The 134,286-nt window shown below is 38.6% G+C and overlaps 2 protein-coding genes across 2 annotated transcripts; both read left to right on the top strand.

Moving 5' to 3' along the window:
- The first annotated feature begins 22,434 nt into the window (after positions 1-22,434).
- On the top strand, positions 22,435-33,827 carry sfrp1a (secreted frizzled-related protein 1a). Its single transcript, XM_026939548.3, has 3 exons — positions 22,435-23,268; positions 26,569-26,649; positions 32,498-33,827. The coding sequence occupies exons 1-3, from the start codon at positions 22,743-22,745 to the stop codon at positions 32,821-32,823; spliced, it is 933 nt and encodes a 310-aa protein (XP_026795349.1). The 5' UTR covers positions 22,435-22,742; the 3' UTR covers positions 32,824-33,827.
- Positions 33,828-70,460: 36,633 nt separating this feature from the next.
- On the top strand, positions 70,461-133,414 carry zmat4a (zinc finger, matrin-type 4a). The gene is made up of 7 exons (XM_026939656.3): positions 70,461-70,655; positions 81,745-81,846; positions 93,395-93,484; positions 101,714-101,870; positions 111,457-111,666; positions 121,033-121,129; positions 131,338-133,414. The coding sequence occupies exons 1-7, from the start codon at positions 70,569-70,571 to the stop codon at positions 131,363-131,365; spliced, it is 771 nt and encodes a 256-aa protein (XP_026795457.1). The 5' UTR covers positions 70,461-70,568; the 3' UTR covers positions 131,366-133,414.
- The last annotated feature ends 872 nt before the right edge of the window (positions 133,415-134,286 follow it).

The following is a 134,286-nucleotide window of genomic DNA, read 5'->3' as shown; positions in this document are numbered from 1 at the left end:
AAAGCTCCTGACCAATAGAAGTAAATCCAACTCGATGAGAAGGCCCAACCAGTAATGAATGAATTACAGAGTGGATAAAAACTGTTGTTTTCTTTTCTTTTCAGCAGAAAGTTCGGTATGTCAGCACCCCAATGATGTGCCAAAGGAAAATGTGAGCTTAAGGGGGCATACACACCGCATACATTAACTTTTTTAAATCAAGTTTGAGGACAGTCATATGCTCAGTTGTCCTTGATGAAGAAGTGATCCAATTTGACAAGGCCAAGTATGTGTCTGGACCTGGAAACAGTTCAGGATATATCATGACAAACCACGTAATTTGAAAAGAATTAGCAAAGACTTCAATGTGAGAGGGCAACTAATGTAATGTCCAAATGTCTATCATTGTCAAATGATATGTCTCAAAAATTATACAATCATTCTTCACTAAGGGCCCTAATACTTGAGTCTGAGTCTGGGCTTGTTTGGGGGTTTGGCCGTTCTTGTATAAAATTTTTTGGCCATGCAGGCCATCACAAGATACACATTTTTTGTATTATTCTCAGTGCAAGCAATTATACTACAAAGGTAAACTAGTCCTATGGGTTTATATATCAATAAGGAGTTTGTCTTCTCTGCTGACCATTATAACCCTTTCCCTGCCATCACGAAAGTAGAAACAGGAAGTAGCATGACAATTTGGACCAATCACATTACTCGGCATATAGCACAAGGAGCAGATAGCTTCCACAACTGATGCAGACTGCACCTCATTTTGGTTGAAGTGAGCCCCAGACCCCCATTTTCAAGAGGACCAGGAATCAGTTCTTCCGAGCTCAAAAGCAGCTTTCATACTTCACCAAATGTACCGAACCTTGGAAAAAAGATTAATGTGTCAAAATTCTCAATGCGTGATGTTGCCAACCTAATGATCTGCCCAGTCCGCTTCTCATCAGTTTCATCTATTTTCTCATACACAGACTCCACATTCAGATGTCTACACAGGCAGTAACTGAAGCTCAGGACCAAACCACATATCCTACAAGACCCTGAGGCACCAACACCATAACTCTATTAAAAATAGACATGACAAAGTAGCTTGAAAGAACCCTGGATGTACCCATCCTCTTCTGGGTGAGACTAAGGAAAAACACAGTATGACTGGAGAAACATAACTAGTGCAGATGCTTCCAGAAGGTGTACAGCATGATGCAGTTAAGCATTTAACACCCTACTATGCACTGTGGCATGTATAAAAATGTTGAACAGGCCCAGATGATGTTGATTTTGAATCATGATGGAAGGGAGAAAAAAATCAGAATGACTGAAAGTGGGTTCATTATTGGGGCATGGAGGGCAGAAGCTTCTATCACAAAGACAAAAATGTTCTGTCCTTATTATATTGATCCATTGTCTTTTTGATAGAAAATAGGAACCCCATCAGGAACCCCCTGTGTGATTGGACATGGACAACTCCCCGTCATAATTTTGCAGAGAACGCAGAATATTCTATCTTATCAACAGGGAGGGATTGTCCCAAAGAAACAGTCAAGTGTCCCAGCTGAGGTCATAGACCCATTGTAAATCATTGGTTTCTATCACAATCCTGGCCTCCACACACCTAAACCCAGAGGTTGACCTTGGCACCAACAGTCATGGGTATCAGCTATTGCCCATGGTAGGGTCTGTCATACACAAACCTAAGAAATACCCTACCTTCTGAATTCTGGCATTATTGATTTTGAAACCTCTTTTCTTCATGTTTTGGATTGTATTGAATTTTGCCTACTTTAATAGAACATGTAACCGACTTGCCTACCTGTCAAAGTTAGTCATTTGAAAAGTGAAGCTAACATGATATTCAGATATATTTAATTAGTGTCCAGTAAGTAAAATTATATTCTAGCCTTTCATTATAAAGGTAGTTGACATTACTGTGTATGTATTTGACATACCATTTTAAAATAGACATAAAAACATCCCTTGGACCCTACTACAAGATGTATAAAAGCTATAGATAAATTGAACCAAGTTGAATCCAGTGAATTGGGCCTTAAGTTTGGGGCAAAAGAGAAGTTGTCTCCTGCTGTGCACTGTCCCATAATGCAACACAGCTTTTCGCAGGCCATAACACCACCTGCAAGATTTGATCGGCCTTCAAAGGCTGCATCGACACGGGTGATCTGGGCTCCGGCTGGACCTTCGATTAGCATGCAAAACTGTTGGCAGCAATACAAGGATAACATACAAGAGGCCTAATGTTCAGTCAATATCCAAAAGGTCACATATTTCATAAACATACAAAAGGTCTGTGTGAACTGGGGAATGAAGTTGTCCTGGGCATTTAAGTAGAGAAACCAAAATGCATGCTACAAAATACATACTAATGTAAAATTCACTTGTTTTATAATATGTTAAGATATTCAAAACACTATTATTATTGTGGACACTTTAACACATAACTATATCTGGGTTTCAGAAGGAAAGAGGCAAGTGAGTACATAAATGACATGATGAAGCTGGATCCCAAAAAACAAGGATTTTTCAAATGATAGTTTATAGTTTATTTCTGGTTCTGACGAATGAGAGCAGCTAAATATGGAGTGTCAAAGCTCTCTGTTTACCAGTCAGTCTGGGTCTCTATCCTCTAGGTCTCATCCTCAGTTGTGGGTGGTCACCAAAAGAATAACTTCATGGGCAGACATGAGGTTGCTTCGCAGGCTTACTGGGCTTACACTCCATGATAGGGTGAGGAGCTCAGCAAACCAGGAAAGCGTCGAGGTAGAACTGCTGCTTCTTCAAATCAGGAGGAGCCAGTTGAGGTGGCTTGGGCACCATACTAGGTTGCCCCAGGTGGGCTCCCAGTAGAGCCGTACAGGCACCTCCTGATATGAAGACAGAGACCACACGGCTGATCCAGGACCTATTGGAGATTTCATATCTCACAGTTAGCTTGGGAACATCTGGGGAAGACCTGGAATATGTGGCTGGGAATAGAGAGGTCTGGACTGACCTTCTCAGCCTGTTGCCACTATGAAACCCACCAGGAAAGTGGAATGCAAATGAATGAATAAACTAAATGAACAAAAAGCAATAGTCAAGTATGAACTATAACTGTTTAAATTAGTTTAAGTAGGGTTAAATTAGTTAGAACCATTTGATAATTTAACCAAACTTCTTTAGAAATCCAGATAAAAACTTCCTCCTTAGGGAGCCTCGCTAAAGAAAATACATTGTGTTGTCCAGCATAACAGTATTGTGCATGTTGAATATTGTGATATAGTGCTATGTACACTCATCGTACACTTTAACAGGAATACCTGTACACCTGCACTTTCATACAGTTATCTAATCAGACAATCATGTGGCAGCAGCACAATGCAAAACATCATGCAGATACAGGTCAAGAGCTTCAGTTAATGTTAACCTCAAACATCAGAATTTTGAATTCATCACTTCAAGAAACACTGCACGAGTGACTGTTTCATTGAGTCTGTGCCCAAGATAGCCTCAGATTCTTGTTCTTGGCTGACAGGAGTGGAACCTGATTTGGTCTTCTACTGTTGTAACCCTTCCACCTCAAGGTTTGATGATTTGTGCATTCTGGGATGCCTTTAGGCTCACCACGGTTGTAAAGAGTGCTTATTTGAGTTACTATAGACTTCCTGTCACCTCAGAACAGTCTGGTCATTCTCTGATCTCTCTCATCAACAAGGTGTTTCAGTCTGCAGGCCTCTTCACACAGGATGTTTTTTGTTTTTCACACCATTCTGTGTAAACTCTAAAGACTGTTGTGTGTGAAAATCCCAGGAGATCAGCAGCTTCTGAAATACTCAAACCAGCCCATCTGGCACCAACAACTATGCCACGGTTAAAGTCACAGAGATGACACTTTTTCCCCATTATGGATGGGGTGGATGTGAACATTAACTGAAGCTCGTGACCAGCATCTGCATGCTTTTTATTCATTGCACTGCTGCCACATGATTGGCTGATTAGATAACTGCATGAATGTGCAGGTGCGCAGGTGTACATAGGTGCGTGTACATATATGTATAGATCTGTGTGAAAGAAACAAAGAAAAAGCACTTGAACAGTAGCTTTACTGATGGGCGTGGAGAAGAAACAATAGGGAGCAGATGTGAGGAATCTGGGGCACTGGAGAAAATGCAGAGCACTTTTTGGAACAGTGGCTGGCTCATGGCCAGAAGCATGCTGGGATATGCATGAAGTTGGACCAGACCAAAGTTACAAAGCCCGCACAAAAGGAAAGGGTTTGAGAAACTCCGGGTACTTTATATTCGAGAAGGATTCTCATGAATGCCAAATAAGCCTAATCGTGGTTGAAAAGAGATACATCTTTGCACTAAGCTTCATATTTTTTGTCCTTGTTTTCTAAAATTGTAGAATGATATGACATGGCAAATATAAATATAGGAAACACTAGCCGTGAATGCGGTCTTTGTAGTGCATCTTGTGAAAGAAATTGAGTTGATCCCTAACGTGATTCTCCAAGAAACAAAGAGCTGTACAAGAGAAAGAGCAGAAACTATTGCCTATAATAAGCTTTCTCAAGCTAATACTGGGGACACACTGACCTGCACAGTTTCAAGGTTTACCAGATCAGCAGCTAATTATTAAGCCATTCAAAAGCTGTGTCTGGTGTGTCAGACTGAATCTTGAAACTGTGCAGGATAGTGGGTACCTAGGATTTTTAAATGCCCTGGCCTGTAGGTTCATCTACCACACTGCAAATCTCTATCTTTTTGATCACACTCCTATATCCACATATAGATGTTCAAAATGTGAAGTTTCTTAAGACCTGGGCAATTTTCATGTCTTGGCTCGGGTTCAGCTTGCTGCCTCATGACCTCGGAGGGCCGCAAGCTGGTTCTCTTTAAAATCAAGATTTACAACTGGGAGAGTAATACAGATGGACAAGCAACTGGAATGCATTTGTATTCCTCTTCCTCTCCGAAAAAGTTGCCACATGCTCGGCTTAATTTCAGATTCATTAGGTATCTCTGGGTAACAATTCTCAGATTTAACAATAATCTCTTTGTTAATCCTATCTAGTTATGGGAATACAGTTTCTCATTTTATGTATATATAGTGTTACCACCTCACAGCTCCAGGGTCTGTGTCTCCAGGGTCAGGGTTCGTGCTGGAGCTGGGATTACAGTCTGTGCTGAGTTTTGCATGTTCTCCTTATGTCCGTGTGGGTTTCCTTCCTCCCACCTCCCAAAGAAATACCAATAGATGCACTGGCTAAACTAAATTGCACCTAGGTGTGAATGTGTGTGTGCATTGTGCACAGCGATGGACTGGCATCCCATCCAGGGTGTATTCCCACCTCATGCCCAGTGACCATCTTAGATTTATTTATTTGGCAGACACATTTATCCAAAGCTAGGAGCAATGAGTGCAGAGAGCAGAGTGTTTAGGGGTTAAGGATCTTACAGTGGCTTTTTGGCAGTCCTAGGTATTGAACGCAATTTCCGGTCATCATCACAGAAACATAGCCGCTAAGAGATCAATTCCACCAATATTGTTGCAATAATGTTAGCAAAATGTTAACTTTTCTAGTCAAAGTGTGATGATGTAAGGCGGCGTACTCATGTTTAGCTTGGTAAATTGGGTTAATTAAGTGTATCCTTGAGCTAAACCCAAAGTCTGTTGCAACTTCTTGGCTCAGCAGCTGAACCACAACTTGGTAAACCAAATCACTCTGCAGTAGGCCTGGACCAAATGCTTCGTGTACACTAACTCAGGGAGCTCATTAAAAAGAATGGTGCTTACTAAATGAGACTGTGGTACTGTGTAAGTGGCAAGCCGAAAATGTACCCCTTAAGTTGTTTACAGTAGGTCTCTAAAGGTCTTTACACCATCTGACCTACTACATTATTATATATAGACTCTAGTCAGCCATTTTGTTTTAGGAGCCTAAGGAAAAAAAACAGCATGCACCTCATAATGTTTATTAGCTGTTTAATATCCTGTTTAGATTGTACCTCAATGTTTTGCTTCCTCCTGTGGGATTATGGAGCATTGCTATGTCTTCCCTGTAAACACAGTGAAAAGCTAAAATCAGTAGCTTTATTGTAAAATTTATCAACCTGTGGTGATGAAGATGTAGTTGAAGCACATGAAGAAGATGGAGCTGCTTTTTGTGTTGTTTTGGCCCTGGCTATAGCTATGTGCTGTGTTATTTCATTGTGGTAGCAAATCTTTAACTTACCATTTTTCCATCATTTTCTTGTCCAGTTTTGAGAAAGATCTGCAATACGCAGGTGAAATACCTACATTTTTGACCATCATATTTTGATAAACCTTTTTTGATCCTCTGAGCCTGGGGCAGTTTTAGTTTTAAAGTATCATCTAATTCTATCTAACCAATTTTAACAAAGTTAGCTATAACACGTGAAATACCGATGTTCCAAAAATTTTCTTATTTGTTGCTGGTCCAACATACAGCAGTCCGACACACTTGAGTGCAAGAGCTCTGAGTACACGGATCTTGTATGCACTAAAGTGGAAAATGTTCCATGCATGGTGTGCACTCCTTCATGTGGATCCAGTGCAGGTGCAAGGGTCCTGGAGTACTAGCAGGGACTGGCAGTTAGCAGGAAGTCCCAGTCTACATTGACAGTGTATATGATTGCATCCTGTAAACTTCCCAGCCTTTCCAAAGGGAGCAAAGTCTCCTAATCTCCCCCAAGACTCAGGCAGTAATCTCACTCCTATACTGGAGTTTGATAATACCTTCTCTTATGAGATCATGCAGTAAGTAAAATGTTTCTTTTTCCTAGAGATCACCAGCAAAAAGTGTGGGAGAATTACATGCCTTGGTGATGAGGTCATGGTGGCTGAATGACTCAGGAGTGACCTTGTGGTTGAAACCGATGTTCTGACTAAAGTCACATCACAAATCAATTTGTCTTGCAGCATTCCATAATGGGAAGCCTGTTAAGCGTTCCTTGCTATGCCCAGCATCACAGTTCACCTTCACCAGGTTCTACAAGGTTAAAACACTCTTCTTAGTAGGATTTGTGTGGTGGTCATCACCAAACACCATCCCAGTCAGTCCTAAGGCGTGGGTTGGTTCATCATGACATGTAGACAAAGTTATCCAAAATTATAATACCTACTTTTAAAAAATTAGCATTCCACAAAGGGGAACCTGCAGAGCATTCTTTCTTACAGCCAGTACAGTCCCTACAGTACTATTTGGACCAGACAGAGGAACTCCTCTCTCTAAACAGAGACTGGCTAACAGGGTGGTGGACATCATCACCTTGGCCTACAGGTGGGCCATCCACCTGGCATGACTCTAAAAGAGTGTCCTCCTCATGGACATTACTTAAAGGCACCCACTCCAGGACTTCTGTGCTGCTACCTAGGCATCACAGTGCAACTTCTCCAGGTTCTACACGTTAAAACATCACCCCTACTAGATTCATGAATGTGGCGTTCATTTGCAAACACCTTTCCATTTAGTCCAGTGATTTTATGAACACTAGATAACTAGCAGGGTTCCCTCATTTGGAAATCTGAGACCTTGGTAAGAAGGTTCCAGGGAATGATGGGTGTATGACAATGGTATTTATATGAAATACTAAGCCATATGGTCACTCTGTGACTTTGTTGCAGAGACACACAATAAGGTATTCAAGTGATTTTTCACCACACTTGGTGGTTATCTGTGGTTCAAAGAACCACAGCACACGAATTCCATCTTGTTTGCTTGTCTGAGCAGTGAAGATGCAGATGGCAGATGGGATGTGAACCCAGCCAAGGAGTTTTGAAGTCCAGATTCTAGCATTTGATAGATTTGAATCTATATATTGTATTGCAGATATCTATGTATGTAATATATGTATTGCATATATGTATTTACATGATATCTGTTATAGTGAGAACAATAAAATGATCGCAGTCCTGTAAGGATTTACTATAGATAATAGGCAGAAAAACGTAATGATTCTTTCAACATTTCTGGCAGAATTGTTAATCACAACACCCAAAAAAAATTAGGTGTGAACTTTGGTCATTATAAATCATATTGTATGACTAGAGGGCTGGTTTTGTTTTGTCAAGTAAAACAAGCTCATATCTAGCCACCTAAAATCTGTTATGCCCATAGTTAGAGAAGGCCCAAAGTAGAGAGGGAAAAAAAAACATGTTGTATGACATGTGGGTTGAGTTTGTAATTTAATCCCATGGGGCCTCAGGGTTGGTGACATCATCACACCATGGAAAGAAAGCTCACTCTTCCCAAAACTGTATATTAGATGGATCCAAACCAATTTCTCCATCTTCTCATAATGTTCATAAGGGGAGAGGGTGAACAAAGCAACAGTCTGGAAGAAATACCACATATTCCATCATCATCTGTATTTAATTACCAAAGTTTTCTGGTTTCTTATTTTTAACATTAACACCTGGAGACTTAGTGCTTCCAACTCTGCTAAGTAACATACTTAGCACTCTCCTTCTGAGAGCTATCACAGGATAATATCACTAGTTATTGATCCAGCTTACCAATACGTCCTCCTGACAAGTCTGAACAAAAGTTCATATGAGCTGTTGCTTGTACCAAATGAGCAAATATTTGCCTAAATACATGCCTGCTTCACATTTTTTCCACCATATTTCTTCCCCATTTAGCTAAAATATGCTTTGTAAACAGATGAAAGCATCACAAAGAAACCCTGTTATTGCTAAACCTCAAGCTTTACACCTTTGCACAGTCACTCCATTCCATCTCCATACTTGAAGATGATGATGGATTTTCTTTGTCATGCACATTCTAATGAAATCATATCATCATTTTCCACTGAGTGTTTCAAATGTGCAGATTCCTCATCATTATGGAGAGCTGCAGTGTTCTTGAATAGGTTCTTTATGGTAATAGTAACTTTTATACATTTAAAATAAAAAAACAGTGTTCATGTTATGGACTAAAAGTTGCTCCTAATTGGCATATTTAGGAGAAACTCTTTAAAAATGGGCACCTGTGACCAGTGGTCCTCATGTATCAAGCTGGATATGAATGAAATTATTTAATTCATTCACAGGAGCATTTACACAAGACATGGTAATCATGAAATTACAGTATCCTATCAGACATCCTGAGTTTGTATAAATTTACATATAAGGAAACTCACTAATGTGAACCTCGAATAATTGGCTTCAAATCATCTAATTGCAATCCAAAACAAATAAGACTAGCCGCTCAATTAGGCGCTCTTTCATTGTTTAGTCAACATTTTATCGTTTTTAGCTCTATGTAAGCTTTGCCTTTTATGGAGTTTTGTACGTCATTAAATGAACATGCATTGTGAATGTGCTTGGCTGATTGGTGTTTCTCCACTTAAAAATGTGCTTACGAAGAAAATCAGAGTCACTGAAACGTTTGAAAATCTGGCAGAAATTTTTCATTTGATTTGGCTTATGAAAACATTTACACTCAAATTTACTAAACGTATATAAATGTTTGTACTGGTCCTTCAAAACTAGGCTTTTATGTGTGTAAGCGTTTCTCTCATGTGTTTTTGTGCAGTTTTGTGTTATTGCATTATTTATTTTACATGTAATTATGTGAAAAACATGTGAAGCTGCATTTCACAATATTATTCCCTGAAATTGCATATGCAAACTTGTGTAAACGTGAGAAAATCACATATGAAAATCACATGGCCTACATTTGGATAATTAATCAATCTTGTAAAAAAATATGCTCCGCTAAAAACACATGGACTACATGTGAAAGTCTCCTACATGTGAAAAATCACGTGTAAATTTTACCTTTCCTATAAGAATTGTTTCACTGGTTTCCTGAATGTCTAATCTAGTTACAAAGCTTCTCTTGTTCTCTTTAATTTTCTTATTCCACAGTTACGTTGTGCTATTTATTTTGGATTATTATGGACACTTATAGACTAGAGCTTGAATTTATGTCCTGCTTATTCTCCAATTTGTTCGAACAGGAAGTGAAATATAAAAAGCAAATTACAACAGTGCTTAAGTATTTATCAAAAATAACAGTGTGGTTAGATGCCAAAGTGAAAAAAAAAAAGAAAAAAGAAAAGAAAAGGCAGGTAATAGGATCCATGATGAATATAACGGTTGTGAGTTCTAGACATTTGGAATTAAAAGACAATTGTAATTTAGTTTAGTACTAAAAAATTAGACAATTTTAGTGATAAACTAGACAATTTCATTACATTTAAGTACACTGGAATGCACACTTGGGAAGCAGAATGCAATAAAATCTAAATGTGTTGCATCACGTCACTAAAATGCCACGATGAGTGAAAAGTCCTGCATTTGAGTCTAATATGTTGCATTTTATGTCCTGATTTATTTCATCTACTTCCTGATTTATTGCTTTAGGAACCACAAAGAGAGGCAACATGTGTCTTGGACTCATGTTTGGGATAAGCTTCCTCTCCGATTACATACAATGCTTTAGTCTCCCCATAAATGGAAGGATGTGGATTACAACACAGCACCCGCAGCTTTTATAACAAACGCCAAACCAGTGCAGAAAAACAGCGGACATGGTGAAAGAAGTGGGGGGAATGTGTGGAAAAATTGGCCATGAGGATGAGAGACAAAAGGGGGGGGGGCAGGCCTCAAAGTCCCACGGTGGTACTATTATACTTCCAGTCTGAGAGAATAAGGTGATCTGAAAGAGAAGTTGAGAGATGTTTCTTTAAAAATATACTTACCATCTACCAGAAAAAAATATGATTAGGGCTTTTAACCGGCTCGGAGCAATCAGCGAATCAAAACATGTTTTAAATCATACTGCATTCTGGAAGCAATCAGAACATATTTTCGAGTTCCCAAAACAGGGAGAAAAGCAGTTTTCGATTAGAGAATGCAAATGCAAGACAGCAATGCAGGATGGGTAAACACTGGGCCAAAGTCTCAGACATATGGCTCGGTCTCACTAGAAGCCTGGATTAGTTAGCGTTCTTACAAAAACATTATTTAGTTTCTTTTGATTCACCAAAGCTACAATTTCAGCGAAAAAAAAAAAACCACACACACACATTCAGGGTTTCGTACTGTCACTGTAAGCTGTGTAATAAACTATTTTATGGTTAGGGAGAAATTTCCACTCATGTGCTGTTCACACTCGGGATTAGCCTAATGCTAATAATATATATTATACTATAACATGTACCACATAGCCTTTGATTGTGTAAGTGAAGGGTGATGTAATGAAAGCATGACACAGACCTACATTCGCTTCATTAAAAATCTACAAAACGACCCAGTGGATTTTAGGGATTAGCATTTTCATTTGGGGAACTACCCAAAAGGGTGTGTACTTTTTTTTTTTTTTTTTTTTTTTTTTTTTTTAGAAAAGTGAGCTCATTCAAAAAATGCCCCCCCAGACAAAGTTATATAGACTATTAAAGCAAAATTGTCCTCGTCATCTTTAATAGCCTTGGTGAGATGCATATTTCTCTCACTTCTAATGCAGTAATGAATCATGCTGTCTCTGGGTGTAGCTTTAGACAGGTTTATCATTAAACACGACATGGTGTGTGTGTTCTTGCTGGAGATTTATGGCTTGTTGGTCTACCTGTCCACCCCCCACAGCATGGAACCGGATGCCACTACTGGTTCAGACTGCAGAAAACCAAATCACAACTCGTTTCTTTATGAGCTTACCTTACTTTTGATGAGCTCTCTCATTTGTGGTTGTTTTTTTTCCCCCACACAGAATACTAGTTAAGTACAAACGCTTCGTTTTTCTTTCTCTTAACCCAAAAGTGAGTCAAATCAGATTTCAAGGGCGATAAAGCTGTAAAACCGAACCTCTGATTAGATGACAAATGCCGATGCTAAGACGTTTCGCAACTGAAACCATATTGCATATTGCTTGACTAATCTGTAAGCACCCGCTCCAAGTTTATGTGGATGATGTAAAGTGAAGAATGATGTAAAGAAAAGAAACAAGCTGAACTGAGTAGCGTGTACCTAACGAATCCACAGCTACATCATGAAATTGTTTGTTAATTTGACAAGTACATTAACTAACCATAACGTGACACAATCAAAGCAAGCAGTTACTTTAAAACTGTAAACTTAACTCAGATAATAACACTGTTCATAAACAAGGCAAGATGTTCAGCACAAGAGAAATGTTTGGCCGTCATCTTCTGGAACATTCCCAGATGTACACTCGCTCCAGGCTTCAAGTACTTGACAGAAAATAAATCAAATTTTGGGTTCTGTGGTGCTCTTGAAAAAAATGAAACGCTCATAAATCATGTAACGTAAATTAGAAACCGCAGAAAGAGCCCTAATTCTTAATGTCCTCATGGCTGTCTCTGCCAGGACCAGACTGAATCAGATGGAAATCCCATTCTGAGTGACTCAGAAAAGGGACCCCCTCCATCACCAACCGAAAAAAAAAAACCCAAAAATTATAAAACAGGCTGAGAAAGAGCAGGCTTAGAATATGGTCTTGTGTTGGTCCTGGCTTTGGACAATGAGTCCATTTTCCCAGGTTTCCAGACGCACCCCCCACCTCTGCAGCGCAGCATAACTAAATAAATAGAAATGGAGATTGATCCCCACACCAAAATGGAAAGAGAATAAAAGTGAGGGACAATGCAAAATGCTATGCATAACTCAAATTGTTGCATTGACTTTGAATGCTGAATTAAAAGGTCATCCGCACAGGAACGTACAAGGTCAAACGTGGGCACCTTCATCGACGTCTTTCTTGCAGTCTCTTGTCGCAAAGAAAGCACACACACACACACACACACACACACACACACTTGTATACTTGCTGACAAGGCATTTGACCTGCATTCACTCATGCGTGCCTGATTTAATTGCTTTTCCAGTGGCTGGTATAACACACTCATGCAGCTGAGCCAACAGTTAAACTACACACACTCTTCTCATGAATAGTTTTCCCTCAAGTCGCTGTGGTGGAATTGTTATTAAGGTTTGTTTTTTAGGATTTAAGATGATGTTTAGGTTGTAGATAAAGTTTGGGTTTAGACTTGGCCATACTAATATTGTGTACATTGCTGTTGCCAAATGAGCTAACGATAATAGAAATAATAGTAAACACTAGTTTAAACTATTTAACAAACAACAATGTGAAAGTAATTATGCTTCCTACTAATAATGCTATCGTAAAGAGTAAAGGAACATAATCGGAAAAGGAGAGAGAAAAGACTAGGCAATGGAATATTTAGCCATTGCAATGTCGCAGTTTAAAAGTCTCCATTCGTCAAATGAGGCATATGCATACAGTAAGATATACGGCATCATAAGGATATACGTCCTCTTCGGAAATACTGATTATGAAATAACCGAGTAACAAAACACATTTTCAGAAACATATTTTTACCTCTCCATTTTCAAAAAAATTCTCGTCCACCCAAATAGCATTTTCGTAAATATGTCATGCAGCCAAGAAGTTGGCAATACTATATCATAAACCGTTACATCATGCATCTTGAGAATAACGTTATGAGCTGCACATAGATTGCTAGAGAAAGTGAAATGCGAAAAAACCAACATGGCCAAAAATTCTCAAAAAAACAATGATAAAAACACAAGGATTCATTTGCGTGGACTGATGATGAGCTACTGCTTGATGTTACACTTGAATACAAAGTCTGGTTTGTAGCTCCGGAGTAGCAGATTCAGGAGCAGTAGGCTACAGCGTGTATCATATTCTATCGCCTCTGCATGAGGTTGTAATAATAAACTGATAAAATAAAATGATAAAAATTTAATATGTGAAATTAAATTGCAAAAATATTATCAAATAAGAAAATACAGACCACAAAGTAACAACCTGGTTAGCAGCTATGATAAATGGATTCCTAGCGCATTCATAACACGTAATGTTTTTCCCCTCCATCCCTTGAGAAAATGGAGTTTTAAATTTTATTTTTTTAAAAGCTTCATTTTCAGAAGCAATTGAAAATGCAATTTTCATGTGAAACAGAGGCCACTAGCTGGAGTTTAAAGGAAATTAACAGCAAAAGAAACACATCCCGGGATTCATTCCTAACATTTTATTTCTGCTAGAAAGGTTAAGCAGCAATGCTAGAATTTCCTTAATTTCCTTAATTTCCTTAAATATTTTACCAAATTAGGTAGCTCAGCTATATCTTGAATTACTGTTAGCTACATAGCTACCAGTAGCTAACTGCATGTACAAAGTTTTCAAAGCAATATGTGTGACTTGACTACAAACGTTTGCTTACATTAGTGCTAGTATTTATGCACAGCTTTGATCGTACATATACAAAATAACTAGTGGTGAAAAACAAGTGTATTGTGTTCACTCAGAGTGTTTTGCGTAGCAGCTTGTTAAAACATAATGCTGGACTAATACATTGAATTACCAATGAAAGTAATTAGCGCTAATACAAACAAGGTTGTGGTTACACTCAAATCCAGTAAACAGCAAAGAGAGTCGGCGTGCTAATGAACCCAGCATGGTTTATTTCACTTAGAGGATGTTGCAAATCGTGGCATTCTGAGAAAGAGTTTTCAGGGACAGGACAAAATTTTAGGTGAACGCTCCAAATAGATGATTAGCAGACGCCAATTCCAAAAAGCATTAGTGATACATTTGTGCCATCGAAGTTGGTCCTAAAATAGTTAAACACAAGTCTCACAAACCTAAAAGAGCTTTAACACTCCAAGCTTCCTAAACGGATTTTGCCAAATGGATAAAGGAATGATGGAAACAATTTTGAATAAAGATGTAGTGAGGGTGTGTTACATTCTTTTCAAGGCTACGTCCAAGATCACTACAATACCAAATAATAAATCATAATAGTACCTCCACCCATGGCGAGCATTGGTGCCATACTATTTTGACTTACTAAGTTTTTATTTGGCTTTGGATGTCCTGAAGAAATTTTATGTAACAAGCATGAATACTCAGGAAGCAGTGCTTTCTGATTCACAAATGTTTATAAATGTGGTTCAAATTAGCAGCTATGCATAAGATAAAAAAAGGTTTATCAGACATTAGGGGAAAAAAAGGAACAAAACAACATGATCTTGTCTGTTTGAACTTACATATAACAAAGCCCCAGAATGAGAAGAAAGGATGGTAGAGGGAGGAGATGGACAGAATAATAACAAGGCTGCGATTGCCAACACGCCATGCGTTCCTCATTAAACACCAAATGGAACCAATGAAACCACAAAGATGTTGCTTTGTGGGAAAGAGAGAGAGAATTGCACCAGGTTGGAAAAGTTCCCATTCATTTGCATTCAGTGAAGAATGATTGTCAATGGGAGGTTAAATCACATTGTCAGGCTGTTGTCAGGTTAAAATATGTCACTTCTGTCACCACAAGACTGGTTCTGACTTGAGCAGAGAACATTGTAGTGTCTTGCCACATGCAAACTGACTTACTAAAGACTTGCCACGGAACAAAACTCAGAATGAAAAAGAGAGACCACAAAAGTCAGGATGCAGCCCTCTGTCACACTGAGGCGACGGTCCTGAGAACATACTTTTTTGGAAAATGTTATGTTTTAGCTAGTTCTTAGCTTAGCTACCTTTGGTGATGTTGGGACAACGGATACAACAATACAAGAAAGACTATGGCACAGGGGGTAGCTGCTGCTTCCCAATCTCCATGGTCCCCTGTTTGAACCTGATCTCGGGTTATTGTCATTACTGTCTTGGGTTACTGTCTCTGTCGGTTTCCTCCGAGTTCTCTGGTTTCCTCCCACCTCCCAAAACATGTCGGTAGGTGGATTTGCGTTGCCAAATTACCCCTAGTGCCCATGGTACCCTGCGATGGACTGGCATACCTTCCAGGGTGTATTCCCACCTCATCCCCAGTGTTCCTGGGATAGTTTCCAGATCCACTGCAACACTGACCACGATAAAGCTCTTACTCAAGTTCGATACTGAAGTTCAAGACTCACTGTGAAAGTCCTGAGAATGCCCAGAGACCTTTTATACAAAATGGTGTTCTGCCATTCTTAGCTAGTTGTCAGCAACACTATTGTACTTGGAATCATGCTACTGTTACAGTTCTTAGCTAGTTGTTGGCTAGATGATTGTCGTATAAAAACAGACATTTTACAAACAGAGAAATATCACTTCTACCATTATTTCAAATGACCATTAACTACACAGACCTCAGTTTCTTCAAACCTATTGCTCTATGTAACCTAAAGCCAAAGTGAAATACGCTTAAGGGTACATGTTTACACAGACTAACATTAAACAGCGTGTCCCAGAGGGGGAGGGGGATCTGTTTAGCATCTCGGAGAGTGTCCCAGCCTAATGCTTCTGCTCGAGCACAAGAGCCACCAAAGCACATGGATCTGGGTCTGGTGAATTTCATGCCTCGGCTGGCCTAATTCCTTCAGCTCGATTTATTCAGCTCACCCACGTCCTTAAAGACCGAGTGAGGAGGAGGAGGAAGAGGAGGAGGAGCAGATCAGTGGTCTCTGTCGGGCAAGTTTAAGAAAATCGCAAATTTTGAGGTCATAACAATCAATCGCAAGGCTATAAAACTAGCAACATATCCTGAAATAAGACAAGGAAAAATGAATAAATTACAAAACCAGTGGCAGCATCAGCAATTTGTGTCATTGGGGAAGAATCCGTAAGCCAGCAAAACAAACAAATGAATCTTTAAGGAATGTGGCAGATCACATATTATTCCTTGGGAAGCAAGGAAAATCAGTAGAACATGATTTGCAGATGAAAACATGTTTCGCTGGTTGAAATACACCAATGGAAGTGTGTGTGGAAGTCAGTGTAATCATTCCCAGATGGATGTTGTATGGCTGGAGAATCCAACACAATGAACCTCTTGCTGTTTATTAATATGTGGCTATATGCTATATCAATTGAAGAAGAGTGAAAATACAAAAAAAAAAAAAAAAGGTTTGCATTTCAGACTCATTACCTCATAAGTCAAGAGTGATCTCATAATCAAGATCCGGGAAGCGTTAAAAAAGGACGCCAAAGTTCACATGTGGCCTTTGCATTCTTTCTTTGAGTCGTTAGCCAGACACGACGTGACTCACCCACGAGTTTTAATGCAGCGGCAGGGGTTTTGGAGCCTTTTTTAAAAAAAATCGTAAACATGGCCGCCGAGAAGGATAAAACTAGGCTGCATGTGGATCGAATTAGCAAAATGCCGACCTCCTAACACCCAAGTGACATAACAGGATGCTATCTCAGTTATTTGAAGGAAGCCGGTGGACAGAAATGGTCATAGCCATGGACGAGCCTTGTACAAGGAAAGAGCCTCCATGTCGGAGGGATTTTCCCTGCTTTCTTTGGCCCGGAGCTACGAAAGAAAAGCAATAGCTTGTTTGTTTTGCCGTTTCCCTTCTTTCTCCGTCTGGCCTGGGATGCAGGGAAGAGCTCAGCTGAACTGGCAGAATCGCAGAGACATGCTGTGCTGGATACTATCCACACACTCTCTCACTTTCTTTCTCAAAAACTTTCAGGGTTGCAGTGAGACACCAAAAATTAGACGTTGGCCGACACGACTCTTAAGTGCCTTGCCCCATTAAAGACATTGAGCTGAAATATTGCCTCCTGCTCAACTTAAACCACATCGCCCAAATCAGTGCGAGGAATGCGAGATCTCCTTACAAGAGCGTCCAAGCTCTGGGCTTGATGTTCACTTCAGGCATTTTTATGGGGTTAGGACTGTTATAATTTACTCTTTGTTCTAGACCTGGTTCAAAGTTTCACTGGCAAGACCACAACGCCGATTAAAGCTCTTGTGTATTTATGAAAAATACCAGTTGCTATGATGAATCGGTCAAAGTTGAAGGGAGTCTAAGATTAATATGTTACATGGGTGTAGTTTTATCTGTCAAAATTACAGACTTACGCCAATTGGTGCAACGGAATACTTCAATCCATTTACACGAACAACCTGGAATGGCTGTTATGGAGAATTATGTATCTCTCTGTTTTTTGCTTTCTCACTCTCTTTCTCTGACTCTCTGCTCTGTAAATGTTGCTAATTATCGACATTAGTCATGCGCATCCAGGCAAGTCACAGATTGCAGTAACACTGTGGCTTACTGTCTTGTGAAAGTCCCAGGAGGTGTTAAAACAACTCTGTGTTTAATTAGCAGCCCTTAATCTTTCATTAAGCAACCTGCATAAAGCAATGCATGCTTTTGAATTGCTGCAAGACAAAAGTTCATCAAATCATGGTTTTATTTTTTTACATAGTGGATAATTATTTTTACCTTACACAAAGTTCTCCAGGTAAGTCGACGCCCCTTTTGCATTCCTGCATTTGTCTTCCTCCATTCACCTTTAAATGAGGTCAAGTTCCTATGCTAAAGCGCTGTGTTTACTATAACATCAGGCCATCTGTCTGTCCGAATGCGAATACAGCTGATAAAGATCTCCATTGTGAGTCAGGAAACAGCTTTGCATTAAGAGCAACGGCCAACCAAGAGACCCGGCTTTGTTAGTTTAAAGGTTATGTTAAGAGACCTACTGTTGGGTTGGCCTTCCACTCACAAAGCCGTTCAATTAGCATTGATCAGCTGTTATGTTAGCTTAATCGAGTGCTTTCTCATTCACACCTCAGGCTAAGACCTGCAAAGGACTTCAATTACCGAGCCCAAGAGCCGTTTGACTCTGCAAACATCAACTGTTTGCTTCAATGTTGTGACCAAAAGCCATGCCTTTAATAATGAGGCTTATATAAATGTCTGTTTAGCAGTGGGGGTTCTCTGTGGGGTTCCCTACTTGTTTTGTATTAAGGAAAGCCTCAATTGAAATATGTAAGGAATAAAACACTTGGGAGTGTGCTGTTATTGGAAAATAATCAAGAACAGAGTAGTGTGATGAAGTGGATTCACTGTTACAACCCCAAGCATGATTTCCAATAACAGCAGTGTTTTATTCCTCGTATACCACAGCATTTTGTCACTTTTTAATTGATTATGGAACAACACATTGCACGTTTTACCCATTTATAGTTTACAAAGTGGTGGAACGTCTGCAAGTTAGTTCCTGTTACCACTAGCTATAAACAATCGTTCCCTCACCATCCTCTTTTTTTCTCTCTTGAAGTTAATAATTAAAAAACTAATATACAAACCAACAAACAAAAACAGCTTGACATGTTACCAAAAAACTTGAAAGTAGTGAAAGTGTTAAATAACCATTTATTTAAAGAAAGCTTCACCATATCATAGGCTTAGACTGTATGGAGTATCCGCCATGGAAGTCCCTGTGGATGAGTGTTATTATAGAAATGATTACATATTAGAATGAGCTCATTAATATAAACCTGTACTCTTAACACCTTCTGACAAATCAGAATCCACAACACTGTGCTATAAGCATAAATATCAGATACATTTAGCTGAAGTTTAAAAGCAAGTACATGGATAAAGCGGAAATGCAATGAAGTGTGTTGAAAACAGATGTTTGGAATAAACGATGAGTGTGTGCTCCAGTCTCTCCATGCCAGTGTTTGTTAGCACTCTGTTGATTGACTTTTTCGGAAATTCGCTTAACCGGTTTGGAGAAACTTTTGGATGGAGACGTAACGATTCGTGTGAACGGTTCACTGCACATATGGGTTCATATGCTCGAGTGCATAGAAAGCCTGCAGTGTCTCCACACACCAAAGGAGACCAAATGTCAAAATATTTAGATTCTATTGTCTGAGAATACATTGTAGCATCATAAGCCCCCTGTTTTATAAAGAGAAATGACAGCTTGAGTGAACACATGCACATGTACAGCCAAACATGACACTCTGAATATTTGTTTTGGCTGTTTTCAAGTGAAGAGAAATACCGCAACCTCTTTACGCACATGTATTCTATTAGAAACACACTGTATTTCCATACAGTTCCCTATCCTTACTGTAATTAATTAACATTTACATGCTTATCCATGTATGAAGATACAAAGTTTTATGATTATTATAATAAAAAAAGTTCCATTCACATTTGAAATCAAGTCAGATGACAGCTGTGTTCCGACGCTTGCAGAATATGATACTAAAATATTGTTGTTTTTTTTAACAATGGAGGAAAGTCATGTTTTGTCCACAGATGAGATTTTGGAGAAGGAACAGTAATAGATGTAATAACAGCCCTGTTTTAGATTTTTTTTGCTTGCAATTTTCACTATCAAATCATTCTAAAGGGACCAACACTTGTTCATTTTTGGTGTAATGGAAACTTTAATTCCTAAGAAAATGAAGAAAACTGCCTCATTTGATATAATAACAGCTTAATCAGGATCTCCAAATGATAGCATACTAAAGAAAAAAACAATCATTTTATGTCCAAAGAAGCAAATAATGTTCTTGCAAAAACTTTGCATTAGGGGCATTAAAAGTGTTAGATCACTGGCCACCTACAAATTTGTGTGTGTGTGTGTGTGTGTGTGTGTGTGTATATATATATATACATATATTTTAAGAATCAAACTATTCATACAACAATTGAGCTGCTATCTAAAGTTTAATAGTTCTATGTTGCCTTCAAAATCACTTTCCTAGGTAGAACCTCTACAGGAACCTAAAAATGCCTGAAGATCCCTTTTTTTTCTAAAAGTGTAAAAATACAAAGCCGTCTACATAAACTAGAATGACCTGTATGTAATTCCACATTGAAGGAACAAACTTCGTGCTTGAGTTCAAGGAGATCAAAGTCGAACATTTTCAGTCGAGTAGCTTTATGCCGTTATCATATATAGTCTAAGGATTCTTTAAGGGTTCTTTGGGTATTTAAGGGTTCTTAGCTTCCTAAACAGATTTTTCTATTGAACCCTTTCTGGTAGGGAAACGTTAAGCTTTAAGTGTGTGTACATGGGACGAAAAAAATATATATAGTAACAATAGTAATAGTGTGCATTTACAACCTTCATGTGATGCTGTGGGTTAAACCGTTGAATTATATGTATATAACTGATGAATTAAAAAAAAATATATATATATAATAATGAATAAAAATTATTATTAATATTAAAATATATTAATATAATATTATATTATTAATAATATTGTATAGTGTGCATTTACAGCCTTCCTTGTGATGCTGTGGGTTAAACTGTTGAATTATATGTATATAATTGATGAATTTGAAAAAAAAAATATATATATATATAATAATGAATAAAAATTATTATTAATATTATAATCTATTAATATAATTTAATAATAATTTAATATTATATAGTGTGCATTTACAGCCTATATATATATATATATATTCAAATTCATTATATATAATGAATTTGAAAAAATGAATAAATATAATAATGAATAAAAATATTATTAATATTATTAATAAATATAAATATTAATATATTCATTATTTATTATTTTACATTAAGTACATTTTTTAAAAAAGCCTAAAACTCAGACATTATGGTTTATTTATGAATCCTCTGTTAGGCTACTTTTCTGTGATTACATGTGATTAGGGTCAGTTTGACCCGGAACTTTTTCGCTGTTACCGGAAACTGAACATAACAGCGGGGTAATTACGTCATTAGCGTCAATAGTAAAAAGCAACACTGGCTGAAATTGGTCAGTTTTCATCTCTTCTTCATTACAGCAGGGGGAGAGGAGCTAGCACAACTGTAATTAAAAATAAAAAAAAAAACTATAGAGAAGCACTTTATTTATTTTATTTTATTTAATTTCAATTAAATTAAAGTAAGCTGTTCCTGGACGCGACTTCAGACCACACTGAAAAAGTAATAAAACTGAGAATAGTCTCTAATCAGATGTGCTTTTGGAAAGAAGGGAGTACAGATCAGATTTCATTCTGACAAAATCCAAAGGAACACACACACACACACACACACACACACACTATATCCAAAGCATTATGTCCAGTAGTATTACATTTTTATCAGTGAATATCTTGACATCACAGAAACCATGCCACATGCTCGATAATAACAACAATAACGACAACAGCAGCAATAAATAATAATAAAAAAACTTATTTACTCTTTTCTTTCTTCATTCAGCAGAATCATCATGTCTATCTTTTTCCTCTAGACTTTTTTTTTTCTATCTCTATCTCTCAAACAATTCGGCACAGACTGCTCCAAAAACGCACAGTACCTTACCATAAACATTATTAAAGCAGCTTATGTATTGTCTGTAACACTGGGTTTGCGGGGTTTCAGCGCGCGCGCCGGTGCGGGAGTTTGCGGCAGTGAAGCACGCGGACTCAGAAAGACTCCGGTTTACTGAGTGCAGATGGGAAGAGGGGTGCAAATCACGGGCGGGGAGGGCGTGAGGGTGTGGGGGGGGTGGGTATGGGGTTCAAAGGGGCGGGGTGGGGTGGCTTTTTCTTTTTTTTTTTTTCCTGGATGGTGCGTTTCATTGGTTCCCCGCACACCAAAAAGCGCTGACTGGTTCCTATTGGCCGGCGCTGCGCTCGCGCTCCCCCGCTGTCTCGCACTTCCACTCATTTTTCAAGCGCAGGGGTCCCTGGCAGGCGGCCTTGTGAGTCAGCAGGAGGAAAGCGCACACACTCACTCTCTTTCTCTCTCTCCCTCTCTCAGCTGAATGCTGTCAAGCTTTCAGAGGCAGCCTTCTGAGCTCATTTAAACCACACATTTTCATTTCTACTGGGGAAAATTTCCTGAGCCGTTTTGGCTTTTTCTGACTTTGAGTTTTATTTTAAGGGACCTGAAACAGGGCCTTTTGTTTTTGCAGTAAAGGCTCTGAACCTGCATCAGTGCCTTTGTTTTGGCAGAGACTGACATGATGAAGTCGGTGGCATCCTTGCGCCTGTGGAAGGCCACTACTGTGCTGGCACTGATGGTGAACCTGGTGCCCCTGAGCCTGGCAACGGAGTACGAGTACCTAGGCTGGAAGCCTGATTCGTTCGGTGGCGGGAGAGCCTATGACAAGCCTCCGCAGTGCGTGCCCATACCAGATGACCTGCGCCTGTGCCACGGTGTCGGCTACAACCAGATGCTGTTGCCCAACCTGCTTGAGCACGAGAGCATGGCCGAAGTGAGGCAGCAAGCGGGCAGCTGGGTGCCTCTGGTGCACAAGGCGTGCCATCCGGGCACACGCATCTTCCTGTGCTCGCTGTTCGCACCTGTCTGCATGGATCGGCCCATCTACCCATGCCGCTGGCTGTGCGAGAACGTGCGCCAGGGCTGTGAACCCATCATGGAGGCGTTCGGGTTCCCATGGCCTGAAATGCTCACCTGCACCAAGTTTCCTCAGGATGAAGTGTGCATCAGCACACCCAACACCACCGAAACATCCACAGAGAGTGGTGAGTTTAGACATTAAAAATGATCTAAAATGGTATTAATGTACAACAGTGGGCACCAGCTCGCTCATTCTGGAGCTCTGTGTTGATCTAAAATTCAGTTCCAACCCAAAACCGATTCACCTGATCCAGATAATGTGTCTACCTTTTGGATTTTGTAGGAAGGTAGACATCCAAGAACACACCTAGAAAACAGGTTCCCAACCCTGGTCTTGTAGAATCTGCTTGTCCTGCACATTTTACAGTTTCCCCTGCTCTAAGGTACGCACTTCAACTTCAACACAAGGACGGACTGATAATTAGCTGATTAGTTGAGTCAAAACGTGCAGGACAGGAGGTTCTCCAGGACCAGAGTTGGGAACCTGCGGTTTTGAAAGGTCTTACTAGGTTTCTGCAGCCTCATGTAACAATCTGATTTAGTCCAGTTGTGTCTGACAGAAACTGAAAGGCACTGAAACTCCAGAGAAACAGACAGCAGTGCTCAGAAGAACGCCTCCCATTTGCTAGTGTCATTTCACCAGAATTTAAAAAATGCCTTTCAGTGTAATTTCCAGTATCTGTCGTGAGTCATGTAGTATGCATGTTGGCCATATTAAACCCACACGCTCTTGCTGTGTGTACGCGAGCATGTCGTAGAGTGTGTATTCCTGCATTTAGTGTCACTTTCCCCACACTCGACCTTCTCGCACCTTTTGCTGTGTGTCAGAAATGACGCTTGAGCTCCTTCTTAAAAGGCAGCGTGATGTTGTTTCAGGAACCGGCATCTGTTTGAGGCCACAGTTTACCCACCTTTTGTTACTTCAGAGCTCTGTTATTTCTGCTAGTGCATGCTTTTCACCATTTATTCTTGTGCAGAATTTAATTATAGCTGCATCAGACAAGTGAGCATGCTTGCTCAGAAAGGAATGAAAAGATTCATATTTGAGCACTTGTTTGCACCTGGAAACAATTGTTAGCAGGGTGTTAGCCGAGCTGGGATTTTGTCCAAAAAAGCATTACACACATTCTTTTTTTCCTATCTTTCGCAACTGCTGCATGTTGTTAAACTAATTACTTTGTTATAAATAATTTCCCATTGTTTGTTTGAAGAGTAAATTTTTCGAGAGGCAATTTTAGGAGCAGCCAAATCAATCACGGAGATGCAGGACTACTTTTAGTTAAGCCCTGAGTGACCCGGAGCCTCCATTAGCATCACTTTTCATAAGATAATGCAACAGGACAGGGCTCACAGTGCAGCACAGGGAAGAGGATGTAGGGCTGAGATTGCTGCTTTTTAATCAAATTATAGGAGATAAGCAAGAATTTTTTTTTTTTACATTTCCATAATTGTTAAACATCTAAAACATCTAAAAAAAACTAAATGTTGTGCAAGTGCCTGGAAGGACAGTTTGTCCCAGAATCCCATGTTGCTTGTGTGTTTTAGTTGCTGGAAGTAGGCAGGGGTTCTATGAAATGCCTAAGTTGAGGGAACGAGGGAAAGTACAACCAGCTGAGGTAACTGTCTCATAAATTTTGTGGGTATTTCCAAGCATTCATCGAGAAGGAGAAGGAATTTGAGCCAAAAAAAACGACAACAACGCAAGCTGAAACTAATTCTACCACATGCACAAAAAGGACCCGTGTGATATACGTTTTACATTCGGAAATATCACTTTCTGAAACTACAGTACTCAACCTCTAGTGTCAGTTCCTGCACATTTTCAGTGCTGTTCACATTGATTCAGTCATGTGCAAGGCAATGAAACTAAGTGTTACTTTAGAACATGAATTTTGCTAAGGATTAAGCGTGGCGTTGATTAAAGTTGGTCTCCTGGGGGTTTCGAATCACACAGTGAACTTTACTGCATAGTGCATAGTGTCAATTCTGGTTAAAAACATGCTCTTAAAAAATATTTTAAAAAAGATTGCAGTGCAGCATGGTGTTTAATGTCGTCCTCTTGATGTTTAATGCTGTATAAACAGACATTGTGAAATCTAAATATTGGAAATATTTTTTTCACACCATTCCCTCTTCAGTTAGCAGGATTAAGTTTGTGCTCTTCTAAAACCAAAGTTGAAATATGAATAAAAGTTGCAATAGGAGTCTATTTTTGCTCCAGGGAATGGGCTTTTAATGCACATCTGATTGTTGCGTTACACAGAACATTTTGGAAACCAGATAAATAAATGGAAAGCTTTCAAATAGACATTTATGGAAGCCGTGCATTCTTTGGGGCTCCAGGAATAATCTGAGATCTACAGCCGGTGTGAATAGTTCATGGCACTGGAAAATAAATAGCATACTTAGCACTTGATATGGGGAAAAAAGAAAACATGTGCTCTTGGCAAGAGAAGGAATAGATACAAAATTGTTCACCATGTTCCGATTGGACAGCTATTGAAAATATAGTCAAGCTTCCAATTGGAATGGATTCTTGAGGGGGAAAAAAATCCCAGTAATGTGGATTTTGTGCTCTCTACATTATTAGTGCTAATTCATGTAAAAATGCTGGAAAAATGTTTTTTTTTTCCCTTTTCAAAGCCTCGACTGCTGTCAAAAATGTTCACCCCTGTGTGCTTTCCACGAAGATTTGCCAGAAGAGCTGCTACTGATAAGAGAAGTGACCACACAGACAGGACAATAAAGATAACCAAAGCTAATCAAAGAATGATTGAAATCTTAACAGAGTCAACAGAGATAAAGAGCTTTTTTTTTTTTTTTTTTTTTTTAACACTTTCCGTGACCTCAGGGGGTCTCTTCAGCTTAATGTTTCTAATAATTACAGTTGGCCTGGGGTCTTTAGGGTCTTGTCTCAAACCTTTGCTCCTTTCACAGTAAACCGAAGAACAGCTGTTGACATACATGTGTAAATGATGTGGTTTTGGGTTTGTCTACTGCTAATTTGCATGACAGAGAGATAGAGAGAATTGGGGAGGAAGGCAGGATTAGTGGGATTTTGATCCTTAAAATTCATCCTTGTTCAAGAATTTAGATGCGTAGGAAAAAGTGGAGGGGGAAAGATCTGGTACCGGATAAAGCTGCATTAACACTGAATTCCTGCGTTGTGATTTGACAAGTGGATTACAAGCAAAATGACAGTCTGAATTTCCTTAACATTTCCCTTCAATCACAAGACTGTAAAGTTTGTCCCCACTGTTTACGCTCATACGCAAACTTTCCGAACACTCAGGAGGACATAAATGAGAGGCTTAAGGAAACGAAGGGGGAAGACATTTGGTTTCTATTACCATGGCCCACGATACTGATTGGGTATCTCTGTGCAGCATATTGGCCCTGACATTGTGCCTTACTTTCTGTCTTAGGTTACCCGCCGGTCTGCCCACCATGCGACAACGAAATGAAAACCGATGCTATTCTGGAGCATATGTGTGCCAGCGAGTTCGGTAAGTGCTTCGAAACACTCCTCTCTCTCACACACAAACACATTTTGCGGTGAAAACTGAGATGCCACTTTCAAGACAGCCAAAAACGTTACATTCCTGCTGGACACAGAGCCAAAAACATTCTGAGTGCAGCGCATTCCCAAATCCTGTTATTAGTTGTAAGTAAAGTGGTAAGTGGTGCTTCAATCCACAAAGCACACAAACCATCCGCTGCGTCACCATATGCTTATTATTAATACATCGAACTGAGAGAGTCGACTGTAGAACTGTTTTTTTGTTCATTTTTCTTTCACAATTTCCGTAATTGTGTAATTTGTGTAAATTACTCCATAATTACCTTGGAGGGGTGACCAGTGTCCTGACCAGTGCATGTCTAGTCACAATAAAGTTACTGAGCAAACTTTCCTTCCTTCTTTTCCTTCACTGGACAACACAGTGAATTTAGTAGTCATGTGGAAAAAAGATACATACATTTGGGTAGACTTAGTAACATTTACATAAGTACTGCAATATACTAAAAGTGTACCTTTTCACACCATTTCCTATCAACAGTGCAGGATATTGATTGCTGTCTTTATCGATTTCACCACTTTTTAAGTACAGGTATATTTCAAAAGTCCTTCCATTGGCCTTTTTTTGACACAATTTCTCTGACTGCCCTGAGCACGCTCATGTTTTACAATAGAACAATACTGCTGTCTTCGGTGCTTAAAATAACAGCTGCAGGCTCTTTTTAACCCTTGTAAATCCATGTCATGGTTTGGATGACCCTTTTAGAGACCACTACTCTGTGACTAATGAATTGAGGTAATTCACACAGGTCTAAAACCCTTTATTTGGCCACTACTCAGAGTTGTAAATCGGGATGTTTGTTTTCCTGTCTGGTCCAGTGGACGTGACAACAGCACCAGAGCTGACCTCTGTGCAGGGGTCAAATCAGATTTAGCTTGATGTCCTTCCAGCAAATAAAGTAGTGCAGAATATTTCAGTTGTACAGTTTCTCATGAATGATGAAGATGAATAATACACCAAATTCTATATTTAGCATTAGATTTATCTTGAGCTTTTTAGCATTTTTTGTAATCCCCACCACTCCAAACGCTGTCTTTCGCTTTTGTTTTGTCGCTTTGTTTTTTTTACACTCCGTCTTACTCTTTTTGCTGCCAAGGTTTTGCAAACATATGCGAAGGCTTAGACATCCAGACCTTCTGCATTAGCATTCACTCCAGCCCTCCAAGTTCCTAAGGAAAGCAAAAAATTGGGAGACGAAAAGAATCGATCACTTGCTCATTCTTGGGCCACTATTTCATTCTGGTCTTCCAGGTCACATCTGACAGACAATAGTTTTGATTTTTGCTAAATATCTGAGTTAATCCACACAGTCTGAGGGAATGCCACTGACCATAGCTGTTAAAACAGCCCATTGCGCCTGCCATTAGGGCCATTCCCAGCAGGAGTTACCTCAACAAAAGGAGGGTGCTGCACCAAGCGCTTCCTGCTCTCCTCCCAAGGGGAAAACAAATGCTGGTTTTGGTTTGCCTCTTAGAAAACCATAAAGCCTTATTCAGATAGGGATTCGAAGGGACTAAGCCATCTTTGGTGAGCTGCCATCTTTCCACTGGACAGCTTTGTGTAAACCAAGCCCACTGGCAACCCCCTCTGTGACCTTCGAGTTGAGCTCTAAAGCCAGCTATTGTCAGGGCGAGAAAGCAAGAGTGGATTGTCAGGTTTCTCATTTGTGGTGAATTGTCATCACTGACCTGTCACCTGGTTTGCATTAAAATGTTTTTGTTAAAAAGGCTGAATAGTTGCATGCCCAGTGCCAACCCACTGGACCTGGTTTTACAGTGATGAACACAGTTTTGTCTAGTATGGGTTTGGCAATAGATTCACTTAGTTCATGCACTCGCGCGTTGATTACTGGATGCGAAGGCAGTGAATATTCACAAATGCCATCTTTGTTGTCCAGGTTAAGCACAGACATTACCCCATACAAAGCTTCAAGCAAGAGATGACTAGCAGACATTTCAAATACCATTGGAGATAACGAAAACTCAACAGTCCTTCTTAGAGCGTTTGTTCTTGACAAACTGGCCAGACTCACTTACAGACACTTTGCTAATAAACAGCAATGGTTTTATGGGGAATGCTGTTCATGTCCAGGCCTGGCTTTTATGATCCCTCTTCCTAACTAAACCTCATGGCCTTCCACTGAGCACTTCTCTTCTCACACTTCTGTTGGCTGTTCCTTCTGCGGTCAGTGGCGCACGTTCAGTTTTAGAGCAGTAAAATTGTACGGCTTGGCCATACACTTTGGATTCTGCACACATTTACGCATCTGAAACTGCGAAGGAAGCTGTGTTTTGGGACTGTTTTCATCCCCAGCGTCCCCTGCTGGGTTTATGACACTATCTGATCCGTCTGCAAGTCTGCCTCTTGTCTCGTGACAGTACAGAATGCCAAGTCAGGGAACAGAGACAGAGCTTAAAAGCTAAATCTCTGGAAGCATTTATGGGTACAATACAGGGTTGTCCTGTTCTTGAAGACCTACTAGAGTTCAGATCCAGATTCCACTTTTGAAAGTCTTCCAGACCCTCCTTGCAGAGTTCAGTTTGTAATCTCACAGACCTCATTCATCTAACCACAATCTCCCAAACCATCCAAATATTAGGCAGGTGGGCTAGATATTCCAGAAGAATGATTTTGGAAACATGCGGGACTTAAATCTTTCTTCATTCAAAACATTCTTCCCTTTCTGTGCTACTTATCGGTGTTTGGGTTCTGCTTTCCTTGTTTACTTTTTAAATGATGTGCTACGAATCACCAGCTGCTGAACTGAAAGTTGACTGAAGAAATATTTATCAGAACTATCAAGGATAGTGTACTTATTTGGGGTGATGGGCAATGTTTAGACAGAGATAAAATCTCTCCATTGCTTTTTTTTAATAAACAGTAGTGTCAAATCTATGAATAAATGTTTCTAAGGCTTATAAATAAAATGAATGTGAGTGATTAAGTAAATTATGTATGTTCAGTTACATAATTTAGTGAAATTGGTGGACAAATCATAAATTCATTAGCTATCCCAATGGGGAAGTCAAAACTCCAATGTGCTTTCTACTGATTCCCTGTGAGGGGCGAGTTTATGTATCCAATATAGTTTATGTAGTTTATGTAGTTAAACTCTCTTGATAATGTGTCTGGTGATGAAGCACTGTGTTTTCACCCTTGACAAAAAGGCAGAAAGTGCTTGGCTAACATTTCTCCTATGAGCTATCATCTGTCATTTGGGGTACTTGTTTATCTGAAACATTATTAGATTTTCAAGAGTCTTTGTTCAATACGTCATTGCACTTGTTGAGCTTGAACTCTGTTAACTCTGTTGTATTAGAACCACTGGTCGGGTTGGTATTATGGTATTAGCCCAAGGAGCACTGTATTTCAATTGTGGCTTTGCAGCTAAGTGCATTGCGACAATGCAGATTACCGTTACAAATGCCACAGGGTGCGTAGAGAGTTCAACCAAGAGTTCAGGCAGAATTTAAAGCCCAGAAAGGTGGACTTTCCTGACTTGAGGACTCTGAAGCCTGACCAATGCTTTTATTCCATTAAACATTAAGCCCTTTCAGAAAGCCTGTTTATGGAGCTGAAACTGCAGATCAAGCCCTTAATCCTTTCCATGTGCAAGTTAATTCCTGAACACTGGACCGTGCTTCTCTGCAGTGTTAATTTGGTATGAGCTGAAACACTTATAGTACCATTTGATGCATTGGAATAGTAAAATATATCTTCTGAATGTGATGCACCACTTTCACCACTCACAATTTTCACTGCTTAGTTCCAAATACATAATGAAGTTCACTGAAAATCTGAAATATGCTTCTAAAATGTTTTCCCAGGAGGCACGGTGGTGCAGCAAGTAGCGTTGCCACCTCACAGGTTCATTCATGAGCTTGGGTTACTGCCTGTGTGGAGTTTGAGTTGTCCCCGTTTTTTAAAACATGGGGTGGGTTTCCACTGGGTTCTCCAGTTTCTTCCAAAAAACATGCCAGTAGGTGGATTGACGACTCTAAATTACCCTAGGTGTGAATGTGTGTGCATGGTGCTCTGAGATGACATGGCATCCCAGCCAGGTTGTATTCCCATGTCACGGTGGATGCCAGGAACATTGGGCGTGAAGTGGGAATACAACCTGGCTAGGAAAACTTTCATTCATTCATTCATTCATTCATATTCAATAAGTGCTTTATCATGAATGAAAGTTTTTTCCCATCTCAAACCAAATTTTTTTTTTTATTCTATAATGGTTTTTAAATAAGAATTAATTGCACATACAACTTTCTTTGGAAACAGTGGTGTGTTTCATTAGTGTGCTTCCAGCCACTGATATTCAGCACCACACAGGAAGGATTTAGTTTCACTGTGGTCTGCTTGCTGACAGCTGATGGAGACTGATCAGCTTGTTAAAGGCTAATTAGCAGTAAATCATAATTCATATGTTTTCCCATAGAAAGCTTTTTATGGGTTTTTGAGCGCAGGGTGTCTAATTGGGATGAATTCTTCCAGAGGTTCACATGGGTGTCAGACATAATTCCAAAGTCGTAATTCATGTTATGTTTGGGTATTAAATTGGTGCAAAATGAATTTACCTGAAATGTACTTACAGCATTGAACAAGACCGCCCTCAGAGATGACTTATAAGCAGCAAAAGGTTAAGCAAATGATAAGATTAAGAGATTAATGCGAAGAGGTGGGTTTCCAAGAAGCAGAGTTTTCCAGGAATATCAGCACACTTGTTCTTCCATCTTCATATAAGAAAATTACTATCTCTAGTCCATGTGAATTGAACTTTGTAGTTTAAAAAGGTAGCGTACAGTCATCGAAACTTGTTTTTGCATGCAAGTGTGGGGCTTGAAATTGTACATCAAGTATATGATTAGCAATGCTAATCTAGACATATTGGTCATCTTTATTCAGTTACCAACAATGATATATTAAAAAAACATTACTCCTCCCGTTCAGTTAGAATTACTTTAACTGCATTCTTAACCGCATTCAAATACTGATTCTTGTCTACTTCAAACACACGTATAATACACGGAACAAGACTTACATCGAGTTACAGATCAAGTTACATCTGGAGGAGCACAAGGCAGACAGGGCTGCAATTTGTGACATTCCTGCCCCCCTGGGAAAGCAGAGGGCAGTAGGGGCAGATTGATTTACATGGCTGAGGCTTTATACTGATGAAGACTCTTAAACTTGACAGAGCCTGAGACAGTGATACCTGGGTCATTATGAAGTGCTCTGGGACTCTGTCAACAGGAGTAGCTTGGTATTGATTACAACCTCCCTTGCTGACCCCCTCCCCATCCCTTCCTCCTGTTTGTCCTCTCCTTTTGTGGTCTGGCTCTGACTAGGGCTCTGTGTCACCCCCCCTGCAACCCAACTCCTGTTTTCTGTTTAGCCTTTCTAAGCCCGGCATACATCCCAAGGGGGATTCAGTGACTTTCTGCTTCCCAAAATGTTTTGCTGAACCATAAGTACTTTAAGCATACATGGTAAACCATTGGCCTTCCTAGCTGTACAGGCCTTCCAATGTTGTCTTTTAGGCATGAGAGGTTCCCTGAAAATGGCTCTTGAGGTGAGTGAGTTTGGCGCAATCCCAGATTTGTCCTCTCTGTAGTCATGGCCAACCTTTCCAAAAGCTAAAAGATAATTTTTTTTAAACGTCTGGGAGTTCAGCAAAATTTGCTCGAGGCTTTTGCCTGTCAATCACACTCTCTTTCCCAAGCATATATGATTTTGTAAAACTGACTCAGCTTCATCTTTGTGTTCTTTCTTCCAGCCATCAAGACCAAAATCAAGGAGGTGAAACGGGAGAATGCGGACCGCAAGGTGACCTTGCAGAAGAAGAAGAAGGCTGTGAAATTGGGATCCCTAAAAAAGAAAGACTTGAAGACCCTCACGTTGTATCTGAAGAACGGCGCCGACTGTCCCTGCTCGCAGCTGGACAACCTCAGCAGCACCTACCTCATTATGGGTCGCAAGACAGACAGGCAGTACCTCATCACCGGCATCCACAAGTGGGACAAATCCAACAAGGAGTTCAAAAAGACCTTGAAGAAACTGCAAAGCCACAAGTGCCCTACTTATGAAAAAGTCTTCAAATAATCCAGCAGCCAAAACAACATTTCCATCCTACTTTTGAATGAACTTGCACATATGAGCAACCCAAAAAAGCTCCCTTTGTTTATATACAGCCTATGTTATATATTTCTATGTATTTTTCAGACCAACACTTGTAGGTTTTTGTTTGTGCTGTTTAAGTTAGAGGACTCTCTTTAGGATTTTACGAATGGTACACTATCCAGCAAAGTACAAATCATTACTAATGTATATAGCCATATCAGTCCAGAATGTGTTGGAAAATTACCAGAATTCCTCTCGAATGTATCATTATTTCCTTTTTTTCTCTGTAAACGTCTAGCTTATTAAGACCACCCTTCTTTTTTGGATCATTCGGAAAGGTACTTATATTTTAAACTGTGAACCCTGCACACAAGATTTTGAGCCTTGAATGTTACCAAATATGTTGAACGTTATGTCTCACATTTTGGGCAGAATTTCTTTGCTTTTATTGTTTTTTTTTTATTGTACACTCATTATCATACACTTTGTGAAGTAATCCACGCTAGACAACAACATAACCTGTATTCAGTAATCAATCCAAAGATAATCAAGCTGCTTTTGTATTCATTATGCTGTGATTGGTAGGTAATAGGTAATAGATGTCCTGGTTCACATTTTCATGCAAATGAGACCACACACATTTTAATACTTAACCAAGGACAAAAAGCAAGCTTTGTAAACAACAACTATACATTATTATCTAAATTCCTTTTAGATCCACAAGATTCTGGTCTTGTTTGTTTTGCTATTATTTTGGGGCTAAGTTTTGTGTATTTTTGAAATTGCAATTCATACAATTCCTACACTATATTACAAAATGCTTCTTGCATAGTGGTTTAAAATGCACAATATACATATCAAATGACTTTTTTTATTCAGTTAGCACTATTAGTTTGAATTCATTTGTGTCTTTTGTAAAATGTTGCCAATCATTTTGTACATAAAATTCTAACACAAATATAGAATAAAACTGTGACACAAACACAGCCTGATCCTCTTTGCACCTTATTACTTGCTAACGAATAAATGTTTTTTAATGGCATTTTCGATGGTATGTATTAGTGTATCAGAGTGCTTAGTAAACACTTTAGGAAGATTAGCTTGCTACCAAACTAATGTTATAGGACTTAGTATAATGTCTGTAATATATAAATTTGTCCTATGTAAAATGTTATACACGCATATGGAAGAAATAAGTAAACACTGACATTTTAAACCCTGTGTCTAAATAAAATTAGCCACTAGCAATCAGCTAGAGGCAAGCTCGGTAGCTAGCAGTTAGACAGTCAATGTTAGCCACTAGCAGTCAGCTAATGCTAAGTCAGGAAGTTAGCTAAATAGCTTACATTATTTACTAGCAATCAGCTAGAGCTAGCAATACTCCTAGAATCCAAGTAGGAGTTTTATTAAAAGCTGTCTTTTAAGAGAGAACGGTTTGCCTTTTGACGTCCACTTGCTCCTGTGCTCCCTGGAATTGAGGCTTGAGTATATTTTGTTATCCTTGATTTAATTAGTGCTGCAGATCCCACCATGTGATTTTTTCTAAAAGTGGGTAAGTTCAGCTTTGCTATCGTGGAATGGTTGTGGTCTGCGTCATTGAACATAAGTGGTCCGTACGGCCTGTAATGCGCTAACACTTTTATCTGTTATGTGATCACTGGTCATTTTTCAATTAGGTGTTTTAGCTTCTTATTGTTTTTTGTTGTTGTTGTTGTTGTTGTTGTTGTTGTTGTTGTTTTAAAGATTGCAGCAAAAGTGTTGCAGTAACAGCTTTTACATTCACTGAAATTAATTCCACTGAAAGAAAATGACAATAAGAACCTGCTTTATAAAGTTTAGAGCGACTATAAAATGTGTGACTAAATAAAATGTCCTAGGATAAGTGATATGAGAGTTTGTATTACTGTGCTGTTGAATTCTCGATTCTGATTGGTTAGAAGGTGTCGACTGATTTTCTTTAACAGCAGATTTGACAGTGGTGCAGCTGCAAGTCACGGGTTTATATAAACTTACAACTTCCTGTTTATAGCTGTGATAATAGGAGCTAAACCTGCTTTGTGGACATTCCACAACTTGAAATGTAGCAGTGTAACTGGATAAAAAGTGCTGTGTTGTTCTTTAATACATTTTTCTTTTTAAAAATAATAATCATTGGCAAATTGCTGTGGTATAAGACTAATAAAAAACCTTAAAGGAAAATAATCGACACTGGAGTGGTAACTGTAACTCCGCTTCACGTCAGGCCACATCACAACTAGGTTGTTGATTCTTTTCCAATAACAGCATGTCCCCACATGTTTTATTCCTCTTATCCAACACTAGAACTGTACAGTAAAGATAGTGAAAGGTTTTGTGGTCTTCATCCCTGATCAGTTGGAAATGTGTACTCTGAGTTATGCTGGACCTTAATACTCAAACCACCATTTTTTCCCGTCATTCCCTCGCTGAAAGAATGAATTATACAGATTTAGGACCTAATTTACAATTATATTTCACTCAGGATTACAAAAAAACGTTTCATAAATGTTTATTTCTCCACCACCAAATGCCTCAAGTGGTTTTTTGTTCTCTCCAGAGGAAACTTCACCATATATTAATCATGGAAGTGCTGATAATAAAAAAAATGATTTGAATTTGGATAGAAAACAATATACTTTGCATATTAGGTCACTTTTTTTGTTTGTTTTTCTTTTGCTATAATATAGCTTAAATTTAATGACATACTTTTAATGGGAACATGGCTGTTACTCGGCTTGACAGTTGTTCTGAAAGTTTAAGGAAAATTCTCCTTCCTGGAACGGAAAATTGGTCCCATATCAACAGGAGCAGAGGTTACGTCAACACGGATATTTTACGATCTGCATCTTAGACGCAGCGTATCCGAAGGTGGCCATAAAACTCAGTGGAGTTCAGATCCTTCAGCGGCTTTTTTTCACACACTGTCTCCAGTTACACTATTGAGCTCCTAATTCCTGTCTAGAATGTTGCAGCGATCTTAAATCCACAAGGAATAACAGCTCTTCAGCAAAACTGCCACTGGCCTGCCATGTTGCATATGATTTATGACTTATTCTGACCAGGCAAAAGAAATCATTGTATGAGTGAACTGACAGCCATGTCACAGGTAATTATGGCTTATTCAACTGCAGGCATTGCTGTAAGACTGTTGGTTACTATGACCATCCCTGGTGGTTTTTAGACCGCTGTCCATCACAGACAAGCTGCTTAGATTTGTTCCAAGGTGACTTCTCCAGTCGCGGATATTTATTCAGCCTTATGTGTAGCTAAAGATTTATCCAGCTGCACTGATGCTATTAAGTTATCTTGGACTTTGCTTAAGAAATGCCGCAGAATGCTGATTAAAAGTAAGACGTGGTTTAATAAGACATCTTTTTTTAATTAAATAAGAACATCAAACAAGACGCAATTAAAGCCAGCCAGTTTGCACAACCTCGAATTGATGGCATAATCCAAAAACGACGCTCCAAACCTAGAACCTCATGTTAACACGGGGCAAGCAATAAAAAACGAATCATGACGCTGACTTCTTTCTGAAAAGAAGGCCGGAAGATGGAATGTTGAAAAGGCAAAAAGTCGTCTTTCAGGCCATGTGGTTTGAGTAAAGGCCTGCGATTTGCCAAATATATTTCAGATGTGGTTTAATCTTTGTGACAGTAACCGAAGCTGTCCCGGAAAGTGTGCCTGGAAAGATTTTGAAAAAGAAGAAAAAAGCCAAGCTTCAGCTTTGTCATATCCGGGAATTTATCTGAGAACAAAAAAAAAAATGCCCTATGATTTTAACAGAGAAGCCATCTTTTTTCTTTAATGTTTAAATTAAAAAAATTGTGGAAAAAAACATTTACACAAATTTCTCTTTAGAAATGCTCAGTGTCTAACGGCTTTACCTTTGCACGGGAGCTACAAGGCTAATGTAGCCAATAAGTAATTGAAGTCTATATCATTCAAATTCTTTTCTCTGAATATGCCCAATACACACAGTGGAGTCCAAAAGTCGGAGATCAGTAGTGAAAATGCCTCTATTTTGCATTCTTTTATAATTTAATACAACAGTTTTCATTACAAATTATATTATTGACAGCAACTTGAGTGAAAAGTAGAATCTTTGAAATATTAAGAGTTTCTTAGTATTTGATTTGTCTCCTTTTTGCTTTAATGACAGTGTGCACTCGAGCTGGAATGGACTCCACAAGCTTGTGCCAATACTTATGATCCATTTTAGATCAAATCCATCGACGTGTCCTCTGAACACGTGCTTTAATAGAAGAGAGTAGGCTTGAGGAAAATCTGGCCTTTTGTACAAAGCAGTTAACATGGTCAATATCGCACATTTCCTTACATTTAAATAGGGAGCTTGAAATAGCGCAGAATCTTGAATATTAAATATTTAATATATTGAACATTTACTTTCTTTGTTTTAAATATTTCAAAATTCTAAAATCTTCTGTTTATTTCCAATTTAAAATGAAAAACCAAACCCAGATTTGCAATATGGTCTCAGACTTTTGGACCTCACTGTATATATATACTGCTCCAAATTACATTATGCTACATAATCCAGTTTTTTTAATGGGAGACTCTGTATTTATAGTAGCTGATATGGAACTTTATTATCATCTGTACCACTTTAGCTTTTTATGCTAAATTTCCTCTGTAAAACTTTGACAGATGGGGCCTATGGGGTGGGAGTGGTGTCAGCTTTTGCTTAAGGAAAAAAAGAGAGGTCCAGTTGACCAAGATGGCCGCCCCCACATCGTTACAGTGTTCAGCTGTAGAACTAGATGGGGTTTGAAGTCTGTATTTAAAATGTGTTTGTTCATCTTTAGTAACTGCCTGTTCTGGGTCACGGTGGTTTAAATTAGGCTACTAATTTGTTTACGTATTATACTAAATAGATCTAAACTAAATTTGTTAGAAAACACCACAGGCAGGAACAAACAAAAATAATAATTGTGTGAATTATTATCTGAATACATTTCTAGTTGAGACTAATTATGAACTGGAGTGATGTAGCTGAGGTTGAGGAACTGTCAGAGCAAGAATTCACACACCCGAGTTTCTACTTCTGAGTGTTTCCCAGTGTTTCTGGGGGCATAGTGGTAAAGTTAATATATATATATATATATATATATATAATGTTATAAATATTAAGAGTTCAGTTGTTACTGGGGCTGCATTCTTCAGGTCAAAAACATACTGTTAAAACATGTCGTAAAATGATAAATATATTTTAACAATGTAGAAATATTTTTATTAACTTTGTAACCTTCCTGTTAGGAAAATAACATGATTAAAAAAAACACAGCTGTAAAAACGGCAGATGTAGTTCTCCGTGATATTTAGTTTTCATGGTCCTATTTATATATTTATATTATTACTTCTCATATTTTATTGAGTACATTTTTAAACCAAATGCAGATGTAATCCATACACATGTAGCAGTTGCTTTTATATAATTAGTGTGTTTGTGTCTTTCAGTAGAATTGGAATTGTGTATTTCGATATAATTTAAGTGCAATTTTCTCCCATTTCATTTTTGGAGTTAACCTTTTTTTGTGCTTTCATCATAATATAACTACGGTTTAAAAAATAACTGGTTGTTTTATAAGAACCTGTAAAACATAGTGAACACTTCTCCTAGAAAAATACTTTAATAAAAAGAAAGAGGCCTTTCGGTTTTCCAACAGTATCAAATTGTAATTTTTATAAGCATGAAAGTAAAGGCTTAAATAGTTTTATAGTTGTAAGCAGGTCAAGAAAGGTTTTTCTGAAATAATTCATTACGACACAGTGACAGATGAAATATTACACAAATAAAACAGACCCATATTTTCCCCAGTGAAATGGCACATACAGAAAATGATTTATTGGTGTGTAAACTGGATTTCCTCACGTGTAGCAACAGAAGTGTGCAAAAACAAGATATTTCCAAGGAAAGCCCAATAATTCTATACATTTATATCGTTTTATTAGGATCGCCATTAACTGTTCCATTTGCAGCAGATAGTCTTCTGGAGGTTCTTATAAAATTTAAGATACAACAAAATAGGATATGAGAAAAGGAAGCTGTTAAACTATAAGTACTGAAAAGTCATGCTGCTTAAACAAATCATATTAGCCCTGCGCAATGAAAATGAAATACTGCTAATATTTTTCTAACAAAGTCAAAGCACTTTGCTTGTGTGTTTTTCATTTTTCGTTTATATATATACATACACTGATCAGCCATAATATTAAAACCACTGACAGGTGATGTGAATAACATTGAGTATCTCGTTACAGTGGCACCTGTCAAGGGGTGGGATATATTAGGCAGCAAGTGAACAGTCAGTTCTTGAAGTTGATGTGTTGGAAGCAGGAAAAACTGGGCAAGTGTAAGGATCTGAGTGACTCTGACAAGGGCCAGAGTGTGATGGCTAGACGACTGGGTCAGAGCATCTCTAAAACAGCAGGTCTTGTGGGGTGTTCCCGGTATGCAGTGGTTAGTATCTACCAAAAGTGGTCTAAGGAAGGACAACCGGTGACCCGGCAACAGGGTCATGGGCACCCAAGGCCCACTGATGTGTGTAAGGGGCGAAGGCTAGCACCGCTGGTCCAATCCCACACAAGAGCTACTGTAGCACAAATTGCTGAAAAAGGTAATGCTGGACTATGACAGAAAGGTGTCAGAACACACAGTGTATCACAGCCTGCAGCATACGGGGCTGTGTAGCTGTGTAGACTGGTCATAGTTCCCGTTCTGACCCCTGGCCACCATCAAAATGCCTACAGTGGGCATGTGATCATCAGAACTGGACCATGGAGCAATGGAAGAAGGTGGCCTGGTCTGGTGTGTGTGTGTGGCTTACCTGTGGAAGAGATGGTATCAGGATACTATGGGAAGAACGCAATACAGCGGAGGTAGTTTGATGTTCTGAGCAATGTTCTGCTGGGAAACTTTGGGTCCTGTGGATGTTAATTTGACACGTACAACCTACCTAAACATTATTGCAGACCAAATACACCCCTTCATGGCAATGGTATTCCATAACGGCAGTGGCGTCTTTCCGCAGGATCGCAGGATAATGCGCCCTGTTGCACTACAAAAGTTGTCCAGGAATGGTTTGAGCAACATGACAAAGTGTTCAAGGTGTTGACTTGGCCTCCAAATTCCCCAGACCTCAGTCCAAGTGAGCATCTGTGGGAAGTGCTGGACAAACAAGTCGAATCCATGGAGGCCCCACCTCACAACTTACAGGACTTGCTGATTTGCTGCTAACGTCTTGGTGCCAGATACAACAGCACACCTTCAGAGGTCTTGTGGGCTCCAAGCGTTGACAGATCAGAGCTGTTTTAGTGGCACAAGAGGGACACAATATTAGGCAAGTGGTTTAAATGATTAAAATGGTTTAAATGACCCTTGACTGCTATTATATCACATCTCATAATTTGATTGATCAGAAGTTGTTGGTGAATTTTCTATAACAGCAGCTCTGACAGTAGTGTAGCTGCAATTCACAGGATTATATTATCGTTTCTATAGTAACAACTTGCAAAGGGACTTGTATGGTGTATAATCCACGTAAACTGGTGTTAAAGAAATCGATATAGTCAGTTTTTTCTGTAAAGATATCTTAATTTAACATAGTGAGAGAAAAAAGAGTCTGGTGAGGGAACAGCTTCTAATAGCTGCTGTAATGTAGGCGTGAATGTTCCATAACATTAAATGTAACTATAAATGGATAAAAAAGTATGACTTAATTCTTTTATAAAGTAAAATTCTAATAGTTGGCAAATTGCTGTGGTATAATAGGAATAAAACACTTCAGGATGTGCTGTTATTGGAATAAAACAACTCCTGGGTGATAATAGTGACTCTGTTTCACTGATTATTTTCCTATAAATAAGCACTACCCCAAGCGTTTTATTGCTTACAACAAGAAAAATGCAAGTGTTAATTTTCCAATTAGGTACAGATTTAATGCAAGAACTGACAGAACAGGAGATGAAGCCTTTGGTCATGTAGCTTTTGGTAAGCTGAAATTTTTATTCTCGATTCATCTTAACATTTTTCCATACACCATGTCATCAATGAATCATTCTAACAACACCAAGTGGGTTTTATACTTCAAAAGGCCTGATGCTCTTCAAGTACACCAACTAACATTTTTGGCTCCTTGCATGCATCGGGTTATGATCACTCACTGGAAAAAAGCTGACGTCAAGCGAGTAACCTTATTAATTTCTGCTGCATAGACTTTTACCTGTACGATAACAGATTTCTGGCCACATCTTGAATATGCAAACACCTGGAACTGGAAAGAAACTTCAGATAACACAGAATCTGACGCAGAGCGTGCTCACTTATCTCCTTATGAGAGCCGAGGGGATATCAGAATTTTTTTTCAGGCTTGTCTTGCCAATATAGCTAAGGCTCATTGAGTGGACTTGCCAACATGGCTGAAACTCGATGAGCCTCTGAAAGACATTCTGGAAAGGCATTTCCTGCATCTTACCAGGCCAGAAGGTGCAGCAACTTGACACTAAGGAAAACATCCAGCATCTGATTCCTCTCAATTTTAGATAATGAATATTTCCATGTAGGACTCATCACCACAGACACTTCAGGAGGAGACACATTTGGACCTTTGTTCATAGTTCTTCAGTTAGATCGCGTCCAGAACCTGATCTTTTAAATCGCTTCATAATGAATCAGCATGGCCCTTACTGAATCCATATGGTGCTTTTTTTCCTCTGGATATCTTGGACTGTTATTAATTTGGCAGCGCATCTACATCAATCTCAATATTTATGACATCCTGTCACTGCTCAAAAGTGCTTCCGCTCACTCCCGTTGATAAAAAGGGACTTAATGAGACGCACATTCACCGGCACTAGATTTATCACCCATGAAGCTTTCCCAAAACTCAGTGGCCAAGCCGAATTTACAACACTTCTGTTGAGACTGCATGGCGATTCTACAAATTTCCATTCGAGTATTTCCAGTGGGGAATTTATCAGTGGACTGATGTTGGAGCCAACAATTACTGGCCATCATGAAACTCTTCTTTCCACTGAAACCGACGTGTTTGATGAGATAAATCCAAAAACAGATTCCTTATCACCTACTAACTTTTGCTAATGGTTTTTCTAATGTGTAAATTTAGAAACGTTTTCTCTAGTTCTTTCTGTAGTCACAAGACTGGACTAATTACTGCTGCTCTATTGATTTCATCTGGCATTTATCACACCACCCCATCATTGTTTTTTTTTTTGCTAACAGCACATACTGTTGGGTTTTATTCCCTATTTACTGCTAGCTATAATTCAGCATGCTCAACTCAACTTGACAGAAGGCTAAGCGATGCTACACAGATAACTTTACTCTTTATTTTATTAAACAATCAAATTACTAATGAGAATACGCTGTACGACGTAATCTGTAGCATCTTAATTTACAGTACAGCGAGTATCTAGTCATTTAATCAAGTCATTTAAATTTAATAGGTATATATATGGCTATTATGTGTCATTCAGAGCATAATAAAGTGCATAGTTTACGTAAAAAAAACATGTTTGTACAGCAAATAATAATATGATAAAGAGGTGTTAATGAATTTATAATAACACCTGGTGCAAATTGAATGTATAATTAATAGTAACTAATGTGAAAATATCATGTATGCATCAATGCTTAGTCCTGAGAAATCACATAATAGTGGTTAGTATTACTAATTTGCTCAGTTGACTGAAATAATTGGGTAAGTAAAGATAACAATTTCTATAATCAAGAAAAGAATAAAACACTCTGTTATGTAAGGAAGATGGTGGGGTGGTGTGATGCATCGCAACGCGAAACGCCCTGAAGTGGTAACTTCAACTCGAATAAAATTTCATTATGCTGGACTAAACAAATACTCGTATAAAATGAGACATCTTCTTTATCTGAAATCCAACTAATTTGAAAAAAAAAAAGCAGACAGTTTGTGTTAATTTGCTAAAATTAACTGGCAATATTGAACTAAGTTCTTTGCTAATGCCAGGATAGACTAGCATCGATTTCAATAGCTAACATAAATTGGCAGCTAGTCATTTTCTAGCTAATGGTAAATATTTACGTGATATTTTAATTAATTTGGAAACTACGTAGCATTCATCATGCATATGACCAGCACACTTAGAGAGACTGAATGATGTTTTTTTTTTTTTAAGGCAAAACGGTGTAGAGCATTTAAAAGAAAAATCATCTGCTAACAATTTTAGATAAGTAATAAAAGTTACTATGTGAAAACATGATATGACTTAATTTTATCAGTTCTAAAACTTAAGCATATATAAAGTAGCTTTTAGTAGTTTTACTTTGTCTTGAGTATATTTTTTGGATGGATACTTCTACTTTTAATTAAGCGTTTGACACATTATTTATACTTTCATTTTAATGCTTTCCATTTCTAGAACAATCTCATCTATTCTAGGTATAATAAATGATAATGTAGGAGACATACACACACACACACACACATATATATATATATATATATATATATATATATATATATATATATATATATATATATATAAAGGATTATAGTAGACTATTTTGGAAAATGGGCCAACCTTTTTTTTTTTTTTTAAAAATGAAGGATTTGTTGATTAGTTTTGGATTTTTTTTCTGAAACTGACTGATGTCTTGCTATTGTGCAGCTGCCAATTTTGAAATAGTTTATATATAAAGATATATAAAATTTAATTGCTCACACTTTTGCCCAAATGTTTCTTACAGCCCTCAATAAATGTCTGAATAAAAAACACATCTATAAAGCCTCCAGTTTTCTGGAAAAGTGGGACACAGATCTCTGGCAAACGGTGAGCCTTTTAAAAAGGTCGCTGGCCATTACGCTGATTTGTGCTTTCACAAGGGGAAAAATGAATTTCTCCGAGCGTTGTATTTTCAGCTGAAGCTCTGCTGTTGTTAGGTTCCTCGGGGCTTAGCGAGGCCCTAAATGGAACATGTGCATTAAAAATAAAAATTACAACCTGAAATCTGTTGGTGGAGGGGTGGAGGGAAGGAGGTTAAGGACCGAGCTCTGCTGGATTTGTCCATAAACATTAGGCAGAGTAATGAAGTGCTAAGGAAATTCAGATTGGTAGCACTGCTGACACAAACCTATAGACTGAGTGAGGGACTTTATATGAAGATTTTAGGAGGCTCAGTGAATGAATGGTGAGTAAATGGAGCATTTGCGACAAGGAAATATGAGGTTTTTGGAAACAATGTGAGGAATAAAACACTTGGAGGGGGTGTGCTGTTAGAGGAAAATAATCAATGATGGGGTGGTGTGATGAAGCGGAGTCTCTGTTCCCACCCCTGAAGTGGTAACAGTGAAATAACTCTTGTACCACAGCAATTTGCCAATGAGCGCAATGGTTTGTTTATAAAAGAATGACACGTCAGACAATTTATCTGTTACATTTAATGTTGAGGAAGATCGTTAAACAAGTGATGATTTACGCTATAGCTGCTATAAACAGCTCACCAGCCTCACTTTTTAAATTAATAGAAGAAAAAAAAAACAGTTTTCATGTTACCCACAAACTGCAAGAAATTTCCATGTCAGAAAACATTGTTACAAAGTGCTGACACTGGAGACTCCTTCCACAAATGTTCCATAAACATCTCCTTAGAAAAAAAAACTTCCATAATTAGATTCCCTGTGAATGAGCGGTTACTATAGAAACGATAATGTGTAAGAACAAGCGCATTCATATAAATCTGTGATTTCTTGTAGTAGTGCACTAATGTTATAGAAAATTAATCAGCACCTTCTGAGCAAGTCTGTATGCTCTGGATGGATTTTCTGTGATTTTCCTTTTTTCTTTTTTTTTAAGTTTTCAAATCCTTTCTGCCTGCTCATGTTAATAATTAAAACCACATGAATGACCCTAAAGACATAAAACGAGGATCACAGAGAACACGATTGACAAAAAAATGAGAGTGACAAAGAGGTTTAACACTCCATGTTGCTTTATTAAGTGTCTCCCCCAAATGCACTTTCAAGCCCTTTTTGTTTATTCTTCTCGCTCCATCACCTGCTAAGATCCTTCCTGGAGGATGGCCAGAAACTCAGCGGTGTTTGAAAGTGTCGAGCCACGGCTAGAGGCTTTTATACAGATTTATACAAAGCAAAAATGGCATGGCTCAAGCTTACATTAATGCACTTTCTCATACACACATACACACATCATAATAAGCACAGTTGCACACTGCAGGCCCAAGCCATCTATGGCGCATATAAAGTAATGAGATGGCTTTAATCATTGACTTCCAAGAAGTATGTTTTTGTTTTCATCACACTGAAGTAAAAGTGCCTTTCACAGTGGCAGGACTCCATTGTGGCTGTCTGGAGTTATTTACTTTACTGACTCTAGCATTGTTCTTAAGTGTTATGGATTTAAAACCCCTAAATGACGCAAGGCAAAGCAATCAGGATATTCCACAAGGTGCTCATAAGAACGAAGTAATTAAAGCACAGAGAGCTCTGGATGGGATCGTATTCCTCACGGCTGAATGGAAGAGTGAACTTTTCATTAGCTGAGAGGCATGGGGCAAAAAAAGGGCAAAGAGAGACGGGGAGGTGTGTGTGTGTGTGTGTGTGTGTGTGTGTGTGTGAGTGTTGGGGGAGGGGTAGATTGTGATTAACAAAAAGGGATGACCAAAAAGAAACCGGGAAGAGAGTAAAACCTTTTTAATGCAGGTCCGATTTGAAATATATGCAAATACAAGTGTGTCTTATAGGGAAATAATTAACAACGAGGTGGTGAGATGAAGAGATTTACAGTTACCACTGTTGATTGTTTTCCAATAACAGCACATCCTGTAGTGTTTTATTCCTTTTACACAGTGCCACAACAATGTGCCACCAAGAACAACACAATACGCTTTTATCCATTTATAGTAACATATGATGCTGTGGAACATTGACAGTCATTCCCTCACCAGCGTCTCCTTTTTCTCTCTCTAATTTATACAATACAGTGGTGCAGCGGGTAGCTCCAGGGCCTGGGTTTCAGTCCTGATCTCAGGTTACTTTCTGTCTGTCTGGAGCTGTGTATGTTCTCCCTGTGTCCTCTAGGTTCTCTGGTTTCCTCCCACCTCCCATAAACAGGCCAGTAGGTGGACTGGTGACCCTAAATTGCCCCTAGGTGTAAATGTGTGTGCATGCAGTATGTGCAGCAATGGACTAGCGTCCCATCCAGGGTGTATTTCCACCTCACACATAGTGTTTCTGGGATCGGTTCCAGATCCACCGAGACACAGACCAGGATAAAGTGCTTGCATGAAGATAAATGAATGAGTAAATAGATAAATGAATAAATCATTTATATGTGGTAAATGTGGAAACTTGTTTATTGAATAAAATGAAAATTCCAAATGTGTAATGGAGACGTTTAGACATTTGAATTTCTTTTCTAGTTTATGAGTAAAATTACATGAATTGACTATTTGGGTGTATATCTGACTGGTATGGCAACGTACAGATGTACAGAGATGCGTTCATCTCTCACAATAGCTTGAGAACTAGCTAGGCGAAGAACTTATGGAGAGCTGTTTAGTCTACATTTTCCATTGCTTCCTCATGATCAAACCTCGATTTCTGCAACATAGCTCGTGTGAAGCAGGCAGAAAATGACTCTGCCAGTTAAGAGAGAGAGAGAGAGAGAGAGAGAGAACGTTTGGATTCAGGCTAATGAGGCCTAAGTGGACTCATACCTGTGTATGTCCCATTCAACAATGTCTCTTTGTCAATGCCTTGGAAATGGAGTAATATCATCTTTCCAACTAGCCCACAGCTCCTGAAACATGGAGCGAGAGCAAACGAGCCAGAGCAAGGATTCCCATCTGTGTGTGTGTGTGTGTGTGTGTGTGTGTGTGTGCGTGCAGATAGCCATCTGTAACGAAACTTTTTTTTTCAAATTGGACAGAAAGAGAGAACAGGAGGAAAAAAAACAGAGATATAGAGAGTTCATTGTACCAGAACATGAAACATGCCAAGTGTCTGGAGAGTTCTGACTCCCCCTTTTGGGCTGAACTGCACTGCAGAGCATGATGTCATGTGCGTCCTACTGATTTTACATTTATAAATATGTATGTAAAGTAAAGCTAAAAGGCATTTTATACACAAGTAAAGTGTAATTGAAATACTTCGGAAATCATATTATTTTTTAAATTCATGTATAAATTCATTTACAATCTCATCCACGAATCATCCATTACAGGTTATGAAAAATGCACATTTGTTACACTGTTACCTGAAATCATTCACCCCTCTGAAATATTTGGACTATTCCACAGGAAGTTGCATCATCACCTTTTCTTGGGGATCAAAGAAAGTAGAAAAAGTAAGTTCTCTCATTCCTGCTGTGTTATTTTCAGTGATTTTGTGATATTTGTCTGATGAGGTCACTTTGATCGTACAACCCTCTTACCTAATTATTTTGTTGAGAGAACAAAATAAATGGCCCCCCAATCGTGGAATCACCTGCATGAAAAATATTAATTATATTGTTCATTTTTGTGTATTTATGTTGGAAGAACATAGAAAAGGGGTCCATCATTGGATGGTTAATGATTCTAGCTTTGTAAACAGGGTCTAAATGGAATTTTTTCTGAAATCAAAACCTTCTGTTGTATGTTTCTACACAGAACAAAAAGAATTTCATGTTTTGGACAAATCTGAAGGAAAAGGAAATTACAAATGTTTGTTAAATAGCTTAAAGACAGGACAGATAGAATTGCCATTCTGACTTATTTTTCAGAATATAGTAAGATGTGATGTGATAATATCGTAAACTATCTTTAAAACTGTGTTGCTAGTTTAAGACGTCCAACTACCTCCTAGCTAAAGCAATCCAATCTCATTGTCACTTTGTACATCTACTGTTACTGATTGTACCCCATCTGCTGCTATACGCAATATGTCAATGGAACTGGTCCACCATTGGACCACCGCTGAGCAGGTATTATTTGAGTACAGTAGTGTTGTGGGCTAAGAGTGCCATCCAACTTGGTGCTAACTTGGTGATTGATGGATTATCTGAACAGACCAGCATTTGGTGGGGTCTTAGAACCGTTAAGAAGAATTTGAAGGCAGAAGAAAGTGGTTGTGTCCTGGATGGTTTGGGTGTTTTAAACAGCAGTGCTAACCAACAGGTCAAAAGCAAAAAATTATTTAACTTAACTGCTGACTGGTGGCACTAATGAAAGCTAGAGGACAATCTGATGAACTTTAGTCTCTGACAATACACGTACAAGACGACCAACAAGGTACGAGTGTGTAATACATAGGAAATTGTAATCAACAGCAAATTGCTGTGGTATAAGAAGAATAAAACACTTCAGGATGTGGTGTTATTGGAAAATACCCAACTTCAGTGCCTTAACAGTAACTCCACTTCATGTGGAGCCACGTCACACCACCCTGTCGCAGATTATTTTCCTATAACAGCATACCCTACTATAGCATAGCTACATAGCAAGCTAGTTTAGTGGTTTGCCACTATTACTCCATAGACTGAAGTATAAAATAAAATGTCTAATTAAAGTGCAATAAGTGAATGTGGCATTTATATATAAAAAAACAGCGCCATCACTGTCACAGTTCTACTGAGAATGAACCACCATCCAAATAGTTTCTGCTCGATCACTATCTGCGCTATCTGCCCTCTTCCACATACATGAGCTCACAGATACCCATGCTAGTGTCTCTGTGATTGACAGGGGAGAGAGAGAGTATGCCCCTGCCACCCAGAGAGCATGTTTTTGGCTCCCGACCACTAGATTTGTAAAATTTACTGTATTCTCAGACTGCATTACAATATTAGTGTACTTACTGCTGTAAATCTGCAGACATTATTGTCAAACTTTGTTATAAAAATGACAGCAGTCGGTTACTGTGTAGGGAGAATTCGGGAATCAGGCAAGCTGGAATGGATTTTAAAATGAATCACTGGTAGCTGCAAATCTTTCATTTCCAGGAAGCTAAATCTCTCAAGCGCCTCTGCGGTACAGATTTTGCTGGCTCGAGTTATTATAAATGGCGCAAGACAAAGTGGCGTGACACATTAGGATATTCCTCAAGGTGCTCCCAAAAATTTAGTCTTGCTCCAAACTCCAAAGAAAAAACTAGTTGCAAATTAATCTGTCTTACAGTATTTGTTTTTTATATTCCCTGTGCTACACATTGACTTCGTTAAGGATTGAATGACCAAAAATGCCCTAATTATTTATTATAGAAGCTAGCTAGCACTATTAAGGTATTAAGATATTAGAGATGGCTAAATGACTAGTTACACTGAGGGGATGTCATTGCAGTAGCGAAACCACAGCTCTGTTGAATTCTCGACTACATTTGGTCAGAAGGTGTTGATTAATTTTCTATAACAGCAGCTCTGACAGTAGTGCAGCTGCAAATTACAGGTCTACATTAATGCACGCTATTTTTTCTATAGTAACAGCTCATTTGCAGAGACTTGTACGAATAAACGGATCAAAAATCGCGTGTAATTGGTGATATGGTAACATTTTCTGTGAGAAGAGGTATTATATAGCATTGATGGAAATATTCTCCAGTCTCCAGTGTCATTTTTTTGTCATAATAACTTCAAGTTTATAGTTGCTATAACATAAGTGAAAACAGGAACTAACTTGTATTGCGGACATTCCCCAACATTACATGTAACTGTAAACAGATTAAAAAGTATGACATCATTATTTAATGAATAACATAATTGTGTTCATACAAGTGTTGCTATAATGAAGTATAAATTAAAATATGGTTTTAATTATTTTTTTATTATCATAACACTTTACGTGGTTGCATCATTGCTGTAAAAATTGTATTATATTACAGAAATCATGTTGAGGTCTGGTTTCAGAGCAACACCTTAAAAGTGATTGGTGTTTATAAATCTGAAAAAAAAAAAGAAGTGATTTTAATGGCAGCACACAAAATCATTGGGAGGGCTTTTGGAGCTCCATTTCATCATTACTGTCTATGTTGCTAATCAATGAGATGAAGCTGAGCTGTACCAGGTAATGGATTGCAAAAAAAAAAATTAATAAATGGCCCATTGGACATGAAAGTACATGAGCTTAAGGAACCAAGAACATGAGGGTTAAAGACTGTCACTGGCTTTTTCTAACCCGGGGGGAAACTGTAAAAATGTCTTGTGGCCACAGAGCCGGAGGTGAGACATTGTTGGACATTTGCACCTCAACCTGATACTCCTCTTGGGAGAAAAAGACGGGAACTTGTCGTCTCTCCAAGCCTGAGGAATGAGTCAGGATCGATCCAAGACTAACAGCCGGGGGGCGCTGGCTCCCGCTTCACTCTCCGGCGCCAACTCCTCCTTGGCTTGCCCTCCCTACTTTTTTAGGATGCATATTTTACCTCACGACTCACGCTTGAGCAGGACTATGGTTTTTTTTTTTTTTTTTTGAGAGTGAGAATGAGGCCTGCAGTTTTTGGAGCTAATAGTAGGCCAATGCTCCCTCCACGTTAATTCTTTGCTAAGTACTCTCTTCCGCTCCCTTTCCTCTTCATTTCCTTTTGAGAAGGAAGTACTTTGAGCTTTATGGTTTCTCGGTAACACCGCAAGGTGCATTTTTTTTGGTCTAATTAACTTTGAGAGAGAGAAGATAAAAGGCCGGGAAAGGATCGAGATGTTTATTTTGCATTTTTGGAAGGAGTCTCTAGTGCCAGAGAATTGTCTCCAGTCCATCTACTGAGGAAACTCACACTAGTGCAAAGGTTCTCAAACTTTTTAAAGTAAGGGATCTCTAAAACTTTTTTCCAACTGACATTATTTATAGCTATAATAATTTTTATAATGGTGGTTGTGGTTTCCAAGACTGTAACAAAATGAGACAATCATGGACACCCTCGTTTTGCTTCATGGACCCCTGGGGCTCCGGGATCCCTCTCTGAGAACCATGGCACTACTGTATAAGTTACTTTTGCAGTAATATACGGTCCGTGGACATCCCTGCTTAGGTAGTGAATAGAACATGAGGGTTAAACAGCCACAATTACCACTAAATGTCTTTCATTTTTCTTTTTCACAATATTTATAAAGCTTTATAAAGCCTTATAGCTGCATGAATGCTTGTCCTGTGCAGCAGTGCTTGCAGGTCATTACCACAAGAGGGAGCTAAAGTCATATGCATGTACATGAAACAAACAAACCAACAACAACAATAACAAAAAAAAACCTCTAATAAACTCATTTAGCTCCTTCAGACCTCTCAGATGTTTCTACGTTTCTGCCCTTGAATCTGATTCTCCCAGATTCAATCAATTCAGAAATGTCAATCTCGCACATTACATCATCATAAACGTTTTATTTTGGGAAACACATTTGCTGCTCTAATAATGCGTGATGTGTGAGCTGAAAAGTGCTGAAGGTAAATCAAAATCAGACACTGCCGTATATATATGTTTTGAATGTTAAATAGATTTTAGGTAACAAAGAAGATAATTTGTAATGAATCACAATATATAAAAATATTTACAAGTTTTTATTAGTTGATTAGCAGAGGGTTACACCACTTTCTTAAGTAACTGGTGTCACTGCTGTAAACTGAAAAACAGATTCCATGGACCCGATCAATACAGACATACCCTCACCGGCCACTTTAATAGGAACACCTTTACCCCAGCTCATTCATGCAGTTTTTCATATAGACAGCCAATCATGTAGACAGGTGAAGGTTTCTTCATTGAGTCTGTGCCCAGTGTAGCCTCAGATTCCTCTTCCTGGCTAATAGGAGTGGAACTCGGCTCAAGGTTCCACATGCTGTGCATTCTGAGATGCTTTTCTGCTCACCACGGTTGTAAAGAGTGGTTATTTGAGTCAGAGCGTAACCATTCTGGCCGTTCTTCTCTGACTTCTCTCATCAACAAAGTGTTTCCACCCACAGAACTGCCGCCCACTGAATATTTTTTGGTTTTTTGCACCATTCTGTGGAAATTATTAGAAGTTCTCTTTATTAGAGGTTTTTTTGCACCATTCTGTGGAAACTCTAGAGACTGTTGGGTGTGAAGATATTAAGAGATTTCTGAAATACTCAAAAACAGCCTGTTTGACACCAACAGCCATGTCACAGTCAAAACCACAGAGATCATATTTTTTCCCCATGCTGATGTTTGATGTGAATATTAACTGAAGCTCTTGACTTGTATCTGCATGATTTTTATGCATTGTACTGCTTCTACATGATTGCTTCATTGGATAATTGTACACATTATTAAATGTCTTTTTCTTCCTGACTATTCAAAAGAAGAACACATTCGTTCCACATTATTTATAGGCCAACTTGACTAAAACAATTTTTTAAAAAGCACGCTTTGGATATACTGTATCTTAGCTGATAAACTACACTTTAGGTATAAGGGGAACATAGTGTGCATTTTATTTCTGGCCATCATAGATATATAGAGACCTGTGTGCTGAAATAGAGTGTGTCCTGATTTACGCCAGCCTGTGTGTGTGGGCTGATTACACACTCTGCCCACCATATTTCCAGAGACCGATGACTCACACTCACTAAGATCACAGTGTGATGAGCTGGTCAGAGCCCAAGCTGTGAGTCAGGGTGAAGAAAAACACACAATAATCTATCAGCCATTTAACTGCAGCCACAATTTAGTAATGACAGTCGCTCATTATCTATCACTTTGGGTTCAAGAAACCAATGTTCTTACAGACATACTGTTCTCAGTAAATAAACCAACATCACAAAAATACATCACAGAGCTGAAAATATGGTGGCAGCCATATTTCTTTCTAATTTATGCTTCTTTTATTATTATTTTATACCATGCAATGGCAATCTTTCATTATTTTGCGGATTCTTTTTTTATCACAAGAAACTTGTTAGTGTCATTCTCATGACCAGTTGCCAAAAAAGTCTTGCAAGCCAGACATAGCTACACAAGAGAGTATGGTCATTTTTTTAACCAGTAAAACTTGGCCAATTACAGCATAATTTCAGAACTTTCCATTTGTGTGGTGGCCTGCATGTGCACAACAGTAAACCACAAAATGCAACACCAAAACCAAAAACACAACAGCTAATTCGGAAACACAACAGCAAATTTGGGAACATGATAGCAATTTTGGAAAGAAGGTAGCAAATTCTGGAAACGTGACAGCAAATTTATAATCTGACAACAAATTTAGAAATAAGACGGCAAATTCAGAAACACGACAAATTGAGAAACAAGACAGCAAATTCGGAAACATGACAGAAAATTAGGAAACACAGCAACAAATTCGGAAACAAGACAGCAAATTTGGAAACACTGCAGCAAATTAGGGAAACACGAAAGCAAATATGGAATCACAGCAAGAAATGGAGAAACATGACAAGAAATTCAAAAACACTACAGAAAAATCCACATCAGTCTGAGAGATGGTGGAAAACGGAGAGTTGGAGGATGACAGTAAAATGAAATATGAGCCGAAATGAATCTTCTGATGCTTTTATTTGTGCTTATTGTTATCAAGGGTATTCATATGATGTTATTTTAGATACTCCATCAACTGTACATAAGTTTGTGAACACTACAAAGCCTCTCAAAGGAAGCCAGGTTATTCAGAAGAAAGAATTATTCCTCACTATAATAACATAAATAACTTCGCATTAACTTTGCTAGACTAACTAGATAACAGACTGAAAGTGTGATTCTTTTTCAATCAAATCTGAATGAGTATTACGCAACAATCCATATTGTTCATATCACCACATTTTATTCTTTACTTCCAACAGAGTCAATTAACCAAGTCATGTCTGAAGTCCAAAATATTGTTTCTTAGGTTTGCATTGGTGCTATGAGGCTAATGTTGCTAAAAAGAAACAGAAGTTTACGAGCACTAATGGCCATCATGTAAAGCTCAAGGCAAAGTGCAACATCTAACAACTGCTAGTGTTGGCACATTGCAATGGTATACAAAAAATAAACCAGTTCACAGGAAAACTTTGGGGTTGTAAATGTAACTCCTTTTTGTGTTGTACTGCATCACACTACCTCGCCACTGGTTCACCAAATAACAGAACCATGACTTAGCAATGAGACGTTGTTGCTCCATTTAAATATAATTAACTGTGGCCAGAGTTTAATTATCCCGTCCCCGTGTTAGTGTCAGGGTGTCCTGAGCTTCATTACTGCACATTATTTTTGTTAACAAGGCTTGTCAGCAGAGGTGACAGTTATCTACATCAAACACATGTTGCCAGATTGACCCCATTTGAGCTATGTGGCCAATTTATGTATTATGCACACAGCTGCAAATGATGTTGAAAGGTCAGTTGTGTTACTTCAGATGGAAAGTATGGCTGTTAATGGCCATTGTGTGACTTTTTGGTAATCAGGATTAAGCGTGGAATAAACATATGTTCTGCAAGTGCTGTTCTGTATGTCATTATTGTGGGTTATTGTGTCTTTTATTTTTTTTTTTCTTCACCCTGAGTCACAGCTTGGGCTCTGACCAGCTCATCACACTGTGATCTTAGCGAGTGAGTCAACGGCCTTCGGAAATATGGTCGGCAGAGCGTGTAATCGGCCCACATGCATATTGGTGCAAATCAGGACACACGTCTGTAGGAAGGTTGGAGTGCTCAGTAATGCGAGAAAATACACATTGCATTGTTGCGCTTTGTACGTATTCAACCGGTGACTGTAATGAACAGATCGTTAGGGTACAAACCTTTGATTTTTCTTTAACCAGGGTAGTACCATTGTATTCTGACTTGAGTTAGGCCTGCTTAGTGAGAATGTAACTCCAAAACTGCACACATCAGTATTCAGACATCAGACGTAACTGCAGATTCATTGCATGAGAGTTACGTGGAGTTTGAGTAAAATTGAACAAGAATATAAACAAACTAGTAGCCTAATTTAAACCACCACAACTCTGACCAGGCAGTTACTAAGGAAGCTGTAAATGCACCATGTTGCCTTGCACATTAATTTAAATGAACATGGTCTTTCTTTGTCCCGCAAGCTTCATATATGACCACTTGATTGTGCTCACAAAGTAAAAACCTCCCACTCGTGATGTTTTTTGTTGTCCCGAGGCACTCGTCTAATTCCAAATAGATGCCCTGTGAACCTAAAAATACATTATCTGTTATCAGTCTGAGTAATGTATTCATATTTGGTGACATCCCCGCTGTATGTAATCATCAATTTGTCAGTAGTGGCGGACCATTAAATATGATCCGCATGCCTGAGTGTAAATGCACATAAACTTGCAACTCACTGAAGAAAGTAACAGAGTAACAATACTTTTCTGCTTCTATTTAAAGCTAAACATGCATGAGGATCATAGTCCCAGAACATTTGTGAAAATGTTTGTAGAAGTTAAAAATGCAAATCTTGTCAACACACAGATCAGCGCCAGAAATGGAAATACCTCACGCGAGATATCTAGAGGTTTTCACATGCAAATGACTGTGAAGAAAGATGGAGACAAATTCGTCTCAGTGTTATCAGCTTTGCCTCTAGAGGCAAAGTTATGCACAAATAATCCTTCTTTGCACCTTAAAGCATCACATCTTCCACCTCATCTTTATCACCACCATCATTATCATGCCATATCTGAGTGTGAACTTGATTTTAGGGGATAAGTCATTTTTACTCTGCCTGGCTTCATGCCAGAGGGGAAAAAAGAACGATCATGGCATCTTATCCTCCCTCACAAACTTTAATTGCACTTCCGAAAGACTGACAATCTGCCAACAAAACCCATCACAGATGACACCTCTTTTTGTCACGCTAATTAATTAAAAGCAGCAAGCAGCCTTTCCACAACACTCAGGGGAATAAATAAGCTCAACGACACATTTACATGCATTTACACAGTAAAAACACAAGCTGCATCGCTGGTACTAATGCTTTTTTTTTCCTATGTGTAAAAAAGTGCTATGTTTAGCAATCCACTACAACTAATACGGATATGATCATGTACAGTATCACAAACATTTGGTGAGATCAACTAAATTGAGCATATTGTGCTTTCTATTAGCAAGCAGGGTTATTGGGGTGCCAAAACATTTACAGTAAACAAAGGAAAGTCATTAGGCTGGCACTAGTATCATTTACAATATATATAAAATATCCCTAAAATCATTTGTACATATAACAGTAATAGCAACCACTCATAGATAGAGATTAAAATATTACAGTGAAAACACTTCCATTTATTATTATGTTAACTAGCTAGCTAGGTTTGGGCTTTTCTCCAACATTAGCAACTAGCTTTTTTTTTTTACTAACATTAGCTAGGTAGCTTGGTTTTGTTTGTTTTTTTTTCTAACATTCGCTAGCTAGCTTGTTTTTTCTCTAGCATTATGTAGATAGCTTTGGATTTCTCTAGCTAGCTAGCTTAGATTCACATTTTCTCAAACATTAGCTAGCTAGCTTGATTTCGAGTTTTCTCTAACATTAGCTGAGTAGCTTGGTTTCAGGTTTTACCTATAATATATCATCTATGTTGATTGCTTTTTTTCAACATTAGCTAGGTAGCTTGGTTAAGGGTTTTCTCTAATATTAGCTAGCTTGATTGGGGGTTTCTCTAACATTAGTCAGGTAGCTTTTGAGGCATATCTGGAGCACTGTTGGCTGTTGTGTAAATTAGTTAAGCACTTTAACACACCATCACTGACTTCCTGTTTCAAAAGGAATCAAATCAGAGCTCTCAAGTTTACCACATTTGCCTTGGCCTTCTTTTGACCTTCATTATGTACTAGCCTGTTTTAACCATGGCTGGCTGTTCTCTGACCCGTGTCATGGACTATGGTTGTGATGTATTTACATCCTACTCCGTCAAACTGCACTTCAATACAGCTAATGGAAAAATTATGATTAATGCTGACGGTAGTGTACAGCTCATTGACGTGTCAGATATAATGAACGGGGTTAGGAGATACGAGATATAAAGCGAAATATATATATATACGATGTATGGCACATAGAGGTCGACCTCAATTTCTTGCAAATTAGCATGAAATACAGCTTCTCCCACTACAAACTCGATATGAAGCTTCTTCTTTAATGTTTAGCTCGATGCTGGACTTTTTAAGACCAGCGTAGTCATGTGTTCACGCCGGAACAGCCATGCGTGAAATAATTTTTATAGATCGCAGACCAGTGGCTAGGCGTGATAGAACAACTGCAAGCTCTGCTGAATTCATGGTTAATACAGCCGCTTTGTGTGTACACCATAGTGAATTTAAATATGCATTTAAATACAAGATTGATGAATTAAGCTTTAAAGGAACAGTCTGTCCAGCATTTAAAAAAAAATGTATATCAATAGATCTTGTAATGTATCTCTTAGCTTCTTTCAGGAGCAAAGTCTCTTAAATGGGACCTTGAATGTGGAAGGAAGTTTCAAACAAGTACCACCATTCTGGGGTGGTTACTAAATAAGATAACCAGGCTAATGCAGAAGGTAGTTAATTATAGCGTACTTGGAAGACATGATTTGTTTGGATGTGGAGTTTTTGATTCACTGTTGTGGAGTGATATAGCTGTACATCTTTGAACCAGAGTATATGGGAGGAAATCTGAGCCAATAAGAAGAGCCTAGAATATCTCTTTGGACAGTCCCAGACCATATTCTATTGCATAACCCATAAAATTCCTAATGAATTGTATAATAACTATAATGTGCTGTGAAATCGTATCAAAATCCTATATTTTAATGGGTATCAGTATATCAGGTCATAATCACAGCTTTCTCCATGAACTCCACCTCCATCAATCATGCAAACTTGCCGCTGTAGCTTCCCAGCATACTGATCACACACACCTGTAACTCATCTCATGTAATCAGTCTCTGTGTATAAATGCCTCTGTTGCGATACACATTGTTAAGTCTTGTTTGTGTTTCTTCCTGTGTTACTAAGCCTTCGTCATTTGCACTCTTGCTTGTTTACTTTCATTTTTGACCCTCAATTCATCTTCCATCTTGTTGCTTTTCCACTTTTGGGTTTTTGATATTGACTTTCTTGTAATGACCTTCTCCTTTGCTTTTGGAATTTCCATTTGCTCTCTGGTTTTTGGATTCTTTGCCTGATTCTTTATTATCAAGCCTCCCTTTGTAATATCTGTTTGGATTCCTACTTAATAGCCGTTAAAATAACTTATGACATCAATAAATCCTCTACAGCACTCAGAAAACAGAATTTTTGCCTATCACAGTTCACTATAACTTCGTTTTAGCTTGAAATATCATCCTTACAATACTTCATTATAATAAGTCATTAGTTTTGGATTAATGTGTCAATCTATTTAACATCTCATGCTTGAACTATCCTTTTCCATAAGTCAGCCTTTATACATTATAAAAAAATTTTTTTAGTACATTTTAGTCCTATAATGTTCACTTTACCCTGTTAACTCATTCACCCCTATGAAATATTTCCACAAGTCACATGTTCAACAAGAATTTGCACCATCTAAATTTCCTGAAGATCCTGGGAAGAGGAAAAGAAATTTCTATATTTTATTTACTTTATTTTCAACAATAATGTGATATTGACTGACAAGATCAATTTACACATACAACCTTGTTTATTATAGATTAATTATTATTAAATTATTATTAATTAATTTTAAGTAAATCATTAAAATGTCCCTGATGTCCTCATGCCATTAGCAGGGATGCTTGTTAAGCACATTTTGTGTATTTGCTAATTCTAGGCTAAAACTAATGTTAGTTTCAAACCTGTTACTAATTTAAGAGCAAAATGTACAACAAACAACCAAGTTACACATCTTCAACTTTCACAATCCAAAACCTTTTCCTTAATTGTGTCCTTCTACAAACCAATTAAATGCCACAGTAAAATTCGCACAGTAAAATTAGTGGACCTAAATAGGGACATGGACAAATCATGCAAATGGTGCACAAAAAGCAAAGCAGCAGATAAGTAAACAGATCGATATTGAATTAGCGAATGAAGGATGGCAGGGCTAAATCTCCTCTGAGTCTTTCCACACTTTTATAGGACTGAGGTGTCTGTTGGGTGTGAGAGTCTGGATAGTTCTGAAGCAAGAACTAATTCTTATACATGACTCAAGAATGCCCAAGCAAGTGTAACAAAAGTAATTAAAAGTCAACAAACGTTAACACACAAAGCTGTCAAAAGTTAACACAAGATTCTTGCAGGATTCGTTGCTTATATGCGAAAGAGCACCAGGGTCCCTGGTTCGGTCCTGAGTTTCGCATGGGTTTCATCTAGATTCTCCGGTTTCCTCCCACTTCGCAAAAACATGCCAGATTGAACATACAAACCAAGAAATAACATTAAGGACATAGATTAAACAGCTAGCGAAAACAGACTCAGGGACATATCTTGGAATTTGGTAAGAACATGAAATGAAAATGGAAATGACAGATTGAAAGCACACAGGGACGTGCAATGCTGCACGATGTCAGACTGGCTGAATGGATCTTTTAGACAGTTCTTAATGAGCTGGAAATAAGATGCAGGTGTTAGTCCTCTGGTGCACTGGAGCGCTGGGAGCAGGCTGCTGAGAAAGGACATAATACAAGTTTGAGTTCATTACACTTTCATACAATGCAATACTAAATCCCTGTCCACAAATATACAGATATTTTGAAGTTTTGGAGTCCTGTCTATGCTGTCAGCATTGTCATGCCTGCTGACCAGGTTGTTATTTTTTTTTTTTGTAATTTCTTATTTCTTAACATTTTGGAAATTTAATATCACTTTGTTTAGTTACACCCTTGTGGGGAGCGCGCTGTACTGCTCCTGAGTCCGCAGCTCTGGCGCTACAAACCGCACTGGCAGTAGAGATTTTGGATAGGACCTGAGTGAGCTAGCAGCTTGTAGGGCAATTTCCAAGAGTGCATTTCCACATTTCTCTAAAGCTCAATACGCAGCTCATAACATTATTCTTCAGGTGTTTGACATAACAATTTATGATATACTATTGCCACCTACTGGGCTGGCACGCTCATGCAAGTGTTTACAAATCGTTTTTGGATGGAGATATTTTTGTAAACACTGTTCGCGTGGATAGGAATTTCACTGTAAAGCTATGATTTCAAAAATACAAATGTATACATGTGGATGGGGCCAAACGTCCTTGCAATAGCGCTTCACAATCCCTACAAAGTCACAATGCGTATATAGTGGCTTGTATAAAATTTAACCCCCATCCTTGACCTCCACTTTTACTCTTGGTTCTTTCTCTGACTCACACCCTCAATACTGGTCACTGACTTTTGATGTGCAGCCTCCTCTATGCACGGCTGCAGCTGTGCCATAATCTTTACAGTTTTTAATAATCTTCAAAGTTTCGAAGTGTTTTTTTTTTTTTATAACCAAACCCTTTTCCAGAACTTTATTCCTGTGCCCACTGTAGCCTCAGATTCCTGTTCTTGGATGACAGGAGTGGAATCCCATGTGGTCCTCTGCTGTTGCAGCCCATCCACTTCAAGGTTCGATTTGTTGTGTTCTGAGATGCTTTTCTGCTCACCACGGTTGCACTGAGTGGTTAGTTAAGCTTCCGTAGCCTTCCTGTCAGTGTGATTGAGTATGGCCATTCTCTTGTTCAGAGACTGTTGTGCATGAAAATCCCTGAAGATCAGCCATTTCTGAAATCCTTAAACCAGCCTGTCTGGCACCAACAACCATGCCGTGGTCAAAGTCACTGAGATCACATTTTGCCTGATTCTGATGTTTGATGTGAATATTAATTGAAGCTCTTGGCCTGTATGTGCATGATTTTATGCATTGCACTATGGTTATGTGTTTGGCTGATTGCATAATTGCATGAATGAGCAGGGGTTTAGGTGTTCCTAATAATGTGTATAATCTCAATTAAGTCCATTTCAGTTTCTGCTTGTAACACTAGAAAATATGGAAAAGTTCAAACCAGGAGACCTAGATGTTGATGTAAAGTGTCATCCAGGCCTGAGACATGAGATTCTTACATCTTGCATGTAAAATTAATATGCATATAGGGTTAATAATTAATATAGGTATATATTGATATTCATGCATCTGGATCAGATTGCACATTGTATGGGATTGTATGGGTTAATTATTCACATGCAATTCAATTATGTATGCTCTCGGGGTCACAGTGATGTAGGAGCACTACACTTCTGCAACGGTGATGCTCGGGCTCTGTGTGGCACTACAGCGGCTGCAGATATAGCCAGGATTAAATGAGAAAATATTGCTATAGTATTTCCCTGGGGGGTGACAAGCCAGTCGTCCTCTATCTGTCTTTTATTCCTTCTTTTTCTGTGTGAAGTGAGAGAGATAGATGAATGCCTCAGGAGCGAGCTGTCATATTATTGGGTAACCTTGACATATATATGTGTGTGTGTGTGAAAGTTTTGAATTTGTGGGGACATTTGGCTGGTCCACACAAGGAAAAAGCACTGCTTTTCATAAAAATAATGCCATGAGTTTTCCTTTTGATTGCTTATGTTCAGGGTTAGGTTTAGGCACAGTATTAATTAGCTGCATTAATAATGATGTCAGTGGAAGGTCCTCACAAAGATAACAAACGTGTGTGTGTGTGTGTGTGTGTGTATACATCTTTTTGTGTGTGTGTACACATCTGTCAGGTGATTGTGAGGACTTTTGGTCCTTTCTGGTTGCCATGAAGACCTAAAGACATGTAAACACACACACACAGAGGCAAACACAAAAATATTTGTCGTACATTTGGTCTATTTTGTTCTTTGTGAGGACTAAAATAGATCAAATATGTATCAAGATCAAGTATGACAAACATTTTTGTGTTTGCCTGTGTGTGTGTGTGTGTGTGTGTGTGTATATGTGTGTGCGTGCACTCGAGCGTGCGGCTCTGCGCAGCGGGCGTGAAGCAGAACACAACGCCTCAAGCCTCAGGATGGTGGTCTCTGGTCCGGATGTTCTCTCATCTCTCTCGTTATTCCCAGTAGGATGAGCAGTTGTGTTATGCATCATCTCCCTCCATTCGTCCGCACCTCCTCCTTATGAAAGAAATCCTTCATGCATCATTTACACTATATAACACCTCACTGATACCCGCATGGTTGCGACTCAAGATAATAGGCTCCCTCTGTTTGTGCTGTAAGTGTTTAGACTAAAAGCATTGCACTTTGTTGTTTCTCAGTAACATCATAAGCTGATTTTTTTTTCTCCTGCCTTCACGACAGAGAAAAAAAGAGAAAACAGTGTAATGTATGTGATAACGGGAACTAACTTGCTTTGAGAATGTTCAACAACATTAAATTTAAGTGTCAGTGGATGAAAGAAATGACATGGCATTCTTTAACAAATAAAATTTAAGTAATCATTGGCAAATTGCTGTGGTAGAAGAGGAATAAAACACTTCAGGAAAATATGATATTATAGGAAAATAATGGAAAATAATTCCAATTGTTGATTATTTTCCTAATACAGCATACCCCTAAGTGTTTTATTCCTTGCATACCATTAATAATCTGTTTATAATCCAACCCACATAATAACACCACATTATAAGACACTGGATTTTTCTGATAAATTATGCCAAATATCACAAAGATATCATCTACCAAACAGAAAAATAAGACACGAGGTAGAAGCGCACCTGAGGTGCTTTGATTTAGAAATCCTGCAGGGCAGCAATAATGTACAACTCTGTCTGGAGTGTTTTAGGAAGTTCATTATTGAGCCTTGCAGTCAGACATTTGAAATTTTACTAAAAGCAACTTTCCTATAATTGCACATGGTGAGACTACAGCTACAGGAAGGTTGTTATAGCCGCACTGGTTACAGAAAATATCCATCTGTGCTGACTGAGCATAAAGTTTATACTGGGATGATGGAATATTCTGATAAGGATCGTTTAAAACATTTCAGAAATTATGAAATGCACAGTTCCATTTAAACAACATTAAGTCAAAGAAATAGATTATATTTAGATGTAATACAGGTGTTAAAACATCTGTAAAGTGTTGCACAGGCCCAATAAAATATTCTATATATAATGGATCAAAAATGTATTTAGTTCCATTATAAGTAAGAGTGACAAAATTACTAAGAAAAAGGTTTGCTGATGAAGGATTATATAAGCATAAGCATCATGATGAAATTCAAATGGAAAATATCAACATGATGAAATGAAAATTGTAATATTTATAAGCAAGAAATCTGTTTTATAAATTAAAGATTTATTAATTTATTAATTAAAGTGTTATTAATAACAAGATTAACAACAAACTATAACAATAACTTTCTTATTAATTAAACTTTTTCTTATAACGGTTTAACAATCTACCTAAATATTAATATGTTATGAAAATGTATTTACACTTTACACAATACGTATTTTTGTATTTATCATTAAGCTTTAAACTAAATATTATTTGCAATTTGCATAAAAAGTTAATGACAAAGCCTTAAATTAAATTTTAGTAAAATGATCCTAAAACAAATAAAAATATTTATGGTTGCTTATTTTTGTTTGTTTTGCATTTGATCATTTTTATATTAGTTTGGATTAAAAATTTATTTATTCATTTATTCTTTAGATGTCTTATAAACTGTTTGCAAGTTTTATGATTCATTTTCATTTCATTTCATGGTTTTCCTACTTTATTTTAGACTTTGCGTACTAAATTTTGGAATAACAACATTTTATAAAAAACAAAATTAGTTTCATTAATAATTTTGATTCATATTTCATTAGATTTATTATACGTAATAATTTAGTAAAATATATACTTTAATAATTATATTTAATATTTAATAATTCCACATTCATTTCAAATTCTTTTATTTACTAAGATTAGTCTATTCTAATTTATTGGAAATAAATGGTGAACAGATGTGATGTGCAGATGTGAGTACGCTTTAAATACCTCATCTGAAAGAACACTCAAGATCCCTATGACAGGGAAAATATATCCATTTATTTCCTGCAGGAGGTCATTTTCTGTTATCGCAGAACTTTCATCTGTCAGCAAACTAATTTCGCTCTTTAAACCTTAAAGCTCAGACTGCATGCAAAAAAACAACACATTTATGCTGCTTATCTCAAGGTGTTACTTTACCCCAGGTTTATATTTAGTGTTGGACTGTGATTAGTTTAACCTCATCGACTCTGCGCTGTACCTCCAGTCCGGAGTGATTAATGGAGATTGCTTTGATTGCCTTTGTGATATATTGAGATTGTTCCAGATGGTGAAGCCAATGATTGGCTCAAGTCAGAATGTGACCGATGCTCGATACGAGAGAATACTGTATACTTAGCCACAACGCCTGAGGAGAATACAAATGAGTTTCCCGATGGATTGGAAAGAAAAGAGAATGAAAAGAGGAATCCACCAGGGACGATCCATCCAGCAACCTGTTTGTCCTGGGAATACTAAGTAGCAGGACAGACCGGTACAGGTCCGGAAGTGTTTCAGTTTTCCGAGCATGATGAATCATGGAATTCTGCCTCATTGGTTTATTTGCCATTATTTTATTTAACTGTTTGTTCCTTCTATAATATCCATAAATTGCTATAATGCTACGCAACATCTGGAGCATGCAGCATTGTTATGTTAGCTGAAGCGTCTCACAATTTTCCAAACTTAAATTCCAAATTTTTGATTCGGAATTTCCTTCCATGGCGCCAACCATGGAAGGAAAATTGTAATGAAGGTTGTAAAGCGTGAATAAAAGCTCTTCTTTGGAAAATTGGGAAAGATTAAAATGCTATTTTAAAATGCCACATCAAGGTACAAGTCCAAACCAATACAAAGGTTTGCCCTCTTCACTTCTACTATATTGTCTTCTGGAAAAGGTCACATTCTGCAGCCATCACTCCACTTCCATTTATTTTTTTCCTAACTGTAGCCATTTCACAGTGACAGCACAGGTGAAAACGTGTGTCAAACCCTTGGTTCGAGATCACTGAAAATCATGTATCTCCTGCCATGCTGTCACATTTCACCCAGTTTATTTCCGTCTTCTTTTATATTCGTCGTCTCAGTGCTCTCTCAGGGAGGAATATATAATATTTTTGGCAGGATTGTGGATTAAGGTTTGATTCGCAGAGACATCAGCAACAGCACTGTAGAGCAGCTGATCTCGCAGCTCTCAGAAAAATGAGATGGAAATATCATGATATGACACTACATGATGTATGACACCATATGGCATTTTTTTTGGTGGTGCAGTGCAGTAGGTTGATGTATTTGGTCCGATGGGAACGTTAAAGTAAAACCCATTTTCGTCTTGCTTGATGGGGTCTTGCCCCGAGTCTAGAACAACTCCCAAAATGCCGTCCTTCAGCACCTCTACGTGTCAATATTTTGCCTCTCCGGCACTTTTTATATAACCTCAATTTCCAGTGTGAGTGGCGTGCCGAATTATGACAGCTTGTGCAAAAATGGCTAGTCCTGTCAGAATGAGGTTTGATACCGGGCATGTGAATTCACCACCGAACAAATAATTCAGATTGTCTTGCTTCATAGTGACTCCTTATTTATTGCTGACACTTTACAGTCACTGGGCAATTCTATATTAATCATATTAGCACCATTTCTCTTTGTTAATCCATATGAGAACGAATTCAGGTTAGCGCCAAGCAGAACACATTTAGCTTCCAGTTTTCAAAGTCAAACCCAAGGTCATTAGTGAAATTAGGCTTAATTTGGGTCGGTGGTGTGATTTCTGTTTGTCCTGATGGGTGACAGTATTATAATGATAGCGCTTCATCACCGAAATAAATCAGAACCCAGGTCCATTTGTATCCTGGCTGAGTGTGTGCCGTTTTGTTAGCGCTGGAACATGCGGATGTGAGGTGGGAATACAACATTCACACAGACATTTACAAAAAAAAAAAAAAAAAAAAAAAAGATGTATGAGAGTAGTCTAAAGTGTTATTCAATTTGTCTCTCTGAGGAATCCCTTAAAGGTTCTAGATAGAGCCCTTTAACAGAGGGTTTCCCTTTCAGAAAAGATTGTACCCATTTGGAAAAGTAGAACCCATTTGGAAATCTAGAACTGCAAACCAGCCTCGAGGAACCTTTTAATTAAATTCGCTATCTAATATTTCTAGATGATAAAAATCAGCCTGATAAAAATCACACCAAAGTTAGCGTAATGAGCCATTTTAGACAGCCATATTTCTAAAATGGCAAGAACATAATATGGTTATTAAAAAGCCCTGTTACTGCTTTATTACTTTTAAACAACCACTCAGAAGCAAGCTGATAAGAATGATGCTGTTAATTATTGGAAATGTATTGTGTAATAATGTGGTACTCTTTATCCAACCTGACTCTGACCCAGGCGACCGGCTAACACACAGGACAAGCACGAGCTTCAGAAAAACAGGCAAGGATCACGACTTAGCAAAGTGGTGCTCACCTCGGCCTTCAGGACAGATTTGTTTCAGTCACACACACACACACACACACACACACAAAGAGAGACAGACAAAAAGACAGAAAGAGCAAGACAGTATTTAGAGAGAGAGACACACAGAGAGAGACAGACAGATAGAGCAAGTCAGAGAGAGAGAGTCAGAGAGACACAAAGGGAGAGAGAGACAGATAGACAGATAGTGAGGGGGAGAGCAATACAGAGAGAGAGACAGAGAAAGTGAAACAGACAGACAGACAGGGAGGGAGATAGAAGTGAGAGAGACACACAGGGATAGAGACACTAAGAGAGAGACAGAGAGATCAAGGTGGAAGTCAAAGAAACACACAGGGAGAGAGACTGAGAGCCAGAGAGTGAGAGTGAGAGAGAGAGAGGGAGAGAGAGAGAGACAGACAGAGAGAGTGATATGGAAGTCAATGTGACACACAGGGAGACAGACAGAGAGCAAGACAGGGAGAAGGAGAGACAGAGAGTGAGGGGGAGAGAGACACAGGGGGAGAGAAAGACATATATAGAAAAAGACAGACAGAGAAAGAGAAAGACAGACAGAGAGGAAGAGAAAGAGACAAATAGAGAGAGATAGACAGAGAGCCTGAGGGGAAGTGCGAAGATGCCTTCAGGTTGTAGTGTGATTAGAGCAGCTTGTTTAAGCACATTATGTAGGCGTGTGTGTGTGTGTGTGTGTGTGTGTGTGTGTGTGTTTATTCATGGTGTAACTAGATAACTGCAGTATCAGGTTGTCTCTGATGAATCACGCTTATGATATATTCATAATGTGATAGAAATACTAATATAAACTCAGATAGAGTAAATGTATACTATACATACTAAACACTACACTCTATACTGTACTACACATAGTACACATAAACTATGTTGATTAAAAGTGTGTCATGTGTGTCTTACAGTGCAGTTACACACATGTACAACAGGTCGGATCTGATATTTAATCCCAATAAATGTACGAAGACATCCCTATGTAATAATATTTAAAAAAATTTGTTATTATGTTCAACATTATATTGGGATCAGGTTGGATATCCTTATGATATATTAAATATTCATATAACTGTTATATTTATACCACAGAGGATTTAACATTTATGGAAGGAGTCTCCAGTGTCAGTGCTTTATAAGAGGTAAAGCTACCCTAATGTAAATAATAACAGGAAGTAACATGCTTCATGGATGTTCCACAACATTAATTGTAAAGATTTAAAAAAAAAACAAACAAAAAAAAAGCATGACGTGTCATTCTTTAATTAATAAAGTTTTAGCATTGGAAAATCACTGTGGTGGAAGAGGAATAAAACATTTTGGAATATGCTGTTGTACGAAAATACTCAACTTCGTTGTAGTAACAGTAACTGCGCTTCATCACACCACGTTGTTGTTGATTATTTTCCCATAATGGCATGTTTTATTCCTTAAGTGTTGTGTGCAATGCTGAGGCTTAGGGTATCTACAGTAATCACTCTATCCTGGTGGATCCTCAGAATTTCCCAGGAATACTGGGTTAAAAAAAAAAAAAAAAAAAAAAAAATACACCCTGGACGGGACAGCAGTCCATCACAGGGAAGCTTGCAGCATGATTAATCACTCATGTGTTTGTGTTACAGATATCTAGTTTGGTCTAATGCAGGCCAAATCCCTTGAGGTCCTTCACTGCAATGGAGAGCAGATTTCACAGACCAAAGTTAATCATGCCCTTAATGCCATCAAAAGTCAATTCATTGCCAGTTATACATTGCATGTGGCCATGCTTGTTTCAATAGCAGTCACAGCGAGTTACAGGCTTCCCAAAATGCATTTTTGGAGGTGATCAACATAAAAAAAGAAGAAAACTTCTGTCAGTAATGAAACCAAAACTTTTCCATTTTACTGAGAGAGACTACACTAAACATTTGCCCATTGCATTAAATTGTATTCAGCTGTAAAGTTGTAACACAGTCAGTGCGATCAGATGAGAACTTTACTCATTGTCTGTAAAACATAATTGGTGTCTGAACTTTTTTTAGGGCTCTCTGGTACCTGCAAGGTGAATTGTAATTGCAATAAAAAATAGTGACAAGGTTTCGCTTTTCCCCAAGCAGCCAGTTATTAAAACATATTTACCAGAAAAAACGCACATTGTAAAAACAATCTTGGGTCAGGAGTTGAAGTTGGTGGCCTTAGAACATGTAAGGTGACATGCTCACATGATCAGAGACTAATTTAGTGCCATTGCTACCAAAGATGGTCAATGACAAAGTTCTGGCCATGTGAGAAATTTTTCATATTAAATATTGGAGCTGCTATGACTCACTCCGAATCCACCAACAGGATGACGCAAAACTTGTGGGACAGCTACAAATACGGTAATGCTGATACTGAAATGTGAAAGAAACATGCTAACGAATAAAAAATTTGAAGAGTGTTTGTGTTTATGCGAGCACAAGCTCAGATCATGCTGATTGATAACATACGCAAAACATAGTCATTTTCTGTAATCACAGGTCTATCGTTAGAGGATCTTCACTGTATAATCTAACAATGAGAACACACATTACCACACAGTCTATTGTAGAACTGCCCAAGATTATCTTGGGATCTTGTACAGTGTGAAGAGGAATAACCTTGTGAAATCGCACAGTCAAAAACTGGCTTTAAAGAAAAGAATCAGATTCAAGTGACTTTGTTCGGTCTGGAGGAATTTAGCTGAAAATAGCTCAATAAATTTAAACAGTCTAACTGGAGACAGATCAGTTTGTTGAAGAATGGAAGTATAATGTATCAGAAATGAGAAATTAGCAATGGGCTTAACGCACAAACACTTCAGCTTTCTTGCTAGGACTGCTCCCGTGTTTCTGGTTCTTACACTACACTCTATACACTCTACGCAATGCACAAGGGCTCCTGAAGATGAGCGTTAATGATACTCTATATGGACAAAAGTATGTGGACACCATGGGTATTAACACAGAGTTGGACCCCCTTTGCTGTTATAATAAGCTCCACTCTTCTGGGAAGGCTTTCCACTAGATTTAGGAGCGTGGCTGTGGGGATTTGTGTTCATTCAGCTACAAGAGCATTAGTGAGGTCAGGTAATGAGGAGGTCTGGGGTGCAGTCGGTGTTCCAGTTCATCCCAAAGGTGTTCAGTGGGGTTGAGGTCAGGGATCTGTGCAGATCACGTGAGTTCTTCTACCCCAAGCCTTCACACACCATGTCTTCATGGAGTTCACTTTGTGCACAGGGGCATTGTCATGCTGGAACAGGTTTGGGCCTCATAGTTCTGCTGAAGGGAAATTTTAATGTCATCAATTTTAACTGCAACAGTTTTGGGAAGAACCACATATAGGTGTGATGGCCAGGTGTCCACAAACTTTTGGCTAAAGGAACTTGCAAAGCCCATTATAGCAAACGTCAAACTGTATGTTTTGTCATACATATAGACAACTACGAAGGTAAGAAAGAAAGTTGCTGTTGTTGTTCCTCTTTCGGCTGCTCCCGTTAGGGGTCACCACAGGAGATCATTGGTCCACGTATTTGATTTGGCACAGTTTTTAGACCAGATGCCCTTCCTGACACAACCCTCCTCAATTTTATCCAGCTTGGGACCGGCACTGAGAGCGTACTGTTGCATGCAAACCCAGTGGTTGGGGTCGGTTCCCTGGCCAGGAATCAAATCCAGGCCGCAGGGGTGAGAGCGCAATGGCCCAACCACTAGTTCTCCAGGGACCGAAGGTAAGAAAGAAACTACCTATTTTCAATATAAATCATCCCATATACCTTATCAATACAGCATATAAATATAGAAATAACAGTCAGAGAAACCTGAAGGTCAAGTTGCTGTCTGAAGGTACTGATGGAAACTGCAAGAGCCCCACTATTTCATAACAATACATGCAAATAGTGTTATGATGTATTTTGATCCTGGATACAGCCATGACCTTTAAACATCACAAACTGCACCTTTCATGAGCAAGATTTAGTGCATGTTTTGTAGAACACTATACTAATGAACTTAACATCTTCTCCTGAATCTAAGCACCAGTTGAATCAGATACAACTGGATGTCGAGTCACATTTCCACACTCCAGAGCTCCTTTGGAAATCAGTCCTGCCGTTCACGTGCAGCCCCGCTTGTGCGCGTGGAGCGAAAACAAAAACAACTCCATCCCGCCGGCCAATGAGACGCGAGCGGCGGGGCGGAGCGTTTGACCCGCGAGCGAAACGGCAGCGCGCGACCTCGCTTTCCCTTGCCAGTACCGCACGCACGCGCTCCACCGTTGCATGGATTACGGCGTTTCCCTGCAGCTTCAGCACGAGCTCGCCGAGCCCCCGACGCGTTTACCGCGCGACTACACACTGCAGCTACAGGTACGCGCGCATTCACTTGCACACACACATGCACAAGTGCACACAGTCATGCGCTCGTGTTGCAATACATTGAGACTTATTTTATTTTATTCCTTGCACATGCCCTTGTCTGAGGCTCGCGCGCCGCATGGTGCTGTGTTTACAAGCAAACCGTGCTGGCGGGTGATAATCACACGGGATGACATCACTTTCCATGTTAATGCACTTTTACAAAGATCTTACATGCAATCTGCATAAGCAATAAATTAGTGCATTAAACAGTGTGCATGCAAGGATTTGTTTTTCCCTCATGCATGAAATATCTCGGACAGAATGAACACAGACAAAGAAAGAAAACATGCACAAGTGCATGCAATAATGCACAGCACCACAAGCTTCATCTCTTCACCCCACAGGTGCTGGAATGTGTGTATGATGAGTTCATAATTGGTGATGGTCAGAGGTGATGTTTCAGGATTGTTCACTAAAGCATTATCCACTTCTTTGGAGTAGAATTCGGATTTAGTTGCATCCAGAGTCCTGCCATGCACCTTGTGAATCAGCTTGGCTCTGCGAGACAAAATTGCCTGATTTAGCAAGATCAAACAGTGCTTTGTCTTGTTTTAGTCCAGCAAAGCACACTTTCTAGTAACCTAAAGCATTTTCTAATTATATATCAAAGATGAAGTCACACAGCAGTCTTTGCATGCTTGGATAACAAAAAAAAACAGACAAGGATGTTTATCAGAATTCTGTGCAATGGACAGTTGGGAGATATGAACAGATCTGAATTATTGATGTCTTGTTGATTTTTTTATTCCTGCAATGAGAGATGCAAGGCTGGCCTTTGATTTCCATCTGAAGAGTGTTTAAGCCTGGCCGTTTGCTCCTTCTCTAGCCCCCAGGCAGAAGAACTTTGGGATAGCGTGCTTCTTCTCTCATTCATGATAAATAAAGCACAGAGAAAGCTTCTTCTCTGTGCAGCCATCAAGAGAACACAATAGATTTGATGGCATCGCTTAGCTCAGTAATGTCATTTGTTCACTGTCAGAAATAAAACCACCAAACTTTACTTTTCTTTTGTACCATTAGTCTATATCTTTTCCATGTAGTGTCCATTTAATTAGCTTTAATTAGAATAAAGCTTTAAAGGTACATCAGTGGTCCTTAAAATCCAATTACGTAATCTAAATTGCACTATATTCAGGAGTGTACACAACTTGTTTTCTATAAAATCAGAAATTTATATTAAAGAAATTACACTGTGGATAAATGATCCATTTATTAGCTAGCAGTGTGTTGTCCAATCCCAGGTTTTGGTTGCACAGAAACTTAAATGACGTAAACGATGTTAAAAACATCGTAACATAATAGCATATTGTGAGCTAGCTAGCTAGGTTATTGTCTTCTCATAACACATTACATCATGTTTGTGCTCTCAGCAATAAAGCTAGCAAGTCGTTGCTGAATGTTTAGGTTACGAGAGTGTGGTGTTCTTTCATCACAGTGCACATAAAAAAAGAAAAAATCTGTACTTTCTCTGATGTTATAGGACAGCTTTGGCCTGGAATTTATTTTGCTTAGTTTTGTTTGATTCTGGAATGAAGCTAATACACCTAGAAAACACTTTCTTCCGTTAGACACCTCAAGCCTTAACCAGTGTGTGTCGTTCAGCAGGCGGTGGGATTCACGCTCTATAATTACTAACTATGAATAAAAAAAACTATGAATAAAAAAATGAATAGCCTTGACACAAAATTTGCTTGTCCTGGGTTCTCGGGCTACTGATTTGTTCATTCCTGAATTACGTAAACAAAGCAAATTGTATATTAATTTATTTTATATTATCATCCATTGACTTCTACCTATTAATTTTAGGCCACGCCTCCTAACCATGCGTGATGCAAAGTAACACCCAATCCATGAGGTCAGCTTCGACTGTTTTTAGCTCTGTGACCTCATTTTGTCCGAAGGTCAGAAAAGGTCAGTGGCTAGTGTGCGATTATTTACGCCTGCAGTTATAAGCATCTTAGATGTTGCCAACAATAATCTTACAGTTTCAGAGCAAGAGTAAAGAAGCAGACTTCGGGCTGATTGACTGCATTTGCATTTATCTCTCTGAACTGCAGCATCCTCACGCACGTCTTTTAATCCTGTAATACTGTACGTGTGAATTTTAAATAAAGATGCACCTGGAGGAATTGCAGTGCTGTTAACAGGAAACTGAATCTTTAGAGGCAGCATGGCTGTGTTCATATATCATCTTTTCACCTCTTTTTTTTTTCTTGACTCTTTTCCTGATTCCATTTTTAACTGTGCGTTTGGCCTCAGAAGACCTCACCATGCTCTGCACAAGTGTCTCTATGGACACTTTCCTGCTTCCCTGTCCATGCCTCCCTGCTAATGAGAGGGTATATGGTACGACTGTCACATTCTCTACACTGTTTATTTTTCAGTTCTGCCATGAAATTAAGTTTGGGACCATAACTGCCTTAGCCATACAGTACAACCATGCAATTTCTTTGCATAAAGTTGTACTTACTAATTAGAAAGAAGTATCAGATCAGATCACAAAGTTGGGTCATGCTAGCTGATCTGTAGCTGTTGGGATACAATATGGTGTCTCTGCAGCATCTCACCTTAGTAATTATTCCTAATAATTATCCATCTAGATGTGTTATTTCTATGTTTTATATGTTTTATACATGGTGTCTAATAATATATTATTAGACACCATGTCCATGACAGCAAGATGTTTGGAAAAGCTGCGATGAAATCTCTTCTAGAGAGCAACTCACAAAAGGCAGTATTGTGTTCAGGTGAGACCAAAATCGAACATTTTGTCCATGAACACCATCACCCTGTTTGGTGAAAATAAGATGGAAAAGCACCCACACTGACAATAAAATATGGTGATGGCTCACTGATGCTTTGTGGCTGGTGGCAGGAGATTTAAATTAAAATTTATTTGCCTCTACCAGGAGGTTAAGACTTGGTTGTGGATGGGTTTTCAACAAGATAACAGCCTCAAACATGCATCCAGATCAATTCTGTGTCCACTGTAGCCTTAGATTCCTGTTCTTGGCTGACAGGAGTGGAACCCAATGTGGTCTTCTGCTGTCGTAGCTCATCTGCCTCAAGGTTCGACATTTTGTGCATCCTGAGATGCTTTTCTGCTCAACACATTTGTAAAGAGTGGTTATTTGAGTTACGGGAACCTTCCTGTCAGTTCGAACCAGTCTGGCCGTTCTCTTCTGACCTCTCTTATCAGCAAAATGTAGGACTGTGTTTTGCTTGTGTATGGAGAGAAAATTCATTCATCTTTAGTAACTATTTCATCCATTTAATGTTGCACTTGATAAGTAAATCACGAAAAAACTTTTTTTTCCCTTTATTTAAACAGTGTAAGAAAATGAAGATTGAGTGTCTTCTTTTTATATTTATCTAGATAAAACATGTAACTACATGACCATGCTTGAAAAACTCATATCACTTTATCACATCCTTTATTTACCATTACACCAAATACTTGCTATATTTATCTGACTTTTTGAATTTTGGGCTTTTCCTTTTCTATTCTGTTTCTTTTTTTTTTTTTTTTTTAATTAAACCCTGTCATGTCTGACTATTTTGTTACCCGTCTTGGATTTCAGTTCAAAATCTAACATGCTTATGATTAACATGCTAAAACAAATGGTAACATTGTTAGCATGTCTGTAAGCTAACATGATTGCGTATCAACAGATATAAAGCTAACAGTACATAGTCACAGCTATAGATTTGTACATTTTGAAATGTGTGGAGGTCATTTTCTCCACAGAGAGACTGGATATATGTGTGTGTGTGTGTGTGTGTGTGTGTGTGTGTAGAGACAGCTGGGCTAATATCCTCCCTGCAGTGTTCAGCTACAGCGCAGATTAAAACGGCAACTGGGGGTCTCTGAATAGCTCCAAAACTCAGTTTCACAATTCGGCTTGTGTTTGTGTGTGTGTGTGTGTGAGAGAGAGAGAGAGAGAGAGAGAAAGCTTTTGGATGTAAACTGGTCCTTGAGGTTCATCCCTGACTATTTGTGTTTGTGGACGGGTGACCGGCTGGCAGCAGTAGTAGCAGCTGGGGATCTGTCGCTATCGCTATTGAAAAAGAAACTGAGTTTGATAACTTACTACTGACCAGCTGCTTTATTTTTCACTAATAACTAATCATCTGCTTATCATCTGTCTGTAATCACTGCTTCTGTTCAAACAGGAAATTGTTTTATAAGTGCACTTTGTGCTTGTAGAGTGTTTCTTAGTTGTGGTAAAGAATGAGGTTTGTAATTAACACCTGCCCTTAAGCATCCTTTTGCTGTGTGGCTGCCAGTAGAGCCTCTCCGTCCCTTCACACAGCGGAGATGGAGAGAAAGGTTGAGCGAGAGAAGTGAGCTAACAACCGCTAATTACTCCGAGCTTAATTGACTTTGTTGCTTGCTTAGTGCTTGCCAGCATACGTCTGCTTTGTGTACAAAAAGGCTCGCCAAGAATATTTGGAACTCGTAAGGAAAGACAAATGTTTAGCATTAAAAACAGTTTTGTATGTTGGTCTCGGTGCAGTTGGACCAGAAAGGGTAGAACTTTCACTGTTTTGTCGAGTTAAGGTTCAGATTTGGGGCTGATATCAAAGCGAAAACTTCTGTGTATACTTTTAACTACATTTTCCTCTCAGCGTCGGTCAATTTATTCACCATTCCTGAGCCAAAACTGCTAAAAAAATTTATAGTACTTAGCATAAGTCTATTAGGTATTAGCTTCACCCCATTAAATAATGGTTTTAAGCCTGTTAAAGAGGAAATTAACTTGACTGTATAAGATCATCCAAGGGTGGATAAATCATAAGTCCATTAGCTAGCCCACCAGGCAAGTACGAAGTCCAGTATGCTGTCCAGTCCCATGGTTTGGTTGCCTAGAAACCTAATTGACCAGGGAAAAAACATGGTAGCTAACCTAAAATAGTAACTAATGGCAAGCTAGTTACCTTGTTCGCTTTACTGCGTTAGATCATAAGATGTCAATCACTCCGTCCTCATGGCTTGTAGCATCATCTCAGCTTTCTCCCAACATAAAACATGACATGTGACCCCACTGTCTACTCTGTGACTGGAAAAAAAATCATCCCTTGTGGTATTCAGAGTCTGCAGGTGCTACAAATCCAAAATTCATGAAGCCAGGACAGAAGGGACATTGTTCTTCAGTACAGACGGCATCCTCTGGATAAGAGAAACCCCGGATGAGGCGGGGATGAGAATCCTACCTCTGGCTCAATGAGTACATTCTAGCATTCCTGATAGTCGATGAATATGAATAGTCTATAGGGTTACAGGGGGTTGATGAATATGTTCTGGAGAGACGGAGCAGTGATGGATGAAAAAAAACAGATCCTGGGATTCTTACTGGTACTTTCTGGAGGTATAGAAGTTGCTGGAAGAATGCTGCACTGCATTTTTCTCTACTTTGCCTAAACCCGATACCACTTGTACCTTACCTGAATAATATCTGAGAGGTGTCGATATGGCCGAAGCCTTTTAAAAAAATAAGTTAGTAAGAAAAATAAAAACGTGCAGTAATGGAAGGAGATTTTCTGCCTCCATCATTTCTCTGCATCTTACAAGTAGAAAGCTGATGTGTTTAGGGATGCTGTATGGGTGTAATGTGCATTTATATTATTGTCTCTAATTTGGGTGGTACTTGCATGTGTGTGTGTGTGTGGTGTGTGTGTGTGTGTGTGTGTGTGTGTGCAGAGCTATGCTGAACTGGCTGACAGCTCAGGCTGAGCATCTTCATTTCTGAGAATTCATGAATACTTTGCAAGGACACCGAGGGCTCATTGTTGTCTTCCTTCTTTTCCTATCTTTCTCCTTCCTTTATTACATATATATCTATCCTTCTTTCTTTCATCTTTCCCTCCTCTTTTGTTTGTCTTTTGTTTTCATCGTTCTTTGACGATTTTCTGTTTATCCGTCTTGTGCTTTGTGTCCTTTTCTTTTCCTCATGTTCTCATGAGCCAGCTGACACAGTGCCTGTCACAAACGCTTCAGGTTTAGACATCTGTCAAAGTTTCGGTGTTTCTAAAAACTTGCCTCAGAATAATTTGTCTTCCTCTTTTTTTTTTTTTTTCTGGACGAGTGACAAGCAGAGTTTGCATAAAAATATTGCTTTGCTGTTACTGGGAAGATGTTTTCCTCCACAATATTCATCTCTTGTATATATCAAGTAAGGAATAAAACACTCCAGGAGGAAGTTTATAGGAAAATAATCCTATATAACAACAATAATAATAATGAGTGGAGTGGTGAAACGGAGTCCCTGGTACCAAAGTTGATTATATTCCTGTAGCGGCATGTCCTGAAATAAATTATTCCTTGTGAATTGTTCACAAAACAAGTTAGTTCCTGTTATCACTTACGTTATAGCAGCTATAAACAGTTCTTTCCTCACCAGTCTCATTAAATCTCCCTCTTGGAGTTAATATGACAAAAAAATGCAGCTTATTATGTTACTGAGAACCTGCGAAAGCTGCACTGCTGTCAGACCTGCTGTTACAGAAAATTAATTAGCACAAACTGACCAATCAGAATCGAGAATTCAGCGGCACTGTGGAATAAATGGTATCTTTTGCACCAAGTGTCATATGCAGTCTATTATGTATATGGTGTTATATTATTTTTTAGATAATTCCTCCATGTATATTCTCAAACCCTCTTCAAAAACGTAACCCCAGTACTCTTTTTTGCTAGTTGTTTGGCATTATTTAAACGATCATTAAACTATAATATAAAAGATCCAAAAATTCTCCATGATGTTAAATTCTGTTTCATTGAGTGCACCCATTTTTGCCCAAGGAGATTACAACATGCAGGAAAAAAAAGTTTGTTTAATCTTGTCTCGTGAATTATTCATACATAGCTGAACTTGGGCAACAAAAACACAGTTGAAAATTCCACTACAAAGATATATGTATATATATATATATATATATATATATATATATATATATATATATATATATATATATATATATATTTTTTCCAAAACGAATCATTTACTAAAATTTTATATGCTTTTATATATTATTCAGTGATAGAGCAGAGATCTTGGTGGGTTTTTCAGACCAGTAAGGCTGCAACAGTCATATTCTGGGGAACTAAAGCTGCATGAACCATGGTCTGGGGCCAGTTCACTTGCTGTGTACGTGATGTACCACATATTTTAATATGAACACATAGTCTGACACTATATTTATGAAGTATTCCCTATTCAGAAGCTTTTTTGTGAGATGTGACATAATGGTGCCATTTTGTTGGACTGGGGAAAGAATCTAGAACCTGTTTCAGGTTGGTCCCCAAGGAAGTTTAAATGGAGCCACATGCAAGAGGGGAAAGAGGGGACAGGTATTGTTATAGCCTCTGAATTGTGTCAGTGATCTCCGTACGGCTTTGCTAAAAGTAACAGTATTGTTGGTGGGACTCCTATCCCCGAGCCCAAACCAGGAGGGTTCTTTGAAATCCAGTTTATGAAATCTGACAAAGCTAACTTATTTCAAGTGACATACACGCAGACCCTGATTGACTAAGATTCCAGATAAAGTGCGCTAATGTGAATTTGCCAGACGGTAAATTGGTAGGCGTGTTGTAAGTGAGTTTCAAAGAATATCTGTGTGAATTAACTTGTCACACGTGCATAATTGTGCATCTAGCATAATGCCTAATTCAATTCAATTCATTTTTATTTGTATAGCGCTTTTTACAAAGGTCATTGTCTCAAAGCAGCTTTACACAAACAAAAGTAAAGTGAAGTGATGCATAATGATGCATAATGCATAAGTACTTGCCCCCTATCCACCATCGCCCCCCCACACATTAATACAAACAGGAAATGGTGGTTCCTGCCCAGTACTACAAAGGGGAAATGGAGGTTCCTGCTGAGTATTTCAAAGGGGAAAAGGGAGATTCCTGCCCAGTACTTCAAACAGGAAATGATGGTTCCTGTCCAGTACTACAAAGAGCCAGTGGTGTTTCCCACAAATATGTCAAAGGGGAAAAAGAGGGTTTCCTGCCCAGTACTTCAAACAGGAAATGATGGTTCCTGTCCAGTACTACAAAGAGCCAATGATGGTTCCTACATATCCAGTAGTTCAAAGGGAATACTGAGGATCCTGGCCAATATGTTAAAGGGGAAATACAGGTTCCTGTCCAGTACTATAAAGGGAAAATGTGGATTCATGCTCAGCACTATAAAGGGAAAATGTAGGTTTGAAAATGTGGGACAGGAAATGCAGGTTCATGCCCAGTACTTCAAAGGGGAAATGGAGGTTCCTGTCCAGTACTTCAAAGGGGAAATGGAGGGTTCCTGCCTAGTACTTTAAAGGGCAAATGGTGGTTGTGGGTGTGTGACAAAGATGTACCTCAGTTGCTGGTGTCATGTAACCTTCCTGATTGGCTACTGCTTTTCTTGTCTTCAGACCTGACAGATGCCAACTGAATGTCTTATTAGGTTTCATCCCCATTGTGTGTATGTAGTCCTTTGTCTCATGCCTTTGCACAGTCTTACATCTAATTTACCAATTCTAAGCCATGGGTTTCTTCCAGTTTTCAGTAATTTTTCCTTTCATTCTAGTGTTCTCTAGTCTTGACGATATTGTGGTTATGCCCATGGATTTTTCTGGTTCAGCTTTGTCTGATCTCCTGCTTGGGCTATTATTAATAGCCCAAGCAGGAGAAAACAGTGTCACATTTTTTCATTTTCTTTTTTTTCGTTTGTGCCTCTGTGGTGGTAATTCTTTTGATCAGTAAAAGACTGCTAGGTCTGATTTTTTTCTTTTTTTGCTGTCCCTCTTAGTCTCACTTTTCACTTTATTCCTTCTCTAATGTTATGCCACAGAATACTAATGAGCTCAACTGGGACACTGGGACATCAGCAAAAAAGCCAAGATTCTGTGTATGTGTCAGAAAGAGACACACAGAGATCTTCACTCAGCCCAGTAGTTGCTCTCACAGCATCACAAGCATCACAAACTAGTGATGGTGTTTCTGTGTGGGTGTGTGTTCGTCCTTCTGTGTATGAGCTTTCCACTGATTGCTTCTTGCACTCACAGCTTTCTTCACAGCTTCCTTGGCTGGACTTCTGTTAATATAATATTCAAGGCCTCTTTCAGAAATGATGCCATGAATGCCATGAGTACTTAAATCCAAATCTTCCTCCTTTATCATTTGCATTCAAAACCAAACAAAGTAGTATGCCTATATAAACATGACACTAGTGGTGTCCCAAGTAACAATGTAACAATTTTCTTACATTTTCTCAGTATTACAGAAGCATTAAGAAAATCAAGCTATGTAATTTTGCCCAAAAATGTAACTGTTACAGTACCAGGTGAAAGAGCAAAACATTTTGATCGTTTTATTATACGTGAACTAGCCCTATAGCTACCTATAGCTAGCTATCTAAAAATACAGTGTAGAGAACTAAACTATCACATCTTTATACTTCCAACGTATGCATTTTTGTTACCCCAGCTGTGTTCTCTGTGTATTTTATTATGTAATCATTGTATTTTTGTAGTGTTAGCATGCTAGCTAAAATGCGGAGCAATAAATATAAACATAAAGACAAGTTGATGACTCAATCTCACCCAATATAAACTAGAGAAATTCACCAACACCTCTTGTTGGTCACTAGCTGGCTAGCATTAGTTCTCTAGCTAAACAACTTCACAACTGGCTAATGACACAAATTCCACAACAAAGATAAACCGACAGACTATCATTTGTTAGCTTTCAAGAAATTTAGAGAACAAATATATGCAGTCTGATTTCTTTTGTGCCTAAAGTTGGGGCATGATAACCTTCATATCTGAGCTGGTGTATGAGGTATGAGTACAATTTCCCATCATTTTACAAACTGACACCCCTGATACGGCACTGACTGTGAATCACAAGACTGTTAGGGTGACTCACAGCAGCTCAAAACACCGTATTATAAAATATATTTTTGTCCCTTGTTGTTTTTTTCATTTAACAAAAATAAAATCGTACGTACTGCTACTTTAAAAAGAGTGACAAGATGTCGCAATCAAATGTGTCCCATCCAAACACACATAATCATAGAGACAGTCATTAAAGAGACTAAAAAGTCTGCTTTCATCACTGTTTATAGCATGGTTAATGATGTTGCAGCCTTTCCACCTGAGCCAAGTACAGGTTTTTTGGAGATCATTGGATGTCTGGAAGGCAAGAAAACTTCTGAACATCTGCTAGCCCTGCCCTGCTCTTGCTTGCTTCCTTGCTGTGACATCCACATGCTCTTCTTACACTCATATGAAGGGCAGACGAAGGAAATATACAGTTATACTCCCCTGTTTATATCTTATTATCTATATCCTTATTTGTTTGTCTTTAGTAACTGCTTTATCCTGGTCAGGGTCGCAGTGGCTCTAAAGAAATTGGTGCACAATTGAAATACACCCTGGACAGATGTCCAGAATGGGGCAGGGAACAATAAGTTATACATGCATTCCCACCTAGGGACAATTTGGAGTAGCCCGTCCATCTATTTGCATGTTTTGGGGTGGTGGCAGGCATGAACACTAATTTCCAAAACATGCAGTCAACTCGCAGAAAAAGAATAATGAATCTTTTAGGTACTATGTGAGGACAGAATACTGTAGCTTGTAGGTGAATCACTGGACAACAGCTTGCTAACTTACTACGTTTTAATCTTTGTAAGAAAAGGATAATAATCATATACTTCTTTCCCTAACAAATTTGCTTGTTACATGTTATTATATTACGTTACCTACCACTTTTTTTTAGCTTAGTCAGTTTGGTTTCTAAGCAACTGAAACATGGAACTGGGCATCACGCTGGAGCTTGCCCAGTGGGCTAGCTAATAAATTTATGAATTGTCCACCTCTGATAATGAGCTCAGGAGCACCAGACGCCAAGCTCATGTGTTGGCAGAATGTTAGTACATGCTGAGAGAATGAAGTTGACAGAAGCAGTGTGTTCTCAATAAGAACTACCATTCCCATTCCTTTCACTAAGTGACATACGATTTCTGATTTTCTGTCTTTCTTTCAGATGAAGTCAACGGAAGTGGAGCAGGGCCTTTTCACGGACACCTACTGCAAAGTGTGCAGTGCACAACTCATCTCCGAGTCTCAGAGAGTGGCACACTACGAGGTCAGGACTCTCTTCTTCTAATCTGTCTGTCATTCTGACTTCCCATCTGTTAGCCTTCCTCATCTGTCTGTACCTTTCGATGAAGTAGAATCACAGTGGTGTGTGTTTCTCGTGACCGGACAGCTGGGCTGATGTGCTCCGTCAGTTATTAGTCAGATGGCTTTGGCAATGATGTGTGTTGACAGGGTAGTGTAGTTTAAGGCTTGCTTTCATCTGCAGAATTGTTGGTTAAAGTTATCTATATTATCCACGCTCTAAAAACAAAAACAAACATGTTTACATGTGGATATTCTACCTCTTAGTGCCAGAGTTGAATTTGTCTTGATAAAAAGATCCATACTTGAATTATTAATATACTAAGCACAGTGTACGCTGGTCGATTTATATCTCAGATCTGTTCCTTTGAGCTAACACAGCTGTTAGCAAGGATGTGCGGTTCAGATATACATTTATATATAGATCCCATATACTATATATGCTACTTAGGAGGCATAAGACCCATTATACAGATATATAACTATTTCAATTCAATTCAGGATATAAGTTTTAAACTTATCTTATCCTAAGCTAGAGGTGATTGTGGCAAGGAAAAACTCCCTGAGATGACATGAGGAAGAAACCTTGAGAAGAACCAGATTCAAAAGGGAACCCATCCTCATCTGGGTGACATCAGGCAGGTCTGGAGACCAAAAGGGGTCAGGATCACTGGTATCTTAGGAGTAGCATGTATAGCTCAACAGAGAGAGAGAGGGAGAGAGAGCGAGAAGGAGAGGGAGAGAGAGATTATTATGTATACTAGCTGTCATGTAATCGTTAAGGACAATGAACTTTGTGTGCAGAGTGCAAGCAGGTACTCCAGCAGTACTGGAGCGCCAGAAGGTAACACAGACATGAGGGTGCCCTGGGACATAAAGCAGCCACCCACTCCACCGTCAACAAACCTGAGTGAACGCGTGAGAGTGGGAGGACGACAGCATCCAAACATCCCAGTTCACCACAACACTCTATGCCCGTGAACCTTCTAGATCTGCTCCTTTTCCTAAGAAAAAACTATTCGCAAATGCTTGACTAAACAAATATGTTTTCAGCCTAGACTTAAACACTGAGACTGTGTCTGAGCCCCGAACACTTAATGGATGGCTGTTCCATAACTGTGGTGCTTTGTAAGAGAAAGCACTACCCCCTGCTTTAACTGTCACTATTCAATGTACCAACAAATAGCCTGCACCTTTTGATCGGCTATTTAATTTCAATGCTGGAAATAAAAGGAATAAGCATGACTCCTCTTATCATGCTGGAAGATGTCTGTAATGATTATGCCTGATTTGCACAGGATAAGTGATCTCTGGAGGGCAGTTCTTTCTGATGTACGCATTGTCATGACACCAAAAAACTCCCTTTGTTATTTGTGGCCTCTGCCGCTCACACGATATTAAACGCATGTCACAAGGAGTGTGTCAGCCAAGTTGAACTTGATCAGTAGTAACCAACATGGACTTAAGATGTATAGGCTATACTTATGCTAAGATAACAATAACTTCCTTGAAGTCACCAGATGTTCCTTTTGAACGTTGTCTGTATTTTGTTGATTGGCATTTGAAATTCAGCCAATACCAAGCGAGCGCTTCCTGGAGTGGCTCAATACTAAAGAAAATTCACAAAACCTCTTTCCCCACAGGATATCATGGAATCTCTACCAACATGTCCATATAGATGGGATATACAGTATACAGTATATGGGGTTATTTCTACTGCTCATTTTATAGAAGGTAAAATATGGAGTAATCACATACACACTCAGTCTGTAAAAATTCCTGAGATGACAAAATCCTAGAGATAATTATTACATTTCCCCTCCTCCCCATGTAAAAGTAATCCCGTCTGAATAGGGCTTAAGACGCTATGCAGTAGAGGTGTTACTAGCTTCTGCATTGATGTTTGTTCTGTGTTTAGTTCGTGAAGGCTTGTTACAAGATCACACACACACACTTAAGTTATAAGCCTACTAACTCTTGACTCAGGCAGTGAACAGTTAGTAGGCTTGTTACAAGATCTCACACACACACTTAAGTCATAAGCCTACTAACTCTTCACTCAAATGTCAGAATGTGGACTCTGTTTTCCTTTTCAGACGATTAGCATGTATGCAAGCTGCCGTATCGTCTAAGCCCTGACAACCACAAACACTTTGATCCCTTTCAGTTTTGCTGCAGTAAATCTTTCCAGTCTTTTCTTTCACTCTTGTTGCTCAGGCAGCACTTTGAGGCAGTTCTCTCTTCAGGAGTGCTACACTGAAGTGGTAATGTTTTTAGTACATCATGCTGATATCGGCAACTGTCAAGGACACACCATACACACACACACGCCAACACACGACACATGCAGCCCACTTTCATATAACTGATACTCTTCTGTCCATCCGTCTTTTATAAAATCCTGCAAATAAGTTCAGTAATATTGCACAACATTCACCTTCATCCAAAGTGGTCCACTGTTACAAAAAAATTCCCTGCCTTGAGGTCGCTTCCTGTTGGATTACACGTAAAATATGTAAAAATCTATTGAGTGTGAAAGCAGCCTGAAAAATCTCTTCTTCAGACATTCATGCGTCTTTCTCAAGCAGAGAACAACAGGCTGAGATTTCTGCTGCCTCACGTGATCACTTAGCTTGTGTCATTACCCTGCTGATGATCAGTGTGACTGTTTAATCGTCCTCCCTAAATGTAGCTGTGATAATTAGTTCCTTCACAATCACTGAGGAGCTTCTCTGAATTCATCCATGTATTAGCCAAGTGTGCAGCACATTTAATACAGCCGTAATAGTCGCACACTTCAGTATGGCCTTCGCCTAAAGCTTCATTTGGATGTGACTCAAAAAATCATTTGAATGCAGCAGATGCACACGTTATTCCACCCACGATATTACCAGTGGAGCCAAAAAAAACTGAGCTTTATACAGAACAAACCAGTGATAATTGGGTTTCTTTCAAAGCTAATGCTAATTTGCAGTCAACAAATCCTTGGTGTTGTCTGATTTCCCTAATGCCATGGCCAGCTGAAACGCTTAATGCTCACTTCTTTCTGATTATGCACCAACATCAAAGCAAATTCTCTTAAAATTGTATTAAGTGCAGCTAATATGTCCAGCTTTTATTTGAAATTGCCAGAAATAGTACTGCAGATTGCAGCATTTTAAGATTTATGTTGATACTTTTAGTATTTTGTCTACACAGGATGCTTACGTCTCTTTGTTTTATCCGTACAGACGCTTTCCCCAAGCAGCGTCTTGAAAAAACACGTTGATCATTGTTAGTGTTTCAAAACAGTCTAGACACATTTGTTTGATATCTCCAAAACACACACACACACACACTCAAATGTCTCCTGCAAATGATCCCCGTGGATCACAAGTAACAGTCTCTGATTGCTTTGATGTGCTGAAGAACACAAAATGTATTGCTTTAGGTTTTGAAGACAAAACTTGTTGTATGACCCCGACGACCTTGGTAGACAGACATTTTAGACAGATGAGAGCTGAATAAGAGGGCTTGTAATATAGCATCTAGTAAAAATATGATTGATTTTCATGTACACTACCAGTTTTCGTCAGGTTGAATTTATTTTTATTGTCTTAAAGGCAAATCGTTTGGATAGAAGAATTTTTTTGGATAAATCCTTATGGCTGAAATTTGTTTCTAAGACAAATAGTAATTTAAAGTCCATGTGTGTATTATGGGATGCTATTATAGGAATATTATCAATGACAGGGTGGTTGTTCTTATAATAAAACAAGTGTTTTATTCTTCTTATACCACAACAACTTGCCAGCTTTTATTTTTTTTAATGTTTAATATATGACACATTGTGTTTTGTTCCATTTATAGTTATGTTTAATTTTGTAGAATGTGAACAAAATGCCTACATACAAGTTAGTTCCTCTTTCGTTACAGAAGCTATAAACAGACATTCCCTCACCAGCCTCTTTTTTCTCTTGAAGTTTTATCTCTTGAAGTTCATTAAAAAAAATGGCGTCTTGTTACCAAGAAACAGTAAAGTGCACAATCATCTTGAAGAAAATAGAATAAAAATGAAGTAAAAATGGAGATGCATCTGAAAGATCATCATCACCTCATTACTTTCTTTCCATTTCATGAATAATGAACACCCTGAGCACATTAGAGCAGGGGTGGACTACTATTTCACATAACATTTTTGAAACTATATAGTGAGCTGCTTCAATGCCTGCAGGGATGGTTAAACCTTTTTCTCTAATTACATTGACCCGATCTGTATTTTCTGTATATTAAAAAAGTCAATTTTTGAGAACGGCTTTCTTTGCTGAGCAGTTTTCCATGCAAATATTGCTTTTGTTTGATCGCCTCGTGGATGGTAGAAGGGCAGAATTGCAAAATGCATTTTGCTGATTATATAGCGGCCAGTTTGAAAGTTTTATTAGGTCTCTCCTTGCATGACAGATCGCTACCATGGTTACAATGTTTGGTTGAAAAATGCAGACTGAGCGTGCACATTCCTTAAAAATGACACACCGTACCGTATAGGGGAAACTTTTTGTACAACACACCCCGATTGAAGCAAACTGGTACTTTTCACATCAACGGCAGGGTAAAAATGCCTGGGTTTCTGCCTATACCTGCATTAAAGCCATCATAAAATGCCTTATTAATACTGACTTATGCTTATACACTTCAGTAAACCTCATAGGCATTAAACAATTTCTTTCCATTTTCTTATAGCTAATAAAACTTTTTATCCCATCCACCACTGAAGGCTAAGTGTGAAACAAATAGAAAGGAGAGAGTGCTGTTAAATGGAAAACGATCCCCAAAGCCACTGGGAATAAATAGCAAGTCCCTGGGCATCATGGTGGAATTTTGTATGTCCAAGACTTGCACAGAATAATAACCAAGATGCTTCTGAAAGCCATTCTTCTCCTCAGCAGTCTGTCTGAGGGAACATTGCCTGCTGGTTCTCTGTCAGCTGTGGAGACAGATTTAATGTTGAATTATCACTAACTGGAATTAATTAATAAGAAACATTTTTTGCTTTGTTGGTTTCAATCTCGTTGAGACTGGTGAGCTCCTCTGAAAAACCAAATGGTGATTTAAAAAAAATTCTTTTCAGATGTTTGCTTCTTGATGTGGTTGAACTTAAATATGTATTAAATGCCCTTTATTTTGAGTTTTTTTTGATTGCAGATGAAAACTTACAGTGTTTTCTCTTGGGTTGAAACTCAAGGCATTCAAGGAAGGTAAATGTCAAATATGTAGCCACTGTGACCTAGTTTTCAAGGACAGTTCCCTGTCTGTTCCTCTGGCTATTAAAAAAATTAGTGTGAGTGAATATACATGATAGCACACATGAGTACATGTTTTGTATAGATATTACAGATGAGCAAAGTAAGGAATAAAACACTTGGGGGCATGCTGTTATACGAAAATAATCAACTATGGGGCGTTACTGTTATTTTCCAATAACAGCATGTCCCAAAATGATATTCTTGACAGTATGTAGTGTTTTTCCTCTTATACTACATCAACAATTACAATTTTTAATTTATTAATAAACAACACACCATGCTTTTTATCCATTTATAGTTACCGTTAATATTGTGGACCGTCCACGAATCAAGTTAGTTCTTGATATCACATGCATTATAGCAGCTATAAACAATGGTTCCCTCACCAGCCTTGATTAAACAACATAGCTTGTCATGTTACAGGGTTGAATTCTTTCCCATGGCGGAAAACTTACTGACTGTTACAAAGCCCTGACACTGGAGACTCCTTCCTTTAATAATAATTAAACATCTCCTTAAAGAAAATTCACCATATAAAAAATTATACTTTTTTCTTTGTTAAATAACATATTTTTAAATCTGTTTTTGTTCATCTGTTTATGAGCAGGATCCACTTGGACAGGATTTATCAGCTTTGCACAATTTCTAACAAACAGAACAGGATGCTTTTTGAAAAAAGGAAGTGAACACACTCCTCAAAAGCCTAATAAGCGTAAGGACAAAGGTTTTGGCGAAATACTCTATATCCACTCATTTGTTTGGCAAAACAGGAATTTTTTTAGGTCACCAACATACGGTAATTAGGCAAGGTGTGCCTGTGTTTATTTGCATGCATGTTCTTAGTGGATCACTCTCTAAATTGGCTACAGCCACCAGCAAAAATGGTTGTTCGCGTGGCTATAAATATGGACTTCACATAATGATCTGATTTGCACTCACACTCCATTCACTTATCTGTCCCTTTTTGGGTTCTGCTCGCCTTATTTGGTATTTATTTTCTGTTTTTATCAATCCGCAGGCAGTCTAAGCCACTTTCTCCAGTTGTATTTTTTTCCTTGTTTAAACTGATTTCCTGGTTTGCTGTGAACTCTGTTTTTTCTGTTTTATTATTACCTCTGGTGCAGGTTTGAGTTTGAAGGTTGCAATCTTTCAGCAATCAGTTACATGCACTTCAATTTATATGCATGTCCAGTGTTCCACCATAGGTGTGTGTCCACTGAGAAAGGGCCTATGAGAAAAGCTTTGTAGTCCGTCATTTGAAATGGCAGTCGGACTTCTTACTAGATGGTTCTAGGCCACGTTTTTTTGAGATGAAAAGTATCGAATTCTCTAGCAACAGCTAGAAGTCTGGCTTTCAAGACTAGTCTGTTTGTGACTCCTTTCGCTTCCCATAATATGAGAGTGCCTTCACCCTGTGATCCTTTTGTGTCTGCGATCGTTGTCCCTTTTCTGCTGTAAAATGTGCTTGAACCATGAAACTTGGTCGTTCAATGACTATTGAAGATTTCTCCGAACAGAGTATGAGAAAATGGTGGTGGGCTAAAAGCAAGTGATGTCTGGAAACATACAACAGGGCCCACTGATCTTTAATGAATTGTATGGATTTATTGATTAATTGACCTCTAGGTATACAACTTTCTGTTTACAAGGAGGCCGACTACAAAAGACTGCAGTTTGCTTCTTGTAAGGTTGTCAGATGGATCTCGTCATGAGGTCCCACCAACCGTGTCCCATCAATTACACTTCGACTGCTGTTAATTTGTGCGTCCTGATGTCCATCGTCTTTAAAGTCAGCAGGGAATGTGTCCTGTCTGACAGGAACAATCCTGTGCAGGCTAAATGGCTGACATACAGCATTTATTACCTCTGTGGTCACTGTCTGGACACGGACATCACAGCAGGGAATGTCTGAGCTCAGGGTTCGTAGGAAAACAGATTTTAAAACAGCATCAGCAAAACATTGAGGTAGAGAGAAAAGACTGATATAGTGAAAAATGGAGAAGAACAATGGAGAAATGGAAAAGAGACACCGAGAGTGTGTGAGCAGGCATTTATTTATTTGAAGACAAAATCACTTCAAATTTTTATACTCTGTGTTGACAGTTTTGACTCTTATATGCAGACAGTATTGACGGTGGAATATAACCGAGACCGAAGAAGGAAGTCTGTACAGTATTAGAAGAAAGTCATCCAGGCTACCAACACGCGCTCCTCAGAAACACAGTTAAACACACTGATGGAGCCCATCTGCCACAAGGGTTGACGTGTTGCACTTTCTGAGATGCTTTTCTGCTTACCACAGATGTAAAGAGTGATTATTTGAGTTACAGTAGCCATCCTGGCAACTCAAACCAGTCTGGCCATTCTTCTCTGAACTCTCTTATGAGCAAGGTTCCTGCCCACCGAACTGCTGCTTATTGGATGTTTTTTTTTTTTTTTTCCAGAAGAGCAGCAGTTTCTGCAATACTCAAACTAGCCAGTCTGGTACAAATAACCATACCATGGTCAAAATCCCTGAGATCACATTTTTTTCCCCATCCTGATGTTTGATCTGATTATTAACTGAAGCACTAACCTAGTAATAAGGTGTTTACTTTTGCAAAAACACATGCTGTTTGTGATTAATAGTTTGATATTCTTTGCTCAGTGACAGTATGTAAACTATATAGCCACTGTTATTTGTCACTTGACCCATTGCAGAATTGAGTTTTATTTGTATTTAATTGTACACAGTTATCCTGTATCAGTATAGATTTTGATTGCTTTCACATTTTCACTGGGCATCAAAAATGGAGTAAATAAGAATTGCTTTTAAACTAGTCCAGAAACAGGGGCAAGGCCCCAAATGGCTTTCCTGATTCCTTCAGTTTGTCAGTCTCAATATCTTTCAGGGGTAACTATTTTACTTTCTTTCTCTCTTTCAATTCAATAACCACTCTCCCTATCTTTGACTCCGAAGAGAAAAGGAAACAAACAGGAAAGTTCTAACAGACTTTCAGTCATCTGTATAAACTGGAAGAGAAACTGGTGAGCTAGGCTGATCTTTCTCTCACACCTTCTCCAGCTAATGAGTTCAATCTAGAGGTGTGTGTAGGACTGTTTTTAAATCCCACACAAACCCACTCCCAAAGGAATTCTGATAAATCCCATCTGTTCCCAAAGGAATTCTGACTAACCCGCTCCTGCATTTATAATTTTTGTGTGTACCTACCACCTGCAGTATTTTCTAATTTACTTAGTTGGTTTTATTTTCCAAAAATATGAATAAATTAGTCATTTAAACCACTGTGACCCTGACGAGAATAAAGCATTTACTGAACATGAATCTGGAAAACGTGTTTTGAGCAGTGTGAACGTAGCCGTGAACTATGAACGTTGCCTTTCTATGAATGTCTTGCGAGCTTGCACATCTGGCCACCCGCTCCTACCAGCATGAAAGAAAAACCACCCTCTCCCACAATTTTCTGTTGGGCTCCCAGTCCTGATGCACACCTCTAGCTCAATCTATTGTTTTACGACTTTATTTTATCCACCCAAATATGTCAAAATGACCAGTATGTCACTGTCAGTTAGGTTTTTTTTTAAAGGTTTTGTAGTCTCCCGCATTCCATAACAATGGCCAATGAATGTGGGTACAAAGTAGGGGTACCTAATAACGCACTCTGCGTGTTTTAACTTTGAAAATGGATTCTGACTATGATTAAAAGAGTCTTTCAACCTCCATCCAACTGCTTCTGTCTCTTTCACAGATGGATATCATCTGTAAAATGTGAGAGACAGAAGGTGGCTTCTTCTAAATGTAACAGCTGCATCGGGCTACAAGCAGAGTTGTTGACTCAGGCTTATAAGTTTTACTGGCAGCAAAATAACTTTGAGCAGAGTCATGCATACTTCCTTTGTGCAGTCTGGATCTGTTCAGGTTGCTTCCAAGGCTGTTTCCTCAGCCTATATTCCTGAGACCTGCTCACAGTCAGCAGCAACTTTAATGTTACTCCCAGTGGTACAGGATATATGGTTTGATTGCCCCTTCCTCAGTCAGCAGTGGTAACCCTCATGATCTAAGGTATCAGTCACCAGCCTTGTTCCTGGATATATCCTAGGTTAAGTTCAATCCAACAGACCTGCTTCAGATAATCAGACTTGATTTATCAGATTCAGATCAGGTTCTGTAGGATTGTGGTTAAAATTAAACTCTGTAGGAAGGTAAGTCTCCAGAATCAGGGTTAGGAATCAATGATCTAAGTCAGGATTATACCTGACGCAGAGCTTTGCAAGTGGCATTGTTCACACACTCACCTTTATTACATCTGTACATCGATTAAGGGTTCAGGGCAAAGCCGAAACATCTCCTTAGAAGAGATGTTTCCTCAGTCCCTTAATACCTTATTTGACCATTTCCTCTGAACAAGGTCAAAAGTAAAGATGGCAGGAGTTAAGAAGGATAGAATCTGTATCTTGAGAAGATCGTAGAAACAGCAGCATCGCTGTCCATGTAAATGGTGTCTGAGGTCATTAAACCAATCTTGCCATGACAACAAAGAGTATATTTCACAATGGCTGCCATGCAAGTATTGTTTGGTGTGGTGCCCCCAATGTAACGTTGGTATGGCACTTGCATGTCTTGTTGCATCTCACGTATTCATTAGTGTAATTAAATTATGCTGTCAAACTTACTGAGCAACATCCATAACTCAAGAGAAAACAAGAAAATGGTATTACATAATTCTTTGAGTATTTGACTCATTACCAAAGAGCAAATTTTGCTTGCTCCTGGCTGTCCCAGTACATCAGAAATCAAAAATTCTTTTAATTTATTTATTTATTTTTACAAATCTCCGTTGAGATTTTCATGCTGCTTGTGTCATGGCAACCTCTGTGGTATTGACTTGACTGTTGAGCACTTTACCAGCAACAGTAGGTTCTGCAGCCAAACCCACAACAGATCCTGATTTGTTCTGGGCTAGTGTCCTCCTGAGTCTGCTTCATGGACCGCACTTTGAGAACCACTGTACTCCAAATCCACATACCACAGTGTGAACATGTGCAGCAACGGATGGTTTGATGGTTTGAGGCCCCTGCTTCAGTATTTGTATCTGCTCTTAGCCCTTAGCCTTTTGAATTTTTGCCACTTTTTCGTTTTGACTGTTGCCTGTCTGCTTTAATTCTGGATGTGTGATTCTAGCTGTAATTAGCCTTATTAAACTTAATTGCACCTCCACCCAGCGGACTATGGCCTTTTTTTCTCTTGGCGGCATTATTTATTTCTTTTTTTTTTTAGATTGCTCATTATTCTGCTGCCTTTTTCCATCTCTCTCTCTCTCTCTCTCTCTCTCTCTCTCTCTCTCTTGTCTCTGTGTTTTCCCTAACACAGGAACATCCACACTCTACTTGTCAAATGGCTTCACTTTCACATAAACCAAGCGAACGAATTGATTTTCTGTGTGAAAGCAGCCATGCCATCCGGCTGAAGGCATTGATGGATTTGTGATTCATCGTGTTGTAATAGTGGCTACGATAATAATTTATCAGAGTGATCAGTCTTCCCCCACACCCCACCCCTCCATCCCATCCCCCAGTCAATGCCTATTCCAGCTGTGTATATTATTTATTTGGTCCCAGTTAACAGAAATAAAATCATTATCTCAGTAAAGAACAGTTTATTTTGTCATTTTCACAGTGTTCATTGATGTCAGATAGATAGTTTCACACTTTGTCACAATGAAAAGTCTGGAGATAGTGCGAGCAACAAGATAGGCAAGCTATGATGAATCGATTTAGTCTAGCCTCGTCATTTTGCTGTGAAGACAGCCAGCTTTCACTCTGATCTGCCTTGACATTTGTACACTTTGTATGAACCAAATGCTAACCTAGTATTCTATCACTCTATCCAATCATAATTCATATAATTCTGTATATATAAACCTATTTAAAGGCATTGAGAGTGTTAAGGTTAAGATTAATCTTCGTTCACACTAGCAAGCGACTGTCAAGTGTTGTTTGTCTCAATTCTGTGGTATAAGAGAAATAAAACACTTCATGTCATGTGGTTCTTGGAAAATAATCAACTTTGTGGTGGTAACAGTAACTCCACTTCGCGTCAGGGTTTATTCGTTATTATTATTTAGGCGTTGATTATTTTCTTATAACAGCACACTCGCAAGTGTTTTCTTCCTTATAATAATCTTGTGTGTCCTTGAGTGTGTCCTGACCTCCATTTCTCGTCCTTTGCAGAGTCGAAAACATGCGAACAAAGTGCGTCTGTACTACATGCTGCACCCGGTGGATGGAGGCTGCCCGGCCAAGAAACTACGGACACACAACGTGAGTATTATTATTATTATATATTATTATTGTTATTAGTTGTATTGCTACTGATAGGAGACCCCTGATTCTGTGTACATGTGTGTGTAATGGTTAAACGGCCTCATTTCTGGCTGGTTGAATGTACAAGTGATGCGCACTCAGAGCAATTTGAGCGTCATTCCAATTTTCCATCAAGCGAGAGAAGAAAATGCTTCAAGCTCAAAGTAAGACAGGGTACAATTCTCGTTATGACAGCGGGAACAGTGTCGGGCTGTCAGCTCGCAGCCAACAAAGAATGAAAATTGGGTGGCAAACAGAGAAGCTGTGTTTCTGTAGCGAGGACCTTTTACACCAGTGGTGTTTATGTGCTCTTGTTACAGTTACAGTATAAAGTTTTTGGTTGGTGCTGTATTTGAGTTGAATCCTAACCAATGCAAATTGCTATTAAAAATTGGTATGCCTGATTAGACCTTTGTTGATGTTAGTTTTGGTCAAAGCGGGGTCAATTGGAAACATTTTACAGCAAGTTTAACGTCTTACGATGAGTTCGTCTCATGAAGACAAATTGCTGTAATGAGTTCGTCTCGTGAAACCAAATTGCTGTCAATCCTTTGTCAGAAAAATAAAATACATTATACCACAGCGCTGTAGAATCCTGGCTTCTGATTGGTCAGAAGAGTAGGGTTTTGATAAATTTTCCATAACAGCAACTCTGACTTCAAGGTAGTTCTGGCTTCAAGGCAAATCGTAGGTTTTATATTAATACTCTCATACTACCACGTTATCGTTGCTATAGTAACAACTTACAAATGGACTTCCAGTGTCAGCACTGTGTAACAGCCAGAGGTAAAGCTGTATGTTTTCTGACACATAAAAAAATCTTCACATAGTGGTGTAAGCTAACGTTATGATTAATCTCAAAGCATTATATTTAATTTATTTGACTACTCGGTGTGACAACTTGCAAAAATGAAATGGTCCTTCTTATAGGAATAAATATCTTATAGGAACCAAAAACACTGTCCATCTGTCCAAATGTATCTCATTTAAAAGTCAATGCATTGCTCTGATTCTTATTTTCTTCTTATAGAAATTGAATTTTGCTCAATTATGTCACATTGCCTAGCCCCGCCCACGTAGCCGAAAGTCATTAGAACCGGATTATAGTCTAGTAAAGTTTCCACGCTTCATAAATTTTGAATTTAAAAACCCATATTTAAAAAAAAGGTCACTAAATATCTTTACGTTTGGCTGAGATGGAGTATTGACATGGATGAAAATGCGATAAATGGTGCGTATAAGTGGATTTTTGAGAGTGTGTGTGCTTTATGCGGCAGTTGATGGAAATAAATGACTATTCTAATTTTTAAATTTGCTCACAATTAACAGAAGACATACCACCTGAGAGTTTTGTGTAAGTTCAGCAAAAAAGCAGTGTGCTTCCTGACCGTACGCTTTCACTGAGGCGTTAAAAATGGTGCCCATGTTTTAATTTGTTCTTCTTTTTTTTTTTTTTTGCACTGTTCTCAGCCTCGTGCTCTCCTCGCTCTGTTCCTGCAGTGTGCAATGCCTGTGGAGTTCGCAGATGCTGCGTTTAACATCCCATTGCCTCTAAACACACCCACAAAAGAGCTCTCTCTATGTGGCCTAGTGTGTCCTTTAAATGTTGATTTGAAAGAGAAGCCTGAGATGCAAACTCTATAATGCGATTAAATTAAGGGACTTTAAAAAAAAAAAAAAAAAAAAAAAGTTTTTAAACTCTTCAGTGTCTGCGTAGTGAACAAAAATGAGATTGTTTGCAGTTGTTATAGACAAGGAACATTTTTTTCCAGGTGGAAAAAACAGAAGCTCAGATAAATGCGCTCTGACAATGAAGACGTAAGACTCAGGGCTGAATTCGAGCACTGAGACTGAAATCCCTGCGGTGTTTAATCTCTATCAGCCATCTGTTAACGGAACGGTTAGGCGGAAAATCAAATTTCCGCTTTAAATGGAGTCAGTCAGCCAAGACATGATTGGTATCTTGTGTTGTGTACCAGAGTTATGATGCTAATGTAGCTAGCACAAGATGAAAATTTTTTTTTTGTAAATATCTGCCAAGAATTGTGTCCAGTTTTTCAGTTCTTCATGAAGATGACTTACTGTCATCTATAAACATGAATATGAACAAAACTTCACCATGAAGGTGTGGACAACCAAGTGAAAACTCCAGTTTTATGCTAACTGACTAGGATAAAACTAGCTAATATACTAACGTATGGTGAGCTAGTTAGCTAGTTAAGTGCATTAAAACTGACTAAAGGAAAACGAACGAGTATTTGATCATTGTTTTCTTCTTACAGTGTAGCACATCATTTTTTTGGGACGTTGACAAAGTTTTTCGGAAGTGAGCGCACATCACTTCGCACATAAAATAACATTCGACTCTAGCTAGTCGTCGTTTTCACTCAGTATGTTTGAATGTGAGAGGACTGCGTATAGACCTGTATAGTGATACACTGCTTTCTGACATCAGCCACGCTAATATGTCATGTTGGGTGGCAGAATCGGAAAAGTATTTAAGAACGCGTTTGTTTTTACCGCATACTATTTCAAATTCAAATTCAAATTTTATTTGTCACATGCATAACCATACACAGTACGACTTGAGTGAAATGCTTTATACAGCTGTTCCAACATAAAATAAGAAAATATAGAAAAATATTAAATATAAAGAAAAAAATATATATATATATATGTGTGTGTGTGTGTGTGTGTGTGTGTGTGTGTGTAAAGAAAAATATAAAGAAAAATGTTAAATATAAAGAAAAATATAGACATTAAAAATATAAAGAAAATATAAAGAAAAATATTGACATAAAAAAAAAAATATATATATATATATATATATATATATATATATATATATATATATATATATATATGAAGGGATTAAAAAAAAGTGTATAAGAATAATATATGAGTATATGGATGGTGGCAGCAGCAGTCTGGCAGTATAGATATAAAGTTCAGATATGTGCAGTTTTGTGTAATATGTGCCATTGAATATGAACATGAATATGAATCAGTTGCGGTTACAGGTATAATAAATAAATAGAACTCACTTTTTATAGTATTTCTTCTGGTTTTAACATGAGAAACTCTTTGTTTTTGTTTTTCTCAGTCATGATCTCGGCAGAGTTTAAAGTCAGCACTTTGTTGATGGAGATGAGAGGAAACAGTGTCGAGGTGGAAGCAATTATTTTTGCCCAGCGTTGCTCTGTGCGATAGCTCCCGGATCAATGCGCTTCGCATGGCCGCTGTTGCATGCATGCTGATGGAAACTGCAGATTACTATAATGTGTATTACTATAATGTGTTTTACTATAATGCTGAGCACCGGGCTTATTTTCGTCCTCTGAATGTTGTTTTTCAGACTTTTTCTGCTTGAAGGCTAGAATAACTTTGCTATTATTATTTGTGTGTGTTCTTTTGCATCTTCATATTGTTGCAGTTAGATGTGAGAAAGTTGCTTATGTTTGCACAAAGTAAGATTTAAGCAGATTAAAATACAGACTCTAAATACTTTTGAATTTCTGCTTCTTAATATTTCCTGTAAAAGTGTCACTAGAGATCTGCCTTCACACGGATGTAGAAGGATTATGTTACTTATGATGTCACTTTCACTAAATATCTGTCTGGAAGGAAAACGCTGTCAAGTTCTGGTTTTGTCAAGTTACAGATTTCTGCATGATGAAATATTGTTTTTTCAGGAGCATGATGCAACACACAGAGTCTGCGTACACACTACACTACACACTGCAAATAGTACGAAATTGCAGGATAAGATCAATATTCAAACTACACTTCCATTAGAACAACGAGTTACTACAAAGTGTACACTAATTATTAACTGAGGATAAAAAAGCAGCATTGTCTCAGTAACAGAGCCTCAGTGAGCCGACAGTAAAACCTCCGTGAATCAGCACTCGCACTCGCAGTCAGCTTTCTGCACTGATACTGATACCTACACCTCTCCCAGAGGATGTGTTAAAAACCACAAAACTGTTAAAAATCCACACAGGCCTGTTAAAGAGGACACAATTAGCATCCTGGGACGTATTCTGAGCTGCCTGGATGTCCGTCTGGGGTTTAATTAGCGATCTAATTAGTGGTGTTTAAATCGACCCAAACCTGGAGGAAGAGAGGAAACTGATATGCCGACTTCTCCACTCCGGGCCAAGCGTAAAAGTCAAGTGAACTGGGTTTTATTGTATCCATTTGCATGTTGATCCTTTGAGTCCATACTGCAACATGTTTGAGTATGTACATAAGACTGTAACTTGGGTTTGAGGCAAGACACAAGCATGTTTTATTGTGGGCAATCCAGAAATTGTAATCAGTGTCTGGCTTAACACATGATAATCCATAATAACAATTACAGGAAATAGGTGAGAATCAAAACCAGGAAGTCCAACTAAAAAACAGAATACAAGGCTCAGACTTAACGGGGCAAATAGCATGATAAGACTTTGTGAAGAGACAAAGAAACAGCAGGGTATACCTAGACAAACTAATCAAAGAGCTAACACAGAACAGGTGAACACAGTCAGGTAACACATCAGGAGAGAGCGGACTGGAACAGAAAACAAAGGCACTTGGAAATGTAAACAAAAGCACACAGTGTGAACTCAAAACAAAACAACACAAAAGCTCATTTGTTGTGCTAGGAACCGCAATGTGCTAGCTTTCTTTACTCGACAAAATTCTTTTTTCCAATAGGAGGTTGGTATTATGGTCAAAAATATACATCACTGTATAGCCTAAAATACCTACTGTATCAGTAGATATCACTGTATATTGTAATATCCATTACTATCAATTACTATCCATTACTATCTGTTTATTATCAGAGCTAAAACTATTTTTATTGAACCAAACCTAGAATGCTAAAATTTGGACTATAAAATTGAATGAAATCTGCTTCAACAGAAAGTACTGTTGTATTCTGTATAAACGTCAATAAATAATTAACTCTTTGTTATAGGAAGAAGGGAAAAATGCAATTAATATTATATTAATATTATATTATTATGGTATGACACTTTCACAGTATGATAACCTCATGTAAAAATTATGATTTGATGGTATTAAGTGAACATTATAAACCAAATTATTAAAAAAAAATTCATTATTAAAAAAATGTGTAATTGTTGACATGGTTTACAATTGGTTTATTTATTTATGGAAGGAGTCTCCAGTTCCAGTGCTTTGTAACAGTCAGTAAGTTTTAACACTATGAGAAAGTCTTTAGGATAGAGGAGTTTACGCTTTGTGGTTTCTTGTTTTTTTTTTTTTTTTGGTCTTATTAACTTCAAGAGAGAGAAATAAGAGAAGCTGCTGAGGGATCCATATATAATATATTCCTTCTGTAATTTATAAAACAAAACTCAGGACTAGTGGAAAAGATCCTCAAAACAAATATTAAAGTTGCAGGTGGTGCGTTAAGTGGTTCGAATTGGTTTAATTGCAGAACCAAAAAAATAAGATGAAGAAAAAGTTTGAGGAATAAAATCTTCTGCTCATTTTTCAAGCACGGTAATAACTCCAGAAGCAGAAAGTTTGAAGAATAAATATGGTGTAATTTTCTCTCTTTAACTATGTGTTACATATTTTAATTACACCCTGTGGCTGTAATGGAGCTGAATGAAATAGCCTTCATTATGATCAAAGAGCTCTCAGAAATCCTAACCCTCCATATTTATTCTGATAAAACGGCATCAACGGTAAAAGGACGTCAAACACGGCGCAACCTACTTCCCGGCAACCTGCAAATGGAGTGTGTGACGTCCTAAGGAAGATGATTCGAGGCAGATGCCGCTCTACAAACACCTGGCAGCCAGTCAAGAACTCAGGCCAAGTAGTTCTCCATGAAAAGGCATGTTTATTACTGAGCAGACTCACGCTCTGATGTCTCCGAGCCCGCTGCCGAGATTAATTCCGACTCTAATTGATCACACCTGATCCACACGCTCATCGTCCATCTCAGGGCTAGAGATTATATAAAGCAACTGCAGTGTACGTCAGTAATCAATGTTCTTCCTCAGCCGTGCTTCTGAAGCTGTAGGAGGAGAAACCAGTTGGCATCCAAAAGCAAAGATTAAATATACAATGTACATTTTAGTGACGTCACTGCTGTAATTGAAAGAATTGAAAAATTAAAAGAAACTCAAATTGTCAATATTAACCCATTAGCCCAAAGTTTTTATTTATTTATTAAAATGAATCAGATTAAGTGTCAGCCACTGCCTGTCCAACCAACATTTTACATTTATCTTAGCTCTCATGTTTCATAGCTCTAACATCAGTCAAGATTAGAAGGAAAGAAGAAAGGAAGGAAGGAAAGGTAAGTGTCCGAAAGACAAATGACAAAAGAAAGAAAAATGATGAAAGAGAAAAAAGGAAAGGAAAAACATCGGAAAAGAAAATGACAAAAGAAATAATGAAAGAAAAAACACATTTTAGAAGGAAAAATGAGAAAGAAAGAAAGAAGGAAGAGAGAAAAACATCTGAAAGAAAAATGTTAAAACAGGAAAGTATGTCAGAAAGAAAACAAAAAAATGTCAGAACGAACAAAAGAAGAGAAAGAAAGAAAGAAAGAAGGAAAATGAGAAAAAAGAAACAAATCCTAAAGAATTACAAAAGAAAGAAAGAAAAAGAAAATCACTTCTACTCAATATTGTGCAAATGTGTGATTTGAGGCAGATTCCTTTCTTGTCTTTTTATTTTCTGCCTAAAGTAAGTGCAAGTGCCGTGACAGCAGACATCCATGCCTCTATATTAAACACACACACACACACACACACACACAGCTGTCCTTGTACTGAAAATGACCTTGCTGCCTGCATTGATTTTATTCCTCAGTACATAAATGAAGTACATTCTGAGTCGCTGTGGCGAGCTGCTTCAGTCTTGTCCTGCCACAATGCAGCTCTGAAACAGAAACACACTGCGCTCTGGAAGGGTGCCATTATTTCTGCTCACCATATGGAGCTATGTGAACCGAGACTAGCACGTCTGTGCAAAATGGGATGGATCTCATCTCATCTCTTCTCTTCTCCTCTCTTACTTCTTCCTGAAAATGTAGTTCACATCCACTGTGTTTCTGAAACAACCGACTACTGAAGCACAAAATTACACAAACAGCACTACACTACAGACACACTGTCCTGACAATTAACACCTTCTCAGCTCTTATGTGTGTGTGTGTGTGTGTGTGTGTGTGTATTTTTCCTTTGTTTGAAGAGTATTCTTTGTATCTGTGTGTGCGTGTGTGTGTATTTGTGTATTTTTCCTTTGTTTGAAAAGTATGCTTTGTATCTGTGTGTGTATGTGTGTGTGTGTGCGTTTTTCCTTTGAAGAATGTGCTTTCTATCTCTGTGTGTGTGTCTGTGTGTGTATGGGGATTTGTCCTTTATTTGGAGTCCGTCGTGTTTGTGTGTGCCCCTGTGTGTGTCTGTGTGTGTGAAGACTGTATCCTCTGAAGACTGTGCTGTGTGTGTGTGTGTGTGTTTATCTGTTGGGTTTTGTGTCTTTAGAAATGTGTAGGACACCCATTTAACAAGTCGCAAGTTGGACACAGTCCCTGTTGTCTATGGTTCATGCACCGAACATGAGGGAGTGTGTAATGGATCTCACACACACTCTACACAGGGAGATGATGGGAGAGCTCTTCAAGCACTTCACGAGTCAGGAAGTGCTAAATTGATGCCCCACACACACACACACACACACACACACACACACACACACACACACACACACACACAGCAGGTAAATGAGCTATTCCTAAGTAGCACTCAGCTTCTCTCTGTGTCTTTGTGTCTCTCTGATGTTATATCATTTCTCTCTCATTTATACTCAATTATATCATTTACACCACAGCGCAGCAGAATTCTCAACTCTGATTGGTCAGAAGGTGTTGATTCATTTTCTGTAACATCAGCTCTGACGGTAGGGTTAATGCGCTCGTTTGAATACTTCAGCGTTTCTATAGTGACAGCTCATATACAGGGCCTTGTGTAGCAGATGGAAAATGTTTTGTAAGAACCATTTCTTTAACATTTATGGAAGGAGTCTCCAGCGTCAGTGATTTGTAACAGAAGTAAAGCTGTACTGTTATTTTATTTTTTTGTATAAGTAGTGATATAATAGAGCCAGTAATCTTTAATAAAAGTGTGTGTGTGTGTGTTTTGGTGTGTGTTGCAGGGCAGCGAGGAGGGAGACGTGGACAAGAATAAGTGTTGCACGTTGTGTAACATGTCCTTCACCTCAGCCGTGGTTGCGCAGTCGCACTATCAGGGCAAGATCCACGCTAAGAGACTCAAACTAGTGCTGGGAGAGCAGCCTGGCATCACAGGAAAAGGTAAAACACACACACACACACACCACACACATACGCAGAGAGAGAGAGAGAGAAATGAAAATCTGGGGGAAATTATTACAACCTATTAAACCTACTGAGAAATTTGTCCTTATATCATTAGAATAAGTTCATGGTTGTTGTTGTTGTTGTTGTTGTTTTTTAGTAAATGCTATATTTCACAAAAACTCTGTTGTTTGCTGTGTTTTTACCAGAAGATTTCATATAAAATTCAATTCTTGTGGTATTCACAACTTTCTGATAACTCTGGCCTCACAAGTTGTTGCATCATGTTGACATTTCCCAGTATGGCGGATCCCACAGAAGTTTAGTTAGCGCTCAATGCTAAGCGCAATAATACTTTAATTTTAGTTGTTCTGAGTCTTTTTTTAGAAATGTAACAACACGTCTGAGGGAAATGTTGATATTTCCTATGATTTTGTATCATTTCTGTGTAGCAGCAGGGTTCTAAAACATTTAAACAGCATTTGAGCACTCCATTTGGAAATGACCAATGATTTTTTATGGCCTTTTTTTTTTAGCGTTTGTTAGCTCAGCTAGCTCAATTAGCGCAACAGAAGTGTGTGTGTGTGTGTATATATATATATATATGTGTGTGTGTGTGTGTTTGTGTGTGTTTGCTCTGAGATATGGGATGTCACTGGATGAAATCGATACACTCATCAGTGTCCGAACAATAAACTGCAAGTGTGTATGTGTGTATGTGTGTGTGAGAGAGAGAGAGAGATACTGAGAAAAGGTCATGAAAGCCACTAAACATTGTGTATGTGGATGAGAGATACGGCTATGCTATATAGATGTGTAAAAGAGTGTGTTTTGGTGAGTGTGTATATGTGCTTATACACCATTGTCTGTTTGTCAGTGTGTCCGATCAGGTCATTGTGGGTCATCCTTTCCACTGTGTGCTACCCTACATCGGGAATCGACCCACTCGGAGAAGTGTGTGTGTGTGTGTGTGTGTGTGTGTGTATTTCAGAGTTACTGGGCCTGAGAGAGGATGTAAGTAGAGCTTAAAAGAGCCACTCAACTGGAAGCTTTCACCCAGGCTAGTCTCTCTCTCTCTCTCTCTCTCTCTCTCTCTCTCTCTCTCTCTTTGTGTGTGTGAGAGAGAGAGAGAGAGAGAGAGAGAAATGTAGTGTTGCAGCCTTGAATGTGATATGGAAGTGGAAATCCACGTTCAGTGTAGTGTGTTCCATTTCTACTGTATCAACTGTACAAGTATAATTAGTACAGTTAGTATAGTTTATTTGTAATAGCACTGTATCTACTATACTAATATACAGGTTATACTTTTAATTAGCAATAATATTGTATCTACTATACTAATATACAGGTTATACTTTTAATTAGCAATAATACTGTATCTACTATACTAATATAGATTATACTTTTAACTAGCAATAATACCTTCTACTGTACTAATATAGATTATACTTTTAATTAGCAATAATGCTGTATCTACTGTACTAATATAGATTATACTTTTAATTAGCAATAATACTGTATCTACTATACTAATATAGATTATACTTTTAACTAGCAATAATGCTGTATCTACTGTACTATGTAGCTTATACTATTAAATGATAATATTGCATCTACTGTATTAAAATCGATTATGGTGTTAATTACTAATACTATGTCTACTGTATGAATATAAATCATACTGAAATTAGTGTGATTGTCTACTGATTGTCTGTTGTCTACTGAATGAATATAGATCATACATTGTAAAAAAAAGACTAAATATGGCAAAATCTGCCCATCTTTGGAATGTAGAAGCAAGTTTAGATATAACAATGTATTTCATAATGATCTTAAGCAAATATGCACATATTCAGTAATGTACACATGTTTAATTGCTCAGCATGCAAGTAAAAAACTGGTGAGCCTGAGCATTCCTGTAGCAGTTGTTCCTCTAGCTAACTTGCATGAAGAGAAACGGTGTGTGTTAGATAACTGTGTGGACGGAGTAATTTGAAAGTTGCAAACTCCCTGCTTCATTAAGATGTCCTGAAATGGGCACCTTACCATAGCCGCAAAAAGACGTCTAAATGTCCCGGCTTGAATATAGAATGGCTCTTGGAGATTGGTTGCTTCTCGAAAGCACGACTTTCCTGTGTGATGTGTGTTGCTAATGCACTCAGAGGAACATCAGTGCAGATCAATATCAATCACTGCACGAAGCGTATTAGAGAGGCGGCGGAGGCTGACCTCTGATATCTGACCTCTGATCTCAGGTTCAGTGTGGGATATTGGGAGAACATGTAGGTCACGACTTTTGTTGTTTCTTTATTCCAAACGTAACTGATTTAATGTAGCTCTCTGTGTGTTGTGCAAGGAATAGAAAGGAGATTAGTCAGTGACGAGAAGTAGAGTTACCTCGTCTAAGTTGTTTATTTTCCAATTACAACACACCCCTAAGTATTTTATTCATCTTATACCATCAATTTACCAGCAAGTTTTTATTCATTAAAGGATGACATATACTTTTTATCCCTTTATAGTTATATTTAATGGTGTGGAATGTCTGTGAAACAAGTTAGCTCCTGTTATTGTTGTCACAAATTCCCGCTCACTACCACACAATGCGTTTCCCAGTGCGGCAAGTGCTACTCTTTTTTGTTTTGAATTCATCTCATGTGCTATTGTTTGTTTGTTTGGTATTGTTTGCAATCCTGTCTCTGCCCCTTGTCTTATCATTGGTTTGTTGCCCTAATGTGTGCACCTGTCCTGAGTCCAGTTCTTGATTAGTTTGATTATTTGTATCCTTGTAAAATCCTGTGTATTTTTTTTTTTTTTTTTTTTACCGGTATTGATTTCAGATTGCCCATAGTAAATACCATGCTGTGTTTAAGGACTTGAGTTATGTTGTGGAACTATAAATAATCGTTCCCTCACCAGTCTCTCTTTTTTTCTCTTTCTTGAAATAAGTCAGACAAAATTGCAGCTTGTCATGTTACTGAGAAACCGCAAAACGTAAACTCCTGACACTGGAGACTCCTTCCATAAATGTTACATAAACATCTCTTTAGAGATAATGTCACCATGTCAGTGATTACACACGTTTTTGTTTTTAATCAGTTTATGTTGAGTGTCTGCCATAAAGTTTGATACAGTAAATTATAATGATTATATTGTATATTAGAAGCTGTTTTTGGGCAACTTTCGAAATATTCAAGTTCGTTTGTTCACCAGCTTCTTTTGTTTGTTCAGTAGATGCAGCAAGCTTTAGCGAGACTGTTGAAATGAAGGGACAACTGCACCTCCAAATGGGAGCACAGAGGAAGAATAAATAACTCGCAGATTCATAAATGACTTTGAAAAACAGGGAAAGGATGTGGAACGCTTCACTGCACAATTTTTTGATGATTTCCATTCGATCATGTTTGGACGTTTAAAATGTTGGTTTTTAAGGGCCTTGAGTACGAAACGCATCCTCCGGCACATTTCACACGTCAATTTTACAAAATGGTTTTCATAAACTTTTATAAGCGAAAAATGACACTGCCAGACTTCAAAAGCGGAGAATTTGCATTTCTCAACTTGCGGAAGGAAAAAAGAAAGTTTACAACGTAGAGACAAATCAAAACCTCAGAAATGAAGAAATATATTCTGGATAATAAAATCCTATCTCATTTTATAGGAAGTCATTATTATGTGCTTCACAATCCACCGGGTGCCTCATTTGTCTGCTGGAAGTCTCCGGAAAGTCGACTTTCTCTTCCTGAGCCTCCTGATTGCCTGAAGTGTCACTCGGCGTTTACCTGGAGCTTTTCTGCAACTTCCTCTCGCTTAAAGAGACTCATTAAATTTACAAATCCCTGACATGCAGGTGTCACTGGATGATTATTTTATTTGTCAGAATGTGGAGAGCAGAGGGGGAAAAAACATCTTCTTCCAGAAAGTCATGCAGAGGCCAAGACGCTGTTAGGTTTTTTTAGCATTTTCCATATCCGGGAAAGTTTTAGGTAAAATTGTACCAATTCCCACTGCGAGAGAGAGATTGTCTGTAAGTGACAGGTGAATGTTTGTACAGGATTGATTTTTTTTTTCTCCTTTTGATTGACATTTAATCATGGAGTTCGCTTTGAAGCCTCCATCATTAGCAGACTCTCCTCTGTCCTTGAACATATGGTTGGAAAGTTTCATTTAGATTTAATCTCAGCTGTTCTTTCCTCAGCTCTAATCCTGTTCCCTAAAATATATATAGCTCCAGAGTTTGCTAAGTGCTTTCAAAGTGCTTTTTGTGCACAAGGAGCCTCAGCGTGAGTTCTTCAGCCAGCAGAGAGATGGATGATAATACCTCTCAGGCATCCAGAAGCAATGGGTCTTTCGCTCCCATCTGCCGGGGAGTTGGGGAGAAAGCAGCATGTTGCTAACGATGGCTGCCGTTTTAGGATATTATTTATTGGGATCTTCATTCATCTACCTGAATCCTTGCCTAGACAGTTATGAGTAAAACCGAAAACTTGGATTTGAAATAGCAAGAAAGTCCAAACTGCTTGAATATTAATCTATAAGTAAGGAATAAAACACGGCAGAGTGTGCTGTTATAGGAACGTAATTAACGATATGTAGTGTGATGAACCAGAGTTACTGCTTCCACGCCAAACTTGATTACTTTATTATAACAGAATGTCCCGAAGTCTTTTATTCCTCTCATAATATGGAGGAATATGTTTTTTTAAACTTACTAAATAACACGTCATATCATGCTGACACCGGAGACTCCGTCTGACCAATCAGATTCATTTACATTTACATTTATGGCATTTGGCAGACGCCTTTATCCGGAGCGTCTTAAAAAAGATTCATTGGTTTAAATGGAAATATTTGGGACACAGTGAAAAGTACAACAGTTGCTAAGTATTGAACAGAACTGAAATGGTTAAACATAGCTGCTAAACAAATGGCGGCGTCCTTCCCCCTGCTGACCGTAAGGACATTAGCAAAAACTGATTGGATACTAATGGATCCTTGAGCGCCAGAGGAGTCTCCGTGCAAAGAAAGGGAACTTAATTTGGGACCTCTGAAGGGCCATTAAGGCAGAAGTGAAGCTCTTATAATTCCATTGGGTGAGACAGTAGAGGAGAGAGAAGACAGCGATGATGACAAATAACGCCGGCCAGATCCGCTGCCCACGAATAGCACTTGTTTTGGAAGGTTTTAGGGATTTACACCTACCAAATTTGCAACAAACAACTGCTTGCTAATGTATCCACGTTTCTGAGAATATCTAAACTGTTCCTAGAAATATTATGCATCTTATAACCAATTAGGGCTCGGGGATATAAGAAATAAATGATAACAGCAAGTCACTGAAGTGATGTATTCCACTTAATCCACAGCAACTTGCCAATGCTAACTTTTTTTAATTTATTTATCAAAGAGTGACACACACTTCTATGCATTTATAGTTATGTAATGTTGCAGAACGTCCACAAAACAAGTTCCTGGTGTCACTTACGTTACAGCAGATATAACCAGTCGTTCCCTCACCGTCTTCGCTTTCTCCTCTCATTTTGGAAAGGAAAACAGGATAAAATAAAGGAAGCCATCCGTATAAACAGCTCGTGAAATAGGCTAATATCATCCATCCATTTTCTGTACCGCTTATCCGAGACAGGGTCGCAGGGAGCCTATCCCAGGGGACTTGGGACACAAGGCAGGGGACACCCTGGATGGGGGGCCAATCCATCGCAGGGCATAATCGCACACACATTCACACAATTTAGAGATGCCAGTCAGCCTACAGTGCATGGCTTTGGACTTTTTCTTACCTGAAGAAAACCCTCGAAGCCTCGGAGAACATGCAAACTCCACGCACACAGGGCGTAGGCGGGAATCGAACCCCCATCCCTGGAGGCAAACATGCTAACCACTAAGTCACCATGCCTCCCAAGCTAATAGTATGCAAAATTGTATTTTATTAACATGTGCTCATCCTGCAACTTAAAGTGAAGCAACTGCAGTTTACTAAATCATGCAGATCTAGTGTAGGCTACAAATATATACATTAGCAAAGGCAGCAGAAAGCTTAAATATTGGCTAAAATTGTCTTAAAAGTTGGCTAATTATAAAATTTATTTGTGAGGCAATGACTTATTCCTTAATAAGTATAAAATTGAATTCAGCTAAAACTGAACAAAGCGATTTTAGTGTAAACTTTCAGTACAAGGGAATCACGGAAATTTAGCCATGTTCTTCCACATCTTTACTTGGACCTTAAGAAGCTTATAAATAGCGTTTACATTTCACGGTATATCAGAAGCCATAGTGACCGAATTCATTGTTTCACAGACCGAATTCATTGTTTCTCGTGTCCAGATTCTGGAAGGAAACTTCTAGATCTCAGTGATGTTTGAAGAATGAACACTCTGTATTGACCATACTTCCTCAATCATCTCCATGTTTATCATTTTTGGTGTTTCCTTCCCTGAAGGTTGTCAGCATTTTTTTTTAGCCTGTGGTGGCTAGTGATGAAATTGACATTTAGCTTTTAATTTAACAGTTGGTCTTGCATCAGTGTGAGATTACTCATCAAACCCGGTAAGCCTGGTGTAACAGCATCCTCCAAATGGCTACAGGGCAGTTCTCAAAGCTCTCATTCAACAGACTCTGGATTTTTTACATTTTTTATAATGATAATTATCTCAATTTTTATAGGTTTCATTATCATCATGGTATTGACCAAAGCATTAAGTGTCTCATTTAGAGCTTTAAGGTACATAAATTTTTACTTTAAAGGTAAAAAATGCATACTAATGGTACAAAAGTATACCCTTGAGGATACCATGCCAGTAACTAAACCCTTTTTTCTGAGACTGTCATCTGAATTGTATGACAGAAGTCACGAACTTCTAGTGTAATTGTGAACGTTTTTCCACTCATTCTCTTCATACAATAGCAATATTGTGTGTGGCGGATATTGAAGAATGTTATAGCAATTACTGGCACAAATCCGCACACCATAAAATGGATTTATGGCAGTTTCAAAGTGTAGAAAATAAAAGACCAAACATTTTCACACACAACCCAGACAAAACCCATCAAGCACAAGCAAACACCTCAGATAAATCATCAGCGTGGAGTTTGAACTCCTGTCGCAGTCTGAAGGATGACATAGACTTGACACACAGTTCAAACTCATTTCTGCACACAGTGCCACATCCTGGATACGCTGATTGATAAACGCCCTCCTCATTCCCTTCTCTCGCCTAATAAAACAAAAACGAAGAGAAAGATTTCATCCTCTCCATAAAAAAAAACATGGTGGGCTCAGATTTTTTTTTTGTTTTTTGGAAACACTGGTCTCTCCCCCTTATTTTCTGAGTGATAGATGTTTTCTCCTAAAAAAGCTATGCATCAGCCATGCTTTATTGCTAGCTCATGCTGCTCTTCCTGCTATTAAAAAATGGAAGTGACACTGAGTGCAATTATCGACGTTACTCAAACACAATTCTGATACTGAGCTACATGTTTAGATTGCATTTAAGACATTGAAAAATAATGCAACACAAAATGGCATTACAATAAGGTCATCTAACCAGGGTTTATTTTTTCTGGGAACTTTGTATCTGTGTTTGTTTTTTCGCACATCGGAAAAAGGTTAATAGAGAACGTCCATCACACCATGCTAATTTCCAAACTCTTCCCATGTTCTCTTCTCTGTGTTTTCTGGTTCTTCAGTGGTGCATAGCAGAGCGCCATTTTTCATTTTGCCTTCACATTTCATTGTTTTATAGTAAGGAATAAAACACTCGGAGGCATGCTGTTATAGTGAAATAATCAATGACATGGTATTGTTAGGTAACAAGTTATATTCGTCTCATACCACAGAAATTTGCCAACGATTACGATTTTTTTCATCAAACAGCAATGCGTTGTACTTTTTGTCCATTTATAGTTACATTTTAATGTTGTGAAACGTCAGCGAAACAAGTTCATTCCTGTTATCATTCATATTATAGCAGTTCTAATATAACGAGTAACTAGAAAGCACAATGCCATCTGTCCTGAAGACGTTCTCGTGACAGAAAACAAAAAAAGATAAAAACGATAACATATTAGAATGAGCACAGAGCCATGCTGTTGCATAAAATTAATCAACGCCTTCTGACTCCGAGAAATAAATGGAGCTATGATATAAAATAATATATTTCACATGCAGTTCCAGTCACCCCCAAACAAACAAGCCATCACCATCTTAAAGTCTTTAATAATTAAATTGAATTCAGTGCATCTAGGCAATCTGGAAACAGCAGCTGCATGAATACCTTGGCATAAAAGGAAGAAGCAAATATGTGCCAATTTTTGATGAAATTATCTTCTATTGAAATGAATCACTTTGCTTTCATTCCGTTCTGTTACATTGTCACGCTCCACCAAAGGCGGTAAGCCATGTTTCCCTCTTGACTCTTGAGTTAATTCACTTTCAGAATTCATCGTCATCTCATTCGCAGCAGTTAATTACCCGAATTAAATTTTGCCCAAACCGTGAGCGCGTCATTTCAAAGTCTTAAGAACAATGGCAAGGGGGAAAAAAAATGCTGTAAAAAAACAACAGACGGAAGAAAGAAATCGCAGCTCTTGGCACGGTGCGATTATCTCAGTGGGATGAAAGGATATTTCTGCGTGCCTGCTGTTTACGGTCGTGTCCCAGATTCTGTGCTCATGCTGATAAATGAAAGCATTGTAGTAATCAGCCTGGGTATTGTCTACGTGATGATGAAAAAAATAAACATTAGCTTTGCTTCTCTAGTGATGTTGAATGACATCAAAGTCTCAAATTTGCTGATAAATTCCATTTGAGTCTATTGGCTTGTAATGATAAACATATGAAAATCGCTAAGCCAGTTAGCTTTCTAATGCTTATTACTGGGGGGTCATTTGAGAGTTTGTTTTTTTTTTTCATGCTCTGTTTTAATGTGAGACAAAATGGCATCTTACTGAGAGTTCTGTATCATGGAAGACATACCATCATTCTGCAAATGTATCCAAGTATGACTCTTCATGCAACACCGAGATCTGGGGGAAAGAAACAACTACAAGATTGAGCATTAGAACCGAATTTATGCGTTTTCATGGCTTGGTGATTCGTACCAGCACATGGCCAGTCATACACAGTCATACACACAAAAGATAAGCGAGCAGAAATAAGCAGATTAGGGTTCAAGTTTTTTCACCCCCGATTGTCAGGCATTCTTGCTTATGCGACAGATTAAGGCAAGACCTCATTATTTCCAGGCCTGTGGCAATGCTGCAGATGGCAAAATCAGGCTGAAGGATCCATCTCGACACAATTCCTAGTAATTGCTAGATTCTTCTCTAACTTGAAAGGAAACGGGAAGGGAAACAGGAAGGCAAGGGAAGGGAAGGGAAGGAAAAAGAAAGGAATGGACTCCCAAAAAATGGAATTGTTATTCAACCACATTCCTAAAAGATGACGTACTTTTCTGTCCTCCAGAAGAGATGAGTGGAGAGGAAAGGAAGAGAAAAAACATAAAAGCTCTCCAACCTCATCCTTAACGATTACTGACACTTTTTCATTCTTTCTGTCCTTCAGAGGTGGCACCCAGTCCAGTTAAAATGCCATCTGAAAGCTGGCCACAGCTGAATGGGGATTCAGATCGCTACTGCCAGCTGTGCCACGCGTGGTTCAACAACCCGGGCATGGCGCGACAACACTATGATGGCAAGAAGCACAAGAAGAACGCAGCACGTGCCGACCTGCTGGAGCAGTTGGGCAAGACACTGGACATGGGTGAAATGAAAGGTAATGCTGGAATTTCACACGTTCCTCCGGGTTCTCTGGTTTCTTCCCACCACCCAGAAACATGCCAGTAGGTGGATTGGCTACACAAAACTGCCACTAGTTTTAAATTAGTGTATGCAGAGTGCCCTGCAATGGACTGGCATTCCGTCAAGTGTGTATTCCCACCTCATTCTCCAAGTGTTCCCAAGATCTGGATCCAGAATGAATAAAAAAGAAACAAAAATATGATCTGTAATCATTTCTGAGAGTAAGCAAAAGTACTGTTATGTTACTAGAATATTTTCCAAAAAAAAAAAAAAGAGTCACAACCATCATTCATTGAGATTAGAGCTTTTTTTGGTGTCTTCTCATTATAGGTGAGTAAATATGTTAAGCAAATTGTCTGTAATATTATAAACATGTGTTACTGTTATATTTGATATATGACCAAGTAAAGTTTGTTAGCATGATAAAATAAACTTAGTGTACGCAAAGCCGCTTATCTGTATGCTTAGCTGGAGTGTTTATTAAAGCAGTGCTGGTTCCCGGCTTCAGTGAGCTTTTAACATTTTGCATCACATAAATTGCCTCGCATTTAAATACTTGCCAGGGAAAAAAACTAAGACACGAAACACAGGCTGTGTTCTACAATACAGCACTGTCAAGGGTGCAAACACAACAGACTTGTAAAGAGGTGATTACCCTCTACAAGTTAAAGTACTTGCATATTTTGTCTGTGAGCTGTGAAAATAACCAAAATGCACATCTCTATCTTCTACCAGCATGTACATACAGACTAGAGGTTAAGGGGCTTAGGAACTATTAAGCTGAAGAACCATGATAAATTTCACTGTACTATATTGTATATGTGACATAAAGGTTTCTTCCTCTTCTTAAAATAATTCATAATTGAAGGAGCATTTAAGAAGCTGGTGTTTTTGGGATGCTGGCATGGATCCTGATCTCATGACAAGTGTGTAGGACCAACAGAACATTCACTGGATTCCGTGTAAATTGAAAGAAAATGTACAACATCTAAGTCCCCAAAACCTTAACTGGTAACAGTGCTCCATAGGTTCTTGTGTTTAAACATGTTTAAACATTTGGCTGGAAATGAAAAAGACCTGAAGTGATGTGATTGGGTGTAAAATGGCTAATCTAGTTACAATAAGATCACTTGAATTGTGGTGTTGAGAAATGGCTGGGACAGTTGGATACGACCTTGAGATGTCCTTGAGCCCAGTTAAGACAAGGTAACATATTCAAAAGAGGTACAAAAGGCTATATCCATAGAAACATTTGAAGTTTATAGTCGAAGGCCAAGGCAAGTGGACTTGCTGATGAGGTTCCTCTGATGGGGAGGAAATGTCCTTGGATCAGTGGCCTTTTATGACAATTTTCTGGGTATAAACTAAACTACATTTCTAATGATGATTCATCACTTAAAATTCTTTTCTCTACCCTGACCAGACCTTATCTCTGTCTGGGAATGGGTCCAAAAACTGTAGTCGTATTGACCTACCTTTCTACCAATGCACAAAGATTTTCACAAGGAGTCCTGTAAAGTTGAGTGGCGCCATCATTACATCCCAAAATGCCCCTTGCCAGTGTCAGCTCATTTTGACGAAATGGGGGATCAAGCCAGTTTCTAAAAGCTTGTGCATTTACTCAACTAATACTGTATCAATCATAATTTCCAAACCCACTCATCTGATAATGAGAGGTTCTGCTTCAACAGAGCATATAAATGGTCTGCAATCAATTCTTAAAGTACTCAGTAATATATCAACTTCTAATTGTAAAATTTCACGTTTGATATTTAATTGTATATTTTGATCATACAGTCCACTCCAGATTTATTGGCACTCTCCAAGAAAATTAATGGAAGCTACTGAGAAAAAAGATTAACACATGGTGATTCAAAAGTTCCACTGAAATTATAGAATTATTTAATTCTTCCAAAGTTAATGTAATAGCTAATCATTTTTAAATGTAGATATTTTGTTTCAAAAATGTGCAAAAATATACGTTGTATATCTAAAATAAATGTAGTAAAAATAAATGCAAAAAACTGTCACCTGTTGTTGTGACTATTGTGGTTAAGTGGCTATAATTTGTGGCTATTTTCTGTTTCTCTGAAACTCATCCATCATTGGGGAAAAAAAAAATAGATTTCAACACAAATGAGGCAGATAGTTGTATAGACGTGAATTATTAAGGATTTGGTGTGGGTTTGCGACTGCTGGGCCACGGGCTCTTGGGAAGTTTAATAGCATTGTGAATTCCGATAAGTACCTGTTTCAGCCCAAGACCTGGTTGCCTCTTCCAGGAGGTTCAAACAAAATAATGACTCCAAACATACACCAAAATCATCACAGAACTGGTTGCTGGAACTCAAAATCTATGTTTGGCAATAAGCAGGCATAGTCTCTGGATTTGAACCCTAGTGAAACCACGTGGCCTCCAGATGCACAAAAACTGAGGAATATCATGGAGCTTGAAATGTTCTGCATAAACGAATGGTCAGAGGTCCCTCTACAAATGTTCCCAATCTTGGTAGACATTGCAGGAAGAGACAGTGGTTAGGTGGGAAGACCTACAATAACCTTGTGTGATGCTCTGGTCAACCTTTTCCTACACTTTTTTTTTTTTTTTTTGAAAAAATATTACTCAAATATGATGTTACTGAATAGGCCATAACTAGCTTTGAGGACACTTGGTATTTTCAGATCTTTTCTTTGGTATATACAAGGGGTTTTACAGTAACCACCAGGCGCTTGTGGGGAAAAAACTTCTGTTTGTCTGTTTTAGTGAAAATGTACACACTAGAGAAGTCTCCACGCACACTTTATTATAAAAAAAATTTTGATTCTGTTTTATAGCCCTGTATGTCAATGAATGTTTTATGAGCTAATGTGAAGAATGTTGGACTAACATCCATCCCTGAATAATGCATATTGGAGATTTGAGAATTTATTCATTGCAAACAAATCAAATGTCTTGTGGTAAATGCAGACTCTCCCTCTCTTTCCTTCCAAATAAGAAAGTCTGTGTTTGCCTCGGCTTGCTGTTTGTTAAAGTCATGCGGCCGTTTCCTCGGGCTGTAAATGTCAGCATGGCCCTAATGAGGGAGCCTCGCCATCGCAATTATCAATTAGTAATGATGTTGCAAATCATTATAACCTTTAAAAGGAGAGAGAAACAATGGTGTGACGGCTGAGCAGCTCCAGTAGAAGGCTGCGACGGGGTTGTGTAATTTGTCGGATTGCTGGAGGCAGTCTCATCTTTCACACAATGAGCGTACAGTCAGCTGCAAGATCAGCTTGTTCTCGCTCATTGTCTCTCTCGCCATCCTTCTCAGCGTCTGTATTTTTTTCTCTCCTGCCCATCCTCAGCCCTGCAGTGTCCTTTCAGTGTTTTGAAGGAGGTACTTCTGAGCAAAGGAAAGATGGAAGAAGACTTTGAAGATGATGAAATATTCATAGTTTTTCAATGGAGTGGCTCACCCTTGAGTTGGTTTTTTTTTTTGGTTGTTTGTTTGTGTTTATGTGTGTGTGTTTCTCTGTGGGTGTTGCTCAGCTTTGATTCCCACCTATCTCTCTCTTTCCAGTTCCTCAAAGGTTTGCACTGCAGTTAGTTTTGCTCCCTGGCTTTCAAAAGGACAGTCCTTTTCATTTGGTATGGTACTTAGATTAAGCTTGATCAAAAGTTTTAATGGAATTATTGGAGCAGATGCTTTTTCGACTCCAAGGTTGAAAACAACCATGAAATTATGGGTGCAGACTCTTATTGGGGTGCCATACTGAAATTATGGGAAATTATCTCATAGCTCCCACACTGTGATGAGCAGAGCACAAACTCTCCTCTCACAGTTACACTAAGACTAGCAGAGCAGAAGCAATTTCATAGTCACCACACTGGAATAATGGAACTAGCCTTTACACTGGCATTGGGAGAGTAGAAACTCTTCTGTAGCTGCCACCAGAAAATTATGGGAGCAGAAATTCTTCCATGGCTACCACAGTGAAATTGTTACAGTAGAAATGAAAAGCACCCTGAAATAGTGGAAGTATAATTTGTTTTCAAAATCACTGCACTAGATTCACAAGAGGAACTCTCTTCGAATAATGCGAGCAGAAATTTTCCCATAGCTGCTACAGTAGAATTATGGTCTCAGACAATCTTACTTGGGTGTCGTACTAAAGTATGGAAGCAGAACATTTCCACATAGTTCCCACATTGCAATCAGGGAAGCAGAAACTCTTCCAAAATTCCTACACTGGAATCTGGGAAGCAGAAACTCTTCCAAAGCTATCCCACTGGAATCGTGGGAAAAGATACTGTTATACTGCTGACGAAATCGAGTAGAGTAGAATTGGCTCCCACACTGAAATCATGGGAGCAGAAAGTTTTCCATAGCTCCCATACTGGAATCAGGGGAGCAGAAAGTTTTCCATAGCTCCCACACTGGAATCAGGGGAGCAGAAAGTTTTCCATAGCTCCCACACTGGAATCATGGGAGCAGAAACTTTTCCATAGCTCCCACACTGGAATCATGGGAGCAGAAACTTTTCCATAGCTCCCATACTGGAATCAGGGGAGCAGAAAGTTTTCCATAGCTCCCACACTGGAATCAGGGGAGCAGAAAGTTTTCCATAGCTCCCACACTGGAGTCAGGGGAGCAGAAAGTTTTCCATAGCTCCCACACTGGAGTCAGGGGAGCAGAAAGTTTTCCATAGCTCCCATACTGGAATCAGGGGAGCAGAAAGTTTTCCATAGCTCCCATACTGGAATCAGGGGAGCAGAAAGTTTTCCATAGCTCCCACACTGGAATCATGGGAGCAGAAACTTTTCCATAGCTCCCACACTGGAATCATGGGAGCAGAAAGTTTTCCATAGCTCCCATACTGGAATCAGGGGAGCAGAAAGTTTTCCATAGCTCCCACACTGGAATCAGGGGAGCAGAAAGTTTTCCATAGCTCCCACACTGGAGTCAGGGGAGCAGAAAGTTTTCCATAGCTCCCATACTGGAATCAGGGGAGCAGAAAGTTTTCCATAGCTCCCACACTGGAGTCAGGGGAGCAGAAAGTTTTCCATAGCTCCCATACTGGAATCAGGGGAGCAGAAAGTTTTCCATAGCTCCCATACTGGAATCAGGGGAGCAGAAAGTTTTCCATAGCTCCCACACTGGAATCATGGGAGCAGAAACTTTTCCATAGCTCCCACACTGGAATCATGGGAGCAGAAACTTTTCCATAGCTCCCACACTGGAATCAGGGGAGTAGAAACTTTTCCATAGCTCCCACACTGGAATCAGGGGAGTAGAAACTTTTCCATAGCTTCCACACTGGAGTCATGGGAGCAGAAACTTTTCCATAGCTCCCACACTGGAATCAGGGGAGTAGAAACCTTTCCATAGCTACCATATTGGAATCATGGGAGCAGAAACTTTTCCATAACTTCTACACTGGAATCAGTGGAGAAGAAACTCTTCTATAGCAACCACAAAGGAATCAGAAATTATCAAAAAGATAATCTCAGTAGAATTATGGGAGAAGAAACTTTCACTTGTGTGCCATACTACAATTTTGGGAACTGTATGTGTAGCTTCCACAAGGAAATTACAAGGGTAGAAGCTATTCAGTAAGTGCAACAATAGACTTGTGGAGCAGGAAATTCTTCTATAGATGCCAAACTGGAATAATAAGATCAGTAACTCTCCCAAGCCTCCACTTTGCTATAATCAGCACACTGGAATTATGGGAGCAGAAACCTTCACATGCCATACATCAGTTGTGAGAAAATCACACTGGAAATTCCTTGGTACCTGGCAAATGGGAAATATTGGAGCAGAAATTCCTTGACACCTGACACATTGAAATTATGGAAACAGAAATCCCTACATCTCTACACTGTACTTACTAAAGAAGAAATTCACAGCTCTCGAGCTGCCAGCGTTTTTTTTTCTTTCTACTTCTTATGAATCAGTTTGTTCTCATTTTCTATCAAGGAGTGCTGTGATTGCCGTAGCAACTGTGTCCTTTTTTTCCCACTCCAGTATTTTCATTTAGTCCAATCTCTCTGCCTGTCAGTCAGTGTCAGTGACGAGGCATTTCCCCCCCCCCCTGTAATTTGACACTGTTTGTTTACCATTTTTTTAATCACTGTTTCTCCGGGTGACATTATACACTTTGATTTTTCTATCCTTGAACTAAAAAAAGTACTGATCTGTTCTCCTTTAAAATGTCAGCCAGGCTGAGAGGAATCTTCTTGATCTGACCTTTTCTAGCTTGCCTTTAGCCAGCCTTTAATGCCATTCATCATTTTTCATTGGATTATTAATATTGTTTACATTTGGTGACCACAGTGAAACCACCAATAGTTACTTAAGGATTAATATGGCTTCTTCTTCTTCTTCTTCTTATTCTTCTTCTTATTATTAGGGGGCCAAGCACTGAAGGTGCGCCTCCTACAAATTTTGTCCAATAATCACCAAATTTGGTACACGTCATCTTCAGAGTAAGCCTCAAAAAATTTTCAAAAGAATTTGGATTACTCGAAATGGTTTGCCCGTAATGGGCCAACGAATCTGCCAGCGAAGCTGCCAAACAGGAAGTTAGGCTATATCTCAGCAATGACTTTGTCCACTGACACAAAACTTGGTAGGCATCTTCAGGACCATGACCTGAGGCTATGCAACAACCTACTGGTCAAAGTTACAATAACATGCATATTGATGACCCTTCTAAACTTGCACAAATTGGGGAAGAAGGCCCAGACTGCTGAGATTGTCCGTGGTCAAAACATACACATCATGAGTGAAACACAAATCACTCTTGAATCCCTTTGCCTAAAGTTATGGCTTTGCTTTCCTTTGATTGCTTAGGCAACAATTGTAACACATCTATGAATGTGCAGCTCACCAAGTCTGGGTGCTTGGCCCCCGAAAATGCTCCTTGCAGGTTTAATACTTTGTCTTCTTCTTATTCTTATTATTTATTACATCTGTTTGGTTCAGTACTTTGAGGAAGAAATCTCAGAGTGCTGCAGATATGATTGTCTGGAGGCCGAGGTCTGTGGGCCTAATGCCGCTAATCTAGAGTCGAGTCCTAGGAATCCTCAGTGCTTAACTCTTCCAGTATTTACGCTCAATAAGGTAAGAAACTAATTATACTGTGTCCTTCCCATCTGCTAGAATCGGCAATAACAGATCAGCGTGCCATGATTATTATTTTTACACCATCTGCCTGTTACTGAACAGATGTGAGTGGTTCATTCTCATTCATACTTTTTTTAATCATTTATGCATATTGCAGTCTGAACTGATTGGCAATGGGGTTATATGAAAACACAGTTGGGAATTTTAAGCTGAAAGGAATTTGAAAGCAAGATGCAGCTAATATTTTTTGGGAAAAACGTGCCATTTGATGTCCTTTTCTGCTTAACCCTTTACATAATATACAGTATGTCCTGCTTGAATTAACATCTTGATAAACCTTCCATGACGTCCAGTGGGAAAAGGAGGTTTTGTGTTTTTAATCAGTATAAAGACACTCAAGGAAGCACTTGTATTTTTTCTAATGTCCCACTGAATCCCAAATGCAACCAAGTATTGGCTGAGTTTAATGCAGAACAATAACATATGGACAGTGTTTAAAAGGACACGTCAGAGAATCAGTGCCTCCAGAGGTTATGGTCATGTGACCTACTATTGATCAAGCGCAACTTGTACAGCCACACCCCCTACAACAAGCACTTATAATAAAGGTTAAAACAATCATTTTAAATTAAAATCTGGTGTATAGAGTACATGTGGAATTTTGAGTTTAATCACCACACCCAAGACACGCCCATCTCTGTGATTTATACAGAGATTCTATATCGCTTGTGCAAAATGATTGTAATTACTTCCGGCGTCCTCCCACAACATTACTTAACAGACAAATAATCTGAAAGCTAATCCCCATCTGAATAGGATTTAACATTCAAAACATCACATATTAAAAAAAAAAAAAAAAAAGAGATGAAATAAAGAGAACAATTCTGAAGCCCATCTCCGAGATACACCGAAGACAAAGCTCTGTTCTCACCCGAGTCTGGGGAAAAAAAAGAACCTATTTCCGTTCACAGTGCTGAATATGTGTGTGTGGGTGTTGGGACCAAAATCCCCACATGATGATAGAGAGGTGTATATATATATATATATATATATTACTGTTGGCCTTCTGTGGACATGGTGCATAAAAAATTAATAAATAAATAAGGTTAGAGTTATGCAGTTCACAAGTCAGTGGATGTACCTCGGTAAATAGTAACAGACTTCTGTGGTACTCTGTGTATATATGTGTGTGTGTGTGTCAAGTCAAGTCAACTGGCCTTTTTTGTCATTTCAACCATATACAGCTGGCACAGTGAAATGAAACAATGTTCCTCCAGGACCATGGTGCTACATAAAACAACACAGAGCTAACTAGCACAGACAGTGGCTAAAGTGGATAAAGTGCCATATTGTAACAGGTTGTGCAAGAAGATATAACAATATAATAATAAAACGCTGTAAATGTAACCATAACGTACTATGACACTATGTATTTACTCTGATAAATACAGTCGTCAATACAATAAATGTGATAAATGTGGTCAATACAGTATTTTGTGTAGGGCGTTTTAGCAGCAATTTAAGAAAGAAATGTACAAAAAAAATTACAAAGGGAGTGGAATTGTGTTCAGTTGAGTACGAGTGTGTTTGCGTGTATGTGTGTAGGTTGGTGTCAGTCCAGTCTCTGAGTATTGAGGAGTCTGATGGCTTGGGGAAGAAACTGTTACACAGTCTGGTCATGAGGGCCCGAATGCTTCAGTACATTTTGCCAGAAGGCAGGAGGGTGAAGAGTTTGTGTGAGGGGTGTGTGTGTGGTCATCCACAATGCTGGTGGTTTTGCGGATGCAGCGTGTGGTGTGTATGTCTGTGATGGGAGGAAGAGTGTGTGTGTTCCTCCTGATAAGAATGTATCTCTACAGAGGAGGTCTCTGCAGAGGCTTGTTTATATTGTGTGTGTTCCACCGTCTCTCTCATGCACACTGGTGATAGATCATTTTTCCTCTCCGTTTAATCACACTTATGAAATAGCGCATTATGGAAATGGCTCTGGATTTAATATTCCGTGACTTAATTCCGTGTCTCTTAATGACCTCTGGTGTCACATTAATAACGATCTCCCAACATCATACATTTTAATTATGTTCTTCTCTCAAGAGCTCATTTCTGTGATTCCCCAGAATTGGATCTGAGCTACAGGACTCGCTTGCCTATTATGTGTTGCGCTGTGTGTTGTGTCATGCTGCGTCCTCTTTGCTAAACGCGTGTGTGTTTCTGGTTTGTCGTTGCAGGTCTGAAGCGCAGCTACACTTGCGACGTGTGCAGCGTGACGCTCAACTCGGTGGCACAATACCACGCACACCTGCAGGGCTCCAAACACCAAAACAAGTGAGGATACACTCACACACTACACTACACTACACAACACACTCAATAAGGTTAAAACACTGCTGTATTTCGGTTCCAGAATGACAAGGAGATATGTTGTGTGTGCGTGTGTGTGTGTGTGTGTGAGCTGTCTAATAAGCTCCTGTCTGTGCTTTTGTGAGTGTACGTGTGTGTGCAAAATGTCAGTTCTTATATCCGTCACACTGTCCGTGATAGATTTTGGCTCACAGGTGGTGCAGATTAAATTCTCTCATGCCTGAACAGCCCTATAATGCAGCTTAATATAGGAAAACTTTCTTCCATGCATAAATCAGCAACAAGTCAGATTCGAGACTAGTGAAGGGAGCAAAATCTAATTCTGTCCCTTATTATTGGAGAGAGAAATGACGTCACTGTGAAAATTGCTGATTTTTGCTCTTCCAGCAAGCTGACTAGTCCTGCATTTTCATAAGACTTGCAGACACAAGTGCAAGTAAACAGCAGCTTTATGGTAGACACTGGCAAACAATTCCAAAATGTTAAGCGAGAGTGTGGGAAACAAACAGGCAGAGGTCAGGTGATGAGCAAACTGCGTAAACTAGGCAAGCCTAAGGCAAAACGAGAACACCAAACAACATCTGTATCAATATAAAGCCTTGGTAACAACTGGAGAGAATCACAGAACGTATACTTCTCAAGGTGTGTGTGTGTGTGGGGAGTCCTTTTATGTTGTGGTTTGTAATTGTGAACAGGTGTGTGTGATCAGTAAGATAACTTCCTTGAACTTGAACATGACAGTCTCTGGTGGTGCTGGGTGTTGTAGTCTGTAGGCCTCTGGGTAGTGTAGTTGGACACCATTTCCGGTATTGACGTGACAGTATTTTGGATCCACGATGCTGAAACATGACCTACACTCACTTGCATCATCTTATTACTAATATCTTCTAACATGGTCCTTCACTCCTCTACTGTTCATCTACATCTTCACAATATGGTCCATAGCCTTCTAGGGAACTCCTTTTTTACAGAATTTGGGAACGTTACCTTCTTCTCCACTGCAGGAAGCACACATGATCCACACCTACTTCCACTGCCTCATCACTGCAATCTTCTAATATAGTCTTCCGTCTAATAAAAGTCTTCCATCTACAACCTCCCAACACTCAGCTCTAGCCATATCCATCTATGAGGGGACGTTGTGTCATCGGGCCTCAAAAACTAAAACAAGAAGGTCACTAATAACCTCATGCTAGCTAACTTCCAAAGAAATATAGACAAGTGGATTATTAGTTGCAGTAATGCCAGTTGTGAAGACAAGTCATATAACACTCGTTCCATTCAATTCAATCCAATTCAATTTTATCTGTATAGCGCTTTTAACAATGGACATTGTCACAAAGCAGCTTTACAGAAATAAATAGATTCACAAAAAATATATTGTAAATATGTGAATTTATTCCTAATGAGCAAGCCAGAGGTGACGGTGGCAAGGCAAAACTCCCTGAGATGGTATGAGGAAGAAACCTTGAAGAAACCTTGGCTCAAAAGGGAACCCATCCTCATCTGGGCGCAACGGATAGTGCAATTATAAATAAATCCCTTCAATTATTGTGTACTATATGGACAAATAGTGCAATTGTGCAACCAATAAATTCATCACAGTTTTTGCAAGAAGTCTGGTTGGTTAAAATCTATCCACTGTCCACTGATGGAGTCCTGAGCACGAAGGTGTTCGTGGCAACCGCAGCCCTAAAGCCACTACAGCAATCACAGTCCCAGGCCATTACAGTACAGCTCCCCAAATGTGATCCTCAAGCCATCTCTACAGCCCCCAGGTGGGACCATCCCCAGCAAACCAAATGGTCCTTCAGACCATCCATATGGGGCAACCCCAGCAGCAGCAAGCGAACTCAACCGAGGAGAACTCCAACCAGAAGATCCATAACATCTAATCACACAATTGAGGCGGAAGATTGTCTTTAATGTGTCTCAGATGCTGCTGAACAAGTTAAGACAGAACTCAGGGCAGCTTCAATACAACGCTTCGGGATTGGCAATCAATTAATGCTTGTAATTCCTCAGCAACTCAGTTAGGTTTTCTTCCTCTTCAGAAGCATGAACCTGGGTGGATTTTTTAGACTTTTTTTGATGGTCCTGATTATCCAGGTGGAGCTTATAGTACTGAATATTGTTGTTTGGTCAAATGCATTGAAATTAAGTAAAATAAAATAAAAATAAACTGCGAGGTAAGTTTTTAAATATGGCCATTTTGCTTGATTAATGTTACCAAGTTTCCATTCAAATCATTTTTTTAATATCAAACTTCAAATTGTTGTAATTTCCAATCAGCTAGCGACCAGTGTGATTGTCATAAAAGTGACGTTTTTGTTGAATATGAAAAAAGTTCAATTTAAACAAATCATGGCTGTTGAACAGGGACTTGATCTAAGCCTGTCTGAGCTGGATAACCAAATGATCAATCGGATAAAGTTAATCCAAGAACTTTTTCCGTGTTGGACCTTATCAGTAGCGTAAATACCTCATGATCTGTGATGACATTGCAGACTTCTCGCCTAAAATAACCGTTCCAGATTTCTTAACTTTGTGGAAAATTCAGTTTTCTCTCATTATAGACTATTCTTGGTTTTGAATGTGCCATGGAGACCTGCAGTTTATCCATGTGAAAAATAAACACATGTCCACAGAGAGAAGACACAAAACAAGAAGTATTGATTGTTACTTTCACACAAGCCCTTTTTTTCCTCGACTGCCAGCACATATTTTACACATAGTCCTATGGGAAGAGGTCACAAGGTGCACAGCTTCTTAAAAAAAATAAATAAATAAAGTACTGCTGCCTTTTTTTGGTCACAGCAGAGCTTCCAAAGTTGAAAAAAGTTCAACTTTTCAGAAAAGCGCAGAGTGATGCCAAACACATTTATACATCCTGACCAATAAGGTCAAAATTTTGGGGCAAAAGAGAAAAGCAAACATGGAGGACAAAGCAAGTGAGCGAACATGAGGAGATTTATGATATGTCGAATGGTAAAATATTTAACATTGTAATGTAGCTAAAAATAACAGCTTGTCCAAGCTACAGTGAAGAAAAAACAGCCTCCTCATCACGAGTCACACCAATCTTTATTACATCTGCATTATTAATCATAATAACTCTAATCTAGAGTGTGAAATAGGATAGTTGGTTAGCTGATATAACAGCTAAGACTAAGTTTTTTTCAAGTTTTTATGGTTTCAGTGTGCATCACATTTTGGCGATATCAGCACAAAAGCAAAACAAAGCCAAGTTCAGGATTAGAGGGATTTGCGACTTATATCGATGTTTAATCATATACCTTGTACCATATTTTTAATATATTTTTATATATATTTTAATAAACATGCTAATTAGGTAAGGGAATTTTTAAGGCTAATGTTATTCAAGATTTCAAAGCGTTTATTGTCATGTGCACAGTGAGGAAACCAAGTTTCCCTGAACAATGAAATTCTTCCTTTGCTGTTCACATTGAATGCCGAGATAACAGAACTATATAGAAATAAAAAATAAAAACAGACATGCACATACATACAAACAAACATAATAAAGTGTAGACTATGTTACAGAAGTAGAAATATAGATTATATATATAGAAATATAGACTATGTACATCTGTATGTGTGAGTGTGCAATGTTGACTTGTGCAAATATTGACTTATGTACAAAACAATACAATACAAATACAAAAACAAAAACAATAGTACAGTAGCCTGTAGTAAATTGAGTGCAACTACACAATAATAATAGCAGCTGTCACATTTAACAATGTGCAAATCGAAATGAAGCTTCTCGATGAGAAATAGCAGCAGTAACATTTACAAATGTGCAAACTGAGCTGTAGCAGTTCAGTCCACCTAATCTATGAGATGTGTGAGACTAGTCTGTGTCCACTGGCTACCCATTTAGAAGTCTAATGGCTGAGGGGAAGAAGGAGTTCCTTAGTCTGGAGGTTCTGCATTTGCCCTCAGGACGGAGGTACAGGAGTGTGAGCAGTCCGTATTGTGGGTGGTTTGGCTCCTTAAGGATGGAGGCAGCTCTCCTGTGGACGCTGCGGTGGTAAATGGTCTGCAGAGAGGGCAGTGGAGTCCTGATGATCTTCTCAGCAGTCCTCACCACTCTCTGCAGACGTTTGCGGTCCCTCACTGTAGTGCTACCATACCACACAGTGATGCAGCTGGTCAAGACGCTCTCAACAACGCAGCTGTAGAAGTTGTTGAGGATCTTAGGCGACATGCCAAACTTCCTCAGCCTCCTTAGGAAGTAGAGCCGCTGTTGTGCTTTCTTAACCAGCTGGGTGGTGTTGAGTGTCCAGGTGAGGTCCTCGCTGATGTGGACCCCCAAATATTTAAAGCTGCTTACCCTCTCCACTTCAAGCTCTCGGATAAACAGTGGCTGGTGAGTTCTCCTCTCTTTCTAATGTTATCAAGGGCATCCTTCACAAAGGATCAGGCTATTGAAAGATACAACAATACTGGCTACAGCTTATAGCCACAAATTTAGCACCATACTAACAGCCTCGACTTCAGGCTGTTCAGTCATCTCAAATAGATGGGGCTTATATATAACATACTGTTATATATAAAAATGAATGAAGGTACGTTACATAGCAAAAAAACAGTAAAAACAGCCGTCCTGGATCTCTTTCTTCTGAGATAAGCGCAGTAATGTGGATTTATGTTGATATTTTTAAACTCGTCATGTATGAATGATATACCTATGCCAAAAAATGCCTTTTAACGTGAGCGTAATGCTAAACCGCCAGCTATGAGCTTCGTTTCTAAGGCTTTATTTCATTTCTTGGCTTCCTTGTGTCAGAATGCTGCAGAATGTGACTCATACTCACAAATCCACCTTTATTCCGCCTGCTTAACCCTCCAGCTTTGGTGAAAATATGAGCTTTTGATGTTTGACTTTGATGGATGTAGCTTGAGACTCTGCGATCTCTCTAAAGCCCGCAAGTGTGACTTGAGCGTGCCTCAGGATGGCTGGTTTATCGCCAAACACCACTCGGCATTTCCCAGGTTAAAATTCAGTGTCCCGCTTCTAAAGTCACGGAGAGGACAGGAAGCTGAGGAGAAAACAGGAGGTGATGAGAAGCGGTTGATGGAGAGATCAGTGCAGCAGGTGTTGAGTGTGAAGTATAAAGTTGATAGCAGATACAGTAAGGCTATAATAATAATAATATAATTTACTACGGAGGAAAAAAGAAAAGAAAAGCAGAAAGAAGAACCAAAAATAGAGGGGGGGGGGGAAATGTTATAGAAATGTTAACAATTAATAATAATAATAATAGTAATAATAATAAAAACATAATGATAACATAATAATTTATGCAAATATGTGTTAGTTAATACAAATTAAAATAAAAAAAACTAAATAATTGCTTATAAACTGTCAAACAACAATACACAAATACATTTTAAAAAAGCATAAGGAAAGAAGCATAAAATAGAGAAAATATAAATTTAATAGAAAAAAAATACAATAAAGTAACCATAAAATAAATGATAAAAAATGTCAAATTATTCAGCAAATACATTAAAAAGCAACACATCAATCAACACATCAATACATAAAAATGCAGTTTAAGGGACAAAGCAGAAAATTTATAAAAAAGTAAGAGAAATTCTAAATAAATTATTCTAATAATAATAACATAACCATTAATTAATTAAATAAACAAACAAACAAATAAATAAATAAAGGCTAAAGCAGGGAATTGTAGCTCAGACAAATAAGAGATTTTAAAATGTTTTAATGCTACAACAAATATATGAGCAGTGATAATAATTATATAGAAAGAAATAGAAAATAGAGAAAATCAATGTTCATAACTCTCCTGAGATTCTCAGCAGGCAAGCCTGGCGTCACTGCGAAAACCTGCTTACATGCCCAGTGAATCGAGAACAACCAAACAGCTGGGGAGGTTCCCCTTACTGTGGCACGAAACACAAACCATCAGTGGACAAACAGGAAAGAAAAAGCTTTCTCATGTCTTAGCTGACAAGCTGAGAAGAAGCAAGGTATAAAGCATTAGAGAGCTCTGAAGTATCCAAGATGTCTCTTCATCCTCCCTAACAACTGAAATACCGCGTTTCACCTGCTAGTACACACCATCTGTTCCATCTTTCCTTTTTAATTCGCCTACAAAGTCGACCTGCTTTCCCTCGAGTAATTAGATATTCGCTTTGTAGTGAGAGCTAGCACAGACCAAAGTAAGCCATATGGCAGGTGGATCCTTAAAAAATTAGAGGTTCTATGAACAATTCCTCAAAGGTTCAGTGAAAGTTGCGCCTCGGTGAGTCCATAGCTAAACCCTGAGAAATATACTTTCAGACCTGCTGGTATTTTTTTCCTCAAGTGCCAGAGCATGAGATTGTATGGGAAGCATCCATGTTGGACCTTAGCTGTAGCATAAACACATCGTACTCTGTAGTACGATGAAAATGACTTCCTGTAATTTTCCTAAAATAGCCATTCCAGTTTTACTTACAATTAAACTTTTCACAAAAGCACCAAGTGACGTCAAGTGCTTTTTAGTCCCAACCAATCAATGAGCAAGAAAAGCAAAATGGAGGACCTTCTCTTGATTTTTTGCCTCCAAAATTACAGCAAAGACAAACAACCTTCTCATCACCATACATCTAATCTAGAGACCAAGCTAGTCTAGCTAGTTAGCTAGGATTTGTAAGATAGTTGTTATGGTTACAGTGTGCACATTATGTGAGATGCTTTTTCCCCATATCAGAACAGACTTGGCATCAGCCAGCGCTTTGTAAGAACACCTACTGTGGAAGCAGCCTTAGGATACAGATAAGAAGATTCCAGTAGGAAATATATATTTTCCAGCCTTCACAGTTTGTTTGACCACAGCTACTGCACATTGCTAGAACACACCAGCAGAGTTAACCATGCCGACTCATTGATACCATACATTTAAGCTTGTATGTAAGCCAACACAGCACTTCCCAGAGCAGCTTATCCCCCAACTTTCTGGTGCGAATTGGAAAGAGTCAGCAATAGATAATGCTTGCAAATTCCTCCATCTTTGAAGAGACAGAAGTCATGTGGCACACTCAGAACTGCTTGTAGCTCATGCATATTAATGAACCCTGAGCCAAGGCCCATGGTACCTTTTCACTACGGTGAACTGAGGATCTGACTTCTCGTACAGCGTATTAATATTTGCATGCCGCGTGCTGGGAATGAGATGAATAATTTGCTGCTGTTTCTCAGACCAGACTGGAGACAAAATTATTGGGGAGGGCAACTGAAAAAATTGGGACTTTACAGGACATTTCCTTTGTTTTGGAGGTTGTCGAAACACATGGGAATGGAAGTTTTGGAGATTTGAGGTCTAGGTATTATTTTAAGAATGGGTGGACTTTTATTTGAAACCGTTTCAATGGCCTTGTTTCCTCCTTAAATGACAAATTATGCAGAAGCTTTGGAAAACCAGAAGAAAGAGGAACGCCCTTTTGTGTTTTAGAAAGATGGCCATTTTTACAAACCAAATGCTGCCCTTTAAGCTTGGCATTTTGAACGGGATGAACAATTGACTGGGATGCAGACTGTCCTGTCGAGAAGCATTAGGTGTCTTCTGTTGCCAAGGTAATGGATAAACAATGCCACTCCCTGTCTCACCCACCTCAGACAGACCTTTAAAATGCCATACAAGTACTGATGCTTTGTTTCAAATCTTGAAAAATAGGAACACCTGCTTTGGGTTTTAGTACAGAGGTGTAGACTAATTAAACCCCCCAAAGTGTCCTATTAATGCAATTGCTTCTATACAGTGCAGTATTGAAATAATATTGATTTATTTGAAACCACAGGTATCTTGTCTATATGCTACCCTGACCAGTTTTCGTATGCAGATGATAGTTTGGACGTTGGTCTGAATCAAAACCAATGTCTTTGGTGTTTTGGAGAAAAACAAAAGTAGTAATAGGAGTTGCAACATCCACAACTCAAACATGCCCATTTGGCTTGTTATAAAAACATTTGGGTTTTGTTGAGGTATTGTTATTCCTTGCAACTCCCTGCATGTACCTGCCTGCATGCTTTGGCTAGGATACGAAGGGTTTTGACTCACCATGTGATTTTCACGCATGGATTTACACTTTGCAAAAACAGCATGGCGGTGCTGCTGGTAGTGTTGCCGCCTTAGAGGTCCAGGGTCCCTGGTTCGATCCTGAGCTCGGGTTACTGTCTGTGTGGAGTTTTGCATGTTTTTCCTGTGTCCGGGTTTTCTCCAGGTTCTCCGTTTTCCTCTCACCTCTCGTCTTGTGATGGACTGGCATCACCTTCAGCATGTATTCTCACTTCAATGTTCCTTCCATAGACTCCGGATCCACCGCAACCCTGACAAGGATAATGCAATTACTGAAGATGAATGAATGAAAAACAGCTTATGCCCAGCAGTCACCCTTGCTTCAGTATCTGGATAATCTGGATACTATTGATTTGTACCTAAGAACAGCTGCTGTCCTGTGCCCAGGACTCTTATTCACAATCTGCTCGTACAAAACATCCTTTCAACACACTTGACAAACAGTACTCTTTATCTTTCCTCTTCAATATCTGTATATTGTAATGATTTATCATCCCACTATCCAGTGTCACCTAGAATAGGACGAGTTCCCTTTTCAGTCTGGTTCCGCTGAGGCTGTTATTTTGTTCCCAGTGAACACCAAGATTTTGATCAGTCTGTGGATCTAATATAACATTATGGAAGGCTGCACTGGTCAATCCCAGTATCTTTGGTATAACAGTGATGATCTTATGCAAACACTTCTGTGTTTCAAGAAAGCCAGCAGGAAGGGAAGTGCAAGATAAGTAATATATGTTGAGAACCTTAATGAGAAAAATGTAATCCCTGTTGCTTTGATAGTTGTTTAAACAAGCTGGACATCCATGACCTAAATCCAAATGCTTTCATGTTGAAGTGCACAAGCCGTAGGCACAATGTTAACATGGTCCTGCTGCTGCAAATCCATAATAATTCATAACATCTACAAATGCGTAAGGGTTAAATGAAAGCCAGTGATTCTTGGTAGATGGATTTATTACTGATCATACCAACACCACTCAGGTTCTTTGAACCGGTCACTTCTCCTTGTGCAACACGTTTCCAATACTCATACCATTCCACCCCCATATTACTCTCATCCCTCTATTGATATATTTGACATATTTGTCTTTATCCATCACAACTTTTATACCATGAAAAATGTAAATACCCAAAAAAACAAAAAAGGTACTGAGTTTTGCTATCTTAATGATACTCTCAGTGGATTTATATATACCGTATATATCAAATGGACCTAAAGTTGTCATTGGAAATCATAAAGAAGATATGCTTAAACCCCATACAGACATTCCTTCAACACTCAGCACTCCAGCCAAGGTGCCATTATCCCGAGTACACATAAATAACACTCAATTAACCTCCAGTTACTGCACAAGGACTACGAGGGCCTGTTGTTAAGCTCCTCATGTGCGATAATAGGTTCGATAAGAAGGATGTTGTTAACAGCAACAAGACAAAGAGCAGAAGCGTGAGAGTATGTCCATATAGATAAGGCTTTATGTTAGAGCAAAGCCAGCCAGTGAAGCAGGGCTTCTGTATCTGTCAGTCTCAGTAAAGGATGTGTGGCCTCTCACAAGTAAGCTATAGGAATGGAAAATCATACATTATTAGCTATAGGCATTGTTTTAGTAATTAGACAAATCAAAATTGAACAAATGGATTATATCCCATGCACACATTGATTTCATGACCTTGATTTAGTATCTTGTGGCAAAATGATATCAGGGAATAAAATATAAAAGAATAGGATGTGCTGGATCAAGTGCTATTTGATAAGCTGCGGAATAGTGAGGGGGTAGGCAGCAGGCTAGACGCTAATTAAAAATATTGACGTATCTTTTTGACGCGAGTCAACAATTGGATTGGATTATTGGCTGCTTTAAACATATATTTAAAAAAAAAACTCAGATCAGTGAGTGTGTGTTGAACATCATGTCACATCTTCAGTACTGATGGAGAAACAGTAGATTACAAACTGAACAGAGAATAAATTACTTGTCTGAGGTATTTAGAGTGTACGCTAATATTTACTCTGTGCGCTAATGTTGTGTCTTTCTCTTTTTCTGTCTTTCTCTCTCACAGCTTAAAGAATCAGTTATGTGTCCAGTAAAGCCGTACAGGAAGCTAACTGTCAGATTGATTGATGTCACACGGGCTTTGATCGGCTCGCCCTGAAATCTCTGCCTCTTCCCTCTGTCTGTTTCTTTCTCCATTTCTGCATCTTGTTGTCATCATCTGTCTATCTCAACCAGGAAGACCAAACAAATTTTTTTTTTAAACTTTCATTTAAGCCCACTTCTGATGTCATACTATACGTTCCATTGTCCTGACTTTGAAGATGCATAGACTGCATTGTTCACATCATGTTTGTGGGATTAGTTACAGCTCAGTTGGAATCGTATCTTCTGTCTCGTCTTTATGTTTGTGGGTTGAACGACTTCAACTTGCATTCGTTCTGTCAGCCAGGTGTTGCGTGCATGAGTGATTTATTCTATTTTTTTTTTTCGATTTTCAACCCAGCTAAGCAATATGTATGGAAAATCTGCCAAATGTATTATTGATTAAATGGATTCTGATTTAATAGCAACACTGAAAGAGAAAAATGACAAATAGTACTTTAAAGTTGGATGTATGTGCATCTCACATTCTACAACAAGGGCATTGTGGGTAATCTGATAGGAGATATGGCCATATCATCAGGGTTTGAAATACAAAGATCTCACCAGGTTTAAAGGGTTTAAATTGACTAGTGCAACAGCTCGTTTGCACAATGTTCCTCCTTTTACCCAAAATATAGTGGATCAACCAAGACATTTGGTGTCAGATGTTTGCTTTTTTAGTTTCGCCCTGGAGCTGCGAGGCTAACGAGTACGAAAAACCTCAAGCCTCCTGTTTAGCTTCATTTATCTGCATGCCTAAGCAAAGTTCAGACACCAAAACCTGTTAATCGACTGTATTTGGGCTAATGAGGAAACTTGTGTAAATTTTGAGATTCAGTCTAGTTTTAAAAGTATTGTGACTATGTGTTCTTTTTAATATTACAAAAAAAAAAAAGTTCGTTTTCTTTTACCGTATATGGCATATGCTACATTTTTAAGTGTGACTACTAAATTCTTATAGGTATCAATATTAGGGAGAATTACTCTAAGAACTGCATTGTCATTTTATAATGAATGAATTAGATTATTTATTATTAGAAAAATAGCATTTATTTTTTATTGTCATTAATGACTTACTGTGTATGTTTGAAAGTCATTTTATGTTGGTTATGTGTCTGGATATTTGTTCTTTTTTTTAATCTGACATTTATTTTACTATAAACAATGGATGCATTATATAATATTGAGAGTGATTTGAGTTTTTAAAGGAAAAGTTCAGAAAAAAAATGACATTGTAAAGCTATGGAATCTAATTTGTGCAGTAGTATGGAGAGTCTGAATCTACCAAATAATATAATGTGATAAAGTATTAGCACATTAGTACAGACTAAGGATTTTTGCACTGGAGCTAAGAGGCTAATGTAGCTAGTCCAAGAACATCTGTAAATTCACAAATGACATTGTGAAGCTTTGAAATCCAGCTTTCCAGTATAATTCGAAACTATGGTACACTTTTGGTCTAGCATGGAATTGTGCTAAGGAGAAACGTGAATCTGGTTGTCCAAGATGGCTGCACATTCACACTACACAATGAAGTTTGGCTCATGTTTATAGATGTTTGTATACAGGAAGTCTCACTGTGTCAAAAAGATTTTGGGTGAGACTTCCATTACATTTGCATATAGCTCCAGTGGAAAACCAAAAAAGTGAACACCAAACATGACATGGCTGATTAATTACAAGCTGTAAGGGAAACTGTGTAAATTTGATTGTTTACTGAACTATTCTTTTAAGATGATTCATCTCCTTAATGCTAGAAAAAATTTTAATAACATTTGATATTAACGATGCCGATTCTGTGCACGAACAAGTCAGCATAAATGTTCTCAAAGTTTGAGTAATTCGGTTTGCTCATTGTTGCACTGAAGCTGTGTGTGAATGGTAGCGTGTTCCCTTATAGAGAGCAAGCTTCAGTTCTGCCTGAACACACTCCCTCCTTGTGCTATGGATCATGCGATCAGCTGTAAATATTGAATAAAAGACGCTTGCAGCCCTCTTAAGTGGTCTAAGTGTATTCATGTTTTGCATTTTGTTGTGGGTATTTTTTGCTCAAGTATATCCTGTTCTTTTCTCGTAACTTGTGGGTTGGTTGTACCGTAGCTTTGTCACATTTAAATAGCAGGAAGCACCAGAAAAAAAAGATAATGGGAAACAAGCAAGAAGACAGGGGAGCCAGTCAGGAATGTTCCATGACAGATTCAATAACTAGAATTTACGCAGGTTCATTAAAAAAATGATCTCATGTATGCAGATGTGCCAGTATCTAGTGTTTAATTGTAGTGTTTACTGTTTTTGATCCCTTTCTCTGGAGATACAGGAGACACCTGAATGCTACCTGCTTTTTCAGCGAAATCAGAGGTCAAATAAATAACGCAATAACACGAATCAAATTCACGCATCAAAAAAGCCGAGTCACTGAAGGGGAAAGGACACAGACCGTGAAAGACACATTTCTTTCTGGTAGTGGTTATTTTCACTTCACGCTTATTTTATCAAGGTGCCCTATGAATTCACAAGCCTCTGTGTTGTGAGCCAGTAGAATCCAAGTGGGTGGGACTGTTTTTTCTTTCCACCTCCATCCTGCTAGGATTTTGTTGTTAGCAATGTTGCCAGCTCTGCAAATGATTTAACCTACTAACAAACAGGCAACTGGTGGCAGATGGTATAATATTTCTCTTACTCTAAAAGTTATCAGCAGACTTTGTGTTCTCCTTCACGTCAACTTGTTCAGCTGCAGGTTTTCTAATTTCACTCCATGAATTATTCATTGATATATCCCTTTTATCCCTTCTTCATTCCTCAATTTGTGGCCTGGTTTTCTATTTATATTTCAGTGACATGTTTCAGTGCCATACTTTCCAATCTCCTGTTT

Source organism: Pangasianodon hypophthalmus, chromosome 24 (assembly GCF_027358585.1).
Source record: "Pangasianodon hypophthalmus isolate fPanHyp1 chromosome 24, fPanHyp1.pri, whole genome shotgun sequence".
In the NCBI taxonomy this organism is placed as follows: Eukaryota; Metazoa; Chordata; class Actinopteri; order Siluriformes; family Pangasiidae; genus Pangasianodon; species Pangasianodon hypophthalmus.
Note: the sequence above shows the minus strand (reverse complement) of the source record. Positions and strands in the feature narration are given on the sequence as shown.

Excerpts from the sequence above, each read along its gene's own strand:
- zmat4a (XM_026939656.3), top strand. The coding sequence starts at position 70,569 with ATGGATTACGGCGTTTCCCTGCAGCTTCAGCACGAGCTCGCCGAGCCC. Across the intron at positions 101,871-111,456 it reads GCCTGGCATCACAGGAAAAG|AGGTGGCACCCAGTCCAGTT; the intron begins GTAAAACACACA and ends TCTGTCCTTCAG. Across the intron at positions 121,130-131,337 it reads GGCTCCAAACACCAAAACAA|CTTAAAGAATCAGTTATGTG; the intron begins GTGAGGATACAC and ends TCTCTCTCACAG.
- sfrp1a (XM_026939548.3), top strand. The coding sequence starts at position 22,743 with ATGATGAAGTCGGTGGCATCCTTGCGCCTGTGGAAGGCCACTACTGTG. Across the intron at positions 23,269-26,568 it reads CGAAACATCCACAGAGAGTG|GTTACCCGCCGGTCTGCCCA; the intron begins GTGAGTTTAGAC and ends TTTCTGTCTTAG. Across the intron at positions 26,650-32,497 it reads TATGTGTGCCAGCGAGTTCG|CCATCAAGACCAAAATCAAG; the intron begins GTAAGTGCTTCG and ends TCTTTCTTCCAG.